Source organism: Lepidochelys kempii, chromosome 13, assembly GCF_965140285.1.
Source record: "Lepidochelys kempii isolate rLepKem1 chromosome 13, rLepKem1.hap1, whole genome shotgun sequence".
Lineage (NCBI taxonomy): Eukaryota > Metazoa > Chordata > Testudines > Cheloniidae > Lepidochelys > Lepidochelys kempii.
Genome location: NC_136392.1, coordinates 27,641,195 through 27,785,373, shown reverse-complemented (window position 1 = coordinate 27,785,373; position 144,179 = coordinate 27,641,195).

Here is a 144,179-nt window from a genome sequence, read left to right as displayed (position 1 = left end):
GCCTCGGATTGGCTCGATGCAGGAAACTCACATCACAGCCGTTACAGTAGTTCACATGATGGAAAAACAACAGGGAGAAGCCTCGCAAACACATCCAAGTCCAGAGCTGCTGAGCACTTACAGCTCCCGCTGATTTCCAGTGAGCTTATGGTGACTCAGCGCTTCTGAAAATGACTCCCATGGGGTCTCAAGTTGGGCAACCAAAACCTAAGGCACCAGAGTTAGTGATCTCTTCCGAAAATTTGGGGGTCAAAGTCCATTGGTTCCCTGAGAGCTTAAATGGGATTTTAGTGTCACATATGTCTTGAGCTAGTTCTATGCATAGGGGTAAATTTCTCTGTTTGGTAGTGAGAAGGAAGTGAGATGAGGTGGCTTGGCACTTATAATGAGGTGGGTAACTGAGGGTGTTTATATCTTATCCCTGTCAATAAAACACATATTTGCTGGTTCATCCTAAAACTGCTTCTCTCGCCTCAATTAAGTGGAATCGAAATGCTGCTCCTCACTACTTCTGTTACTCAGATTTTTGCACTTGATAATATATTAATGTAACTTCTGCCAAGTCTGCAGAGTGTCTTTTCTGCATGAGAAGCAGGTGAGCATTTCTCCACTGACAGCGGCAGGGTTTGTTCTGTTTTCCTTTTTTTTTCCCTTAATTCTTTTTTTCATTAGAGATAAAGTTTCTGAGCAGATAAACTCCAGAATATAACTTCGGTGATTGAAAGTCACCAATATCCTTAATAAATATGCATTGCAAAACCATTTCAACTTCCCCTGATTCCCATCGGGGAGTTTAACTTTGCCATTATTCGGAACCTGACTTGTCAAATTCCCATCTGTAATTATAAACCTGTGTGGGGAAGCGACGGGGCAAGTGGGAAGAAAAACCCTTTAGTAACGCACTGCTCAAACCTGTGGCAGGAAAATGTGTCCTGTTTTCAAATGAATTTAAAAGGATGAAGAGCATGTTACGTTACCATTTTGTAGGTGCCGATAAATTCATACAGTGATATTCACTGACCGTGCTACTGGAGTCTATTTTGAGCCTTTTTCTCAGCATTATTATTTGGGCAACAGCCCTGAACGTTTTGGAATCTGACTCTTGCCTCTCTCAGCCAAAAGCCCTTGGAAACATTGCAAGGGGAAGAATGGCAGAAGAGATGAATCTGACAGAAGTTTGCCTATTAGGGGAAATGGCTGTTTGTGCCTTGGGCTGTCAGGTTGTTATGTGTGCAGTAGGGAGTTGTGCTAGTTTCAGAGTTCCTGTGCTGTAGTGTCTCTTTAAAGCGCCTTTCTGTGGGATCAGAAACTTGATACAACTTGGTTTGTCAAAGAATTATTTCCTGGATGCTTTGCATTCTTCAGCACTGCTCTGTGCACAGCAAGATTTCCCAGGGAGTCGCACAGCCATACAGATTTGCTCGCCTGAAAAAATTAAAGTAAAACGGGGCAAAGGGCAAAAAATCTCAGGCACTTTGGCTATTCCAAGAGATATAGCTTTATATAGTACAGCATTCTAACAGCTGCCAGTCTGCAGGGCAGCATAAGGATATTGTGTATTGGACTTGATGTACTTTGTTAGTTCCTAGGCAGCTTGCTGCTGGGATGCTGTCTTTCAGGGGGAGATAAAACCAAAGTCCTGATCCCTGGTAACTTTTAACGCTCCACTAAACTGCTTTATAGTGTTGCTGTACACTGCTCAGGAGTTTTATTGCATTCACTTTCAGAGGTGGCTGCCCTTCTGTGTTGGCTCCTGTACATAGATAGGCAAAACCTGCTATCCTTCCTCAAGACTTATGCTGGCAAAGCTCCCAGTGACTGTTGAGTGAGGACGGATTTTGCCCAGAATGGGTAAGAAAGCTTTGCGGGTCTTTCAGTCTGACTGAGCAAAATACTACACTTCTTGTTGCAGGATAAACATTCCTAACTTCTAGCAAAGTTTACTTACAATATCTGCTGGCTGTAAGTACAGTATGTATGTCGTCCCCTTCTTACTGACTTGAGAAATGGTCACACGCATTTGTAGGCACTGTAGAAAGGCAGCGAGTCTCTTGAGTTTAAAGAGATTCTATGGGTCAAATTCCTCTTGCAGTCACACAGTTAACCTTAATTTCAATGGGACCAGGTAAATGAGAGCAAAATCTGGCTGAGGATGTTGATGTCGGAGCTTGGTGGATGAGCCTTGTGACTTAAAGGCACATTTCTATGCCAACAGACTTGGACCAACATTTTCAACAGTGGCTACTAATTCTGGTGCCTTAAATTTTAGGCATCCAATTTGAGACGCTTTGGAGTGCATTTTCAGAGGTGCTAAGTTATCACAACTCCACTGGAAATCAATGGGAGATGCAGGTGCTCAGCACCCCTGCAGATTGGGCTCTACATGTATTCACAATCCCTGCCGTTTTTCATCCACTGAACAGCAATCATGCCTGTGTATTAAGTTTGCTGTATAAAATCGATAGGAAGCATTATAATGCTGAATGGAATGTTGAGAGATGATTTGAGCCTGTGGATTCATCAGTGAAAGGGGTGTCCATTTTCTCAAAATGCTCGGAACAGATCAATTGAAATGGCATTGCCCATAAAACACAAAACCCATCTACCTCCCCTGTGTTTATTTCTTCATTATTAGTGTCTAATAGCAATAATGATCTGGGTGCAGGAGAGAGATGTCTCCTAGAGAGAAACAGACATTGGGAGTTCCTTGGGCCGCCAGCCCCTCCTAGCCAATGCTTCTTGCAAGGAAAGGTCCAGTATTGCATCTGTTGGTGTGTCTCTGAGGCCCACTGCTTCCTGGAGCGATTCCTGTGGCTATGCCGCTGACACCCCACCCTTGCTCATGGCCGCTCCTACAAGCACAACATTGCCATTGGTTATAGTTATGATGAGAAAGTGGTTTTGATTTCTAGGGCGAAACTATGAAGGCTCCCCAGTCAATCGCTGCTCTTCTCCCCAGGCTGTGGGGATAATGGGGTTTGCACAGGGTGAAGGGGAGAACATTTTGTGAGAGCCCTGTGTTAACATGTTTGCAGCATGTCACTGGCAGGCATCCCCCTGTGCTGTCAATGCTCCGGCTGCCTAGACAGCATGGAGCGGGCAGCCTGACTGTAGTGCAGAGGGGTGGAGGCAGGGTGACTATATGTCCCGTATTGACTGGGACAGTCCCTTTTTAAGCCCTGTCCCGGCTGTCCTGACTTTTGTCCTGTTGGCTCTTGCCAACTGATGATCAGTTAGCAAGAGCAAACAGGACAAAGGCCCAGTTTTGCCAAAAACATGGGGTGTGACCCCTAGTAGGGCACAGAGGAATGTGTGTTGGGGAGTGGGGGTGATGGCTTGGGCGAGCAGCGGGAGCAGGGTCAGCAGCGCAGGCCGAGGCGGGGGAGTTGCGCAGGTTTGCCCCACATGGGCAGGAGGGAGGGGGCCCTCGGGTCAGCAGCTGGTGCCAGCCCTGTGCATAGGGAAGGGGGAGCGGTGCAGGGCTTGGGTCATCCCCATGTGTGTGGGGGAGGGGGACCTTGGGCTAGCCCCACGAGGTATCCTGTTTTCTCTTTTGGGAAATATGGTCACCCTAGGTGGAAGGAAGCACAGAAGGGAGGAATTTGGTCTGGGGTGTATAGGAGCAGAGGAGGAGAAGGTGGTTTAGGATAGTGGTTCTCAAAGCCGGTCCGCCGCTTGTTCAGGGAAAGCCCCTGGCAGGCCAGACCAGTTTGTTTACCTGCCGCATCCACAGGTGTGGCTGATTGCGGCTCCCACTGGCTGCAGTTTGCCGCTCCAGGTCAATGGGGGCTGCAGGAAGGGTGGCCAGCATGTCCCTTGGCCCGCGCTGCTTCCCGCAGTCCCCATTGTCCTGGAGCAGCGAACCGCGGCGAGTGGGAGCCGCGATCGGCCGAACCTGTGGACACGGCAGGTAAACAAACCGGTCCAGCCTGCCAGGGGCTTTCCCTGAACAAGTGGCAGACCGGCTTTGAGAACCACTGGTTTAGGAGGGATGGACAAGGACTATAACTGTAACATGGTCCATCACTATTACAGCACACTTCCCTCTGCTTGCTTCAGCCAATAGCTGGGAAACCCACTGGCAAAATATGTGTCTCATACCTCTTTAGTGCCTGATCATAAAGGACATAAAGGATAACAGCCTTCTACTGCCACTAGTCATTTCATTAGCTCAAGTGCTAGAGCTCTGTGTTGTGGATCTGATGGTCCAAACCCTGCTGATGACCCCAGTTGAGGGACAATATGGTTCTATGTGATATAATTGCAGGGTTTTTTTCAGTTAAGCTAGTCAGAGTTTCCATCTCTCTCTCTCCTTCTTTTTTTTGGACAAAAAATAGTTTCAGAAAAATGAAAGTTTTCTACATGGACCGCCGTAATCCTGGCATTTCCTAAGGTTTGAGTGCTTGACTTTGCAACCATAGCCTTTGTTAAAGGTAGCTTTTCTGGCTGTAATAAAACATTCAGGGTGAGCTCTTCAAATGCGCTGAGCATTGCCCTAACTCTACTTCCTCTAGAATGGTAGGTCAATGGGAACTGTAAGACCTACCATTCAGTGCAGAGTGCTCATTACCCACAGTGCTCAGTAGCAAATAATGACATAACATAGGAGGCAGGAGAGAATTAGGCCCATTGACATCAGTGGAATTACCCCTCAAAAATAATAAATATAATATAATAAATATTTTACATGTGCCGTAAAGCCTCTGGACACAGCCAGAATGGTGCAAAGGGACGTTAGTGTTAGAGAGAATCGGGGCCCCTGGTGAGTATCTGACATGAGCCTTACGGACGTGGAACTCCAAAGCGGTTCAGCTGGACTCCTAGGGCACTGCGGTATCTGAGGGCATGGCTACGCTGGAGCTGGAAGGTGCAGGCTCCAGTTCGAATAGACATACCCCGGCTAGTTTTGATCCAGCTAATGCACTAAAATGGGCAAGTGGCTGTGGCGATGCGAGCAGCCGGTGGGGCTAGCCCACCTGAGTATGTGCCTAGGGTCTCAGGCAGGATCATACTCGGGGTGTCTAGCCCTTCCCGCTGCTGCAACTCCACTTCTGTTTTTAGTATCGTAGCTGGGTTGGAGCTAGAGTGGGTATGTCTCCTTGGGCTGGAAACTACACCTTCCAGCTCCAGAGCAGACGTACCCTGGTACTACTCCTGGGTGGTCTCTGGCCACAGTGGATAGCTGGTAGCCAGGTAATTAGCCTGCTTGGGGTGGCTGGTCTCTTTCACAGGCTTTGCTGCATTAGAGCAGTGGAGTGCCAGGGAGAGGGATCCTGAAGTTTGTTACCTGGCTATCTCCCTGCGGGCAAGCGGCCAGGGTCGTAATGCAGCCTAGCCCTGTTTATCTGAAGGGCCTGCTTCGAATGCACACAGCCTGGCTGAACCTGCAATGAGCCTTTCTGCCGGCTGCACAATTAAATGGGATTAATGAGTGGAAAACACCAACGGGCAATGGAGTTCAACAAGCAAGGTGATCAGCTCCATCTGACAGTGCAGCTTCAGTGGGGGCTGCCTAAGTACCCAGAGGTGATTCAGGAGTGAGGGCGGGGAGGGAGCAATCTCCCACCTCAATAGCACAGGGAAAGGGACTCCTGCTGGTAATAGCTCACCTTACCTGATCACTCTTGTTACAGTGTGTATGGTAACACCCATTGTTTCATGTTCTCTATGTATATAAATCTCCCCACTGTATTTTCCACTGAATGCATCCGATGAAGTGAGCTGTAGCTCACGAAAGCTTATGTTCAAATAAATTTGTTAGTCTCTAAGGTGCCACAAGTCCTCCTTTTCTTTTTGCGGATACAGACTAACACAGCTGCTACTCTGAAACCTGTCTTTTAGCACTGACATCTCACCTGGCCTTCAAGTCTGGAGCTGTGTGAAATCTTCCCATTACTCTGTTTGCTCATTTTATTTTTCAACTGATACAATCCTAGTAAGTCTCTGTCCTGTCATGTAGGAAAACCATCTACTCCTTCTGTGGTGACTTTATTCATTGTATATTATGGACACTTTGAGTGCAAGTCCAGAGTTAAATTGCATTGCAATTGCAACTAAAGTGTGGAGCTGATTAGAAATTTTCCTATGGCACCTATTTCCATGGGAAAATACTAATTCATCAAAAGTGAAACACTTCACAGAAATGTGTCGATTTCAATGAAATTTCATTTTTAAACAATCAGAATAGAGCATTTTTCAGAATGGAATATTTCAATTTTAATGTTTCAAAATGACTTTTTGTTTCAATTTCTTAACATTTTATATTCTAATCAAAACATTTTGATCAATCCAAAACTATTCTGTATCAGAATTTAATTTTGTGGGAAATTTTAAAAACAAAACAAAACTTTGTTTACATTCCATTATGGAATGGATTTTTTTTTAAAATTACAGATTTTCCCTTGAAATGGAAAATCTTTTTCCCCACCCATCTCTATTAAAGTGGAATTTAAATCTTGTAATTTCCAATCCCAAATCTCAGTGTTAGTGGCCACATGTAACTCACAGACAAGTGCCTAACCAAATCTAGGTGAGTTTCATATTGTTTCACATAATATTCTGCCCATTCAAATGCTTAAAAAAACACTATTTTTGAAAGATAATTTTTGTCTGATGTTTCTTTGCCTCTCCTTGCAAAACAATATGTCGGTGAGCAAACTCCTTCAGAATGGGTACAATGCTCTATGTCCATGCTGACTAAGGCTTGCAATATGGTATGTACAAAATAACATTGAAATACCAATCTAGTTATTCATGCTGTTGAACAATGCACATATCTGATTTCCATTTTCCAGTGCTGCCTCTCTGGCCCTGGTGCCCAGCCTGCCTCTGCAGGTCCGCTCCTCACACAGCTTTTCCCAGCCAGCAGCTCACCTGAAATTCTTTATGCCTCACACTCAGGCATACACTCCAGCATCCCACAGTCCCACTAAGATGCACCTGGCTTGATGCATTTCTTAATGTTCATTACTTCAGGGCTCCTCTCAGGTGAACAACAGGAAGCTCACGAGGTGGAGAAACAGCCTCACTAGCAGAGCTACCAGCTCTACTCCTCAGGCAGGTTGGGTTACAAGCTTCCCAGTCTCTTGGCCTCATGTCCAAGCCATTTAACAGGGGCAGAGAGAACAGAGGCTTGCAGGCAAAATTGTTGGAGAGCCAGGATGAAGTGAGCTGTAGCTCACGAAAGCTTATGCTCAAATAAATTGGTTAGTCTCTAAGGTGCCACAAGTACTCCTTTTCTTTTTGCGATACAGACTAACATGGCTGCTACTCTGAAACCTTTGATGAAGCTAGTACTGGTCACTGTCAGAGACAGGGAACTGGATTAGATGGACCAGTGGTCGGATCTGGACCACCAGTTCCTATCGTTCTGACAACGTGGCCGTTACATATTTTATAAAGTGCTTTAGCTCCTTTCAGGAAGAAAGAGGCTGAATAAGTGCAAGGTATTATTTCTGTTCCCTCACATGTAAAGTTCAGCATGCTTCTGGTTATAAATGATTGAATATCTTCAGATATAAGAAGCCCATCCCATGGGATTTGCTCTTTATAAAGGGGAAGTGCCTCTTGACAAAAATATGCTTCAGCTTGGTTTTGTGTCTGTAGTTGGAGCTGGCCTTCATATTTGCCTCATACTATCCCAGAGGGCTGCTTTCTGATTCGTCATCTCAGGGGGTCTCTCATCTCCTTCAGAAAGCAGATGACCAGGGTCCTCATCCACTGGAGAGTGCCAGGCACAGACAGAAATATACAATGTATGATGTGAAAAGAAATAAAGTCCCTGATTACAAAGGCTACAGGGCAAGGGTATGTGTGTGTAATAGATATGCACACTGCAGAGCCAAGACTGACCTCCTTAGGCCCCCAAAGCTTCTTGGATGTTTCCTTGGTAAGTGACACTGGATAGCCATTGAGTACAATTGCCTTTTTAAGCTCACACAGATGCGGATCATGCATATGTATGCCACCTGCTTTTCTGTTGTAACCACAGTGGAAAACTTTAATCCCAAAGAGGCAGTGACTTGTGATGGCCTCGGGGGTCCCAGCCACTCCCACAGACATAATCTTTATGCATAATCGCTCTCATGTTTAGTAACATGATTCCTCTTCCAGTGGGAGATCAGGTGTTGAAGTGGTTTGGGGTATGTCACAATCTGGTCCAGTCCTCTCTGGGCAGGCACCAGCTCATTGTTCCACCCACTGAATCCCTTGTGCTTCTAAGCCCCCTGGATCTAGGGAGTCACTGTTCCCAGCTCTGGGTCTCTCAAGTGCACTCCAAGGTGCAGGCCCTGTGTCTGACACCCTTTCTGGACAGTGGGTCCTGCAGTCCAGCTGCCTAGGCCCTGTAACTAGTGCCCCAGCCCTTCTGAGCTAGCCAGGGACCATGGGGCAGTAAAGCAAAAGCACACAGGTGTAGCAAAGTAACTTCTTACACCCTCTCCCCCTAGGGTGACCAGATGTCCTGATAAAATCGGGACTGTCCCCATTTTTAGGTCTTTGTCCCGCATCCCGACTGATGCATGGTCGGGACGCCATTTGTCCCGATACTGCAGCTTTGGCTGCTCCAGCCGAATTTTTTTTTTTTTTTTTGCTTCCCCCATGTGTCCCGATATTTTCTCCGTTTCATCTGGTCACCCTATCTCCCCCACCAAGGGACTTTCCCATCTATGTGCAACCCCCACTTGGAATCTGCAGCATTTGGAACTCTGGACTGAGCCTGTCGGGGGTCTGACCCTCCGGACTCCCTCAGCAATAGCTAGCAGAGCCTGCTGATGCCATTTCCCCAAATGCTGGGAGTCCGGAGTGAGGACAGTATGGACTAGAAACTCCTGCTGAGGCCAAGGAGAAGGCTATGAGCAGTGATCTGGACAAGCAGTTTGCTGGGCCAAAACTGAGCCAGGGCTGCTCAGCCCCTTGGGGGAAAGGACAGCCTGACTCAGAGACTCATTTTAGGATCAGTTTGGAGCTCTGAGTTCAGGAGCTGTGAGAGACGCAGAACAGCTCAGGGAGTCTCATTAACTCCCTCTGCTCACAATGGGAGTCTTTGAACTGCTGGGGGACAGTGCACGCATCACGCAGTGCCAGCTCCAGAGACACCTTCATCCAGAGTGGCCGAGAACTGACTGGGCACCAGCTACCGAGAGCCAGCCAAGACAGCCACGGGACTGCAGACCAGGGAGCTAGGAGAGGACCCTGCCCCACCCAGGGGTGAAGACACAGTAAGGGAACCCGTTTGGCTTAAGCTGGCCATGTTCACAGCATTTGTCTCCAGACTCTGCCTCCATGTACCATCTGTCTGGAAAGGTGCCAGGGAGCAAGAAGGGGGGTCAGAATAAATTGGGACTCTTGGGTGGGAGGTGGGAAATTTGTTGATTTATTGTTTGGTATTTATTGATTAACCTTAACACTCTCCTTCCTCATCTTCTGTGGCCTGAGTCTTCCCCTGCAGGCAATGAATTGCTCCCATTCGTGACCGTCTCCTGGAGTAAGGAATTGGGGCCTGTGCTGGGGTGCGTAGACCACACACTGATGAAGAAAGTGCCAGAGAGGCATCGTGGGTAGGGTTAGCCCCACCCTCCAAACCAATCGGCCACGTATGGTAGAGAGGAGGCCTTTAAAAGGGAGGAAACTGTGATTGGCAGGAGCAGGAGGGACTCCTGGATCCACAGAGGGAATGCCCAGCCAGGAGGTCACCTTGGTCCTATGGAAAGTGTACCAAACTCCCAGGGTAAGCCAGAGAGACTTTTCAAGAAGGTCCACAAAGGGTAAGGGCTTGTTGTAAGGAGTTGGGACCCGTGCTGAAGACACCCACTGTAAATAACTGCATGCGGCCAGGTTCTCTCACCTGCTGAGGAAAACCCTCAGGGACAGGACCCCTCCCCAATCCCATTCCCCAGTGGATGCCTGGTGAGGCTGGGAGCTAGAAATGCAGCTGGAGAACATCCCCAGCAGTGTTCCAGTTCCATCCCCTCCTCTTCTTTCTCTGCCCTCCTCAAGTGCACTAAATCAGGGAGCCACCCCTGAGTTCCAAACCATGGTCCAGGGCAGCCTAAACTCCACAGCCATGTAAAAATCAACACAAACCCAGTGCTTGCAAACAGCTCGTTATCAGCCCATTTCCACACTAGGGCATGTCCATTACTGACTGAACTTTGCACTGCCCTATGCATTAGGGAGTGAGGCTTTCTGCTCAGGCAGAAGGAAAGTACCTTGATGAGCTGAACTCTGAAGCCCCTGAGGGATTTGGCAGCTCTGGAGGATTGTGGGGAACCTAATGTGTTCTGAGTTCTGGAGAGTGGGGAAAGCAAAGGAGTGTCTCAGTCTCTCCTGGTTCTAATTTTGACTCTGGCTCTAGTTTGGATTCTCTCTCTTTCTCCCCTTTACTCCTGTCCAAGCTTTTGTCTTTGGTCCCATATAAATATTGAAACTGAGTGATGCCATCTGCTGTTTAATGGCTCTAAGAGAAAACAAAGATAATACTCCCCACGGCCACTGAAACGGTGGGTCAACAGTGCGAGCTGGCAGCTGCGGCATTGCCTGCTAGCCCCATAGTACACTGTCCTCAGAAGCAAAACTGCTTTGGGTTAGAGGCAGCATACACTGGAGAGCGAAGAGAGGCCGGTCAGATGGCTGGCTGGTGCAGCTGGAAAGAAGGGAAGTGCTCTGTCCTTGTCAGACAGCCCGGTCTGTGCTGCTGATGCAAACAGTCAGCAGAGCATTGTGTTCATGAACATGACTGTAAGAGCCTGCTCTCAAAGACAACACCGGCAGCTGTGGTGGGGAAGCAAGGGGGATAAGTAAAGACAATATGAGCATTGTTGATCGAGCTGTGCTTGTTAAGCAGCCTGGGCCAGAACAGTGCTTAATGGAGTCACATTTCCCCTTTCAGCTTGCTGCTTCCGTTAATGTCTCTGCCTCCTGCTCTGATTCCTGTGGGGAAATCGGCTCAGACTGACAGTTAATGGGACCTTGATGTGATTTATCAGATCCTGAAAGGCCAGGGAAGAAGTTGAAAGATTATAGCAACTTGACGAGTGGAGTATGAGAGAGGTTAGCCACTGGGATTCCATGCCAAAACCACAACTGGCTAAAAGTGCTGGCTCAAGGTGATTAAAGCCATTAATTACAGGGCCGAGGCTGAACATACCTGAAGTTACAGCAGGCTTTCTGAAGCACAAAGCCACACCGATTTTCAGCTCTGCCCCTGTAGTGTAAATTAAACATGAATCAGAAAAGTGGGATGGATAATAAGCAACTGGGAAAGCGAATGGGCTGAGGGCAGAGATTTCAGAATGAAGCGCAGGGAGAATCCAAGGAGTTCTACCATTGTTGAAGCCCTGATTCCGCTTACAGCAGCAGCATTCTACTGACTTCCCCTGGAGTTACTCCTGAAATACACTAGAGCCGGTATTGTACAATTAAAATCAGGACCTGTATCTATCCATCTGTCTGCTTGCCTACCTAGGGAGAGCACCCATCAGCATGACTGCTAAGTGCTATTCAGAAATGTGTGCATCCAAAAACACATTCACACTTTTATGCACACTCCACTGTGCTGCACAAATCTCCTAATGCATGTGCAAGAGCTAGGGTTTTGTGTGTGCTTCAGGGTATTTGAGCACCCAAAGCAAGGATGAGCCGAAAGACTACAAACTCTCATCTGCCTATGTTCAAACCTTTGGTCCTTAATCGATTATCGTGGCATATCAATTTATTTTGATGCAGTGCTACAGATGCCATCTTGCTTAACATACCCGGGACCTCCACAGCTGAAAAAGGTAAGCTGCTACAGCTTGAACTAAAGAAGCAGAGGCCTTAGTGGTAGCTGCTGTAACAGACTCATATCCCCTGTGGATTGGGCACAAAGTGGGACCCATAACACCCACTCATCAGTGGGTTACAGTAGCCTTAAGGCTCTCAAAGCACTTTGCAAGCCATCTGTAATATTAAATACATTACATTACATTACAGGATGGATTTTCAGAAGTGCTCATCACTGGCCTAATTCTGCTCCCATTGAAGTCATTGGTAAAACTCCCACTGACTATAATGGGTTAGGCCAATTCTGAGAAGTCTTGGACCGTAAAATATTAAAATAGCTACATTAGAAAAAGTCTACCACGCACCTGTATATACCATACAGGAGCTATTCTCCTAGATAACCTTCTGCTAAGAAACAGGAAGAAGAAGGCATTTATTCCCCAAACCCTAATTACAGCTGGTATAAGACTTTTCCATGCATGAAGTTTATCAGCTGTTTGATTTCAGATATGTGAGCACTGTAACTTCCCTTGCCAATAGCTAACCAATATTGGGCAGGACTTCTGGAGGTCCCAAACCCCCACAGATCCAAGAAAGAGGCAGGTGCTCTGAATCTCTGAAAAATCAGAACCATTAATGAATGTTTTGCCCTTTCTCCCAATCAAAGACTTGAAACCAATATGATTCTTTAATGGAAAATGCAGATTACAGCTAAAAGAGAAAACAGAAAGGAGGGGAGTGAAATGGTATTTAAATCAGTGTCAAGTGTCATTTTTCTCTTGCTATTAAATTTGATGGGAAACAAAGTCCACTATAATCAGAAGGGATTGTTTATGGTGGAAATGGTTATGAACTACAGTGAATATAAATGGCCTACTTTTTCTCTGGAGAAGTGCAAAGGAACTGCATTATTATAGTCTCTTGAAGACCATAATAAGCCTATGGGACACATGAAACCCCAGGGACAAACAGGGCTCCTGGGATATGAGGAGGTCTTCTGATTTTCACAATAGACCTGAATTTCAGGTGGTTCTGTGGGTTCTGCTACCATCTAAATACCTCCACCAGGGCCTTGATAGCTGTGTCTAAATCTTAGGAAGAACCAACAAAGTTAAGATCAATGGGCCATTTGCTCTCCCACTTTAGATAAAACCAGGTCATAAAGTTTAAATCTGAAATTGGATCCAAATCTAAACTTCCGCAAATTCTTGGGCTGTTCATATTTAATATTCTGGTCCAGAAGCTCAACTGGTTATGCAGCAGGATGTGAAATTCTGCTCTGGGTCTGGATCCTCATTCCCCCAAAATTTAGGTGGGTTTTGATCTAATGATCAAGCTCATGTTGAAGTAAGAACTTCAGCTCCAAAAACACAGGCCTCTTCCCTTCAACCAAAAAAGAATGACCAAGATCTAGGCTTAAGTCCTCTCCTCTTGAACAAAAGTGATTCCATCCAGTTAAGTACAGTGACGCACACCAACAAATGCATTTCAAACATGCCCTGCCCCAGAAAAGAGAGAGTTTATCAAAGTACACTATGTCAATGAAGAGTGATGTGTCTGGATGAAGGAAATATACTTCCTCAATGGTTCGTTGTTCCACATTATCATCAGACATTAATTTTGACTGTTTACAGTGTGAGATGCTTGACTGTTTATAGTGCAAAAACAAAAGCTGGGTATACAGGATGTTCAGTATCATGGCAATCTTTAATTGATGGAGGCCATCTGCTACAGTTGGGCATGGCTCTCTTCTCCTTTACTTTGGCATTCTTCTGGTATCTAAATATCCTTGTTATTTTCACTCACTTCAGAGACTATGGCGCTGCTTTTAGGAAATACCACCGCAAATTTAGTTTTCGATAAGTGGGGCAGAGAAAATAAAGGCACATTAAATCAAGGGCAGTTCTTTCTAATATTTCCCAAATCACTGGCTTTTACTATACTGACTTAATTAATTGTTAACATCCATGGAATTAAGCAAAGTACCACAAATGATTCCCTCTTGATGCTGATCAAGATAATGAACAACAATTATGATGGCTTTGTTTTGCTACACTAATCTGTTTTGGAATATACATTGATTTTATTTTGATTAGGCACAAACCTAGTTTCCACACCACAAATAAACCTCTCTGATTTGAGCAAACTGCTGTTGGCATTTACATTATGATGATCAGTTTAGAATCAGATAGTTTTTACTATGTCATTTTATTTACTTCCTAGTCCACTGTAATGATTATGTTGTAGGTTTGAATATTTAATGATGGCCTCCTTTCTGCTTGGCTTTGTGTTTCATGTTTTCCTTGTCACCATTCTAATTCATGGAACGTTTGCCAAGCATTTGATCTCGATGCAGCAAACACATTGGATCGCTCTGATTCATTTGCAAACCCATATTTCAGATTAGTGTACCTAATGAAGTTTCAGACTGTGTGCTGGTTTGGACTTCCCCAATGAGCCAACTCAACATCATGGCAGTACCATGGAAGACAGGACATTTTCTAAAGGAGACTAAAAGAATTAGGTGCCTAACTCCCATTGAGCATGACTCCCTTGAGCTCTTTCCAAAATACCACTTGGACTAACTCTGCCACTTACAGATGTAATCTCAATGGGAATTGGATTCCTAACTGCTCTCTGGGCCTTAAATTTCCCTCAATCTCCTTTGGCTCATGAGATAGAGCTCCTGCCTTTGGATCCACGCTCCTTTGGTTTACATTCCTGATGACAGAAGAATGTGTTCTTCCCAACATGTAACAGTGAAAGTTCATTTATACTTAGTGGCTGCAATTACAGCATAAAAGGATTTTGTACAAGGACAATGTACAAAAGTGTAACTTCAGAGTAATCAGAGGATAAAAATGATGAAATTGCGGGGGCGATAATGAACAATTGAATCCTCCAATTATATGAATTAGTGGTAATTACGGGTATCAAAAAGCATAACCACCGTATACTAGCATTGTGGCTCCAGTGGTAATCAGTCATTCTATTATAATGTTTAACCTATAGTTCTATGCTGCGTGTGTGGCAGGGAGTTTAGAACATTTCTTATCAGTTGATGTTGCCATAAGTCTAACCACATAGGTAAGGTTTTTTTCTTCTTCTGGTGACTAGGAATATTGTAACTTCAAAGCCCTGGCTGGGATGATTAAGCCCTGGTCTACGCTACGGGGTTAGTTCGAATTTAGCCACGTTAGGTCGATTTTAAAATGAATGCATCTACACATCCAATCCCGTTCCGTCAACCTAAAGGGCTCTTAAAATTGACTTCTGTACTCCTCCCCGGAGAGGAGAGTAATGCTAGAATTGACCTTGCTGGGTCGAATTTGGGGTAGTGCGGATGCAAATTGATGCTATTGGCCTCCGGGAGCTATCCCAGAGTGCTCCAACGCAACTGCTCTGGACAGCACTTTAAACTCCAATGCACTAGCCAGGTACACAGGAAAAGCTCCAGGAAATTCTGAATTTCATTTCCTGTTTGGTCAGCGTGGCGAGCTCAGCAGCACAGATGACCATGCAGTCCTCCCAGAATCGCAAATAAACTCCAGCATGGACCGAAAGGAAGACACTGGATCTGATTGCTCTATGGGGAGAAGAATCTGTGCAGGCAGAACTCCGATCAAAAAGAAGAAATGCTAATATATATTAGCCAAAATTGCACAGGGCATGGTGGAGAGAGAATACAACAGGGACACACAGCAGTGCCGCATGAAAGTCAAGGAGCTCAGGCAAGCCTACCGAAAGACAAAGGAGGCAAACGGTTACTCCGGGTAGGGGCAAATACATGCCGCTTCTATGATCAGCTGCATGCCATTCTCGCGGGGGACCCTACCACTACCCCACCACTCTCAGTGGACACCTGCAAGGGGGGAGTCTCACGCAACAGGGAGGAGGATTTTGTGGACGAGGAAGAGGAGGCGGAGAATGTGCAGCAGGCAAGTGGTGAATCCATTCTCCCTGGCAGCCAGGGCGCTTTTATCACCCTGGAGCCAATACCCTCCCAAGGTGGGATCCCCGACCCTGAAGCCAGAGAAGGCAGCTCTGTTGAGTGCACATTTGTAACTAAAGTACAGGGTTTAAAAGCAATAGTGCTTAATGTTTGATTTGCCCTGAAGAATTGGCATGCATTCGCGGCCAGTACAGCTACTGGAAAAGTCTGTTAATGTGTCTGGGGATGAAGCAGGAATCCTCCAGGGACCTCTCCATGAAGCTCTCCGGGAGGTACTCTGAGAGCCTTTGCAGAAGGTTTCTGAGGAGGGCTGCCTTATTTCATCCTCCACGGTAGGACACTTTACCATGCTGTCAAGGTTCCTTCCCCACTCTGAACTCTAGGGTATAAATGTGGGGACCTGCATGAAAACCTCCTAAACTTACTTTTACCAGCTTAGGTTAAAACTTCCCCAAGGTACAAATTAATTTTACCCTTTGCCCTTGGAATTTCCACTGCCACCACCAAACTTTAACTGGGTTTACTGGGAAACGAAGTTTGGACACGTCCTTCCCCCCAAAATCCTCCCAACACTTGCACCCCACTTCCTGGGGAAGGTTTGGTAAAAATCCTCACCAATTTGCATAGGTGACCACAGACCCAAACCCTTGGATCTTAGAACAATGAAAAAACATTCAGTTTTCTTACAAGAAGACTTTTAATAGAAGTAAAGGAATCACCTCTGTAAAATCAGGATGGTAGATACCTTACAGGGTAATTAGATTCAAACCATAGAGAATCCCTCTAGGCAAAACCTTAAGTTACAAAAAAGACACACAGACAGGAATAGTCATTCTATTCAGCACAGTTCTTTTCTCAGCCATTTAAAGAAATCATAATCTAACACATACCTAGCTAGATTACTTACTAAAAGTTCTAAGACTCCATTCCAATTCTATCCCCGGCAAAAGCAGCATACAGACAGCCACAGACCCTTTGTTTTTTTTTCCCTCCTCCCAGCTTTTGAAAGTATCTTGTCTCCTCATTGTTCATTTTGGTCAGGTGCCAGCAAGGTTACCTTTAGCTTCTTAACCCTTTACAGGTGAGAGGATTTTTCCTCTGGTCAGGAGGGATTTTAAAGGGGTTTACCCTTCCCTTTATATTTATGACACATGCCAAGCCAGTAGCAAGTAGTCTGGAATCATTGCAGCACAAAGCATGGCAGCGAATGGTTCTGGGTTTTGGTTGCATTCAAGCAACATTCGGTCTTTAGCTTTCTGTGTTAGCCTCAGGAGAGTGATATCATTCATGGTCACCAGGTTGAAATAGGGGAATTTTTGTAAGGGAACAGTAAAAGGACCCTGTTCATGCTGGGTTGTTTGCACTTGGCTAAAAGGGATCATCCCAGAGAATAGCCACACAGTGGGGAGCAGGAAGTGTGTGCTGCACATCCACCTGAAAACCACAGCCTCTCCTTTTAAATGTGAAACCCAACTGGCATTGCTTGCCATGGGAAAGGATGGTGCTGAAGCTTGAAACCATGGCGTAAGAAGCCAACCCCGTGGACCAAAAGGCTTACCATGGCTGCCTGGAAACTGAATTCTGTTGCCCGGCCGTTTGGGATGTGTCACCAAACCGGCAGGCGCTCAATATAAAAGGCAAAATCATAGAATATCAGGGTTGGAAGGGACCTCAGGAGATCATCTAGTCCAACCACCTGCTCAAAGCAGGACTAATCCCCAATTTTTGCCCCAGATCTCTAAATGGTCCCCTCAAGGATTGAGCTCACAACCCTGGGTTTGGTAGGCCAATGCTCAAAGCACAAAGCTATCCCTCCCCAAACCACTGAGCTATGCGACCTTGTACCTAAAGCACATGTGCTGTCCTCTGTGAATTGCTTGATTCACTGTGAACGAGTCTCCCTTTTGTTCACAGAAATGTATCATCTTAAATTTTACTCTCCCTTTTTATCTTCCCCCAGGTGCAAATGTTTCTATGCTCCCCCATTATCTCCGTCCCTGAGGTTATTGCAGATTAGAAGGCGAAAAAACGACACTCGCGATTACATGTTTTCCGAGCTCATGCAGTCCTCCTGCACTGACAGTGCACAGCTTAATGTGTGGAGGCATTCAGTGGCAGAGGCCAGGAAAGCATTAAGTGAGTGCAAAGAGCAGAGGCAGGAGGCGATGCTGAGGCTAATGAGGGAGCAAACAGACGTGATGACGTGTCTTTTGGAGCTGCAGGAAAGCCAACAAGAGCACAGACCCCCGCTGCATCCATTGTATAACCGCCTGCCCTCCTCCTCAAGTTCCATATCCTCCTCACCCTGAAGCCCAAGAACGCGGGGCGGGAGGCTCTGGGCACCCAGCCACTCCACTACAGAGGATGGCCCAAGCAACAGAAGGCTGTCATTCAAACAGTTTTGATTTGTAGTGTGGCTACAATAAGCAATGTGGCCTTGTCCTTTTTCTTTTTAATTAATAAAGAAAGAATGCATGATTTCAAAACAATAGTTACTTTATTTCCTTTGCCAGCTGTGATTGAAGTGGGGAGGGTAGTTGGTTTATAGGGAATTAAAATCAATGAAGGAGGCGGGTTTGCAGCAAGGAGAAACACACAAAACTGTCTCACCATAGCCTGGCCAGTCATGAAACTGGTTTTCAAAGCCTCTCTGATGCGCAGTGTGCCTAGCTGTGCTCTTCTAATCGCCCTGGTGTCTGGCTGCTCAAAATCAGCCTCCAAGCAATTTGCCTAAACCTCCCACCCCTCCATAAATGTCTCCCCCTTACTCTCACAGATATTATGGAGCACATAGCAAGCAGCAATAACAATGGTATGTTGGTTGTGCTGAGGTCTAACCTAGTCAGCAAACAGCGTCAGCAAGGTTTTAAATGTCCAAAGGCACATTCTATCATCATTCTGCACTTGCTCCGCCTATAGTTGAACTGCTCTTTACTACTGTCCAGGCTGCCTGTGTACGGCTTCATGGGCCATGGGAGCAAGGGGTAGGCTGGGTCCCCAAGGATAGCTATTGGCATTTCAACATCCCCAACAGTAATATTCTTGTCTGGGAAGTAAGTCCCTTCTTGCAACTGCTCGAACAGCCCTGAGTTCCTAAAGATGCAAGCGTCATGCACCTTTCCCGGCCATCCCACATTGATGTTGGTGAAACATCCCTTGTGATCCACCAGTGCTTGCAGCACCATTGAGAAATATCCCTTGCAGTTTACGTACTGGTTGGCAACGTGGTCTGGTGCCAGGATAGGAATATGTGTTCCGTTTCACCCCACCACAGTTAGGGAACCACATTGCAGCAAAGCCATCCAGTATGACCTGCACATTTCCCAGAGTCACTACCCTTGATAGCAGAAAGTCATTGATTGCAACAGCAGTCCCCACAGTAGACTTGCGCACTCCAAATTGATTCCTGACTGACCGGTAGCAGTCAGGCATTGCAAGCTTCCACAGGGCTATCGCCACTCGCGTCTCAACTGTCAGGGCAGCTCTCATCTTGGTATTCTTGAGCTTCAGGGCGGAGGAAAGCAACCCACAAAGTTCAAGGAAAGTGGCCTTATGCATGCAAAAGTTTTGCAGCCACTGTGAATCATCCCATACTTGCAACACTAAGCGGTCCCACCAGTCTGTGCTTGTTTGCCGGGTCCAGAATCAACATTCCACTGTATCAACCAGCCCCACTTCCTCCGTGATGTCCCGATTGCCACAGCCCATGCTTTCAGGAATGTCTGTGTCCATGACCTCATCACAATTGTCCTTGTGCTGGCGTCTCTTAGCCCAGTTCTGCACATACTCCAGGATAATGCGTGAGGTGTTTACAATGTTCTCAACAGCAGCAGTGAGCTGAGTGGGCTCCATGCTTGCCATGGTATGGCATCTGCATGGGTAACCCAGGAAAAAAGGCATGAAACGACTGTCTGCCATTGCTTTCATGGAGGGAGGGAGGAAGGGAGGGCCGACTGATGACATGTACCCAAAAGCACCCTCGACAATGTTTTTGCTGCATCAGGCATTGAGAGCTTAATCCAGAATTCCAATGGGCAGCAGAGACAGTGAGAACTGTGGGATAGATACCCTTCAGTGCACCACTCCATAAGTCGATGTTAGCCACGGTATTGAGGACACACTCCACCAACTTAATATGCTCAGTGGGGACATACACAATCGACTGTATAAAATCGATTTCTAAAAATCGACTTCTATAAAATCGACCTAATTTCATAGTGTAGACATTTATGTTGGTGATGGTCCTGCTTTGAGCAGGGGGTTGGACTAGATGACCTCCTGAGGGCTCTTCCAACCCTAATCTTCAATGATTCTAATACCCCTAACCAAGGATGAAGTGCTGGACTCTGGTTTTGAAGAATGCACCACAAAGGAGGTAAGCCTCAGAGTGACCTTATTTTGAAAAGTGCCTAAATAAAAATTGACAGGTTTCAGAGTAACAGCCGTGTTAGTCTGTATTCGCAAAAAGAAAAGGAGGACTTGTGGCACCTTAGAGACTAACCAATTTATTAGAGCATAAGCTTTCGTGAGCTACAGCTCACTTCTTCAGATGCATATCGTGGAAACTGCAGCAGGCTTTATATATACACAGAGAATATGAAACAATACCTATTCCCACCCCACTGTCCTGCTGGTAATAGCTTATCTAAAGTGATTTCCAGCACAAATCCAGGTTTTCTCACCCTCCACCCCCCCACACAAATTCACTCTCCTGCTGGTGATAGCCCATCCAAAGTGATAACTCTTTACACAATGTGCATGACAATTAAGCTGGGCTATTTCCTGCATAAATCCAGGTTCTCACATCCCCCCCACCCCCATACACACACAAACTCACTCTCCTGCTGGTAATAGCTCATCCAAACTGACCACTCTTCAAGTTAAAATCCAAGTTAAACCAGAACATCTGGGGGGGGGGGTAGGAAAAAACAAGAGGAAACAGGCTACCTTGCATAATGACTTAGCCACTCCAAGTCTCTATTTAAGCCTAAATTAATAGTATCCAATTTGCAAATGAATTCCAATTCAGCAGTTTCTCGCTGGAGTCTGGATTTGAAGTTTTTTTGTTTTAAGATAGCGACCTTCATGTCTGTGATCGCGTGACCAGAGAGATTGAAGTGTTCTCCGACTGGTTTATGAATGTTATAATTCTTGACATCTGATTTGTGTCCATTTATTCTTTTACGTAGAGACTGTCCAGTTTGACCAATGTACATGGCAGAGGGGCATTGCTGGCACATGATGGCATATATCACATTGGTGGATGTGCAGGTGAACGAGCCTCTGATAGTGTGGCTGATGTTATTAGGCCCTGTGATGGTGTCCCCTGAATAGATATGTGGGCACAGTTGGCAACGGGCTTTGTTGCAAGGAGGAACTTATCCTTGCAACAAAGCCCGTTGCCAACTGTGCCCACATATCTATTCAGGGGACACCATCACAGGGCCTAATAACATCAGCCACACTATCAGAGGCTCGTTCACCTGCACATCCACCAATGTGATATATGCCATCATGTGCCAGCAATGCCCCTCTGCCATGTACATTGGTCAAACTGGACAGTCTCTACGTAAAAGAATAAATGGACACAAATCAGATGTCAAGAATTATAACATTCATAAACCAGTCGGAGAACACTTCAATCTCTCTGGTCACGCGATCACAGACATGAAGGTCGCTATCTTAAAACAAAAAAACTTCAAATCCAGACTCCAGCGAGAAACTGCTGAATTGGAATTCATTTGCAAATTGGATACTATTAATTTAGGCTTAAATAGAGACTTGGAGTGGCTAAGTCATTATGCAAGGTAGCCTGTTTCCTCTTGTTTTTTCCTACCCCCCCCCCCCGATGTTCTGGTTTAACTTGGATTTTAACTTGAAGAGTGGTCAGTTTGGATGAGCTATTACCAGCAGGAGAGTGAGTTTGTGTGTGTATGGGGGTGGGGGGGATGTGAGAACCTGGATTTATGCAGGAAATAGCCCAGCTTAATTGTCATGCACATTGTGTAAAGAGTTATCACTTTGGATGGGCTATCACCAGCAGGAGAGTGAATTTGTGTGGGGGGGTGGAGGGTGAGAAAACCTGGATTTGTGCTGGAAATCACTTTAGATAAGCTATTACCAGCAGGACAGTGGGGTGGGAATAGGTATTGTTTCATATTCTCTGTGTATATATAAAGCCTGCTGCAGTTTCCACGATATGCATCTGAAGAAGTGAGCTGTAGCTCACGAAAGCTTATGCTCTAATAAATTGGTTAGTCTCTAAGGTGCCACAAGTCCTCCTTTTTTTTTAAATAAAAATTGGCTCATGGAAACTCTTTAGAGGTAAAAATGCAGAGAATGTGGGTAGGTGCTAGGGGCTGGGAGGTATTCAAACAGATTTGAGGTGTACAGGAGATGTACCATACTGGAATCAGAAAATTTAACCTAGATCTTATTTTTTAACAGGGAGATTGATTAGATGGTTTCTAAAGGTTGCTGAGGCATTGCATAATGGCCGACAAGAGCAGACCAAATAACAGACAGAAAATGGGGGTGACCTATTGGGTCTAAAGTGGGTGGGGTTTTGGCCTCCATATCTCCTCATTCCCTCCCTTTGTTTGTCCTCTCTTCTCCCAGGCTGTCCGTGCCACCCTTCCTTATGCTGGTCAGTGCCGTGAGAAGGCAGAGGAATTGAGGTGGAGGGTCGTTGGGAGACTAGAGTGTCTTACCATTACGTGCAAAGTCTTTCTCTTTTAGTCTATTGAATTTACTCCTGAAGGGCACAAATGGAGCATTGGGACTATCTGTAGCGAGATAAATAAACACAAATAATATGGGCAGAACATTGCCACTCAAACCAGTGGTTGTTGTCAAGGCTAAGTGGATACCTTGATTGCTACAGCATTAAGCGTCTTTCATTAAGGACTGATGCTGCCATTGTTCATCAATAATGTGATTGGTTTGTCACCTGCACACTGGGTTCATATGCAGTAACAGAAGGCAAATTGCTTTATGGATGTGGAAAGATGCTCCAGAAGTTCTGTACAAAGAGTTGGTTCAGAGTCATGAGACTCAGAAAGCCAGCCCTAAGGGAACAGGTATGTCTTCAACCAGCCAATGTGATATTCACAAAGACCACAAGTAATTTGTCATGTACATGAATCATTCAAAACTAGTCTGGTCATAGCACTAGAAAATTAACTGTAGGGGAGAAATTTTAATTAGTAAGAGAATGGGTGAGATGACTGAATAGGAAATAGCTATTCCTAATTTCTAGAGTCCAGCTCCTAGAACATAGAAATGTCGGGCTGGAAGGGACCTCGAAGTCTTCAAGTCCAGTCCCTTGCATGGAGGCAGGAGCAAGTAAACTTAGGCCATCCCCAGCAGTGTTTGTCCAATCTGTTCTTAAAAACCTCAATGTGCCTTGGAAGCCTATTTGAGAGTTTACCTACCCTTATAGTTGGAAAGTTAGACTAGATATTAGGAAAAAATCTCCCTCACTGCAGATTACACCCATTACTACTTGTCCTACCTCCAGTGGACATGGAGAACAACTGATAACCATCCTCTTTAAAACAGCCCTAAATATGTGATCAGGTCCCCCCATAGCCTTCTTTTCTCAACACTAAACAAGCCCAGCTTTTTAAATCTTTCATCGTAGGTCAGATTTTCTAAATCTTTTTTTCATTTTTGTGACTCTCCTTTGGACCCTCGCCATTTTATCCACATCTTTCCTAAAGTGTATGGCCCATAATTGGGCTCAGTACTTCAGCTGAGGCCTCAACAGTGCTGAGTAGAATAGGATATTTACTTCCTGTGTCTTACATATGACACTCCTGTTAATTCATCCCAGAATTATATTTGCCTTTTTCGCAACTGCATCACATTGTTGACTCCTATTCAATTTGTGAACCACTGTCACCATCAGTTGTTTTTCAGCACCTAGCCAATTATTCCCCATTTTGTAGTTGTGCATTTGATTTGTTTCCTTCCTAAATGTAGTACTTTGCATTTCTTTTTATTGAATTTAATCTTATTGACTTCAGGTCAATTCTCCAATTTGTCAAGGTCATTTTGAATTCTATTTCTGTCCTCCAGAGTGCTTCTAACCCTTCCCAGCTTTGTGTCATCTGCAAATTTTATAATCATATTCTCCCCTCCATTATCCAAGTCCTTAATGAAAATGTTGAATAGTACTGGACCCAGGACTGATCCCTATGGTATCCCACTAAATGTGTCCTTCCAGTTTGACAGTGAACCATTGATAACTACCCTTTGAGTATGGTTTTTCAACCAGTGGTGCACCCACCTTGCAGTAATTTCATCCAGACCACGTTTCCCTAGTTTGCTTATAAGAATATCATGTGGAACTGAGTCAAAAGCCTTGCTAAAATCAAGACATATCACGTCTACTGCTTCCATCCTACCCACTAGACCAGTAACCCTGTCAAAGAAGGAAATTAAGTTGTTTTTTCATGATTTGTTCTTGACAAATCCATAATGGCTATTCCTTATAACTCTACTATTCTCTAGGTTCTTACAAATTGATTGTTTAATAATTTGATCCAGTATCTTTCCAAGTATTGAAATTAGTTTGATGGGACTATAATTCCCTGGGTCCTTTTTGTTTCCCCTTTTTAAGGATTGGTGCTATGTTTGCCCTTCTCCAGTTCTCTGGGATCTCACCTGTCCTCCAGGAGTTCTTGAAGATAATTGCTAATGGTTCTGAGATTTCTTTAGCTAGATCCTTATGTACACTAGGATTAATTTCATCAAGCTGACTTGAATACGTCTAACATATCTAAATATTCTTTAATCTGTTTTTTCCCGATTTTAACATACATCCCTTCCCCCTTATTGCTCATATACTGTGTTGATTATGTGGTCACCTTTTTAGTGAAGAATGAAGCAAAATAGGCATTAAACAGCTTAGCTTTCTTGATGTCATCAGTTATTAGCTCTCTTTTCCCACTAAGTAGAGGACCTACACTTTTCTTTGTCCTTCTCTTGCTCCTAATGTATTTAAAGAACCTCTTGTTTTCTTCGATGTCCCTTGCTAGTTGCAACTCATTTTACGCTTTAATCTTTTTGAATTTTTGTTCCTACATTTGTGCTGTTCTTTTGTACTCCTCCTTAAGCAGTTTGTCTATGTTGCCACTTTTTGTAGGATTCCTTTTTGATTTTTCAGGTCATTAAAGAAATCCTAATGGAGCCATATTGGCCTCTTACTGTTCTTCCTATCTTCCCTACCCACTGGGGTAGGATTGAGTTGTGTCTTTAATACTGTCTCCTTGAGAAACTGCGAGTTCTCCTGAACACCTTTTATATTTTAGAGGATTTTCTGCCTATCAGACTTTACCTACCTGTTCTCTGAGTTTGTTCAAGCCTGCTTTTTTGAAGTCAATTGTCCTTCTTCTGCTGCTTTCACTCCTTCCTTTCCTTAGAATTATGCAATCTATCATTTCATCATCGCTTCCACCTAAATTGCCTTCCACATTCAGATTTGCTACCAATTCCTCCCTGTTGGTCAGAATCAAGTCTAAAATTGCTGCCCCCCTGGTTACTTCCTCCACTTTCTGAAGCAAAAAGGTGTCCTCAATACATTCCAATAATGTATTGGAAATGTTGTTTTGCTGTATTAGTTTTCCACCAGATGTCTGGGTAGTTAAAGTCCCCCATTACTACCAGGTCTTGTGTCTGGATATTTCTGTCATTTGTTCTAGAAATGCCTCATCCACCTCCTCTTCCTGATTTAGTGGTCTATAGTAGACCCCTTCCGTTAGGTCACCCCTATTTTGTCCCCTTTTATATATGCTGAGAGACTCTCAATGGGTCTTCCTCTCACCTCCTTCTGGAAGGCAGAACTAGTGGATTCTTGATATAATGTACAACACCTCCTCTCTTTTTTCCTGCCTGTCCTTCCTGAACAAGCGGTACGCCTCTGTATTAATATTCCAGTAATAAGATTTATCCAACTAAGTTTTCTCTGATGCCAATTAAATCACAAGTTAGTTTATGTACTAATACTTCCAGTTCATCCTGTTTATTCCCCACACACATTGCAGTTTTGTAAAGTCTCTAACGGTATGTCTACACTACAGTAAAAGACCCATGGTGTGGAGTCCCAGAGCCTGGGTTAAAGTGACTCAGGCTCACGTGGCTTGGGCTGTGGGTTGACAAATAGCAGTGTAGATATGGCTGCTTGGGCTGGAGTCCGGACTCTGAGACCCTCCCGTTTCACTGGGTTTCTGACCCAGGGCTCCAGCCCAAGTGGGAACCTCTACGCTGCTATTTTTAGCCCCATAATGTGAACGTCGTAAGCCCAAGTCATTTGACCCAGGCTCTGGGACTTAGTGACATGGGTTTTTCTTTGCAATACAGAGATTTCCCCCACTGATTTCCCTCTTGTTCCTCCTATGACTCTATTGTACTTTTCCATTCCCCTGCACCCATCCAAACATCTAGCCCTCTATTCAGGTCATCTTCTTTTATGTTTACCTGTGGGCTTTTGCCACCTTCCCACTTTGAACCTAGTTTAACGCTCTCCTCACTAGGTTGGTGAGTCTGTTGGTGAAGATGATGTTCTCCTTTCTTGATCAGGGGGACCCCATCTATTCTCAATAGTCTTCCTACCTGGAGCAGTATCCTATGTCACTAAGTCCCAGAGCCTGGGTCAATTGATGGGCTCACAGGGTTCACAATATGGGGCTAAAAATAGCAAACTTGCCCTGGCTCAGAAACCCACTGAGAGGGGAGGGTCTCAGAGTCCAGAGTAGCTGGTTTTCCTTCTTCCTCTGGTGCTACAAAATAATCCTAGAAACTAGGTATGGAAAATACCTACTCAGTTTGCTAGTCCATCTTCCTACCAATGCAAGATTATTCACTGATGTGTCTGGGAAACAGGGCCAGAGTCTCCACTCCCTTCAGTGGAGTGACACGAAGTTTCATCGGTTTAGGAACAGGCACATAATCTGATCTGTGATTGGTGGAAAGAAATCAGGCTACTTTTCGTTGACGTGAGGATGGAAAAGAGAGTTTACATGTCCACTTATTTTTATTACTACTACTAAGACCTACCTCTCATATAGCACTTTTCATCAGCGGAACTCAAAATGTTTTACAAAGGAGGTAAGTAGCATTATTACAAATGGGGAAACTGAGGCACAGAGAGGCGACACAAACTTGCCCAAGGTTACCCAGTGGGCCAGTGACAGTGGTGGGAAGTGGCAGTCCTAGTAAAAGCAGAATGCAGGTCAGTGTGTAGCGTGCAACATGTGCAATGCACCGAATCACCAAGAGAGAGATTTCTCCCCTCTTGAATCTTCCTACCATATCACCAGCAAAAGAGTGAATTAGACACTGTGTGATAAAAGTAAACAGCAGTGAGATGGGTTGGTCGCCCAAGCAGAAATCAATTATCATCATCATTTGAATCATTTATGGCCTGGAGACATACAGAAGCAGGCTGAATGTATAGTAATGGTCCTCACCACGAAAAAGGGGCTTTGAAAAATGCAAAGCCAAACTGCAAACATTCAGGGAAATCTAAACCCCCGACTTTAAAGCATTTAAAGCTGGCATGAAGGGCTATTTATGGAAAGGTTTCCATTCCATACCATCCCTGCTGTGCACAATTTTTGTTTAACTCAAATTCCCTTTCAGATACAGTTTTTGATTTCATGCTTGAGCTCCACTGCTGGTTCTTGGAGAAGACATGTGTTGTTGTGTCTGTGAAGAGGATGAAACCAGAGGGACTGAAGGATTTGTACGGGAGATACAAACCCTGCCAATGAAGCCTGAGTCCTACTCTCTTGGCACATATCATGCAGTCTTTTAAAAATCTACCCCTTGCTGCCTTCTGAGTGGACACTTAAGACACTCAAGCCCACCTCCCTGCCCCAGACTCGAGAGCCTGAGCTCCAGCCCAAGCCTTAACATCCACACAGCTATTTTTAGCATGCTAGCAAGAGTCCCACTAGCACCAGTCTATTGATCTGGGCTTGCTTCCAGATGCAGTGTAGAGATACCCCAAGGGGCCAAACCAAGCCCTTTGTCCAGACACTCCCAACCGTTGAAGTGTTTGAAATCTGGGTCTGAATTTTGGTCTTCCGCTCCAGATATTATGGGCCACTTGAGTTATAGATCCTACGTAGGATCCCTATGTAGACCCTAAAAGTGGCTGGGGCCGCATACCTTCTTCTGACCATTTGATTCATGAACACAAATGCACAAGCCACTCTGAGCCTTTGATGAAGTGGGCTGTGTAACTGCAAAGTCTTATTACTATTCATTCTGAAGGGAGCCAGCTTGAAAAATGCCCTTTATGCTTTTCCTCACGTGTCAGCTCTCTCCCCATCCTGCGGGTCCTTTGCCCTGGAGGCAAATCCAAAGCACTGTGGTTTGCTGCTGAAACCCCCTTATGATGTCCCATCAGATGTCCTAGCCACAGAGGGTATGTCCACACAGCAAAGAAAAACCATGGCTTCACAGGCGCCGGCTTCCTCTGTGCCCCGGGGGTGCTCAACCCCAACTCCTTCCTGCAAGTCCCCATCCCTGCCCCTGCCCGCCCCCTTTCCCCAAGCCCCCACCCAGCCTCTTCACGCCCAGTTCTGCCCCCTCCACTGAGCGGGCCTGATCCCCTCTCCTCCCCCTCCCACCCCTGCGCCTCCTGCACACCGCAAACCAGCTGATTGCGACGAGCAGGAGGTGCTGGGAGGGAGCTGGCTGCCGGTGGGTGCTCAGCACACACTAATATTTTTTCCGAGGGTGGTCCAGCCCTGGAGCACCCACACAGTTGGTTCCTATGCGTGGCTGGCCCGTGCCAGCCAACTCAGGCTCATGGGGCTCAGGCTGTGGGGCTGTTTCATGGCTGTGTAAACTTCTGGGCTCAGGATGGAATCTGAGCTCTGAGACCCTCCCACCCCACAGAGCCCTACAGCCCAGAAGTTTACATAGCCATGAAACAGCCCCACAGCCCGGGCCCTGTGAACGCCATGCACACGATCCCATTCTGCTGTGAGCCCTAAGCACTGGCTAGCTTTAAGTCCTTCACTTGTCAGCATTAATCAAGCATAAAAGCAAGTGACAAGCAGATTTTGCTGATTTAATGAATAATTCCGGCTTGTTTGGCCCATCTAATTCAAATGATTAGAACTGAATCTGAACTGACTGCTGACTGTCCCTGCTTGTCTTTGTCAATATATTTAGATACAGGTCAATGCAGGTAAGCAGGATTTAATCCAAAACTCAGCAGAGGATTTCTTTTTACATATCTCCGGTTTCACCTTGTCCCCATTGTAGCTGTAAGGAAACCTCGTTTCCTGCAAAGTAATTCTCTGTGGAAGTATTTTCTCGATGGTCTAACAATACTGTTAATAGCATATGCATAGGCCATGCCTTGTTAAGGATACCTTCCTACTGAAATAGTCAATAGGGGAAGAGAATGAGTGTCACCCCATTGATCTGGCTTAAAACAGCCTTGACTGATTCTAATCAATGCAGTTACTGCTTGATGGGGAGAAAATGTCTCGCAAATACCTGGGAATTGAACCTGGGTCTCCCACAGCCCAGGTAAGTACTCTAACCACTGGGCTAAACGTCATAAGGTGGACATCTCCTCCAGCTGCATTTTGAATAGGACCTGATCCAGTAGGCCACCTCTGGGCATGCCTACCTGATCAGGCCCTGCACAGGAATTAGGAGGCCAAACACCTATTTTCCCCTGGCTTGTGAATCATTCTGGGACTTAGGCCCCTAACTCCTTCTGTGCATCCAGCACCTTGTGCCCTATGTATATGGCAGTCTACCCAGCTGTCTTAAACTTTAGTTCATCAGTGCAAAGTCTGAAAGAAGCCTTTTAATCCTAGCGCATCAGCATTTGTGATGAGTGAACTGAAATCTGGGTTGTCTGGTGGAACTGTTCAAAAGAACAGTGCTTAATGTAACCAAACCCTGAAGCCACAACACTCTTATTGCAAGCTTACCTCTTTCTAGCAACTTCAGTTCTGACATGATTTTGGTAGCCAATGTTACCTGAACTGCTGGAGTTAGGTATGAATGCTTTGGGCTGCTTCACAACTTCCTTGCCTGGTTGAGGCCTTGAGGCATTATCACCATTTATATGTTAAATAATAACTTAGATTAGGGCTGTCAATTAATCACAGTTAATTCACGCGATTAACTCAAAAAAATTAATCGTGATTAATTACAGTTTTAATTGGACTGTTACGCAAAAGAATACCAAGTGAAATTTATTAAATGTTTTTGGATGTTTTTCTACATTTTCAAATATATTGATTTCAGTTACAACACAGAATACAAAGTGTACACTACTCACTTTATCTTATTTTTGATTACTAATATTAGCACTCTAAAATGATAAAAGAAATAGTATTTTTCAATTCACCTCATATAAGTACTGTAGTGCAATCTCTTTATCATGAAAGTGCAAGTTACAAATGTAGATTTTTTTGTCTGTTTGTTACATAATCAAAAACAAAACAATGTAAAACTGTAGCGCCTACAAGTCCATTAAGTCCTACTTCTTGTTCAGTTAATCATGAAGACAAACAAGCTTATTTACATTTGTGGGATATAATGTTGCCAGCTTATTATTTTCAAAGTCACCTGAAAGTGAGAACAGGCATTCGCATGGCACTTTTGTAGCTGGCATTGCAAGGTATTTACATGCCAGATGTGCTAAACATTCGTGTGCCCCTTCATGCTTCAGCCACCATTCCAGAGGCCATGCTTCCATGCTGATGACGCTTGTTAAAAAAAATAATGTGTTAACTAAATTTGTGACTGAACTCTTTGGGGGAGAATTGTATGTGTCCTGTTCTGTTTTACCTGCATCCTGCCATATATTTCATGTTATAGCCGTCTCAGATGATGACCCAGCACATGTTGTTTGTTTTTAGAACACTTTCACTTCAGATTTGACAAAATACAAAGACGGTACTAATATGAGATTTATAAAGATAGCTATGGCACTCAGTCATTTAAGAATCTGAAGTGCCTTCCAAAATCTGAGGGACAAGGTGTGGAGCTTGCTTTCAGAAGTCTTAAAAGAGCAACACTTCTATGCGGAAACTACAGAACCTGAACCACCAAAAAAGAAAATCAACCTTCTGCTGGTGACCTCTGACTCAGATGATGAAAAGGAACATGCATCTGTCCGCACTGGTTTGGATCATTATCGAGCAGAACCCGTCATCAGCATGGACGCATGTCCCCTGGAATGGTGGTTGAAGCATCAAGGGACATATGAATCTTTAGAGCATTTGGCACATAAATATCTTGTGACGCTGGCTACAACAGTGCCTGTTCTCACTTTCAGGTGACATTGTAAACAAGAAGCGGGCAGCATTATCTCCTGCAAATGTAAACAAGCTTGTTTGTCTGAGCTACTACCTAAACAAGAAGTAGGACTGAATGGACTTGTAGGCTCGAAAGTTTTACATTGTTTTGTTTTTGAGTGCAGGTTGTTGTTTTTTTACATAATTCTACATTTGTAAATTCAACTTTCATGATAAAGAGGTTACACTACAGTACTTGCAATGGGGGAACTGAAAAATACTATTTCTTTTGTTTTTCACGGTGCAAATATTTGTAATAAAAATAAATATAAACTGAGCACTGTATACTTTTTCTTCTATTGTAATGGAAATCAGTATATTTGAAAATACAGAAAACATCCAAAAATATTTAAATGAATGGTATTCTATTATTTAATAGCGTGAATAATCGCAATTCATTTTTTTAATCACTTGACAGCTCTAATTTGGATACTACTTCTTGTTCCAGCAACAGCAAACACCTGAATGCTTTTTGGATGTTGAAAGAAGAAAAGTTTTCGTGGTTCACTCTGAGTCTGGATCAAATGTTCAGGTCAGTTCCAAATTGGTTTGTTTGACCCTATTAGCATTCCCCCTTGTACTGCAAAATTTTTGTTCCTGACTATATTACACTCAAGAATGAGAGCACAGGATAAGCCAATGGGAGCCTGAACAGATGCCAGTTAAAATAACATCAAATAAAAGCTTTCTTAAAAAAAAAAACTTAAACAAACAAAACAAGTTATTTAAGGCCAAGTTGATTGGCAAGTAACAGGTCTACAATAGCTGCCTTTACCGCAACAACACACTTCATGTTTCCAGTGAGGCATTGCTTTCAAGAGACAATAATGATGATAGAAGCTGCACAGAACCTCAACAGGGAAACTGTCAAGATGAAGCTTCCGTGTTTTCCTCTGTATCTCCATGCAAGTGCTCAGGAAGGACATGACTGCCTGAGCACTCAGCCCCCGGTGCATATGTCTTGCCAAGTAAATCTGATTAAGGCTGTATTGGAGAGAAGCAGATGGCAATTTTGACGTTAAGTGGAGATGGCTTAATCTCCATCTGCGCTGATATTTTCTGATGTTTGCCTGCAAACGCCGGTTCCCCTGATAATCACCAACGTGAAGCTGCTTTTTGCAGATGCCGTTTCAAGGCCTGGCCTTTTCTGGGAGGTTTTGTAGGTTGATTTCTGTTTTCAATATGGCTGATGCAATGGAAGCTGGGAACACAGTGGGAAGTGCCCGTGACCTGTGGTTCTTGCCTAGGAAACTGCTCGTTATTCAGCATCCCTGTGATTGACCATCATCCTAATTAGCACCCCAGCACACCGAGGCCAGTGCTGAGCTCAGGCTTTCTGGGAAAAGGCTGCATCAGCTCTCCTGCACTGGCACCAGCTGTGATGCAGAAAGCTCTAAAAAGGCAATTAAGGAAATTTCAGAACAACAGTGGAGAAGAACGGATCCTCAAAGGCAGCTTTTAATGCCAAGCAATGTTAATTACAGAGGGGTATTTATAGCCATCATAACTCTGGCTGTTGCTTTGTATGTTTCTAGAGGTCAGATTATTCTGGTCCAGATAATTCCATAATTGGGCCGAGACAGTATCTGTTCACTAGATCAGATGTGGCTCTTACAGGAGGATTCGGTGTGGAAGGCTTGATTCACTCCCGCCCGGGCTATACTGGTGGGCCACTGCACCCTGGGGGACCTTGCCTGTCGGGGAATGAGGTGCTGGCCTGCCTCAGGGATTCTGGCATGAAGAGCAGATTTAAACTACCACTGGGGAGCTACATGAAGGCCATTGTTCAGGGCAAAGCAGCAGAGCTAAAGGCCATCATGAGCATGGTCCTCTCCAGACAGCCTGCTGCTTCATTTGCCGAGGGACGCTGAATGCAAGTTAAGCGGAACGAGTGGCAATTTACTGAACCCTGTGCACTGCTCTGTCCACGTGACTGACCCACTTCCAGCCCAACTCCCCGTGTTCCCTATTCCCCTGGTGTTCCCTCAATAACCCAAGGGCCCAAGGAAGATGGGCCCTCTGACTCCAGCTCTACTGATCATGATACACCTCTGCTCACTGGTAGGGCTGCACTCACCCAGCAAAAGGTGGGAGCTAGAACCTTGGACCAGCTCTTGGGCACATTTTCTGCTGCAGCCTGGTTTACACTAGGGGGATCTCGATCTTAATCTGATACGTTTTGTGGTTCATTTATAACAGAAAGACTGATCTAAATAGTGGCTTTAAATATGTAAATTCCTTTATACCTACATACAGGAATAGTACTGAAGAAAGTACAGTGACCAAGGAGGAAGAAAGCACCTATCAACCTGTGTCAGTCAGAAGTTGAGATCTTTTGAAAATCTGGCCTTTCCTATGCATTTCCTCCACTTGGAGACTCCACCCTAGTCAGTCTATGTACAGCTCTGGGTGTCACTACGAGTCAGAGTGAACTTGAGCTGGGAAGCACTGTGGCAAAATGCCTAAGGTGGGTTCTGGAAAAGGAGATGAAAAAATCACAGGACAGGATATAAATGGAATGGTATCGAATTGCCTTGGGGGGCAGCTACAGTGAGAGGACTGGTACTGTGGGATTTATTTCATGCAGGTTTCTGGGAATAAAGACTTTCTATGGTATCTGTGAGAAACTATCTTCTAAGTACTGTAACTGCTGCAAGGCTGGCATAATGTCTCATGCATAAAGACGAACAGTCCTGAAATTCAGCGAACACTTAAAACAAGCTGGTGGAACAAGCCTGCTTTGTTTTTAGGTTCTCTGCAGTTTTTCTCACCTCCCCATTTTGAGCCAAGACCAGGATGGGAAAGAACAAAATCCCACCAGAGCGGCTGTTCTAACAGCATGCGGTGGAGGAGGGAACTTTCAGTTTACTGGAGGTAAAGACCTAATCCTGTGAACTGCCCAGTGCCCTCAGCTGCTCCTGACTTCAGTGGCCATTCAGGATGCTCTGTACCTCACAGAAACTATTCAGCATTTTGCAGAATGCTATTTACCTTGGTCTCTGCCACTTTGAGTCCTTTGTGCCTCCTTGTGTCCCCCTCAACACTCCTTCCCCCCATCCCAACCTGTAGAAATTTCAAAAAGGAATCACGATGTACAGTAGGTAGATTAGATTCTCTAGTATGTTTGTTGTTGGGTATCTGATGTCAATGCATTAAGGGGCCATCTACTGATGGTATGGTGTGAGCACACTCACCAGGGAGCTACACAGCAGCTCCGATTCAGGGCATTGACCCCAAGAATGACTCCTGCAACTTTGAATCTCCTGGATGTCTGGAAAATATTTTGAGCTGTGAAGACAGGCTGAGGATACTTTCTACAGCTGACTGGCAACCAGATGAGTTACTGGGCTGGGACCCTTCTCAGGCAGGCACAGACATTTATATTTTAATTTAATGTCAGCTGTCCCAAACTCTTCTGCCTCTTCTCTTCCTGCCCATCCCTCTTCAGAATGGGGCTTGCCCTCATTATTAGTCACCGCAACTGTGGGTATGTCTCTCCAGAATCAGCATGTCTGGCTGACTGTGGGCAGGGAGGATTTTTAACCAGGAGCGGATTTACCATGAAACACACTGTGTGGTAGCATGGGGCCCCCAATGACAGGGGCCCCCCCAAAATGCAGTACAAATATCTGACAACCTGTCCCTGAGTCCTGGCCAGTGGCGCAGCAGGGCTCAGGCAGGCTGCCTGCATACCGTGGCCAGTGGTCCCACGCTGCTTCCGGAAGCCGGCTGCTGGCATGTGACTGTTACCCCTGGCAGGAGGGGAAGGTGGCTCCGTGTGCTGTCCCTGCCCTGGGCAGTGCACGGAGAACCGCTGCCCCCCTCCCCACAAGGGGTACTCAGAGACATACCAGCAGCAAGGCTAAGGCTGCTTCGCTCCCGGAAGTGGTTGACATGTCCCTACAGCCCCTGGGGTGTGTGTGTGTCTCTGTGCACTGCCTGAGTGCCGACGCCGCAGCTCCCATTGGCTGGCAACTGTGGCCAATGGGAGCTGCGTGGGCTGCGCCTGCGGGCAGCAGTGTGTGGAGACTCCCCTGCCCCCCCCCCCCCGCCTAGGAGCCGCTGCTGGAGGGGTGTGCCAGTTGCTTTGGGAGCCTCACTGCCCGAGGTAAGCACCGCCCCCGTTCCCCCCTCCTGCACCCCAACCCCCTGCCCCATCCCAGAGCCTGCCACCCACACCTCCTCCTGCACCCCAACCCCCAATCAAGGTACCTTACTTTATTTTCATTTACTTCCCATTACTTATAATACAGGAGGAGGAGGAAGAAAAAACGAATAAAAAATGGGGGGAGATAAGAGAGAATGTTCTTTTTCTTGACTAGGTCCCAAGGGGGGGCCCTGAAAATGAAGCTGCACCCAGGGCCCCACTAACTCTAAATCCACCACTGTTCTTAATCCTTTTCTGCCTGTATTTTACGTGTGGTTTGTCAACCCCATCACATGGAATCAATGGAAGTTTTGCTTAGGTAAAGACTGTGGATTAGTTCTTTTTAGCATTCAAATCTGACTTAACGGGGACAGGAATATCACTAGAACATGCTTTCCGTCGCAAGCTTTCTGGTCCTAGCTGCTGCATCCATCCTGCTTGGATATAAGGGATGAAATCCTGGCCAGGACTTCAGGGGGGCCAGGATTTCAGCCAAGGTATGCAAGAGACCAGAGAAAGTAGAAAATAATGCAGGTGCTGGGGTGGGAGGGGGGGGCAGTGAATGTAACTTGTTAGACTGAGTTTTGCTTCATGGCTTAATCTTGATTTTTCTCTAAACTGGATCTTTTGCCCCTCTCTCTGCTGAACAAAAAATAACGTTTCAAAAGGGGTGGCCCCTTCTCATTTCATTTCACTATCTTCATGTAAAAAATCTTCCTGTAATTCTGCCAAATAAAATGCTGTGGTCCTTAATTTCTGAAGCCTGGGAAGAGGTCCATGCCTTATTGTGCTCATACCTATTTGCTGCCATTAGGAAATTACAACCAAAGGCTTTTTTTTCCTTTACAAAAATAATTTTGATGTTGAAAAACAGGGTGGATTACAGGCCAAATTCTGATCTCCATTTCAACTGTTTGATTTCCCTTCCTTATTGCATTGGCTGCACATGTGCAATTAACACTAGTCATTAATGTGTGCTGTATGTACGGGGGATGTATGGAAAATCACAAATATGTGTGCTGAAAATTATGTTCTTAAAATGTGTAGCTGGCAGGGCATAAGGCACCCAGTCCTAAACAAAGGAATGAGGGTCTGCCTGCTTGTGTGTATATCCTATGTAAATTAAGCCAGGTGTGGTCAAAAGACAATGGATATCAGATACTGCAGGGATATCATTTGCATTGTAGGAATCACCATCGGGGAGAAGCCAGCATGGCATCTACACACAGCAGTGGGAAGGAACTTTATCTGGGGATGGGCTTCAGACTCATACATTTAAAAGGTTTACTGGCCTATAAAGAGACGGGAGAGAACCCCTAAGTTATCCTTCACCTGAGGAGACAAAGAAACTGAGCACTTTGAGCTCTGTGAAGGGTCCTGGCTAAAAAACTGGTTTGCCCTGCCGGAAGAACGACTGGTGAGAAAAACTTCTTTCAACAAAAGATTCTAGTCTAAGTTAGATTGAAGTCTTAGACGCCTTTTCTTTCTTTTGTTTGTTTGTAGCCATTGATATCTTTATTCCTAATATTTGATATCACGTGAACCTCTGTCCTTTATTAATAGACGTACTTTACTTTGACTATAAACCATCTCAGTGTTTTGATTCCAAACGAGTGTCTGTTAACCCCAGTTAAGGTACAAAGCTCTTGTGTACTGACTCTTTAAAGGAGCCGTGAACTAGGTAAGGTTTTGTGAGTGCTCCGGTAAGAAAAATCTACACACTGCAGAGAGATGTCTCAGAGGAACTTGAGAGTTGGGGCTCACAGATTGTTACCTACTCGCCAAGGTTTGGACTAGCAGGGGCCTGTAGAATTCACTGGCAGGGCAGACAAGCAGGTGTGTCAAGGAGCTGACACAGTCTAGTAGCAGCAAAGCTCTCCCTTATTGAGGCTGAGAAGAGTAACACAATAACTTACAATTCTGGGAATCCCAGCAGCGTGTCACAGATACTATCCAAGGCCTTCCTCTGCATACAAGAGTCCTGGGACTGAGATGCTGGAGGGAACTGGTTGGGGTGTGTGGTGTTCTAGGGGTGAGAGGGCTGTATCCAGGGCAATCCCTCTGCCAAGCTATTTCTCAGCTGCTGCAAAACCCTTTGGGGCTATAAGCAGCCAGATGCAACTTAGGGACTTCAGGGTTTCTTCAACCAGCCCCAAACAGGGGATGTCTAGCCTCCCGTGGGCTCCACACTGGTGCAGAGAGGGCGTATAGGATGGCAGAAGGGCAAGGCAGGCCAGAACCTGGCCCCAGGGCTTTCTTTTCGCATGTAAGTTCAGAGAAGAATTTATTTTAAGTTATCACATGTATTTAAGTGGAAGTCCTCCATTTCTTAACTTTGTTGATTGATTTTTTTCACAGAATTCAGATGCATCTACCCAGGTGTCTTAATAGCATAGACCCCCTCAGGGCCATACCAGTTTGTCTGTCACCCAGGATCAGTGCCTGACGTGCCTTATCGCAGCAGCTCTGCATTTACCCAGCCAGGACACCCGGCTCCAAGGTGCCGAATTCTGCCTCCTCCCTGGCAGAGGAGAGCTGATGCAAACGAACGCTCAGCTGACTTGACAAGAGTGGTGTTCAACACGTATACCAACCGCTCCCGCTCCTGGCCTGTCAGAAGCTATCTACCAGCATGCATTGCACAGCCATGGGATGTTGACATAGGGTAGCCCAGACTGCACCCTTGGATGGGCGCGGTGCAGAGTGGCAGCATCCTTTAGGATGACACCTGTGCCACTCCTCAGGCTATTGCAAAGGGGGAGTGGGAGCACAGCATTGCCTACCCCCTTACGGCTACATGAGCCTTGACACAGGTGTGAAAGTGAAGAGGGAAGGTTCCTTCCCTTCTCTGACCATGTACACCTGTGCAAAGGCCAGGGGCAGTCTGGGTCCTATGCTGCATATGAGAGGGTTCCCGGTGAACACCATTGAAGGGGGACTGGTTGACTCTGGGCTTTGATTGTGTTCTATATGACAACTCCATGTGCTTTTCAGATTGACTGGACCGTTTCTTCCTTGCCTCCATTGTTAAGTTATCTTTTCCCCCAAGCGGTTGCCATTCTCTTTGCTGATTCTCTCGCCCCACAACCTTCTGCAGATTGTGAAGCTTGTAAAGAAGTTTTCTCAGGAAAAGGAATGGAGAGTTGATTTTACCCCCTGACTCTTTTCTTGGCAAGGGGCAGTGGGTGAGCAGGCATGGGGGGTGAGGGGGGAGGGAGTCAGACCAGCACTGGTGATTATGTTAAATCCGTTTCATGCTGCTTCAACCTTACAAGATGTATTGCTCCTTCAGATTCCAGAATGGAAGCAGGACCAGTTATTCCAGGCTGTGGGGAGCAGACCATCTGTGCATGTGTGACAGGGTGGACCAGGTCTGGAGGCCCCCTGCTGGAGGCCTCATGGCCCTGCATCACCCTGCTCCAGAATAGAGCAGCGAGAAGTCATCCAGGCAGCCTAGACTGGCTGCAAAAGGGCAGCCAATCAGAGGGGCTGCTGGAGCAACCAATAAGGGGCCAGAAGGGCCAAATAAAAGGCAAGCAGCAGAGCAAAGTCTTCTGTTGCTGTGTGGAACTTGATGAGAGAGGACCAAGTACCTGGCTGCGTAGACGAGCAGCAGGCCACGGGCAGCTCACTGCAGAGAGATCACCAGGCAGAACTGAGCCCAGGGAAGGCTGCCAAAGACCAGGTGCCTGGCTGGCTGGATAGAGTAGCAGCAGGACCATGACAAGGTCACTGCGGGCAGGCTGAGCACAGGGGACTGAGCCCAGGACCTGGCCAGATGAGGCGAGGATACTGAGATGGGCCCTGCTGGTCTGGTTGCAGACTGAGCCCAGGGAGGGCTGCTGAAAAGGGCACAAGCTGAGAGTACTGAGATGGGCCGTGGTTGAAGAAGGCAGTACCTTGGGAAGAAGCCTTAGAGTTACCAGGGCCAAGATAAGAACTCGGGACTTTATACCCCGGAAGTGGGGGCAGCGTGTATGGCTTGGTCAGAGGGCTGAGCTGCCGAAGACTGTCTGACAGAACTAGTGGCTGGGGGGTGGTTGCGAAAGGTAGGTACCACTACAATGTAAGACCAAAAAAGAAAAACAGGCTTACACCTAACCGAGATAAAGGGGGCCATCCATGAGAGGAGGGTGCCCCCTCCATGAAAAGAACAGTGTTTTCAGGCACTATTGGCCAGAGAAAAGGGGACACGCATGAGAGGTGGGTGCTGACCCTGTTACAGTATGTGAGGGAAAGCTTTTGACAGGTGAACTGATAAGTGACTGGACAGGGATTGCAAAGTTCCAATGGCAGAGGGAGGCTTGCCTTACCAAGAAATCTCATAGACTTTCTGGAATATCTACTGAGCAAAAAAATTCTATTTCATTCCTCTACACAAAAGAACCAAAATCAGATTGGCAATAGACTGGCTTCTGCCCTCGTGGGCAGGTGCCGTAGCATGCAGGGCTGTTTGGACAGTGATGCCTGTAAGGATTGTCTTATGGTAAGTTACATTTTGCCCAGACTGTGACCCAAAAAAGCTCTTTTTTTTAAATTTTGCATTAATGGTTTTCCATTAAAACCATGTTACTGCCTTAAGCTGCTGGTCTGCTGGGGTTCTCTCCACTTGTCCACCATTTTAAGCAGTATGATCAGAAGCAAGAGAGGGGAGAAGTGGGGATTGGGGATGTTTGGATGAGGGTAACTGTGCAGCATCTACCCACTACTGAAGTGGCAGCTAAGCTTATAGGATAAAACCCAGCCAAATAGTTCATAACAATAACGACAAAGATGGCTATGCCCATCTTACTCAGCTGAGATGCTCAGGCCTCCTCTGTTTCTTCTGTCTGTGGCCCGTTCACTCCACTGTGCTGTTCCTGGGGCTGATCAGGGAAGACCTGTGATCCAAGGCTTCCTGCTCTCCCTGGGTTGGCTGCCCGATGAAGGGGCTGGGTTCTGAACATACCCCTGGCTCTACAGATGAACCCATGCTGATCTGGGACTGCGTGTGTGGGGCGGTGTTGGGGCAGCACCAGATTTCTTAACATTAACCTTGGCCTTCCAGTGCCTCACCTTGAGCTGAACCTGATTTAAGTCTGCAGTGAAGACAAGGCCTTATGTGATCAGCTGCACCGCCTGAATCATGAATTCCTATTAACAAATAGTTCAAGGAGGAGTTTGGAGAGCCCATAGGGCCAAATAAGTTTGTGGAAACTGTCAGAACATTTATCAATAATAGAAATATGTGTGGTGAATAGATTGCTCATAACAAATAACATGACTAGCTGTAACTTTCCTGGGTTGCAAAGAAGCTAGGTGAGACTGGTACTCTCCTGGTCTGGACAGATGATGCACAGGTGGTGTTGTCAGATATTTGGCTGCATGTGTGTGCTTTCCCTATGTGCTGTCCCAGCTCTGCACAGACAACTGGCACAGCATCCTCAAGTGAACCGCCCAATGACTACAAGATCCATTAAGGTACGAAGGCACTCAGCGAGGTTTAATGTCAACAAAACATGGTCCTAGCTCCTTGGATCAATGTCTACAGTTATACTAGCACATGTATGCCTGTGACAATGGATGCAGCTCAGTGAATGGCGGGACTTTCCATTCCCCCCTCGGCTGGCCAGACACTCCCTCTACTATACAGCATTATACACCAATACAAACAAGTTATGTATTGCCTCTGACATGTACATGGTCAGAAGGCAAGGAACCTTCCCTCTTCACTTTCACGCCTGTGTATTAGGGTGCCACCCATTGCCTTGTACATGTTGGTTTGATCAAAACATCTCTATCCATCATGCTGTCATCGTGACCTTATCTTTAGGATGGGTCAGTGTGTTCCTGTTATCTTTGGGGAATGTGCTGGTATCAAGGTGTTCTGGTACCACCTTTCTGGAATGTGTTTGCATGTATATTCTTGTGCCTAGCACTACTTAGAAATGTGTATTTCTGCAGTACTAACCCTGTTCTTGCCAGATTCTGTGAGCAGAATGACCTGCCTCTTACTCACAACTTAACTTTGCTTTATATCAGAAAATTTTTGACTACTTTAGCCAAGACCTCATACCAGGCCTCTGATACATGGGCTTATGTTTCAGGCCTCTTCCTACTACAGGTGGGTGTTAGGAAAGACAGAATTCCTGTATTTTCATCGACACACTCCTCACAGTTAACTCTTGACCTAGTGACTTTTCTACAAAGTGTTGTCTCGTCAGTTTGCCACATGGAGTTGCAGATGGATTAATTAAACCGCACCATTTAGCATTTAGTTCCCCCTCCTTCACAATGGGAGGGAGCTGGCCTGTTCTGTATACTCAGATGTAAAAAATACATTTTCCTCTCTTCTTCCACGTTGCCTTTTAGCACCACAAAGAGGGATGAGCCACTGAATTCTGATGTTTAATAAATCAGCCTGGGGACAGCTCTTCATCAGCAGGGCTGTCAGCTTGTTTTACAAAAAACATTTCCTTCGCTGTCTTTTGTCTGGAACAGCTGCTGCTGCCTCGCGTTAGCCACCATCATCGAGTCTCACCAACATTTTGAATGCTGTTACAACCAGTTTAGGAATGGGTGTACTGCCTACAGGAGCAATACAGGGTTCTGTATGAGTGTATCACAACCCATTTTAGGGGACCCTTGCATGTGGTACTGAACCGCCCTTGCTTAGAATCATAGAATCATAGAATATCAGGGTTGGAAGGGACCCCTGAAGGTCATCTAGTCCAACCCCCTGCTCGAAGCAGGACCAATTCCCAGTTAAATCATCCCAGCCAGGGCTTTGTCAAGCCTGACCTTAAAAACCTCTAAGGATGGAGATTCTACCACCTCCCTAGGTAACGCATTCCAGTGTTTCACCACCCTCTTAGTGAAAAAGTTTTTCCTAATATCCAATCTAAACCTCCCCCACTGCAACTTGAGACCATTACTCCTCGTTCTGTCATCTGCTACCATTGAGAACAGTCTAGAGCCATCCTCTTTGGAACCCCCTTTCAGGTAGTTGAAAGCAGCTATCAAATCCCCCCTCATTCTTCTCTTCTGCAGGCTAAACAATCCCAGCTCCCTCAGCCTCTCCTCATAAGTCATGTGTTCCAGACCCCTAATCATTTTTGTTGCCCTTCGCTGGACTCTCTCCAATTTATCCACATCCTTCTTGTAGTGTGGGGCCCAAAACTGGACACAGTACTCCAGATGAGGCCTCATCAATGTCGAATAGAGGGGAACGATCACGTCCCTCGATCTGCTGGCTATGCCCCTACTTATACATCCCAAAATGCCATTGGCCTTCTTGGCAACAAGGGCACACTGCTGACTCATATCCAGCTTCTCGTCCACTGTCACCCCTAGGTCCTTTTCCGCAGAACTGCTGCCGAGCCATTCGGTCCCTAGTCTGTAGCGGTGCATTGGATTCTTCCATCCTAAGTGCAGGACCCTGCACTTATCCTTATTGAACCTCATCAGATTTCTTTTGGCCCAATCCTCCAATTTGTCTAGGTCCCTCTGTATCCTATCCCTCCCCTCCAGCGTATCTACCACTCCTCCCAGTTTAGTATCATCCGCAAATTTGCTGAGAGTGCAATCCACACCATCCTCCAGATCATTTATGAAGATATTGAACAAAACCGGCCCCAGGACCGACCCTTGGGGCACTCCACTTGATACCGGCTGCCAACTAGACATGGAGCCATTGATCACTACCCGTTGAGCCCGACAATTTAGCCAGCTTTCTACCCACCTTATAGTGCATTCATCCAGCCCATACTTCCTTAACTTGCTGACAAGAATACTGTGGGAGACCATGTCAAAAGCTTTGCTAAAGTCAAGAAACAATACATCCACTGCTTTCCCTTCATCCACAGAACCAGTAATCTCATCATAAAAGGCAATTAGATTAGTCAGGCATGACCTTCCCTTGGTGAATCCATGCTGGCTGTTCCTGATCACTTTCCTCTCATGCAAGTGCTTCAGGATTGATTCTTTGAGGACCTGCTCCATGATTTTTCCAGGGACTGAGGTGAGGCTGACTGGCCTGTAGTTCCCTGGATCCTCCTTCTTCCCTTTTTTAAAGATTGGCACTACATTAGCCTTTTTCCAGTCATCCGGGACTTCCCCCGTTCGCCACGAGTTTTCAAAGATAATGGCCAATGGCTCTGCAATCACAGCCGCCAATTCCTTCAGCACTCTCGGATGCAACTCGTCCGGCCCCATGGACTTGTGCACGTCCAGCTTTTCTAAATAGTCCCTAACCACCTCTATCTCCACAGAGGGCTGGCCATCTCTTCCCCATTTTGTGATGCCCAGCGCAGCAGTCCCAGCGCAGCTTTGTTGTGTCTGGGAGTAATTGGAGCCATTTTCATTTAAGCCTGTTTTCCTGACTCACACAGGCAACCTAAGTATAGTCCCCTGCTTGAAACAACAGTAGGAACGACCTGCATGCCTAGGGTGACCATACGTCCAGTTTTGGCCAGGACAGTCCCGTTTTTAAGCTCTGTTCTGGCCATCCCCACTTTTTTTTGACAAAAATGGGCATTTGTCTCATTTGCTCTTCCCAACTGATCAGCTGACAAGAGCAAACAAACAAATACCCAGTTTACCAAAAAAATTGGGCATGACCCCTACTGGGGGCGTGGAGGAACGTTGGGGGGTGGGGGGAGCAGCGGAGCCCTAGGTGACGGGAAGCGGGGCTCAGGAGTCAGCCCCAGCTGAGAGTGGCACAGGTCTCGGGGTGGCACAGAGCTCGCGTGCTCAGCCTTAGCTCCAGGTGGCCCAGAGCACAGAGCTCGGGGTGTGGGGTCAACCGCAGGCAGCACAGAGCTTTTGCGGGGGGTCAGTCACAGTCATAGGTGGCACAGAGCTGGGGGGGGGTGTCAGCCAGAGCCGTGGGCAGGGAGCTCGGGAGGGCGGGGGTGTCACGGAGTGTGCGGGAGTCCAGGCCCTGCACCCCTCTTCCTGGGATTCACTGAGACTCTCAGCCAGCCAGTAAAACAGAAGGTTTATTGGACAACAGGAACACAGTCCAAAACAGAGCTTGTGGGTACACCCAGGACCCCTCAGTCACGTCCTTCTGGGGGAGCAGGGAGCTTAGACCCCAGCCCTGGGGTTCCCTGTGTTCCTCCACCCAGCCCCAAACTGAAACTAAACCCCCCCAGCCGACTCTCTCCTGCAGCCTGTCCTCACATTCCTGGGCAGAGGTGTTACCTCCCCCTCCCCCTCCTGGCTCAGGTTACAGGCTCTCAGGTCTCCCATCCCCAGGGCACATTCCCAGGTCAACACTCCCCCCTCCCCGCTGCATCACATCCTCACAGGGGGTCAGCCCCAGCTGCTGGCAGTGCAGAGTTCTGGGGGTGGGGTCAGCCCCAGCAACTGGTGGCACAGAGCTATGGGAGAGGGTGGTCAGCTCCAGTCACATGTGGCAGGAGGCTGGGGAGGTGAGCCCCAGCTGCGGAGAGCAGGGGGCTTTGGTGGATCAGCCCCAGCCATGGGTGGCATGGGACATGGAGCTCAGGGAGGTGGGGTAGTAGTCAGCCCCAGCCCTGGGCGGTGGCTCCGGCGAGCTCTGTGGCAGGGGAGGGGTGGCTTGGGCTCAGGCGAGCCCCACCCATCCCATTTTTACTTTAGAAAATACGGTCAACCTATATATGCCCCTCATTCATGATCCTCTGTCGTTTCAATTAGATATAGATATTTTATCTCTGTAATTCTTCATTTCTTGTCCTCAGCCAGGTAGTGCGTTTAGTGTTGCTGTGAGCTGTTAAGCAACTGCTGGTACCACCTCAGAGGTGGCTGCATTTTAGCTGGGGTTGTATACCTGGAGTTTATGAAGTGCTTTGTTATACTTTGTCATTGGTAGCACATGTCAATGTAGCATGTTATTCTCAACCTCACTGCACTCACTGAGATACCATGGTTGCTGTTTAAAAGTCTTTGTTTAATATGCTGGCCAAATGTGTATTTTATCCTCTCTAGTGGCTGAAGCAAGAAATGAGGTTTGTGTCTGCTGCTGCCTCTAAACTGTTAGCTCTGGTTACTTAGCTCACGCAGTAGCGGCTCATGCATTTAAATTCAGAGATCATGGATTTAATCCGTGCACATGACCCATTGGTGGAGTCTGTTACATTTGCAAACAGAGTACATAGCTGTGCCCAAATGGTTACCCATGCCTTTGCCACCTCGAAACACAGGGCTAAATGATGAGACCATTCAAAAGCTGTAGCTAGTGCGATATGCAGCTGTGTGCTTATTAAGCACTGCCTTATGCACACAGCACATTACACCTGTGCTCCAGCATCTGTCCAGGCTGCCAGTAGCTGTCCAGCTGCATTCAGCTGTTTGTGGGGTTTGAGAGAGAATGCTCTAAATGGTTTGGGACCTGACTGTTCCTCTCTCTGTTTGTGTAATATCGATGAAGTTGCAATTAGCAGAGGCACTAGAGATGAGAGGGGATCCTTTACTTTACAATTTACTCCCCCTCCTCTCTCCCTGGGACAGATTTCTTACCCCTGCATGTGAGCTGCAAAGCTCACTTCTTTCTGGAAACATCTGGGGAGAGGCGATGGCTGGGGGTTGAGCTATAGGGGGGTCAAGTCTATTCAGTCATGTGCCTGGCTTGCATTGTGTCCTGGAGATTAACTAGCATTTTTGAACCCAAGATCCCAAGACATGTTCTAAAATCAATGGCGCAATAAACATGCAACTTGGTATAGATGTGGAAACCCATCAATGCATGGACAAGCATGTAGGTCTCTGATCACACAAACCCTGAGTTACCAAGGCCTATCAGGGAACCGCACGCCTATTCTGGGCTCGCTTGGGTATGGGACAGCTTGAAAATATTGGCTGAATAACAGGGGAGCCAGCCTGCTGGAGATGGAGAAGGTCTTCTCTGGGGAGCCAAAGACAAATAAAATTGACATTGCTGTAAGTTCAGCAGAGCCATGGGGTGATGTTATCAAGAGGCTGGATCCCAGGCTGACAGCCAAGACCCCCAGAGTTCCAATCTTGCCTCTGCTACGGACTGGCCTTGGGCAAACCTCTTGCGTCCCTCAGTTTCTGGGGTAAATAATATCCACTAATAGCATGGAGGTGTTGGGAGGATTCGTTAGTTAATTTTTGTACTGTGCTTGAAAAATACAAAGCACTACAGGAGACGAGTGCTTAGTTTTCTCATCCCTCCTTAGTACTGTACGACTCGGTTGCTTTGCGGTAGATGCGTGCAGGGTGCAGATGCACTGATATTTCATTTTATTCTTACTCTTAACCACGTTGAGCACGGTGCTCTGCTTCTCGATTCAAGGAGCAGTACAGCTCTCTTTGAATAATTCCTGCCTGGTGCTACAGCACTCATTTCCTACTTGTCTGCTAATACGCCTAGCTACACGTTTTAAGGATTTTAAATGTGATATAAATGATTAATCCCCATAGCGAATTATAAATATGCACTGACAGATTAAAGTTCCCTGGTCTCTGTGACTGTCTGGTCTATATAGAGAGTAGTTATAGAACCCCTGACTTCCTGCTTTGCAATAGCCTCCAAGCACACAGACCACCGCTATAGCCACCACCAATAGATGAACCTCAAGCTGGTTTGGACTGAGGGTCAGGTCAGATAAGCACCTGATTGGTCAAGTGTTTATTTGTATCTGTGGCATCTAAACCTCCTCAGATGAGAAATTCTCATTAGACCTGGCTCTCTCAATAGATTTCTGTTTCAGACTTCACCTAGGCCAGGAGTCTGTCCCCTCTCCTAGTATGCCTGTATCTCCATTCCTTAGGGAAACCAGAAGTGCATCGGCTAAATGGAAAAATAAATACATTAATCAAGTGCTCTCAGACGCTGGAAAGGTTCGTGTTTGTGCTGAGTCTTGGGTGAAGGTTCAGCTTGGGGTTTGTTTGTGCAGGACAAAGGCTCCCTGTCTCTTGTTGTGTGGGAGGTGTCACCAGCCCGCCCTGATTGGAAGGCTGTCCAAGACCGAAGTAGTAGACGTGCTGTCTGATCAGCCAGCCAGCTCTGGTGGTTAACATAGCACACCAGCTCTTTACACTTCAGCATGTCAGTAGGTCCCTAGTATCAGAACCCAGGGAGGAATGAGACCAGGGACAAATACAATACACAGCTTTGTGTGAATGCGCTCAGGCTCTTATGGTTATTGCCGAGCTGGGTTCTTACTCTGCCCCCTTGATGATTTCCTCTATTTCCATTTCTGTCAATAGCGAGGCTTGTCTGGGCTTGGTGTATTAAGACATGCATTTTTCTCCGTACCCCTTGTTAGTAAGCTGTGCTGTAGTTTGGGGTCTCACTGGGAGAATCCAGGCTCAGTGTTACATTAGAGCAGTGTGTGTGCATGGGAGGGGGAGTTATTTCTGCATTTGATCCCCGGGGGAGACTGAGTTTTGTTGACTGACTGCCTGAGTCCGAGGCGAGGGCCATATGTGAATAGAACTGAGTTACGTTGTTTATCTCTTATTGTCTCACTGTACCTATTCCATAGGCTGCTGCTGTGCTGTGTTAAACCTTCATAATCCAGCTGGGTGAAACAACAAACACAACCTGGGGAAGCCGGGATTTACTGCACCAGCAAAGACAAGGATCGAGAGTCACAGTACGGGGTCAAAGCTTCAATATCCGTGACAATGCTTTGTGTTAAATAGCACCTTTCTTTTGAGGATCTCAGAGCACTTTACAGACACTGCATAAGGGATATTGGACTGGCCAGACTGGAGGAGACCCAGGTCCATCTAGTCCAGGGGTTCTCAAACTGGGGGTCTGTAACAATGCTGGTTCTAGTGGGACCCAACTGAGAGTGCCAATTCAGGACGAATTGCTTAAAGCAGGGCAGTTACAGCCCAAGGCTGGGGTTTTTCCACCCCTAAGGCAAACCAAACCAGCCAGATAGAGAGGACTTTGCTTTTACCCCACTGGCTAACCACAAGTCTCACAAGCAATTCCCTTAGACACTCCAGTTTCCCAGTATCACCACCAGTGCCACTCGTTATGGGGACAAATGGTTATGACAACCAATACCCTAGTAAAAGAAAAAAGGTTCTCTTGGTCCCAAAGGACCAAGCCCCAGACCCAGGTCAATATACAAATCAGATCTTACCACAAATCATGCTGTTGCAATCCTTTAGAATCTAAAATCTGAAGGTTTATTCATAAAAGGAAAAAGATATAGATGAGAGCTAGGACTGGTTAAATGGAATCTATAACATATAGTAATGGCAAAGTTCTTGGTTCAGGCTCGTAGCAGTAATGGAATAAACTGCAGGTTCAAATCAAGTCTCTGGAGTACATCCACAGCTGGGATGGGTCATCAGTCCTTTGTTCAAAGCTTCAGTGTAGCAAAGTTCCTCCAGAGGTAAGAAGCAGGATCGAAGACAAGATGGAGATGAGGCATCAGCCTTTTATAGTCTCTTCCAAGTGTAAGAACACCTCTTTTTTCTTACTGTGGAAAATTACAGCAAAATGGAGTTTGGAGTCACATGGGCAAGTCCCTGCATACTTTGCTGAGTCACAAGGCATGTCTGCCTTCTCTCAATGGGTCAGTTGTATAGCTGATGGCCCTTAATGGGCCATCAAGCAGGCTAGGCAGAGCTGACACCAACTTGCCTGGGGTGTCACCCAGAAGCATAGCATAAGTTTGAAAGACAGATAGTACAGAGCCAATATTCATAACTTTAACTACAAAAATTATTCACACACATAGACAGCATAATCCTAACCAGCAAACCATAACCTTGTCTTAGACACCTTATTTGACTCCCTTTATACAAGATTTGGTGCCACTACAGGACCTTGGTTGCAACAATGATCTATACAGTCCCAGGATATGTCAATAATGGCACAGGGTTGTGACCCCTCAAGGGATCACTAGGTTATTAAATGGGGGTTCGTAAGCTGTCAGCCTCCACCCCAAATCCTGCTTCACCTCCAGCATTTATAATAGTGCTTAATATAAAAAAAGGGGGGTTAATTTATATGGGGGGGGGTTGCACTCAGAGGCTTGCTGTGTGAAAGGGGTCACCAATACAAAAGTTTGAGAACCACTGATCTAGTCCAATATCCTGTCTCTGACAGTGACCAGCACCAGCTGCTCTAGAGGGAGATGTAAAAAGGCAGCAGTGAACTGGACAGAAACTCAAGAGCCCTGGGTTCTATTCCTGGCTCTAGATCTGGTCTCTTGTGTGACCATGGACAAGTCACTCCAACTCTCTGTAATATGGGGATAATGATACTTGCAAAGCATTTTGAGAGCTATAGGCAAAAAGTGCTATGTGAGATGTAGCCGGTGTTAGATTCTGGAATAACTTACCCACAGGAAAAGTTGTTTTCTAACAATTAGTTAGATGTTGGCTTATGCCCTGAAGCATCAGAATTGTATAACCCTCCCAAAACTCTTCTGTAGTCTTATCAAGAAAAACCTAAGCAGATATACAGGTCTGGAAGTCCTCACATAATGTTCACTAAGAGCCAACAGCCATTCCTTCTGTGTTCTGCAAGTTAACAGGTCGGTTATTCCAGTCTAATTTCAACCAAATGCACTAGCCCTTGCTTGTAAAGGACATCAAGGTCTTACCAAGACTAAATATCCTCTTGGGGAAACGATCTGACTACCAGGGCGTAAGCACGGCTGAAATCCAGATTGTCACCTTCCCAAGGAAAGATGAAAATCTACCGACAAAACCCAACCACTTCAAACATCAGACCTGCCCAAAGGACCCTGGCAGATGTCAGCACTGGTGTAGATCAGACTCTCTCCTGCTTATTCATGATGAATGCTCTAGCTACACAGGGGCATGTTTTCCTCACCCACAGCTGCACACAGTGCCATTCAATGGATATACAATACAAAGTATTGCACAGAGACTTAGATACCCCAGCTACACTGTATGAACTGAAGAACTGGTAGGAAGAATTGTGGAGAGCATGAAATTATAAACAAAAATTCTGACTAATCAGCACAAGGGTGGAAAGCGCTGCCTCCACAGTTAGCGTTGACCATGCTCTGGCCCTCCCCCATGCTTCTACGTTGAGCCCCATCCACGCAGTTGATTGATGGAACAGAGTAACTATTCCAGGGAGGTGGCCCTCCACACTTCATCCCCCCAGAGTGATGATGTGCTGGGATCTCATGGTTTCCTCTGGCACGAGCAGAGGGCATGATATGTTCCATTGTCTGCAACACACTGAGTCAAACATTTACATTGTCAGCTGTCTCTTTGAATGTTCTGATTGGATCCTTTACAGACGTCCCTCTTGTTCTGATAAAACAGTAAATCTATGGCCTTTGAAGACATTTTGCTGAAATTCTTTTACAACATTTATAGCTCTAACAGCAACACCTTTTACATTGATATATCTATGAAGTGAGTGAAAAAGGTCTTTATAGCTCATGACCTGATGGTGAAATACACCCCAAGCTATAAAAGCCCGTCATTTCTGAGGGCTACTACTGTGGATCAGATGGCTGTTTTAATATCTATCTATTTACATTTCATGAGTAGAGTGGAGAAACCCCACTACTGGTGAGTTTAAAAAATAATCATCTTTCAAAAATGTGATGTCATCAGAGAGTGATAGCTCAGAGAGTGTCATCAGACTCCTGATACGACTTTTTGGAATGACGTCAGCCTTTTAACTAATAGAAAGGCGACATGCAAATAACATGCTGCATGAGAGACTGGGTTATATCTGATGCCACATTCATAGCCCCCACCAATAAGTGATTTGGAATTAAAACATAAATTTTAGAACCACTTAGAGGATTTTTTTTTTCTTCCTCTCCTAAGCAAATTTTTAAAGGCAGGGTTATGTCTCAAGGAATCGGTAAAAGGAGGTGCATAGCTGAGCTCGATGGGGAGAATCCCAGGGATAGAATTGCAGCTTAGAATATTTTTTTAAACACCCAGACAATGACACAGTAAAAGGTAAATAAAAACTTTGTCACTTACTACATTGCAAATAAAGCACATGATATGCACCATGGGATGATTACACACACACAATTGCATGTAAAGGAATGGGGACAATTTTTTTCTAAAACAACATGTTCTATTAAGAGTCTAATTTATTACCATTAGTTTCCTAGGATTTCTTCAGTTTGTTTTTTAAAGCAGAGAACTTTTCAATGTATCATTTCCCCTCCCCCAAATAAATGTGTTCATTTATTTTAAAAAAAACCCAAATATACCAGATTTTCACCTGTCAGGATATTTTTATGTAAGTATTAGAAGATAAAATATGAAAATAACTATTTCAACCATATCTTAATCTCTCTGTCAAGCTTTTTTTCTTTATAATTTGTAAATCCATGCTTTCAAAAACTTAGGAAATACCCACACACAAATCTTCGTGGAAATACATTTGCTCAAGTGGGTATCTGAACAACGCAAAAAGCAAAGTCAAGATAATCGCAGGTTAAGCACATCATTCTCCACAACATACAACAGCAATTATTTAATGAATTTATCTCCCTAATTAACTATCCACCAAACTCCAAACAGCCACCAAACTCCAGTTTACCTCAGTGCCACAAACAGTAATTTTTTCAGGGTGGGAATAATGTGGGGATATTGAAGGCCAACATATCTCAGAAACAGGAGAACAGCTTTTCCTTAAAGTTCTGAAAGCTGTTCTCCTTCTAGCTGAGATGATGCATGGCAAAATTCAGTTGGACAAGAGATTTATTTTAGGAGACTGAGTGAAAATGCACTCCACCCCTTGCATTTAGAACATAGACACTGAACTACAGTACGTGATGCAGTGTGAATTCTCACCATTTATCGTTGGGGTACAGTGAGGTTTTCCCTGAATTTGCACTCCTGAAAGCTTAACCGTATTGTTTGTAACCTCAGAAATGCCTTGGTCAAAGGATTCCCTTTCCACAACCAATTTTTCCCTTATTGCGATTTCATTTCCACATTACCTCTATACTTTCAGGATCCTGCCAAGTTCAGAATCAGAATTGCTGACACACTCTTTGCAAATTTCTCATCGCTTCCCCCTGGCCCACTATGGGCCTGTTCAATATTCATTGAAGTCCATGGGATACTCCCGTAGACGTCATTGTCCACCAGAACAGGAAGTTGCATGAAATTTCTCGCAACAGGCCAGTTCTCAAGAGTAGATCCAGGCAAATAACAGATTTTTAAGATCACTGGCAATTCAAAAAAATTATGAGGAAAAATTTTTGGAGTTGAACTGAAATGAAATTTTTTGAAAATGTTCACAAATTGAAAAGTTTGAAAAAAGTTTGCAACTGAAATGAAACATTCCATTTTGACAAAATTTTTTTCAACCAGTTTAAAATGTTTCGATTGTTCTTTTAAAAATAAAATTCAAGGAAATTTGAAATAAAAAGCCATTTTGAACTGAATAATTGAAATGAACCATTTTGAAAAATGTTAAAATGAAATGGATTTTTTCTGAATTTTTTAGGGTTTTTTTTTAACTGAAACAATTCAGCAAAACTGACATGAATTCACAAAAAAATATTAGCATTGCCAAATCTACCTTTTTTTGTTTTGTTTTGTTTTGTTTTTAACCAAAAAGGGTTTTGGCCAAAAGGTTTTGCCTAGTTCTATTCATGATCATTCCAACCCAGTTATGCAGACTTGAAAGGTTTGGCTAGTTCAGAAAGTTTGGATCCAAATTATTATGAGTATATTAACGGAACCAAATCTTTATCGGTCTCTCCCATCACTACTTGGCATGAACTACCTCTCTCTGATTAATGAGTGGCTAGTTAACATCATGAACGGGTCTGTAGTCCCGTCTGCTGGATAAACTCAGAACCATTCAGCCGTGTGTCAGAGCCTGATACACAGCTGACACCTAACGAAGATTCTTCCTTGGTTCAGGTGGTAGGGGCTGTGCATTTGAAGCAGGGGGTTTTGCATTCTAATCCTGCTGTCGGGAGGTTCTGAGTGATGTAGTGACAGCCATAAAGTTCCTCAATAGCTGTGGAGTTGTTACAAGATTAATAACAACAGAAGCAGGTTAACAGATAAAGCCATTTCCTTTACTTATGATCTATGCTGGGACTTGCTGCTATAGAGAGTGAATGAACTGAGCTGCGATGTTATTGTTAATTAGCATGCGTGACCACGGCCTGATACTGCAGACTGTTACTAAACTGACTCTCTCTCACCGATTGTGTGTTCCTTGCTTCTTATTGGAATCTGCACACTTGTCAAAATCCTGTCCTCAGAGAGCCTGGTAGAGTGTACAGTCTCCCTGCAGTCGTATGTTTCCTTGATCACCTTTACAAGAAGGCAGTGATGAAGCTCGTCCCATCACTTACTCTTCCTGACAGTAAAAGGTCTGGATTTATGAGCATGTGTCAGACACTGTGGTTTAATTTGTCCACCTGAAAAAAGATAAACTGTTCTCCTTTCGTATCCATGATGCACATAAATAACACACCTGTCGCTTGAAATATCTGCTAGCCTATATTTTAATCTCAAATCTCTCCTCCCCTCCAGGAAAGCTCAACCAAAATGTGGCTGTGATTTTAATGAAATGTTCAGATTGTAGTTTTCCAATAAATCCTGACCTGGCACTAAGTAGTGTCCATGTTTAGCTGCAGATTGCAATCCGCTGGCAGAAGTTATTCTGTTTGCGTAAAGAACTGTGATTAAAAATACTCACTTTAATAACCTCCAAAGGGCACCCGATGAAGACACTCATGCAATTAGTGACCTGCAACACTTGGCATTTTTTAGCTACATACCTCAAACCACTTGACAAAGGTAAGCTGCCTTGTCCGCAATTTGTGATCCTCTTGTAGACTCCCCATATGATATGGGAAAACAAAGGGTGCTCAGAGGTGGTGAGCACCACCATGAAAGGGAGTTGAAGTATCCTGCATGCAGGAAAGAAGTAGTGGAAATGAGACTAGAACCCAGGCTTCTGAGTCATAGAGCAGTGCCTTATCCATATTTATTTTCTCTCCCTTTCTCCTGTCACTGGTTCCCTTGCTCTATTATTGTTTTATTTATAGTAACTGCACAGTGTTGTTGGAAGCCGTTTGTAAGAAATATGCAGCGCTAAATAAAATAGCTTCATTTTGTGAGCTGTGGCATTTAAAGCCAGAGGAATGTAATTACTAAATCCCAGTGGAACTGGAGAACACCTGACATCCCGAGGCTGTATACTGCGACTTCTAAGCTGCTGCCTACATCCTGTAGCAGGGAGGGAGGACTGCAAAGCAGCGGGTAGCTCACACACAATACCTTTGGGAGTGCATGCCACAAAAGGATAGCTCTAAACACCCTTTTTATAAGGTGAAGCATGCACTTCCTTTCCCCAATCCTAGCTCAGCAACACTGGCCAGTGTAAAAAAAGTTAGGGCTATACCCTGCCATTGTCCCGCCTCTTTTGGGGCTTTTAGCTTCAGCCCTTGAGTCACACAGTTGCTGTGCTCTTTACTGGGGCTGGAGCTGGCTTTTGAATGGGGGCACAAGGGGAAGCATGAAATCTGGTGCGCCACTTGTGCACCAACACGGTGACAGACACATGGCTGGTTTTGCAGCTCCAAAACTGCCATTCCCCTTTTCCATTCATGACCACGAAGGGTAAGCAAAAGGAAACTGGGTTTCTCTGTAGTTTCTCTGGCCTGTTTTCCTCTAGCAGAATGATTTCAACCCTGAGTGTGTCCAAGATGCTCATCTGAAATGGAGCAGCCACCTACAATCCCAAGTTAATATTCATGCCCTGTGTGGAATTTCAAATACACCCTCCTCTTAAACCCAACATCAAGTCATCTTTACAGCTAATGAGCTAGGCACAGACGCTGCGCCGGCAAGTTGTAATGGAATAAATATGATAAACAACCTGTTTCCAGATGGCTTTTTATGTAAAACTGTTTATACAGCATTGATAGATGGCAAATTTTATGCCAATAAATCCTCGTATTTTAAAACATTTGCCATCTTAATTGGCCAGTTTACATGTAAAATATGTTTATGTGCATTGCTAAATCGAAATGTGACATGGTAGTGTCTTTGGATTAAGCAGACATCACTCACACGCTGGCCCATCTGTCTGTGTTCAAGGAAACTGGGGACAGCATGCGAGAGGAATGTCACCTATGGAATGGCTTTTACATAATAAGAGTTAGGCTCAGATTAAGGCTGGAATTGGGGATGTATGTTACCATTAAACTCCTGTCACTTGCTAGATGGTACATTCAAAGGGTCTGAGTCCCTCGTTCCACAGCTAGCCGAGGTTTGGAGCACTGTGAAGAAAGCATAACAGGGAGGTAAAATGGTCTTGTGGTTAAGGAACTGGCCTGAAGCTCAGAAGCTCTGGGTTCAATTTGTGATCCTCTTGTAGACTCCCCATATGATCTCTCACCAGTCATCTAGTCTCTCTGTCCTCAGCTTCCCACCTGTAAACTGGGTCTGTGCTCTTCAGGATGGTTGTGAAGGGAAACCAATTAATATTTAGATGCTCTGTTACTACAATGATGGAAGCCTGTGGCAGGAGGAAGATCCATGCCCACCCGCATATGAACCTCCCACAATTTCCTCAGGCCCACTGTAGCAACAGGAGCAGAAGGAGATTTGTCCAGTCCAATGTGAAGCATGCTCTGATTATGGAACTTAAGATATGAGGGAGTAAAAGAGGGGAAACCAGCAGCCCTCCAAACAATGGTCTGAGAATAGGCCCCTACAGTCATGAAACCTGATTCACCCTTCTGTTACTGCAGTTATGCTGGTTGCTGCAGTTTGAAATAAGGAGATTTCCCGAGACAGAGAGCTCGAGAGAGGCTATGCTGAAGGGTCAGAACTGCAGAAAAGAAGGCTCTTACACACCAGTGCCACATGTGGGGATCCACAACAAAAGGGGCAGGGAGAGGGCAGAATAATGCTTCTGCCCCTACAGCCAGCAGAGTTGGCTGGCAAGAAGAAGGCTTGTTGCAACTTCCTAAAGGATAGCTTCTGTGCAAGAGTGCCCCTGGGGAAAGTATTTCTCTTACAAATGCTTTTCACTGAGGTTTCATCTAGAGATGGGGCCAAACCCCAAAGTTCAGATAGTGATGCAGTGTTCACAGGCCGTTATGTCTGGGGCTGTTCAGCTCTGAGCCTGATTCAGACCCAAGATCAGACCAAATTTAGACATTGACTTTTCTGGAATTACTCCTGACATCTTGGAACAGACCATTGTAAAGACGGAGCCAGTTTGTGTTTCAAACATGCCCCAAGCTTTGCAGGGGGCCTGAGTGTTAGTTTAAGCCCATCTCTGGTTTGTGCTATAACCACTGTGGCCAGATGCATCTCTTGGGTAACTCCACTGAGGTTAACCCCAAGAATGTATTTGACCCTGTGGGGCTGATTCCAGCTTCACATCTTAATTATAGTAGGACAAATCAGGAGTAACTCCAGAGATGTCAATGAAGAGGGCAATGTAAACCTGGCATAAGTGAGAGCAGAATCAGGTGCAGCAGATCTTAACATTGTGTTCACTTCTGAAACTTGTTTCCAGGGTCTCTGCAAACAAGAGAAATTTGTAGTTTAATGGCTCCCTGCTGCCTTCCTCAGCTGGGTTTGGTGTTCTCTCCAGCACGTTCATTGCACGTATATTTCCAGTTCTGCTCCTCGCCATCTCTGCTGCTTTCATTTGCATGTCCAGACCCAGAACCTCTGGCAGGTTTGGCTCCTCTCTGGTGGATTTCAGGCCTGGCTCACAGTCAGTCCGCACTCTGCAACCTAAAATGGAGACTCTCCTGTAGAGGCTGTGGGATCCTGCCAAATGGTGAGTGCCTCTGACCAGGTGCTGGTGGAACCCCGTTCAGTGTGCATCACATGGCCATCTCTACTGACTGCACTCACCCCACTTGGGCTGACTCTGGAGAATGAACCTAAGACCTTTAACACTGAAATCACAATTGTCTGTCACTTGAACTAAAGGACTAAGCCCATTAGCCTGAAGCAGTAGCAGACTCAGAAACATCTGAGGAAGAGTTCCCATAGGGGGACACGTAACTAGAGTGGGGTGCAAAGTGGTTTGCTTATCCTATGACATTTTAAGTTTTTTTTTTTTTAAATCCCATCGCAAATTGGAACAGAAGATCAAGAACTCAAATTTTCCATTCAAGTCAATTGAAATGTTTTGTTAATTTCTAAAAATGTTTAGTTTCAAACTATTTTTAATGTTTGTTTGAACTAGAATTAGCTTACATTTCAAAAAATTAAAGTCATTTCAAACTGGAAAAACCAGAGATTTTTGTTCTGAAAGTGTCAAAACAGGGCATTTCAACAATTTCAAAACTTTTTTCCATCTTTTTTTTTTCAAGTCAAGCCATTCATTGAAACCAACCCTTTGTGTAAAAAGGTTTGGTTTCGACAAAGAGCTGATGATCATGATGGTCCCTTCTGGCCTTGAAGTGTATGAGAAAAGTTTTTGTTTTGACAAACTGGCATTTTTTTGACAAAAAATATTTTGTTGACAAATTCCTGACCAGTTCTACATGGGACACCCACATAACAGTGCCTAGCACCTTGTAAGAGGCACCAAACACCTCCCAGGATCAGATCTCTAGTGCCTGATGCCCTCCCACTGGAGTCAGCAGCAAACTTCCCAATGATTTCCTTGGGATGGTTGTTGAATGCTGAGAAGCACCTAGATTGTGAATGCAGGAGAGACCGAGCCATATGAAATGCATAGCCTTGTAGTACAATCAGTTCATAGTTTTATCTGCTTTCTCCATTTACTGGCTATTTGTTCTAATAGATTCACTCATGTATAACATTAACATAAATTGATACCATGCCAATTTATTCATTTGAACATGTTTATTCCTTTAGGAGAGCTGATCATCACTGAGTTTGCTGTACAGCACATGGTGTGTTTTATTTAGCCCTCAACTCATTTATCAAGTATTTATCGAACAGGGCTTCCCTGAATAATAAAACCAGATGGCTTAGTGTACAGTGAATGTGTCCTTCTGACAGGTTTATTCCATTATTTTTCTTTAAGTGAGGTCTTTGTTTCACTTGGCTTTAAAAAGGGCATTGTCAAGGTTGTTAAACTGGGAAATTGGCAGCAGCCCTTTATTACAGCTACTGCTTTAAGGTGGAATTCCCATGAAAGGTCTGGCTGATTGGGCCCCACAGTCTGGGCTTTCCAAAAAGCCCAGGGCCAGATTTCCAAGTGCTCAGTGCCCACCATTGCGTCCAGATTTTCACAGGTGCTCAGCTCCAAGTGTGATACTTGGAGGCAGATTTTCAGGAGAACTCAGCACCCAACATGCACCCAGCAGCTGAGCTCATTGGGAAATCTGGCTATAGAAGGGGGAATGCGCAAGGATGGGGAGGCAAGATCCATCCTTCCCTATCTAGGAAAAGTGTTTGAGCTAACCTCCCCCGCCCCACAACTCCTACTCCTGTCACTTGAGTGGAATGTTGGGACTGCTGAATCCAGTGGGTCAGGGTAATTTCCCCTCCCTGCTATGAGGCCACTCTACAAGGGGCTTACACCCTGGGGCTTAAGTGGGGAGTTGGGACATTTTGCAGACCCTTGTGCGATTCACATCCCTAAAGACTTCTGGGCCAGTTCTAAGGTTCTTCTAGAAGAACTAGATATCCCTACAGCAAGCTCCTACTTAACCTGGCTGCCCTCTCAGTGTGAGGAGAGCTGGCATTTGAAAGATCTTGTGGAAAGTGTAGGGAAACTGCTGTGGTGACAGCCTAACCCCCTGCCTCTTGAAAAATAACCTGCTCATCTGTTGGAACACGCTCCAGTTTTTACAGACAATGGTGTTTTCCATTTTGTCTGTTTGCAGTGAGGGGCATTTGTTGTACCCCAAGGTTATGATAAGCAGTTGTACAAAGACATGAGAGACAGAGCTGCCCCCCCCTGCACAGCTATCGTCTTACAAGCTATGTTGGATACTGCATATCGATCTGCTAACCACCAAGGCAGCTGTGCTCCTCTGGGGCAACATGGATCACAAATCACAGGATGGAGCCTGTGAGAGCAGGGAAGAAAGGAGGTGGGGAGGAGGTGAGTAGCCGTCAGTGGTGAAAGAACAGGTTAAGGGCTATTCAGAAAAACTGGACATGAAGAAGTCCATGACGCCAGATCTAATGCATCCGAGGGTGCTGAGGGAGTTGGCTGATGTGATTGCAGAGCCATTGGCCATTATCTTTGAAAACTCGTGGCGATTGGGGGAGGTCCTGGATGATTGGAAAAAGGCAAATATAGTGCCCATCTTTAAAAAAAGGGAAGAAGGAGAATCCGGGGAACTACAGTGTGAGGGGTTCAGTCACAGAGACCCCCTTGAGATTGCTACCTGATGTGCTGAGACTACTTCTGAGCCCGTTTTCCCTGCCAGCTTGGGACTTCAGTACCCTATCTTGTTGAGTCAGACACGCTAGCCTGCTGCAAACACAGTCTGAACCCCATCCCCCAAAAGTTGCAGACTTAACAGAAAATGGCTCAGAAAGTGCTCCTGTCTCTAGCACCCAGATATCCAGTTCCCAATGGGGTCCAAACCCCAAATAAATCCATTTTACTCTGTATAAAGCTTATACAGAGTAAACTCATAAATTTTCCACCCTCTGTAACACTGATAGAGAGATATGCACAGCTGTTTGCTCCCCCAGCTATTAGTCACTAACCCTGGGTTCAGTAATAAGCAAAAAGTGATTTTATTAAGCATAAAAAGTAGGATTTAAGTGGTTCCAAGTAATAACAGACAGAACAAAGTAAGTTACAAAGCAAAATAAAATAAAACACCCAAGTCTAAGCCTAAGACAGTAGGAAACTGAATACAGATGAAATCTCACCCTCAGAGATGTTACAATAAGCTTCTTTCACAAGGCAGGAATCTTTTGTCTCTCTGGGTCCCCACCCCTCCTTCTAAATGGAAAAGCACCAGGTTTAAGATGGTTCCAGTACCAGGTCACATGATCACATGTCCTGTGAGACCCCAAGCCTTCATTCTTCCTGGCCTGACTCACAGGAAGGCTTGCAAGTAAACAGAGCCATCTACAGTCAATTGTCCTGGTTAATGGGAGCCATCAAGATTCGAAACCACGATTAATGGCCCACGCTTTGCATAATTACAATAGGACCTCAGAGTTATATTTCATATTTCTAGTTTCAGATACAAGAATGATACATTCATACAAATAGGATGAATGCGCTCAGTAGATTATAAGCTTTGTAATGATACTTTACAAGAGACCTTTTCCACGAAGCATATCCCAGTTACATTATATTCATACTTTTTTGCATATTTTCATAAAATTATATGGAGTGCAACATCACATACAGACTGGTCAGTCTCACCTCAGTCCCTGGAAAAATCATGGAGCAGGTCCTCAAGGAATCTATTTTGAAGCACTTGGAGGAGAGGAAGGTGATCAGGAACAGTCAACATGGATTCACCCAGGACAAGTCATGCCTGACCAACCTGATTGCCTTCTATGATGACATAACTAGCTCTGTGGATATGGGGAAAGTGGTGAATATGATATATCTTGACTTTAACAAAGTTTTTGATACGGTCTCTTACAGTATTCTTGCCAGCAAGTTAAAGAAGTATGGGTTGGATGAATGGACTATAAGGTGGATAGAAAGCTGACTAGATCATTGGGCTCAACAGGTAGTGATCAACGGCTCGATGTGCAGTTGGCAGTTGGTATCAAGCGGAGTGCCCTACGGGCCAGTCTGGGGCTGGTGTTGTTCAACATCTTCATTAATGATCTGGATGATGGGATTAACTGCACTCTCAGCAAGTTCGCCGATGACACTAAGCTGGGAGGAGAGGTAGATACACTGGAGGGTAGAGATAGGATTCAGAGTGACCTAGACAAATTGGAGGATTGGGCCAAAAGAAATCTGATGAGGTTCAACAAGGACAAGTGCAGAGTCCTGCATTTAGGATGGAAGAATCCCATGCACTGCTACAAGCTGGGGACCGACCGGCTAAGCAGCAGTTCTGCAGAAAAGGACTTGGGGATTACAGTGGACGAGAAGCTGGATATGAGTCAACAGTGTGCCCTTTTTGCCAAGAAGGCTAATGGCATATTGGGCTGCATTAGTAGGATCACTGCCAGTGGATGGAGGGAAGTGATTTTTCCCCTCTATTTGGCACTGGTGAAGCCACATCTGGAGTATTGCGTCCAATTTTGGGACCCCCGCTATAGAAAGGATGTGGACAAATTGGAGAGAGTCCAGTGGAAGCAACAAAAATGATTAGGGGCTGGGGCACATGACTTATGAGAAGAGGCTGAGGGAACTGGGCTTTGTTAGGATATAGATATTCAGGCCTGTCTGTAAAGGCCTATACTCTAATTTAGGTGTATTCTTATCACTTAGCTAATTATAGAGGTATAAAAGAAAGAATCAAAATCACTGTCTGCCGGTGTAAGGGCCTTTTCTCACTGTGACAGTCTGAGGCCCTGTTCTTAGGCTAAGATATTTGGCTAAATAGCAGAAGCAGCCATAAGCTGGGAAGCGACTGGTCACATCTTTACATTCCAAACTAGTCACATTGAAATCAGGTGCTATTGGGCTGTTAGAAATACAATCCTGTCCTGGTAATGCCTGTCACCTCCAGAGAAAGGGAAGTGCCTAGAAGATGTAAAAGGAAGCTTTCTTTGATAGCATCCTGTCTGGCAAGAACTCACTTACCAATAGCTGGGATGTGAAATCCTCATTTCTGTGTTGTTCTATCTCTGTAGCCCCCATTTCCCCATTGTTTGTCTGTATGATCTCTGTCTGGTTCTGTGATTGTTTCTGTCTGCTGTATAATTAATTTTGCTGGGTGTAAACTAATTAAGATGGTGGGATACAATTGGTTAAATAATCATGTTACAATATGTTAGGATTGATGAGTTAAATTTCAGTAAAATGATTGGTTAAGGTATAGCTAAGCAGAACTCAAGTTTTACTATATAGTCTGCAGTCAATCAGGAAGTAAGGGGGGGAATGGGAACAGGGAATGGGGGTGGGAAAATTGGAATAATGTTTTGCTAAGGGGGGGAATGGGAACAGGGACACAGGTAAGGCTCTGTGGTGTCATAGCTGGGAAGGGGGACACTGAAGAAGGAAACTGGAATCATGTTTCCTGGAAGTTTACCCCAATAAACATCGAATTGTTTGCACCTTTGGACTTTGGGTATTGTTGCTCTCTGTTCATGCAAGAAGGACCAGGGAAGTAAACAGGTGAAGGAATAAGATCCCTAACAGGCTTATTTAGTCTGCAGAAGAGAAGAGTGAGGGGGGATTTGGTAGCAGCCTTCAACTACCTGAAGAGGGGTTCCATAAACAGAATAACATTCACCGTGTCAAGCAACCTCCTCTCCTCTCCCCATCTGCCCCCAGGCAGAGCTTTCTACAACCCTGAAAAAGGAGAAGGGGAGTCACTCTTGGCAATTTGTTTTCTGTGGGAGGTGCTCAGATACTCAGGTTGTGGATGGCAATACAGAACCCAAAGGTAAGTGCACATAGAGTGTATACAGCAGAAGAGACTCAGGACCAAAGAAATAGAAATGCAGAGTTAAAAAAGGTGCCATTTTTAGTCAGAGCTTTGACTATAATACACCCTGAATTACCTCCTGTGTGTATTTGCATCTGCCTCTGTCTTGCAGTGGCCACAGCATTTAGAATAAATGTTTGCAGAAGTTATTGAAAACCACACATTAACTTAAATTAATGTAATAAACCTCCAGAAAAACATGGTGTATTGTTTATTCATTTACATAGACCAATTGGGGTGTTTTGTAATGGGTTCCACTGTCCAGTTTTCCAGTTATTGCTGTACAGAAGCACTCCTCCATTTGCAGAGTTTATAAATCTGGTCTCATAAAGCCTGGCCAAAATAGACTGGGAGATAGAAGGCTAATCCTGCAGCAGTCACCACAGGGCTGATGTCGTAAAGCAGAAGCCCAACTATGGGTTCTTCCTCTCCCTTTTAAATTTGTTTTTTTTTCATTTCACATTTCAATGACATTTTACAGTCTTCTTAAATTTTAAAACACATAGATTGTGACATTTTACTGCCCACCTGTCTCTGTTTTATGACTATCGTGGCAGGTGAAAAATTAAGGCTGAAATGAAATCCTCAATTTATTCAAAGGGCAGGTGAAGAATGGTGGCACCCCCTCTAGGCAACATAATGAGATTTAGGGTTATTCCCAGCTCCAAATTACTTTGGGTAATGAGCACAGTCCAGTTAGTGTCTGGAGCTCCTGCCGAGTTACTATTGTACATCCAGTGAACTTGTTCACATTCCTCAATGGCTCTGGAGTTTAGATGAGCCACTGTAGTGAGGAGGCATGGCCTCCCACCCTGTCAGAAGGGGAGAGAACCGAAATCACTCCCTCGTGGGCAGAACCAGGCCACCTGTGGCTGCCCTGCTGGAAGCAGAGGGGCGGGACAGGAAGTTGGACTATAAAAGGCCAGCCTCCTAGCTCAACAGGGAGAGAGCTGCTAGAGGAGCAGGATGTCTCTTCCTTGCTGCTGGAGCCCGGAGCTGAAGGAGATGGCTGCCCGACCAGAGGAATTACCTGAATTGCCAGAGACCAGTAACGCCGATGAACTGCTGGGGCTGCCATTGGCTGTTTACCTAGGGGAGACCGAGGACAACCCTGGAACTCAGGGACCCCAAGCTGGGGAGGGTAGGAAGGAGCCCAGGGACACCTATTAGGGTTCGGCTGTGGAATTATTGTGAACAGGCCAGCGTGTTGCGGGCAGATCCCTGCTGACCTAGTAGCAAACTAATAGGGCCCTGGGCTGGGATGCACTGTAGTGGGAGGGCCTCCATTCCCCTACCCTGGGCACCCCACCTGTGAAGGGTGGCCCCCCCCCTTCCCACTAATAGGCCTGAATTGGTCTGGTGCTTGCCGGAGCTAAGGCACAAGGTGCATTTGCTGTTGCTCCCACTTGGGAACTAATTCCCTACCCTGAACTGCTGGGCTGTATCCCACGGACTCAGCCTGAGCTATAAACTGCTAATTACTCTGACTGAGGGATTGGGGCGGAAAGACTAATTAAGGCTTGGGATGATTATCTGCCAGGCCTGCTAACTGCTCACTGCCCTGGTTGAGGGATTGGGCAGAAAGATTAACTACTACTTGGATTAATCACCAGGAGGGCTCACTAGCTGTGAGCTGCGCTTTGCTTGAGAAACAGCGAGGCAGTGTGGCCTCCCACCCTGTCAGAAGGGAAGAGACACACGCCCCTCCATACAGCCACATATAAGAGAAGTGGTGACATAAGAGGACCTCCAAGTTCCTTTACAATTTGACACAAAGCACTCTGTACCTCCGTTGTGTTCGGTGGTCATGATTTCAAGGGAGCTTGGAAACAGACTCATGTCTACATACACGGCAATGCCTGTATGTGGATAGGAAAAATGGTCTTGTAGCTAACAGCTAGACTGAAACGCAGGAGATCTGGCGTATAGAGCTGGCTCTTCCACCAACTTCTACCAGTGGTGATGGGGGCCATAGAAAAGCTTATAAATTTAAAAGATAATGATTAATTTTTGTAACAAATTTCTTGTTGGCCAAAGATGGACTAAAGTTCTCTGTACATAGATCAGTGTCAGCTTCTAGCATCAAGCTGTTGTAATGCAGCAGTAACTGTGCAGATTTCCCTAGTCGTGCCTCAGTGCTGCCTTAGAAGGAATCACTGAGAAGTTGAGAAGGGACTTACCACACCGGCTTACTCGGAGCTTGAACTCTGAGACTGCCTGTTCTGAGTAAGTACTATGAATTTGTTTCAGTAGCCTTTGAGGGGACTACATGTTCTTAGGAGCAGCACATGCATGTTTATCAGCTTCTGGTGAGCCAGTATGGGTGGGAATTGTAACTGGTTGGAATTGTTCTACAATTTTGCATCTATTTCATTCTTTGCTGAATGTACAGTCCCCCTAGCAGGGACCTGTGGCTGTCACATTTAGAAGGATGGTGGTAGCTGCTTTTGCTTTAAAACTGTGTAGTTTTCTATGGGTACATCTAAGTATAGGAGCTTTCATACAGATAGACAGATGTCTTCTAATGAATGACCCACTAAGAATAAGGAACCTACCATGGGAGGAAGTTCTCTCTTAGTTCAAGTGGTAGAGGCCCATTCTCCTGAAGCTGACAGGGGAGGATTGCAAACCCTCACCCCCCTTGTATATGTGATTTAGTGCATGTCTGTTGTGTGCAGCACACAGATTTATTACTTTGGGACATTATACATAAAACGTTCCACTAGGGATAGTTGAAAATGTTCCATCAAAACAGTTTTGTGATGGAAAACTAATTTTTTGTTTAATTTTTTCAAAAAATTAATCTGCTTTCTGGGGATAGTTTTGGCTTTTTGTTGAAAACCAGATATCTGAAAATTGAAAAATGTGGACCTTGATATGTTGCTGTGAACTTCATGAGAATTGTAGTTCAGATGTCTCATGCTCCAATTCTCTCCTATGGGCAGGGATCCTGGGCCAGACTACATCTCCCATCATGCACTGTAACTGCTCAGCAAGAGGAAAAAAACATGGTGCCCCCTGGGAGATATAGACTAGCTAGGGCCATTGCTGGCATAAGGAGCCCAAGCTAAAACTTCCACAAGAATCTGCAGCTGCATTTCCAAATGTTTTTGTTTTCTTTAAAAGTTTCACAGGACCTTCCCCCCCGCCCCCTCCCATTTTCTGACCATCTCTAAGTACAACGTACATAGAGCCGAAAGACTAGGTCACTGCCTGGTGCTGAATGACAAAGATGGCTGTATAATCCTTGTATTTATAACCCAATTCACTGCACTCCCTTGGTGTGTCAGCATCTTCTGATTTCCCACGCTCCATTTAAGGAATGAATCTTTGGCTGACTGGAGGATTCCTCGTATAACGGCTAGAATTCCTGGCTCAAAAGAGGGTTCCCTGTGTGTCTGCTGGATTATTAGGCTAAAGACTGAATTGCTGGCATAGCTAATGGATTACCAGGTTAAATGCAGAATTCCCCGGTTTGACGTCTGGAATTCCTGGCTCCAGAAAGGATTCTCTGTGTAGCTATTTGTGGGCCTGTATTTTAGATGAGAAAATAAAGTCATGAGCACATGGAAACACAAAGGGGTGTAGACTGGGCCTATTTCAGAGTGCTCTTCTCCTGTTGGACCAAGCTGGCAGGTCAGTTCACTCCCTGGGGTAAACCTTGTCAGTTTCCCCTGGATTCCTTGGGAAACACAGTCTTCAGCTGGGAAAGTTTCTTTAACTGATCCAAACCCAGTTTCACTCCTTGCAGATTTTTATGTTGTAGTCTGTGTTTGCACGGCAGTCCCTTCCCCAAATTAGTCTTTCACACCAGTAATTCCTGTAGCAAGTTTTCCCGGCTTTCACCTCAGAGCATCATCCCTCCAGAGCTGCCCAGCCAGTCTCCCATCTTGTCCGTTCGGTCTTCTGAAACAGTTCCTTTCAGCAGTAACTCCAGTGGCAGTCCTTTGGGAGAATCACCCAGGCACACCTGCTTCCTGGAGGCTGGTCCCCTCCCCATCATTCCTGCTGCCCTCTTTTGTAAGGGTCAGCGAATTAAGTTCCACCTCTTTCCTCAGGTGCAGGAGGTGCTGGCAGCCAGGCCAGCTCCAGGTCTCTGTCTCCAGGGGAATGTTCCCCCTTTACTCCTTCACAGTTAGACTGCGCCTTCAGGCTTAGCCCGGAGTAAGGGGCTGTGCATAACAGCTTATCCCACCAACTCAGCAGGAGCTCCAGGAAGGAATTGTGAAAGGCTGCAGCAGAGTCCCCCAGCTCAGTGGTTCTCAATCAGGGGTCCAGGGCCTCCTGGGGCACCATGAGCATGTTTCAGGGGGTCTGCCAAAATAAACCAGAGAGCAGGACCAGCATGAGATTCACTGTGGCCCAGGGCAGAAAGCCAAATCCTGAGTCCTGCTGCCTGGGGCTGAAGGCAAAGCCCGAGCAACCTAGCTTCACAGGGCTGTGTGTGGCGTGGGGCCTTGGGCAGTTGTTCTGCTTGTTATCCGCTCATGCCGGCCCTGGCTTTTAATCGATTGAAAAACAGTTGTCGTGGCACAGGTGGGCCATGGAATTTTTATAGCCTGTTGGGAGGCCTCGGAAAGAAAAACGTTGAGACCCCCTGTCCCAGCTCATGCTTGGCCAGCGAAAGGAGATGGTGGAGAGTCATTCCCTGCACAAGTGCTGTGCTGCACCCCAGACACAAGGGCAGAATAGGCAAAGCAAGGGGATGAGGGGAGGGACTTACTCCCTCGCTGGCCTGAGTAAGGCCTGGTAGTACTGTTTTGCCAGCTCGAGCATTCCGATATCATGACTCAGGCCCCTAGTATCATGAGATTGGCTGAGAAATCTTGCAGGGTGTTTTTTAGCAATAAATGTTGGTTCTGTTTCTATACCTTCTGGTGGCTGAGCCATGAGGGTGCCCTCACTGCACATTTTAAAGATTTTTCTCTGCAGCCATGAGGGCTAGAAACTTGCCTTTCTTTTTAACATAAAGCTGAGATTTTCATGGAGTCTCTTGCGTCAAGGAGCTGTGACTCTGAGGAATTCACCAAAATGCATGAGACTTGCAATAAAGTGACCAAATGTGGGAACACGCCCTGGGGATAATCCAGTGGTAAGAGACAAGATTTGGTGGCAACAATTAGTTTCTGGAAGCCTAACTGCAGAAAATCTTTACACTCTCAAATACTCCTGAAATCTGCACCATGGACAGTGTGAGATCTGCATAGCATGAGGGAGGAGTGAATTTCCATGGGAATTGTATGAGCAGTTTTGCTGTCCCCCAGTCAAAACACAGACTGGCTGGCTCCTAGGGCCAGGACCCCCAGTTTTACTTTGTGTAATGACCCATCCACTCCCAGTCTCTATTCAAGCCTAAGTTAATTGTATCCAGTTTGCAAATTAATTCCAATTCAGCAGTCTCTCGTTAGAGTCTGTTTTTGAAGTTTTTTTGTTGAAGAATTGCAACTTTTAGGTCTGTAATCGAGTGACCAAAGAGACTGAAGTGTTCTCCAACTGGTTTTTGGATGTTGTAATTCTTGACGTTTGATTTGTATCCATTTATTCTTTTATGTAGAGACTGTCCAGTTTGACCAATGTACACGGCAGAGGGGCATTGCTGGCACATGATGGTATATATCATATTGGTAGATGTGCAGGTGAACAAGCCTCTGATAGTGTGGCTGATGTGATTAGGCCCTATGATGGTGTCCCCTGAATAGATATGTGGACACAGTTGGCAACGGGCTTTGTTGCAAGGATAGGTTCTTGGGTTAGTGGTTCTGTTGTGTGGTTGCTGGTGAGGGTGTCACTCTCACGTCCGATCCCCAAACCCACCTGGTTCTATTAGAGGAGCAAACGTGGCCTCACACAACTTGGAAAGAGGATCTGAGCCAGGCCAGGATCTTCTCAGCCCCACTACCCTCCCACACAGCCCTATTCTCTCTGGAAGGTCACAGCTTCCCAGGGACCACTGGCTACTCAGTGGATTTTATTCTCTCCCTCCTTTGGATGAGGGCTGTTTAGCTACCTTCCCCATCCTGAATGCATCCCCTGGTTGGACTCCATCCCCCATCATATTGCAGTACATGCTGAGGGTGCATTTCTGTACATCACCGCTGATTGGAGTCTGACTGGACCCCACAACATCTTAGCTATTCCAGCCTTGGGCACCTACACAGCTCTGCCTCCAGTATCAAGCTCCCTCATGCCCTGCAGCACCCCTGGCTGCTCCAAACCTGACACCCCCCAGCTTATCTGGTGCTTCCCAGTGTTAACCTCCACCACACCCTAGTGTTCAGGCTTCGGCCACTTCTGGATACAAATGGCCAGGGGTGCCAAATTGTGTGACGCTTTTGTGAACAAATGCCGAGCAGGGACCATGCAAAGAGCACTTTATTTCACATGTAGCCTTGCAGAAAGCAGTGGCACTGTTAGGCATGACTCTGCACGAGCAAGCATGGCAGAATCTGGCCCACAGTTATCGGTGCTTGAGATCAGTGGTGTGCCCAAAGGCTGGGAAGCAGGGGTACAGCCCCCCACCCCCCGGTAATCATTGGGAGCACAGAACTTCTCTGGTCCCAAGGCCAGAGTGGTGGGGGGGTAGGAGGAAGAGCGAGCTCTTGCTGGGCCATGGCAGGAGGGAAGGAAGAGTGAGCTCCTGCTGGGGGGAGCGAGGGGGACGGAAGAGTCCTCCTGGGGCTGGGCCGGGGATGGGGGAGCAGATTGTACCCCTCCGAAGGGAGTCAAAGTTACATGTCTGCACACGCCTCTGCTTGAGGATGAAGCCCAGAAATTCAACCCAGCAAGGAGTGGAAGCAGGACATGGCTGTTGGGTATAGGGCTCAGGAACCGCAGCTTGAGTCAGCAGGCAGCTTCTCGAGGGCTGAACTGTTAGTGACGTTTGTCTCTGCTGCGACCTGCTCTTCGAGTGTTTTATGTTCTGGAGACTCTCCCTTGACCTCTCACTGCTCCCCATCTTTGTCAGCTCTCTGAGTCAGCTTTCCTACCGTGTGTGTTTACGTCTTGCCTGGATTTTAACTCCCAGCTCCCCGTAACTAGGAGCTCCTTAGAGAAAATGTCAGCGTTCCAAGCAGTTTCAGCTCAGTCTACTCTTCCCCCTTCACCCGCCCTCCTCTTCAGAACATGATACCATTATTTAGCAGGGCCGCACAGTCACTTGAGCTTGTTTAAAGGGCAAGTAACACAACTGCTTCTGTTCCTCTGGATCCTTTGCCAATTTCACATATCAAGGGTATGATTCTGCTCCCTGTCGATCCAGCTGGAATCTTATTAGCTCCAATGTTTTTACAATTCATAAGCCACATCAGGGGTTTGTTTAACACTCACTTGCTAGTCTTTCTGGCTTACTAGCACTGTGTCCAAATAGTCTAAACAATGCTTAGCTTTCAGAGCTTTGATTGTCTCGCATTGTATAGCGATGGATTTCCCAAGAGGATTTTAAATTATTTTTACTATGCTGTTGATACTCATTTCCTCTTCCCCTTTTTGAAGCCTGCTATCACCTATTGTACCTGTTTTCTTCAGCTCCGATCTGCTGAAGCATTGCTGCCTCTGGGTCACAATCCGTTCCATGTAGTCACTCATCAACAGTTAACTAGCAATTCTCACGGCCAGTCTGGGGGGGCTTTTAAAATTGTTTTCCCCATTGGGACAAATGTTCTCATATTTGTCTTAGTCAAAGAACCACTTCCAGAGTTCAGCAAATTAAAAAGAGTCAAACTTTCCAACTTCCAAAGCTGTGGGCACAATCATTTCCCCAAGCGGGCATGCAAAATCAAAGGCTGGTTGAAATTTGGCCCACAATGTTTTACAAAAAGCCTGGGACAAGATGGCTGAATGGCCTGGTGGCAAATTATTCAGCCTTTGTCTATTGGTCCGTGGTGAAAATCAAAACCCAAGGATCAATAATCATTTGTTTAGAATCTATCCACTCGGCAATGGTTGACCAATAATTTGGGTGAAATGTGCTGCTGGTTTTGACTCTGAAAGCTGAATTTGTAATTTAGTTCAGCTCTAGTGGTCAGCTAGGATTTAATGGACTGCATGGCACACCTGTGGCTAATCATAACTTCAGCATACTGGCAGAGAGAGAACTCGGAACCTCCAGCTTCAAAAGCACATGACATCTCAGTGGAATAAAAATCTCTGTGTTTTAGTAAGATAGGGTCTATGACACACCTATGAACCATTTGGACTCCACCCAGTGCGTATACACACTAGCCAGGTCACTACAATACAAGAGGAGGTTGTCTATTTTGATGATGTAAGTTATGCAAATACATGAAAGAAATGGCCCTGACACGTTTTTTTTGGGGGGGGGAGGGGTAATTTGATGAAGTATTACTGGGGACAGTTTTTTTTGTTTTTTAAGTGCAAACTGTCACATGTGGTTCATTTTCACTCTCATCCTTACCCTGGGGGCAGGGGAAGTTGTGTGTGCAGTGCAGAGTTTTATTTTGGGAGATATTTTTTTTTAATGTCCATGCTGCTCTTTGTTTATGTTAGAGAAGGTAACTTGGAGGAGTGGGCGTTGCACGCAGAGTGGAAGGTGGGGAGGTTTGTGATGGTTCTTGATCCCTATGAGAGACAAGATGGGGGAGGTAATATCTTTTATTGGACCAACTTCTGCTGGCAAAAGAGACAAGCTCTCGAGCTACACAGAGTTCTACTTCAGGTCAGTTCTGTGTGAAATGGAAAGCTTATTTCTTTCACCAACAGAAGTTGGTTCAATTAAAGCTATTACCTCACCCACCTCATTTGTCTAATATCCTGGGACCAACATGACTACACCAAAACTGCAAACAACTTTATTCCTGTGGGCATTCATTCCACAGTCTCGGACCAAACCTGGAGAAAGCTCTGTCTCCTGCTCAGATAAGGTTTTCCCTTATGGTAGATAACTTCATTGTGCCTGAAGAACAGAGTTTTCCACAGCAGTTCTTCATCCCAGAATTTTTGGCTCCTTTAGATGTGTTGGGTGCAAGCCATTGAAGATAGGGACGGAGACCTTGACTAAGTTGGCTTAATATTCTATAGGCAGCCAGGGTCAGGGGTGGAAGGCAGGTGTGAGGTGCTCATGGTAGCTTGTGTTGCTGAGGAGATGTGCTGTCCCATTCTATACTAGTTGGAGTTTCCTAAGGGCTGGTGGCTTCATATCCAGGATCTCACAGTGGCTCTTCAGACAAAGGACTGGCAAATCATTATGGACCAAAATCAAAACACCTGTAAGCAACCACAGCTGCCTGCAGCAGGGCCGTCATTTGCTATGGGGTGGGGGGGAGGGTGGGGCGGAGTCGTTTCCCCTATCAGATCTTGCTTTGCCCCTCCCCCATTTTTTATAGCTCTTTACCAGCTGTGATCTCTTGTGGGGGTCACTGTGTGGCTGGACCAGGACTCCTAATTGATGTGTTGTCAGAGCTTCTATACTTCTGCACCAGATACAGACTGGCTACAGAGCTTGCTTACACACACCAGCTGTGTTCATCATAAGATCCTTTAATGCTCTTCCAGGTATGGCTGAGGTTAGCTCAAATAAGGTATTTTACACACAGTGCTGCCTAGTGGCTGAGCAGTTTAACATTCCATTCCGTTTTCCCCTTAAGTTCTACATTCCTACCATTCACATTTGAAGTTCAGTATGTATCAGTCTTTTAAAAGTCTCTGAATTGTACTGGTTTTCTAATTACATGACCTGAATGCGGAACGACTTGGTCATCTGGCCGTCCATTAGTTGCATTGACTGTCTCTGATCAGTTTGGAATCTCTGAGTCTTCTTCATGTTCTGCATCTGCCATCTGCAGGGTTTGCTCTATTGATTGTTCTTTCTGAGGAACAAAGTGTATATGTTGACGGTTTCTGTTGAACTCCCCACTGTCAGTTTCGATCACATATGATCTGGGCATTGAATTCTTTTTCTTCATGACATCCTTCTTCTCCATCCAATTTGACAGAAACACAGTCACCAGGTTCTAGGTGCGGCAGTTCTCTAACTCGTTGTCTGTTTTAAAAGTGCTCATGAGCCGGTTTAGCATTTTTATCCGATTTGTGTACTGTCCTCATGTCTGGCCACTTTGGAAATAGATTTTTCCCCCAAGTTCCAGTTTTGAATTGTCTTTCTATCAGGAGTTGTGCTGTACTATATCAAGTAACTGCTACTGGAGTTGATCTGTAACTCAGAAGAGCAATGAACAGATCTTCCTTTTGTAGGATTTTCTTGGCTGTTTGTACAGCTCTTTGTCTCTCCTTACACTTGTGGGTAATGTGGGCTGCTAGCAATGTGATCAAAATCATATTTTGTTCAGAAGGATTTAAATTCTGTTTCAATGAATTGTGGTCCATTGTCCTTCAATAGTTATTCTGGAATATCGAAGTTAGCAAAAGTGATCATCAGTTTCTTGATAACATTGTGACATGTTATGTCTTTCAAGTATATTCTTTCTATATACCTGGAACAATAGTCAGCACTGACCAGGAATTGATGTCATCTAAATTTGCATAAATCTGCAACTAGTTTCTTCCAAGATCTCTATGGTAGAGGAGTTGTTATTAAAGGTTTTTTGTGTTGTGTTAATCTGTTAATTTTGCAATGTTCACGTGAAGATATTTTCTTCTTTATGCCCTTGCTAATGCCTGGCCACCACCCTGACCGGTTGGCCTGCTCATGGCATTTAGTTAATCCGTGATGTCCTTCCTGGATGAGGTTTAGGATTCCTCCTCTCATTTTGTTTGGTATTACAATGGAATTACCTTTAATCATGAGTCCATTTGACTTGCTTTACTTTGTGGTGCATGGGCAATTATCTGTAGCTACTTACTTACCGTCCTTTAGATGCCTGGGCCAGCCATACTTAATGTAACTTAGAACTTCCTGAAGTTGAGTGTCTGTCGAGGTTGCTTTTTGTAGCTGGAGTAGTCTCTTTGCTGACACTGGTCTGTATGTGTCTATAGCATCCATGTACACCTTTATGTCATCTTCGAGTTCATGGGTAGTTGAGTGCGATGCTGGGCTCTGTGACAGAGTGTCTGCTACTACAGATTTTTCCCAGGAACATAATTAGCAATTGGGTTAAATCGCATTCACCATAGCAACAGATGTTGGCCTCTCAGTGGTGCTTTATCCAGGTCTTTTACCTTGATGAGGGTTACAAACAGTTTATGGTCTGTTACAACATAAACAAATCCAGTCCACACAGATATCTGTAAAAGTTCTCACATGCCCATATCCTTGCTTGGCACTCCTTTTGATTCTGTACATATCATTCTTCTGCTTCTGTGAGTGTGCAGGAGCAAAATGCAACTGGCTTCCACTCAGATCCATGTTGTTGCAACAATACCCAACCTAGACCATAGCTGCTTGCATCTGCGCTAACCAGTGTGGGTTTGTTCGCTTCATAGTGCTTGAGCACTGGAGCTGTTGAGATCATTTATTTTACCTTTTTGGAAAGCAATTTCTTGATTTGGCCCCCATAGCCAAGATGTCTTGACTTTCACAGCTCATTCAGTGAGTTTGGTACTGTAGAAAGGTATTGACTTAGGTAATTTACCATCCCAAGTCTACGTCTCAGTTCTGGTACATTAGTTGGTGCATTTAATTCTTGAATTGCTTTTTACTTTCTCAGGGCTAGGACTGATTCCATCTTTGTTTATTGTCTATCCCAAGAACTCGATTTAGGATAGGCGGAAAACACATTTTCCCTTGTTTTAGCTTCAGTCCAGACTGGCTGATTAGGCTTAGGACTTGGTTGAGGGTTTTGGTGTGTTCTTCCATCAAAGATCCATACATCAGGATATCGTCCATGAAAACTACAACTACATTTGTGTTTGTTAACAATTCTGCCATCTGTCTTTTTGGAAAATTTCAGGTGCACTGGTAATCTCAAAAGGTAATATTTGAAAGCAAAATCTCCAAAAGGGTGTGATAAGCATAGTCAGTTTAGCACTTTCTTTGGCTAAGGGAATTTGCCAGAACCCTCTCAAGGCATCCAGCTTGGAGAACACTGTAGCTCCTTTCGCTTTGGGGAGGAAGTCATCCAGTGTTGGGAGGATATGTTTTTCTCTCAAAACTGCTTTAAGACTTTTAAGAGCCACACAGATTTGTGTTTTTCTTTATAACTGGTACCACTGGGGCACACTATGCTGTTGGCTCAGAGATTTTCTTGATTTTGCCAATCCACTCCATTCTCTTAACTCAGTTTCTACTTCCTGAAGTAATGGGACAAGAATCCTGTGAGATGTATGTAAATGCTATGGTTCAGCATTGTCTCTTAAGGGTATTTGTACTGAATCTCCTTTGAAAAACCCAATATCACCAAATATTCCATTGAGTTATTCCACCATACTCACTAGGCCCATCTTGGCTGCCACGCTGTGGCTGAGAAAGCTGTGGGTCTGTGGTCCTTTGATCACATTCATTCAGAATGCAAAGATTTTGTCTTGTAAGTTGTTTCTGTGTTGAACAGGCCCAGGCAGGTCAGAATTCCTCCAGGACTAGTCAGAGCTGTGTCAGGTGACTTCAGCTCTGGGAGGGGTTGAAGGTGATTGCAAGCCCCTTCTGAGATGACTGTGACATCAGCTCCTGAGTCAATTTTAAAGTCAATAGTCTTGTGATGAATATTCAATTTCAGTCTCCAGACAGGCTCTATGTTATCACAAATGTTAGATCAATGTCCAGAAACAATGTTTGTTCATTGTCTGTAATACAAGTCCCAACTCCCTGATTGCTTTGGTGCAGAAAACATCTGCAAAATGTCCATGTTTTATGCAATTATTACACGGTGCATTTCTTGCTGGACATGCACCATCTCTTGGGTTATGACTTTTCCCCACACTTTTTGTGCATGTAGTGTGGAATTTGTCACTCTTCGCATGGGACTTCTCTCTCCTTGCATCAGGGGTTTTATGGTCATGACTTTTAACACTCAAGTATATGTTTACAGTCTTTATATTTAGTTTCAGGTATTTCCAAGTTTGTCACGTTTTTCTAGGTTTTGCTGTCTTACCATTTCAGACTTTTGATATTTGAGTAGCTGTGGCTGGGGTTAAATCTCTCTTCAATTTTAGCTGCTGTGAAAGGTTTTTTATTTGTTAACCCGATAACCAGCCTGTTTTCAATATTTTCATGTTTTGTATTCCCCAAATCAAAGTTTTCAGCCGATGTATGCAGAGCTCTTATAAAACATTCAACATTTCCCCTGGTTCTTGAATTCTCTGGTGAAAACATGCTGTTTCATAAACCACATATCTCGGGGGTATAAAGTATGCATCAAACATAGTCAAAACCCTTTTATAGTCATCTTTGAGACTGTCTTCAGTGAAGTCAACAGATTTAAAGATACCTGTATATTTCCAGTTTCTTTGTGGAGTTGGTTTGCAATTTGAAACTTGCAAAATATTGTTTCCAGTCTGTTCATTTTGAACGTTTGTCAAAGCTTAAGTTCTCTGGGGCATTGAAGAGTGGCTTGTGGATGAGATCCTGCAACCTTTGTTTCTTATTTTCCTTCTATTTCTGTTCTTAGTTCACTCCTGACTCCATGTCATGTTCCTGTACCGGATATGGACTGGCTAGAGAGCTTGCTTATACACACCAAGTATATTTGTCATTAGATCCTTTAATGCTCTGCCAGGTATGGCTGTAGTTAACTCAAATATGGCATTTTACACATGGCACCACTTAGTGGCTGAACAGTGTAATACAGTTTAGCATCCCATTACAAGAACCGTTCCCTATCCTCGCTGACCAAACAGGAAGCAGCAGCAATGGCCTGGTCTGGAGCTGAATGTGGGGTGAGCCGGGGGCCAATCCCTGTTACGGGCTGACCATTGGTAAGCCACTGGCCCCTACATGGCCTGCCACACCCTCTTACTGCCCAGGACAGGATTGGCCTGTCCCCTGCAGCTCCCTTTTGGGATGGGACTAGCCACCTCCTTTGCAGCTGCAGGATGGGATCTGCTCACTAACCGACCATGAGCAGCTGTGATGAGGGGGAAGCGGGGATGCAGAATTTTTTCTGCAATGATGCCCCTGGCATTGATATATTCCATCTCCACCTTCTTTTCTTAACATGCTCTAGACAAAACAGGGGATCTTTTTAGCCTGTAATGATGCCCCTCAGCAGATTGCCTGCGGGGAGCAAATCTAGGACTTCTGGCTCTAAAAGTAGGAGTCTCCACTGCTTGAGCAAAAGGACCAGCTTTTGTTAGCAACAGAGACAATAGTAGACTCATACATCTCTGAACATGCTCCATCCACTCGATGGGGGCAAAGACACACACCGAGTTAATACGTTGTAACAAGCCCCTTGCTCTCTTTAATACCTAAATGCCTGTTTAACTCTGGCTCCAGCTTAAATATTCATCTTTATCTTCACAGCCTTTTTCATACAAACTGAATTCCAAACCAGTGCACAGAGTTAAATACTACACTGACAGAATGAAAGAGTAACAAACCATTTCATTGATGAGATGGGGAGTTGATAAGTGTTGAGGGAGGTAATAGACATGTTCCCGATGAAAGGAACTACAGAGGAGAAAGCCCTTGTACTAGCTGTGCTGACATTGTGGGAGAGGAGAGGCTAGCGCTGCATAAGCAGAAGTGTGGCGGGGCGTAAACGGAGAAATACGTGTTTAAAATTGACTTTTTCAAGTTTTTTGACAAATTTGCCCCAAATTTGCACACACTCATGCACATGAGTGGAACCTGTTGAGTTCCATGGAAATAACTTGAATGTGTAAAGTTACTCGTGTGTAAATGTTTAAAGACTCAAGGCCCTAACCTTTTTTTAGAGTCCAGCAATATTCCTAAAATCTCCTAAGTATTCCCTCCGCTCTCTGACTTTCATTTCTCCTCCGACATATTGTAATAAACAATAGAGATTTCTCTGCTTTTGTGCCATGCCACAGTAAAATATATTTGCTTTATTTTCTGATTTGGACCTCTTTGTCTTTTTTATTTCTTTTTCTTCTCTCTTTTTTCTTTTTTTTTCTTTTGAGTGCTTTGGTTTTATCTTAGACTTTTAAAAATGGAACCTGGCTGTAAAATTCACTATATAGATTATCCATTTTTCAAAAGAGCACTCTTGACTTTATGTGGGGAGAGAATTCGGGAGGAATATATATAACTTTAATCGAGCAAGCAGCAAAAATGCTTCCTCCAGAGTTCCTTGCAGTTCACCAAGGAAAAAAACAATGCCAAATCATTGAATCATAAACCTCCAGCTTAATTATAGACTCACGGCAGCATGATATCCTGGAGATGATGCTACCATTGCATAGACTCCATGTTGTGTGTGTCTGCTCAGACAATAGGGTATGAGCTGATAGAGAGCTGGTCTAAATAATTCTTCAAAAATAATCCATTTTTACAAAAGAAGCAGCAGAAACTAATCACAATTTTGATGTGGCAAGTAACCAACCTTTTCATTCTGGGAAGGGAAGGTCACGGGCGGGGAGGGGGGAGTATTTTCATCAGTAAGAAAAAACAATGGCACTAAGAAAAGAAAAATAGTAGGTCGCTGTAGGAAAATGACAGCAAGGAGAAAAGTATCAAACTGAGATCTCCTTTCTAGTGAGCTGGGGCAGATGATGGATGGCAGCAATTTGGTGGAAATTGTATGATCTGACTCATTTTTAAGTGCGGTTTTAGAATAATCAAGTGAATTTCATAATCAGTGGAATAATTGAAAAGAAGGAAATGCTTCGAGCAGCCTTGACAAGTGATCATTTATCATTTGTGAAAATCCCAGTGTGCCTGTCTCCTTTCTTCCCCTACTGCCACTCATGCTCTCCACCCTTGGAGTTTATAAGGTACCCTATTACCATGGTTCCTAAGCACGGAGATGCTTCGGGGACCCTAAGATCCTACCTCAGCAGATTATATACCACATGCCCAGACAAAGAAGCAAATATATGTCATCAATTCTTAGAGCCTTCCCAGGCCAGGGAAGTTAATTTCCATCATTTGCCTTTTTTGGTTCAGAACTGAGTGAAAATACAGTGCTTTTCAAAGCACCTCTCCAGCATTAGGTAATGGATCTCCATTATGCCCCTGAGGGGTATTATCATTATGATGTATTTTTTCATTTAATATTTGCATTGTCATATAGCCTATGATCCCTGATCAAGGATCAGGGCCTTACGCTGCTACGTGTTCTACAGAGGAGTAACAAAGAAGTCCTGGACCTAAAGAAATTACAGCTACATGTCAGACATTATGTGACAGGTAGACAAAACAAGCAAAGAGGGACAGGGGGAGGTTGGGAAGATGAAGATGCAGTTTAGCGGACAAGTAGAAGTCTTAGCTAGTTGCTTGCCTACACAGTGCAGAGCTGTGGGATTTAAAGGATCACAGCTTTATTATTTCCATTTTACAGATGGGGAAACTGAGCCATATAAAAGTTAAGGCTAAACTTTTCAAAAGTCTCCACTGATTTGGTGGGTGACTTCAAGTGGAGCTGGGAGTCCTCAGCACCACTGAAAATCAGGCTGCCTCTGTCTGATGTTGGGCACCCAGAAATGGAGGCACTCAAAATTAGCGGCCAGTTTTGAAAATCCCGGCCAGCACCATCAGTGCTCGAGCTAGGATTTGGATGCCTGGAGTCTAGCACCTCCTCTTGTTCTCAAACCTCTACTTAGACCTTTTTTAGACCCTGAAAGGAGCAGATTGTCTTGGAGAGCAACGGAATAGAAAGGGAGCTGGGGAAGGCATGAAGAAGAAAAGGGAATGAAAGGAAATTTCATGAAATTCATATAGGAGGGACAAAAATAAAATTTTTGGATCCTGTTTATCCAAGTAGAAGCTTTGAACCTCCCGCTGCTAACTTGTTTGTTTGGACTAAATCTCTTATAATTTATTCACATGCCAGCAATTGCTTTTTGGTGCATCAGGATTGCTTTCATTCCACATACCTGCTCTTTCTCTTGGTCTTTCTTTCCAGGATCTTGATACAAATAGCAGTTTGCTTTAAATCCTAAACCTGTGATCTACCTCTCTCATTATCCCTTGGATCAGTCTTGCCCCCTGTTTCCTTTCCTGATAGAAAAGCAAATTCCACTGGGGGCAAGAAGAGCTAATGGGAGGGTTTCTTTAGTCATCCTCTGAGCCATTAATCTTCACATCTGCTCCCTCCATACGGTACATTCATACATTTAATTTAAGAAGGTTATCTGTCAGAAATGATATCTCGAGGTAGTGGTAAGCTGGATAAATATGTCAGAAACAATAGCTCCTGCTGTGAGGAACAAATGTTCAGAAAATACATATTTTTGGTGGAATCTGGAGACTGCAAATCAGGCCAGACTGACATCTCTGTTTCATAGCATTTAGCCAGGCTCTCTTAGCCGCTCTTGACGGTTGCGGAATCCCATTGCCGAAGCTGAGCAGACATCCTGTTTGGGGGTTAATGGAGCAAAACCTGCAAGACGTCTCCAGATAAATCACTCAGTGTTTCCAGTGGTGCGCTAGAGACTAACTGGTCTGCTGCTAAATAATGAAGAGGACTGATTATGGACACGGAGCCCCCTGATTCAGTAAGCGGTAAAGTAGCAGCAGCAGTGCAAGTGAGTCATGCTTGTGTGCCGATAATGAAGCTGCTGAGAGGAAGAGTGTCACACTGGCATAGCAGGACTAGTTGGCCTGTATAATTTCAGTCACATAATTATCACAGCTTTTACATTTTGGATTGCATCTCATGGGTCTTCTGGATTCTCCCTGTTCCATTCATCCAGATGTGTCGCTAAAGATATGCCTACACTGAAGTTGGGGTATGTATGGCAGCTCGTGAAAATTTTTAGCTAGCTAGAGTACAGTTAGCATGGTTACCTTTATGTGAGCTACCATTCACACCCCCAGCTGCAATGCAGATGTAGTCCAAGGGCATGTCTACATTGCCCCGAAGTGTGGACTAATGGAGGTGCAAAGAGCAGTGTGCACCAAAGCACTGCACTCTAACTCCCCCGGGTCAACCTGTATTTCCCCTGAGTGGTCCAGCAAAGGCACCCATTCTTGGCTTCCACCTCCCCAGCTGTTACCTTTCTGGGTGGAGACCCATCTCACCGGGGTATTTCCAGGCTGCACAGTTCCCTGCCTTCACTGCGTTGTTCTCAGCAGAGACGGGCAGCGCAAGCTCACCTGATTGCTTTCTGTTTCAGAGACTGATAACAGAGTGATTGTCAACAGTTATAAGTACCACACAGCCCTTTCTGTGCAAGCCTATTTTATTCTTCCAGTAAAAGTACTACAGAGAAATCTCACCAAAAAAAGTAAAAGAACCTACCTGCATGCTAATAAGCTTACCAGAGATCACTCCAGCCCTACCCTGGGCTCTGGCAGGAGCTGTCCTTCAAATTCCCACCCAAGAGGTTTCCTTGTGGTTACAAGTCCATCACAGCTTCAGCTCAGAACTAGCACACGGTCTTATGGGGCCTCAGTAGGCCCAGTCCTTCCAACCTTTCCCTAAGGATGGGGGCTCTCCATGGCCAGCGGTCCTGTCTCTTTCCTGGATCAGGAAGAAGGCCTTGAGCCTGTTTAAAACCAGGCTATTTATCCAAAAATCCTTTCTTTGTCCGTTGGTCCCTGGAGAATCCAGGCAGGATATGCGACTGCCTCCAGGAGGTTGCTTCAAAGGGTTGATAATGGAGGAAGTACATTAGCATCCCACCCCCCTCGAGTAGTTAACTACAATAACACACATCCAATTGCATTTGTAACACAATGGACCCCAAAGGTGTTAGCCCTAATTCAATAAGGTTTAACTTAATTCAATAACATTTATTTTAATTCCATATAATTTGTTCAGGATGTTACAGGACATTGTAAGTCTGTCGCAATGATCAATATCAATCTGCTTACAGAGAAGAAATGGCCTAACTGCTCCTTCATCTCAAGCTTGGAACATTGACCTAGGCCATATGGAGATTGAGGCCTACCAGTGATCCTACTCTGAATGTTAACAAAGCATGAGGCCTGAATGGGAAATGATAAAATAACAAATTAGTCTTAAATTCAGAGCATAGTCAATGGTGGCACCACAGCCCAGGTCTCAAAGTCTTTGCACCTGACTAGTATGTATTCCATCAAAGGGGCTCGGGGCCCTTTAACACAGTCACATATAACTTACTGTACCTCTTAAGGTTTTCAAAGGCTGAGAAGCTCCAGATTCATCCCTTTTAGTGACTCTCCTTTATTCGACATGCTCACTTTTGAAGCAGACTAGGTTCAATAAATTGAACTATACTCTCTATCCGTCATTCATGCGCCAAAAAATCTAAGAAGTGAAGCCTTGTGCAAACTTCCCTCTCTTGCTGCTTGTAAATGAATGCCATTGTGGTTGCTCACCATTAGGCACCTGCTTCTTGTTCCCAAGTCTGAACCTTCTCTGTCTTGGTTTCTCTAAGTTCCTGAAGAAGAATGAGATTTGCTAAACATCTTCAAGGATGGTACTGTCCAGGCCTGTAAAGCTCTGGGCAGGTTGTGAATGAAGGGATGCGAGGCAACGGGCAGAGAAATCTATGTCTGCTTAGTGATGTACTTGTCTGCAAATACATACTGGGCAGCTTCCTTTGCTCTCTTATTGGTTTGACTGATGCTGTGTGCTCTACACTTCCAATAGATGCTAAGAACATGAATAAAAATTGTTTCCCACAACACACATTTCAGAAAAGTTAGGTATTGTCCCTCCTGTTATGTTCACAGCATACGAGCAAAGAAGTTGGATAAAAACATAAAATACTGTTTCTGGCAGGTTGCCACGAAATGCTACTTTATTTCTTAGAACTCAGGACCCTATCACAAAAGAATGAAAAAACAGAGGGAGACAAAGCAGATTGCTCCATAAGGAAGAGTGTGACAGAGCGCACTTGCTCCGCACTAGTACTGCGGGGGTTAACTCTGCTTTCTGGGCTGGAGACTAGATATAAAAGGGAGCAGCTTGGCTCATTCAGGGCTGATCGCCAAGGAGGGAGGATGCATACTGCAAGCTTCAGCTCAGGAACCACAGAAGCCCAGACGGCAGAAGCCAGGGATGCTGAGACTTTGGAGGATGCCCAAGGAGTGTCGGAGCTGCTGGGAGCCGCACTGAACGAGGAGTCCAGCGACCCTGGAGATGCCAGGGCCACTCCATCAGGAACAGGGTAGGAAGTAGCTCAGGGGGACTAGGTATTGTGCCAGATGGGGTCAGCGTATTTCAGGCGGATTCCCCGCTGACCCAGTGGTGAGCACACTTGCCACTGACGGGGCCCTGGGCTGGAACCTGGTGGAGCAGAGAGGACCCAGGTCCCCCTACCTGGCCACCGCCACCCCCAGGCGACCAACTCATCTGAGCGGCCACCAGGCCAAACAACCCTACTGAAGGGGGCCATTACACTGACTCTGGCCATTGTGCCACGCAGCCCTTCTGAACAGGGCAGCTTTACTGACTCTGGCCACTAGGTCGCACAGCCCTGCTGAACAGGGCAGCCCTATTGGCTCTGACCTCTAGGCCACACATCCCTGAGAGAGGGCAACTATATTGACTTTTACCCCTAGTCCAAGCTATCCCAAGATAAGGGATGGTTGTATAGACTCAGCCGTGGGGCCGTCATTACCCCCACCCCATCCCAAGAAAGGACAGGGCATACTTGCTTTGTGACAAACAGTGACACAGCTCAACCCACCTTGCTCTAGGCTGGCTCTTTGCAGACTAACTGCTGAAGCCCCAGATTGCACACTTCCTTACAGAGCCCCCAGATCTGCAAGCAGGACCAGGAAAACCCTTACGAGTTAAAACGATAGCCTGTAATGATCACCTCTTAAAAATAGGACTGTGTCAGTTTCACTAGATGCTATTGGTTTTGATTCCAAGTTTTTTTTCTCCTCCTGAACTCAATGAGTATCGAAGGAGATACTGGACAGCTTTGGGTTTATCCCATTCTATATATGCAAATGACTCAGACAAGAATAGAGAGGGACAGCAAGTGACAGTGTGGTGCAAACTTTGAACAGATAGGTAGCCAGAGTATCCATTTCTAGGACAAACAGAGAGACTGAATACACTCCTGATACTGAATACACTCCTGAATACACTCCTGATACAGCTGCCCAGAAATAGGTTGCAAATGATATGATCATATTTAACTGGAATAAAGTTGTCAGAAAACAAGAAAAGAAGATACAAGTGTGCAATTCGTTCATAAACTGCCATTCTTCCAGAACACATACAGATGCTGGGAAGTGGAACTTGTTTTGGACTTGTACAGACTAACGTCAAGCCACATAAGATCCTCCCCCACCTCCTGACTAAGGGCTTTAATTAAAGGTGCAACTTCAGAACAATTGATAGCTTTGCAATAATGAATTTCAAGATGCCCAACCATGTCTCTCCCTTGATACAAAAATACAGCTTGGGCTAGATCTTTCACTGGTACAAATTGTGGTGAGAATCACGCACTGCTGGTTTGGCTCTGTAATTCCAATGAAATTGTATGAGTTCCTTAGACCCTGATACACTTCCAGTAACATGAAACTGAAATGAGTAGGCTATCTGCCTGATAGTAGCTGGTGGTCTGTAACCAGTGCTTCTGTTTCAAGTAGTGTAGGGACACACATCTTGAAGAACACAAGTTACTGCACAAGGTGAGTAACCTCTACCTTACTATGCTGACTAGTTACATTGCTTTCTCCTTGTTACTTTGTGTATCCAGCTTTTCGCATTTGTCTTAGATTGTAATGTCTTTGGGGCAAAGGATTATCTATGTTCTCTACAGTGCCTAGCACAATGGAATATAAATAAATACAAATATGTAAACAATACAAATAAATAATAATAATTGTCTTATATACAGTAAAATCTCAGTGCCAGGTCAGGTTCCTCTGAAAAACAAGATAACACAGAAAGTTGAATGCAAAATATGCATTAAATCATATTGAGGATCTGTCTTTAACACCCAGGGGCTGATTCTTCTCTTGCTGACATCTTGGTAAATTGGGAGTAAAGCAATAAAATCAATGGAGTTAAAATGGTCTGGAAGTGATCAAAGTGACTCAGACTCACTGACCCTTTCTTGGTGAGCTTGAATCTCCAGGCTCTTTCAGCCCTACTGAGAGAGGTAGTAGCATGACCCCTATTGACTAGTACCGAGAAATGAATGAAAAGTTATGAGTGGCAGACATAGAATCTCATGATTACAACAGGAGTGTAAACACTAGACTAGTCTGGCATTTAAAGATTAATACCACAGTCCTTTAGGTCAGCGGGCTATTGACAAGAAATATCAAAGTAAAAGGAGGCAATCACTTCAATCATGCAAATGATTAGCATCAGTCTTCAAAGCCCTGCCAGGTCCCTGCTTCTGCTGTCACAAATGCAGAGCACAAAGCAAGGGGTTTATGAAGCACAGCTCCTCTTCAAAGCATTTCCAGCTGCTTAAGAACTGGGTGCCTCCACCCCACAGCCGAGTACAATGCTAGGGACACTGATTCATCACCATGCTGCAAATGACTGTCCTAGACTAGGCATTGCCATAACTCTGCAACTGCAACAACACGTTGCTTGTCTAAGGGATATTCTGTGATGGGGAGGGTTTGTGGGGACAAAGGCTGTATGTTTTCCCCAGTGTTAGGGGATGGTGGTTCAACATTCAGTTATCACAAGATGGTTAGTAACATGCTTTGTGTTACATTTGCCTTACACAAAGAGCAGAGCATGCTCCTTGTCTGGTTGCCTTCATTTAAGAAAGAAAGAATACAGGGACTGATTCGCCCCTGCCTGGCACCAATACAAAGTGGGTAGAAAGCCCTTGCCACTCAGAATGGTGGCACTACCCACTCCCTTTGCACAGGGGTCCATGATGACACTAGGTGCATGGCAATGGAGAAGCAGATCCCAAATCTCCCCAAAAGAGAGAGAGGCCTGGTTTACACACAAACTAGCAATGGTTTATCTAAAGTTGTGCTTTTAATCCAGTTCAGTAAAACTGGTGCAAACCCTGTGTGAACACCTAATTCAGTAAGTCTGGTTTATATTGATTTAATTTAGTTTGGTAGGGTATATCTACACTACCCGCTGGATCATGGGCAGCGATCGATCTAGCAGGGGTCAATTTATCGCGTCTAGTCTAGACACGATAAATTGACCCCCGAGCGCTCTCCCGTCGACTCCTATACTCCACCACCGAGAGAGGCACAGGCAGAGTCTATGGGGAAGCAGCAGCAGTTGACTCACCACACCACGGTGAGTCGATCTAAGTACGTCGACTTCAGCTACGTTATTCACGTAGCTGAAGTTGTGTAACTTAGATTGATTTCCCCCCACCCCCAGTGTAGACCAGGGCTTAAACTAAATAGACATAACCCAGGTACAGATCAGTTTTTTACTGTCTACACAGTAACAGTTTAATGAAATTGGTTTATGATCCAATTTAAAGTTCAACCAGTGCAACTCTGAAGGTAGACCAGGCCAGAGCAAGAGAGCACAGTGCGTTTTCACTGTGTGACAGCTATCCTGAATGGGGAAGTTCTATGGTCAATGTTATACAAGAGGTCAGTCTAGATAATCACAACAGTCTTGTCTGGCCTTGGCATCTATGAATCAATGACTTTGCAGATCTCCAGTGTTGTTAGCTGTTTTATGCAACTGCTGTCTACCCAGTCATGCGTGTTAGAATGGCAGCTATAAGTCCACATGGAGACAGACCCTCTCATAAAGCTGATCATGCTGGCAGCTTAATTGCCCTACAAATTGTATAGAAAGCAAAGTAGTACTGATTTTACAGAAGTGTTCTGGAAACAACACCTGGATGAACAAATTTTGTGTCTTTATTTTTAAAAAGATGAAATAATGCCATATGCTGAAGTGGAAACACTTTGCTAGTCAATCCCGCCACACCCTTATTCTCTGAGCAGCCATTGCTCACACTTAGTTGGGGCTTGATGCTGACATGTTTTGCTGGTGCCAGTGCGAGGCGTTTGTGAAAAGGGTAGTTCATTGGCTGCTGCTGCTGGCAAAACTATAGATGCCTGACACCAAACAGAAAATTTACACAATTATACTTTTGGAACTGTTCCTTGTAAATGTCTGTGCTTTGTTATAAAATCCCATCTCCTCAGAATACCCTTCAGATCAACCCAGTGACAATGTGCAAACAGAATTAAAGTTATAGAATAATCAGGATCTCGAACAAATTGTCTGAGAAACACAGAAGGAGGTGAGGAGGGACTGGTGTCCACCAATGCTTGCTCTTTGTGTCAGAGGCAACTGATCATATTCAGCGCCTAGTACAATGGAGCTGAGCTACCTAGGCATTAGTGCAATACCTATAGTGACAATCAGTGGGATATGACAAAGGTCTGTCCCCATTTAGTGCTTCAAAAGATAGCAAACAAACCCTCCTTCGAAGCCTCAGCATCAATTCTTTGCCGGCATGCCCTGAAGGCAAATTCCTTCCCAAGCCCAAACTTGGTGATCAGCGGAACCCTGTGCATAGGAGCAAGAATCACTGTCTTTGTGCTTCTGAGGCATGCTAAACCTAGAGGCGCCAAGTAGCTGAAGCTCCTGCTGAAGTCAACTGGCCCAGTCCCATACACTCCAATACTGCTGCTGCCTGAATGACACATCTTCAAACTGCTGGTACTGTCGCCTTAAATGTCCTGCTTGCCCTGGAAATGCATGTGTACGCGTGCTAGTTATGTATGCAGGAAGAGTTCTGTGTGTGCATGTATCTAGAGGAGGTCTGGGTGGAGGTGGCTAGTTATGTATGCAGGTCAGGCTTTGTGTGTACATGTATATGTAGGGCATATGTGGGTGTACCCATATTGTTCTAACTTAAACTTGTGTTCCCTGTGTGGAATGGAAGCAAGGCCCAACTCTGTTAGGCATTGGCTGGATTGTACACGGTCTCTCATCTGAATCGGTTATCTCCGTTTTCTGTTATCTCAATTAGAAGTAAAGGTATGGGCCCTGCAGCGCCTCCCGTAGGACACAGCAAGGAGTACAAGGTTGTGGCACTCTAGGGCAAGGGTGAGCAGGAGCGCCATATGGGTGCTAATGAAGCTAATTGCTAGGCCTAGCTTTCTGCAGGGAGTGGAAGTGCTCTCACTCAGGGTGTGCTGGCTTAGTCTCGAGAATGCAGCATCAAAGGAGGTGGGCTGTGGGTAGAGAATGGAGAGGGGAAAAATAGGCTTAAGTGTGGCCCACAGAATGCCAAGGTGTCACACAGTTGTTTTGTCTCACCTTTGGGGATACCTTGGCGGCAGCAGCACCAGCATATGAGGGCCCATTACACTCCCAGACCTGCTCATCACTTTTACCATAGTAGCAATGTTTATACTGTCTTCTTAGCATATGCGCAACATGCCTCAGCCGGCACGTGACCAGGATTCCTCATCATTGGTCCGCTGGTTGGATCATTAGCTTCCCCAGCTTGGACCGGGCACTGACGGGGAGGGCGATGTAAACGCTGATCCATGCTCCCCATTTATACTGTGGAAATACACAGAGGTCCCAGTCAGGATCAGGGACGCATTGTGCAGGGTGCTGTACAAACACAGGAGAGAGCCAATCCCTGTCCTGAAGGACTTATAATTGAAAGACACAGACAAAGGGTAGGGGAAGGAGGGTACAAGATACAGGCAAATGAATTTGGTGAAGAATTGGCCCAGCTCTGGGAATCACAAGGGTTGTAGGGTGGTTGTGTTTTTTCGGTGGGCGGTGTGGGTAGAGGAAGGGAAGAAAGCGGGGACTAGGAAAAGGAAAGAAGGGAAAGAGGAACTCCCTTGCTTTTATACTGTACATGTAAAACTCTGTACATGGATCACACCTAGAAAGCAAAGTTTCTCAGGCTCCTTTCAGGGCTGGTTCCATTCTCCTTCTCCCTGGCCATCAGTCTTGACTGTGATCTTTGGTGAGGAACAAATGAGGAGCCCGGAGATATCATCTCTTTGCAGTGTCCGATTTAGTTAGAAATTAATCAAAACAAGTAAGAACTTCTTCCCAGGCTCCTTCACCAAGTGCTGCTGTTCTATACCTACCCTGGGGTCCCTGGCTCTGGTAGCAGCCAGTAACACCCTAGGGATCCTGATACTCTCTGATATTTAACTCAACCTCTTGGCAAGGTTCAATACCGTGTAGTCAATATCAAAGCGTGGCAAAGGTTTATGGTGCAGGTAATGAGCGTATCATTTCTGTTTGAACCCACCCAGTCCAAATGTAATGCCTTACACCTTGTATAAACGATAAAGGAGCAAGAAGGAAAAGGGTCGTTTATTTAAAATGTGTTTTAATAAAACTCTGTAAATTACACAAAGTGATATTTTAACAAGATCCCACTGGAGGAGCTGAGCTGCAGCAACGTTTCCATCATTGCTCTATTTTATTTATTTATTTATTTATTTTTATTTTAACAGCCGAAATACAGAACTCAATTTACAAGGTTTTAGCCACGGTAGATGAATTTTTGTGGGATAAATCCACACGCTGCTTTTGATATCAGGATGCACTACTGAGGCACTCAGCCTTTTTACTGTTATGAGCCCTGGCTGTCAAAGCCAGTTATATTGCTCTCCTAAAAACTAGATGCAAGATCACTTGACTCTCTGAGGCATCAATAAAAATGATTTGTTTATTTCAAGTTTTTATTATTATTCACATGGAGACAGCGGGATCATATTCAGCAGGCCCTGTTCTCTCCCAAAAGCTGAGCCATGTCAGCAGATACCACTCCAGCCGATCATGGACACTGCGAAATACGTATGTGTATACGTCAGTCACAAATCCCTGAATGAAAGGCACATCAGGGAAAAAAAAAAGAACATCTAATGATCCCCCTTTGATGTCCATTAAAATGATCTCTCTTTTTCTAGATACTAACTTGCAACTAGATTTTTTTCTATGACATGTTTTTTTTTGGGGGGTCAGAAAATGCTGATTTGTTGAAGCCAAAACTTTTCTCAGATCCAGGATGGAATTTCTGGTCAAAGCCAGAGAGCATGTGGCCCTCCTCAGAACAGCCAATAGCCCCTTGGCTTGGGCACGTGCCTGGGATGTGAGATCCAGGTTTCAGAGCTGTTTCCAATCAGCCAGAGCAGGAACTTGGACCTGAGTCTTGCACTTTACAGGCAACTGCCCTAACCAACAGGCTATTCGCTAGTCTGGGGTCTCGAGTTCTCTTTCTTGTGTTTTGTGAACATTTTTGAAAGGTCTCGATGTGGAATGGGAAATATCACCAGAGATGGGAAAAACATTTCCTGCAAGCTCTGTTTGCAACTAACATGAACTGACCTGGCCTGTCTCTGGCTCCTTTGCCCCATTCCAGTGGCACAGAGTGGCTGTAACACATGCCAAAGCAGCCGACCGAGGATTCCCTTGGTGTAGGGGAAATCTTTAGCTGGAATAGAGCTGGTGTAGTCAGCTGTTCACAGCTTCTCCTTGTTCCTGGCTTGGGGATCATGTCAGAGCTCTGGCTGGGGAACAAAGCATGTCCCAAGAGCTATTGCTCTCCGTCAATGCAGTGGGAGCTGCTGCAGCCTGAGGGTGTACTAATTTGCACAGGGGTTGAACTGGAAGCCAGACATCTCCTAGATTGTGAGGGCATACAGACTATTTTGCTACAGCTTGGCTCTGTATAAGGACTGCTGGCACTGTTTTCGTTGTGGTGGTTTTCTTTTTTTCAAACTGTTCCTCTAAATGCAGCCCCCACTTGCAGTTTGCCAGCTCTGGCCTATGGGTTTGTCTACACTGCAGCTGGGAACAAATCTTCCAGTCTGGGTAGATAGTCACACTAGCAGGGCTCGAGTGAGCACACTAGCAGTGTGGAACATTGTGGCTAGGGCTGGAGCTTGGGCTACATGCAAATAGGGCTCACTTGGGAGGGGCTACATGCAAATAGGCTCAGGTGAAGCCCTGCAGAACGGTCAGGTTTTAGCTTGTGACTTTGTGTAAGAATTCTTGCTCAGAGTGGGGTGGACACCTCCTGTAAACAATCTCTAAAGAGAGGCTGGGCTTGCCCTTTTTGAGTCCCCCTGTCAAGCTGTTAGTGAAAGAGGTCGGTCCCCACCAAATAATAGCTCTTTTTACTTCTGGTTTATATAGCCGGTTCTCATCAGATACAGCATATGATAAGATGTCTGGAAGAAGAACAGAAAGGGCGATGTTCAGATTCAGATGGATTTTGGACATCACCTTGAGCAAGAACATGGGGTGAGGGAATAAAACCACCTTCTCTTTGTGGATAGTTGCATATGGATGAGTCGAAGAACGTGGGTATTGCTCACATTTATGGCTACTAGAAGGACTAGGAAATCTCCAATGGACAACCAGTGGTCCTGGTCTCTTTCCATTCCTGGTATTGCTGCCATCCTGGTACTAAACAAGTCTCAAAAGGCATGATTAGTACCTTTGCCTTGAATTTCTGGGAAAGACCAGGTGCCCATAGCAATTAATGTCTCCAATGTGTTGCTGCATTGCAATGGACGAGGCAGCCATGCCCAATACATCATAAATTGCCTTAATGCAGGTTTAACCAGATCTTGTACTTCCTGAATTATGACACAATCTATGAGATTGTGCGCCCAGAAATAAAATCCATCATTGGAAAGACCTTACTCCAAAGGTGAAAATTGAACTGGCTCTAACAACCAAGCAATCAGGTGTACTCACAAACACACAGCAGGAGAGTAGGCCTTTCTTCCATTTCACCTAGACTCCCCAACCTCTTGCCCTTACGGACATATTTAAATGCCTTTTTTCCCTTTATCTATCTGAAGATACCGGAGATTAGCAAAGATCCAGGAATGGGATGGGTGAAAATGGAAAACTTATGCAAGGTATGCTGGTAAAGATGGTCTGACTTCTGTATGTACTTGGCTGGATCTAAGAAAGTTTAGTAGAGAAAGAGAAAACCAGGTTTCACTTCTTATATTTTTGATAACCTTGTTCATTGAAAACTCATTCATGGACTACTTAAGTTTCAATGAGAACCTTTCCATACAGTTAACTTCCTAATACTATTTGTTATTTGAAATTATTCAAGTCATTTGTTGCAATTCTTTAAAACTTTATGGATTGACCGTGAGCAGAAGAGGTGGCTGGAAAAAAAATTGCCTGAAAATTCCACCTTCAGGGCAAAAAGTCAAAAGCAGAAAAATTTTGGTCAAAAACTTAAAAATTTCAGCCCCAAACTGAACATTTTGATTGGGAAATGCTACTATCGTGCATCATGGGATCTTTAGTTTGGGTGCCCCAAACCCCCAAACCAGTAGGCTGGGCTCTCTAGCTGGACTATATCACCCATTACAGATTCCCTTCTTGTTGACCACTGTGATGCACCACAGGAGAGTTGTGGCTGCAGTGCATCATGGGAAATGTAGTCCACCCAGGAGCCCAGCCCATTTCTGATTTCAAATGTTTAGTTTTCAAGAGCTCAATTTTTGATGGAATTCAAAATTTTCTGAAGAAAGCAGATACTTTTCACACACACAAAAAAACCTGTTGTCAAAAATCCAATATTCCATTGAAAACTGGTTTGGATGGAAAATTTTCAACTGATGCTGGTGATCAGTTTTCTGTGAGTATCTGATACTTGTTAATCAAGCTGTGTTTGCTAGTCATACGCAGTCTGCTAAGTGACATGGTATTATTACTATGCCCTGTTCCCAAGTTGGTGGAATGCTTTGCTAGGGCCCTACCAATTTCGTGGCCATGAAAAATGTGTCATGGACTGTGAAATAAGCCCTTCCCTGTGAAATCTGATCTCTCCGTGCTGCTAGGACTGCCCCAGCCACGGGGCTCCTAGCTGCAACTCACAGCCAGCTGGGGAGGGACAAGACTTGTCCGTCCCCTGTACGGTTGCTTGGGGGATGGGATGCGAGGGGGAAGAATCCACCTCCAGGTACCTTTTGTGTTGGGACCCCCACGGTTACAACACCATGAAATTTCAGATGTAACAGATGAAATGTGACATTGACCAATTTTAAAACTCTCTGGCTGTGAATTTGGTAGGGCCATATGCATTGCACAAATACTTGCATGTGCACATTTAAAATCCTGTTTCTGCACACGTTTGTGGCAGGAAAACTCAAAACCATAGATCTGTTCAGATAGTTAACAACAGCGGGGGCAGGAGCATTGGCAAAACTCGTTCATTAAAAATCTGGGCACCTAGCCCTACCAGTAGGCATGAGCCCAAACCCTTGTATAGTATGTGGACCTCTGTCCTTCTGCCTTCCACTGAGCCTCTATTTACACTCATCTTCCTTGACAAAAAATCATGTTGATTTCCTTCCCACAACGCCCAAGTAACCATAAACTGGTTTTTGAAAGGGGTGCCTAGCATTCCCCCAAGGGTCTCGCATTCATTTATTTTAATATTAGCAGTCCAGAATAGCTGAAATGCCTTTGTTCACTCATCTTTAGGAGGGAAAAGTGCCACAGGAGGTGCAAAAAACACTTCATAACCTCTTAGCTTCCAGAGAGAATGACACTTTCCTTCTGCTGTCGTCCCAGGAGGAAGGAAAATCTTCATTAAATGCCAGTTTCCAACGTCTGCTTCCCTCGGCTCTGGAGAGAGCATCACCAGAGAACCCTTCTCCTAAGATGACAGTCGCTAAGACCCTGCAAAAGTTGTTATTGTTAATCAAATAAAATGTGTGAATCTAAATTTAAAAAGTGCATCTCAATGTATGCAAATGGCAGTGTACGCACTTAAACTGCTGGGCTGATTAAAAAAAAATCCTTGAGCTTTCTTTGCTGTAATTAAATATACACTGATCTGCCTGGAGGTGGATAAATGCCTTTGCTGGTCTCTTTCTGTGATCATGTTCTCAGAGAGATGACAAATGAATAACTTGAGTAACAACAGTTCAACAGAAACAGCCTGATTACAAAGCTTGATAGGAAAAGGTATTGTTACAGGAGAAGTTTCCATTTAGAATGCGGTAAATCAGATGTCTCTCAAGGAAGAAAAGCTGTTAAAAAACATACATAAATGAAGAAACAGTAAGCAGGAGAGACAGTGCCCATTTCTCTTATTATATGGGTATGGTTCAGTTACAGAAAACCCTCAGCAGAGGAGCCAGTTCAATTTGCTATTATCAGAGGGGATTAGAACCGCCAATCCCTGAGAGCCTCCTACATTATTAACTAGGCTTGGCAGTATATTTTCTCTTGTAGAACACAAACTCAACACCTCTTCATTTAGCATGCACACTGGATAGTTCCTGGTTTAATGCAGCACATCTTGAGCCTTGCAGCAGTGCTGCGACTTTATGATTTGTTTTTGCTGTTCTGGAGTATAAAGCAGTAGGTTAAATCCTACAGCATTTAGGATATGACCAGTGTCTTCACTGCACTGACCTGATAGGCAGGAAATTGACCAGGTAGCCAAAATCTAATGATCTCATTCATTCCTGGCGATTAACATTTGGTGTCAGATAGGAAATTGAGCCCTTCTTCCTTTTACCTGGCTGGGAGTGACTGTTTTTACCATGGGGTTGGTCTTTGGTGGTCAATGGGAAATGTGTCAATGAATCTCACTCCAGTTCCTAGCAGCAGGTAACCTCCACTTCATAAGTCTTCAGAGTCCACCAGCTCAGCTGGTGCTCAGCCCCACCACCCGCCTTGCTGGACTATGGAGGAGGAACTTATCTCACTCCTGGAGCTTGTCTCACTGGGTGGCTGTCTCTGCTTTAATGACTTTCCAGAGAAAGAACTTCAGGCTCCAGCACTGTAAATCCAGCCCCTTTTTTCAACCTAATGTTCTCTTGAGGAAAGAGATGAGGTTACTGGGCTGATGTCAGCATCTGTACTTAGAGACAACAGCTGGAAAATGTAGAGCTGTGTCCCTTGCTGATAGTCTCCATTCCCTGAAGAGCTGGAGAGAAGCCCCTGCTGAAGGGACCCCACTGCTTCACCTCTCTATCTTCCTCTCCAATTATTGCTTTTATTTTTCCCTATTCAAGGAAATTTGGAAGCTGAATGAAAGAGAGACTTACTCACTGGCTTCCTAACTTGTGGACATTGTCAGGCTCACAGCGGATGGACAAAGTGCTCCTTTCTCATCCATTCTGTAGCTCTTGTGTAGTCTGTGCTCACGCTGGGTGCAATCCGCTCCCATGCAGAAGGCAGCACCAGGGCTATGCAGTACTCATGAGTCGTTCATAGGCTTGGTACTGCCCATCTGCAGAGGGGCGGATTTCACCTTGTCGACATGGAATTGCCATTAACTCCAGTGGAAGGACTATGGAGAGAGGGACTGCTTCAAAGGCAGCAAAAGAAACCACAGAGCAGAGAATTTTCGCTCTAGGTTTTACATTGATTATTTACATGTACAGGAATCAAAAATGAAATAAAGAGCTATAACGTGCCAGTAAATGTCTGGGGTGAAATCCTAACCCCAGTGAAGTCAGTGGCAAAACTCCCATTGACTTCAATGGAGCCAGGATTTCACACCGACCTCTGCACTTTTGATTCCTTATTGGGCATTATCCAATCAGCATGGTCCTTAACATACCAGGACAGCTGGTCAGAAAACTGGGCTTTATTTGTATTAGCAAATAGACAATGTGCAATAGTTATTTATATTTAAGAAGCAAGGAGCTCCATTCCTCTATACGAGGCTTAGCCACATGGGAGCGAGGTGTTGACTAAGAGATGTCCCAGCAGGGTGGAAGAAATGTTGCCACACCTAAAATGGATGTCTCCTGTTCTCAAAGGTTGGACACAGTTGCACCTGTTGGAGGCCTGCCCTGCCTAGAGCTGGTGAGGAGTGTAGAATATATCAGTGCAAGTGAAGAACAGGCAGAACCAATCTTGCATTATTGGGAGTGCTGCTGTCTGGCTGCCAAGGCCAAAGAGAGACACACACAGATGTGCCCCTGTTTAGCAAGATGAGGATTACAGGGAGGCCCCCCCTCTCCTCCCAAGGCTCACCTCTTTATTTACTCTGCATACTGGCAAATAAGGCAACAGAGGCATAACGGGCTTGAAACTTACTTCCACTCATTGCAGAAGTAGTCCACCTTGTACATGAACTTGCAATGCAAGACCATACCCTCTCTCACGTTGTTTTCTAATCTCTCAGCTTTGCTGCCTGCACCTGAAATCACACAATCAGAGAAAATGTTTTCCTGTAGATTTCCCTTACAGTCATATTAGCCCAGATTTTCAGCACCAGCCTCTGTTTTCACAGAGCCCATCCCTGCTGCATCATCTCCAGCTGAGGAACCCATTGTTGAGTTGCTTTGTAGCTTCAGGGCTCTGTTGCTGCCCTCACAGCTTTGCCAAGCTCCTGCTGGCCAAGGAAACAAAAGACTAAGGCTGAAAATTGATCTCCGAGCTTCTGCAATGCAGAGAGGGACACTGACTACTTGGCAGGTGAACCTGTGTTATTTCTGGGCAGCAAAATAGCTCACAGATTGTGGCTTTTCTTTACAAATGTACAGGCTTGGACTTGAAGCATGGGCTGAATCTAAACAGAGGATCCAGTGGGAACTTATGATGTCATACGGTTACAAAATGTTGGAAGTTCTCAATGGTATGTGGTTGTCACTAGGGCGCTTAATCTCTTTCCAGCTGGCTTTGGCTTCCATCCCTTAAAAGTGAATTGCAGATGTTCCATCTCTTGGAACTTGGAGCCAAAACATTTTGGCCTTTTCCCATTTTCATTTCACACTATTCACAATAAAAAGAAGTCTCATCAGTTATAACCTTCCCCCTCCCTCCCTGCCATCATGAATAATAGTCCAACAAGCTTCTGCTTTTGACTGTTGAAGATGTAAGGAAGCAGCAATGAAACCAACCCTAATATGGCTGGGACCCCATGAATGGATGCACATATGTCTCTCGTCCAACTCCTTTCATGAAAAGAAGATTCTTTAGAAGAAGAGGACCCAGAAATTGCTACTACTTCCATTCACCCATGTTTTAATTTGAAAATGAAACCTAACTAGATGGCCAATGTTCAGAGGAGCTATGGGACTTCTCGTATGCCTGGCAATATATTTGCCTATGATGCTGCCCTTTGCTTTCAGCTCTTGGAGACCCATACTCAAGAGTTCACTAGTATTTCTGGTGCAGACGGAGGCCACCCTATCATACTTGAAGATCAAAAAATGTAACGCTGGAACAAAGCCTCATAGTTTGCTTGTTTCCTAAAGAGCTGCACCCTCATCTCTACTGAACAACTTTCAGGGTGACCATGTCAGGTGTAGCTGGGGATAATACCACACAATCATTTTATAAGGATGGACATGGGGGTGCGGGGTGTTCCCCTGAGGTACAGAGCATCACAGTGAGAAAAACCTTTTTGCTTTAAATTCATTTAGCTTGTTAAGATAGGTATTAGTTTGTGTTTTACCTTTTATTTCTTTGTAACCAGTTCTGACTTTTATGCCCCATTACTTGTAATCACTTAAAATCTATCTTTCTGTAGTTAATAAACTTGCTTTATTGTTTTATCTAAACCAGTGTGAGTTTGGATTGGAGTGTTTGGGAACCTCCATTTGAGATAACAGGCTCTGTGCACATCATTTTCTATTAATGAAATGATGGATTTTTAATGAGTTTATATTTACAGGAGGGTGCTGGGCAGTAGAAGATGCAAATTTCTGGGGACAAGTCTGAAACTAGGAATTTTCTGGTGTAACCCTGCAATATAATTTCAGGAGTGGCTGGTTCAAAGCACCCCTATAACTCAACTGGAAGTAATTTTACATGCCTCAAGAAACTAGCTCGAAAGGTTCATAGTTCAGTTGGTCTTTGATAAGATCAGATTTTTAGAGACTCTGAAGGGATTCCCCTTAATGGGAATTGAGCATCACATTTACTTGGACACCTTTGAAAATCTCCGCAATCAGGGTTTCGCTCTGATGATTCCTTAAAACAAACAACATTGTTTTAATTAAATGCTAATCAATAGTGCCAGCACATGCAGGGAACAAAGCATATGACTGCATGCTAGAGAAGTGACGGAGATGCAACTGCCTGAGTTAGTTAGTGAGTGTTGCTGTAGGACTGTTTTGTTGCGGTGTCAACTTAATTTAGAAGTGAATAACAAAATGCTAACATAAATGCAAACCCCCATTGGACATAAACAATTAACATTCCTTTATTACAGTAAAATGGGATTCATGGATTTTTATTTTTGTTTGTTTCCATCTCCATTTCCTGAGCAGGTCTATTAAAAGGCAGTGATTTACTGTGTAACCTGGAGTAAAAACAATTGGAAATTACTGTAAGCTTTCTAATTGAGCCCCATCTGATTAATGGCTCAAATTTATAGAGACTACTATATACACGTGGCATGGCTACATGCTGTGCACTTTAATGAGCCCTACTTTGAGGGCTCAGTTTCTCTGAACTTCTGTGCTGAAACATCAGCCTGGATTTATGAAAGTGTTGCTGTGGCACAGAGGGCATAACTTGGGTCCAAGTGGGCCCTGGCACCTCAACTTGCTTTGTTCCCCGGAGAAGTGGGGATGGTATTTACTCCCATGCTGGTGAAACACTCGTGTAATACATTTTAAAAACCATGTGGTCTTAGTGATCATCCCCTACACTCACTGCATCACTCTCTGGGGGCAGATTGTTTTTTCTTAAAGCCTCAGCTCCCGGAGTCATGTGACTTTAGGAGGATCTCAGCATTTTTGTAAGACTGTAGCCTTCATAGAGAGAAAAGTTTGAAAATGTGCTCTCTATCAATCTAAGGAACTTATAAGGGTTCCGTCTCTGTAGTTTCTGATCACCTCACTATCTTTAATGTATTTATCCTCACAACACTCCTGTGAGGTAAAGGAAACAACTGGGATACTGAGTGACTAAGTGATTTGTTTAAGGCCACACAGCAGGTCTATGAGAGAGCAGGGATTCAAACCCACAACTCCTGGGTCCCTCGCTAACACCTCAACCACTGGACCATCCTCCTGTAACGGCCTCAAACCCAAAGGCAAATAAATAATAAGGGTACTTAGCTCTTCTGTAGCACTTTTTCCTCAGTAGATCTCAAGGTGTCTTACAATGTTTGATGTATCTATCCTCCCCCAACAGCTGCAAGGGAGGGAAGAGCTATTATCCATTTTACAGGTGGGGAACTGACACTAAGTAACTTGTCCAAGGTCACACAGGAAGCTGGTGGCAGAGCACAGAACTGACCCCAAGCTCTAGGCTAGTGCTCTAACCATTTGAACACTTCTTTAACAAATCTAACTGTTTTCTAAGCTAACCTCTAATTTTGGGGGGTGGGGCTGATGGCTGAGTTTTGAACGTTTGGTGTTGGCAACACTTGTGTCGTTTACTTTGACGTGATTGTATTACCTATGCAAGGCGCTGTGCTGACTGACCACCCCAGAGGGCAGAGCCCTCTATCCCCACTGAAAGCAGCAGGGTCCGATTCCTCAAACGTGACCTGGGAGGACCCAGCTGTGCAGGGGAAAGAGGAGCTCAGTCTTCTTAGCCCTTGGCTTTAGCACACAATGGCGTCAGTGTGATGGAAGTGGGGCTGGCTCTTGTGCTGCCCCGGAGGAATGTCACCCTGCTTGTGCATCTGTCTACAGATGTGCAAAGTCTATGATTGTTAATCTTTCTGGGGTATATGACAGTAAGAAATAAACTGCACCGCACATCCTGTCTGAAATTAATCTCTGGAGGTCAAGGCTATTAAATCCAGGGTTATAATCAAGGGTAAGTATGAGGTGCTGTCCCTGCCTCTGCCCTACTGGGATCTTCTCCAGACCCCAACCAGACCCATCTCCACAGGCTTCCACCTTTGACTCTCTTCTCCAAATGCCTTCCATGTAAGTGATGAACAGTGTTACATGCCTAGTGTTCTGAGCATGTTCCCTGACCCCTTCCTTCCTCGTACTCCAGGAGTTCTCTGGTTATTTCATTGTGTGAACCTTGAGGATGATTTTCCAGAGCTCCTATAGGGATTTAAAAGCACCAATCCCATTGACAGTTAATGGTAGCTGGGTGCCTAATTACTTAGGAGCTTTTGAAAATCTTCCCTTCCACCTTATTTTTAGAGAGGGACTATCTCCCTACTTGTGATCACAAAGAGTTCTTCCCACCCTTGCCCAGCCCCCACCTCCCCTCCCATTAATAGGGTGGGGAGCGAACTGGATATGCTGTTTTGTGGGAAAATCCATAATTTCAACAAGTTTTACTTTCCATTTCTGGATGAAAACCAAATTTTCCATGTTTCCTGCTAAATGAAATCACCCCCACCCCCCAAAAAAGTGTTTTGGGTCAATCACAAAATGTTCGCTTTCAACAAAATGGCATTTTCTGATGGAAAAATGTTCCATTGGAAAATTCTCAGCCAGCTTCCTACACTAAGGCTTGCATATTGCCCAGTGACACTGACAGCAGTTGTTACACAGGAAAGTAACTTTAGCAAAATATTCAATGTATTTTAGCTGTTTTTGCATGTGGGCTACCAGGGCAGCTGGTACCAGACAAAAGAGCAAGCCCAAACAACCAGCCAGCTCTCCACAAGCCACTGTAATAACCTGCTGGGCTAGAACCAGCAAGCGTGGGGAGTTTAGGCTGCTGATGCTTCTGCATCACCATGGGAAGCTTGGGCCTGGAATCTGCTGGGGGACCATGTGAAGATAGACACTGCAGGAAGTCCCGCCCAGCAAGGCCTGAGTGGCAGTCTCAGCCCACGGATTGGCCCATGCTGGTATATAAACCAGGAAGCCTAGAAGGACAACTGTCTGAGCAACAATGCAGACTGCCTGCTTGCTTCTGCTCCAGACCTCACCTTGCTGTGGCCCCTAGACTTGTAGTAGTAGGATTTTATGTTTGTATTTTGTATAATTTAGAATGAAGAATAAAAAATAATAATGTAACATGTATTAAACATGTTAGTGTAGAATTTAATCATATCCTGCCAGCCACCCTTTCTGAAAGCAGACAGGAATGGCCTAATGGGCCATTGGTAAAGATGCATCAGCCATAATCTCTGTCTGGAGCTAATTTCAAGGCAGTAACAGACCTTTTAGGGTCACCATATTGTTGTAGGTTTAGCATTTTAAAATAAGTAAAAGAATGCAATGATGGTTTTCTCTTGCAGTGCAATTTGATGTTCCTTTTCAAATGCTCTGTGAAAATCCATTCTGTTTTGTGTGTGAATGAGGAATGTGTGTGTTAGAAAATAAGTGTGTAGGCCATCACTGGACCAGATATTCTAGGGAGAAACCAAGGACAGACATAAGGGTGCCAGGAGATTGCAACACGCCCCTACTAAAATGTCAGAGGAGGGCAGATTGATGACTCTAAAGATGAAACAGGCACCTATCAATGGGGACATGATAGCTGTGCTCAAAACCAGCATGGGGTAACTCCCTGAAAGACTTGACAAAAAAACAATAAAGGATGAAAAGAACAATTTAAGAAAACAAGCACTTGTCAAACAATTAATTACAGCATGACGGTGCAAAACTCATTAGTCCCAATGAAGGAAAATCACTATACAAACAGAGTGCCTTGCCATAAAACTTTGGTTTCATCCTGCCAAGATTTCCCTGGAGAATCATGTCGCGACCAACAGAACCTGGCTCCTACCTACCTGTGATCAACCTAGCTGGCCACTAGATTGATCCAAACTCTGGACTGGTAACTATAACATCGACTGGCGAGACAGTGCATGTGTGTATGTGTGTGTGTGTGTGTGTGTAATTGCATGCATATGCTAATTGTTGTATCTTCAATAAACACAGCGTGTTGCGTTTTCCCCTGAAAAAGATCCGATGTGCTTCTTATAAGCAAAACAGACTCTGGTTTCTGACTCTGCTCAATCCAGTCTCTGCTACTGGTCTCCTGACTGCAAGTTGGTAACTGGCTGGTGCACACTGACAGCCCATGGCCCGGCCCCAGTAGCCACCAGCAAGTGCAGCAGAGACACCAGTGAGCCACAGAACTCCACTTGAGAACGTCTTCCTGATCCTCTGCCCAGCCATTCTGTGTAACCTCATTGTCTCACGGTATCTGTGTAACCTCACTGTCTCACGGTATCAGCCTCTTCTAAAGCCCACTCCCATACTGCTGCCTTATTACTATCCACAGACCCATGTCCACCCAGCCCTACCATTCACATCTAGATGATAAATAATTTACAAGCATAGCACAAAAGAATTATCATAAAGCAGAAGACAAATCACTAAGCTCCTGTCTCCTCCTTCTGTATTGCCTTCCCTTCCCTGGTCCTATCCCGCCTGAATTTAGAAGCTTCTCTGGACAGGGCCCTTGTCTTTTTTACTTGCCCCGATGGCACCCAGAATGTTGATGGGTCATGAGAATACAGTGTTATCTCCTGACAGCTGAAAATCCCTCTCCCACCCCCTCCTGGGTCAGGTAAGTAGAATTTCAACCAACTTAGAGATTCTGAATTTCTACTACCTGACTGGCTTGCTGATGTCAATTAAATGGTAAAAATTGTTTATGTTCCAAAGGCCAAAGTCCACTCTCAGTCACTTAAATGAACAGCCAGAATAACTCCATATACATCGCTGAAGTTATGCCAGCCTTCAACCATTAAAACAGAGAGTAGAAGACATTAAATGCTCCCAAGGCTTTAAAGATTACATTCAGGGCCTGATCCAAAACTGGCTGAAGTCAATGGAAAGATTCCTACTGGCTTTAATAGGCTTTGGATTAAGCTCTTATCCTAACACCCCACCATTATTATAGCCTTCTTCCTGAATTTAATATAATAATAATACATTTTCATAGCCTACAAATGCTATATAACTAGCAATTTTCTTCTTCTTTTTTTAAGCCCAACTAAAATCTATAACACAGGGGGAAAAAATAATATCTGAGACCCGCAATCCTGTAAATTGAGCATGGACAGGAAGTATTTCATCCTAAACCTTCTGAGCACAATCTGTTTCATTTATCGCAGACTTATAGTCTATAGGATAGAACGAAGTCATAAAAGGTAAATCAAATCACATATTATAGCAAGCCTTGGAAAAACGGACATCAAGCTATTGCGTTGATGTTTTGTTTGTCTTTGCAAGCACGCTGCAGTCCTGTCAAATTTGTATTCCCGAGGACCCTGCTAGCTCACTCAGATTGTTCTCCTGGCTGGTCCCAAGTGAACTGTCAGATTCTAAAGAGGCACAAGGATTATTGGTTGGACACGGTAAAACTGACCTTCTCCCAGCTACTCATCGTTTCAATGTCCCTTAACCTTTTTTTAAAATTTTACTTGTATGACAATGGAAGTTACTTGCTAAAGAGCTATGGCCATGCTTGTCATAACAAAAAGTAATTAGTTTGCACTGGAGGAGCGACTAGAGGCACATTCCTTATTGAAATATGACTGTCTGCAAATTCCAATTTAGTTATTTACCAGAGAAGGGGCTAAACCAAAAACCCCTGCTCTGCCCCAAACTTTGAAAGGGGTTTGGAATCCAAATCCTCCATCCAAATTGCACATTTTCACACCATAGGTGGCTGTGTTTCAGTGGTAGTTGTTTGTAGGGAAACTTTTACCAGTCTGTAAAAAAAAATTAGGCTGAAAATGATGCAGACATGGCAAGTGGAATTTGTTATTCCTATAACTATAGCTGGGCAAATAGCTCAAAAAATACTTCTGTGAATATCTGCTCACTTAGGAAAAATTAATTACTTTTGCTTGTGCCTGTCCGCTCTTATGTTTGCTTTCCCAGAATAGTCTAGCAAATTCTGGGATTAGTGGTGAACACAGGATTTTTACGTGATTATTAAAGAATATTCATGGAAAGTGAATTTTGAATTAGTAAACCCAGTTTGAAGAGTTACCCTAGTCCAGTCATGGAACAGAAATAATACCTTGGGAGCTATGCATCCAATCAATGCTAGTCAGCACAGCTCCCATTTTTGAATATTCAGAACAAACTGCTCACAAGCAATCAACAGACCATGAATTAACAGCTGGAATTATTCAGGGAATACTTTTGAACAACAATGAAATGTGAGACAATCATGAACCACTTACAAAGAATTCACGAACAGGAAAAGAGGCCAAAATTCATTTACTAAATTATTCACTATGCATTATCCCCCTCAGTTCTATTAAAGGTTATAGGACGATATATCTGCAGCCACAGACAGAGAATAAAGCTAAATTGCAGATGGCTGTAGAAAATAAGTGAAAAAGTGTAAAGCGTTCCAAACGCAGTCAACGAATGGAAAACACCTTGAAATACATTTTATTGTGTAGTTACAATTATAAACCAAATATGACATTCCAAGGTCAAACACTCACAACAGTTTGCTCACAAACTACAGAGTAAGAATCAGTCACTGAACAATATTGATGAATATTTTTAATTATTATTTTATTTATTGTCCAATTGATTTAAAACATTTCATTAATTTATTTAATTAATGAATACATTTGAGATAGTCACAGTTTGTTCAGAAATCATTCACAAAAGGAAATCAGAGAAAAGAAATTCATTCCAAATGATCTGACCAGCACCAAACATCACTTCTTTTGCTCCAGGATATTAAGAGCTATATTCTGCTCTTATGTTCCACTCATAGTAATGCCACTATTTTTTCACACAATGCACAGTCAACCTGTGGAACTCCTTGCCAGAGGATGTTGTGAAGGCCAAGACTATAACAGGGTTAAAAAAAGAACTAGATAAGTTCATGGAGGATAGGTCCACCAATGGCTGTTAGCCAGGATGTGCAGGGATGGTGTCCCTAGCCTCTGTTTGCCAGAAGCTGGGAATGGACAACAGGGGATGGATCACTAGATAATTACCTGTTCTGTTCATTCCCTCTGGGGCACCTGGCATTGGCCACTGTTGGAAGACAGGATATTGGGCTAGATGGATCTTTGGTCTGACCCAGTATGGCCATTCTTATGTTCACTGAAGTTATACCAACGTTACTAAGAGAAGAATTTGAGCTGTTGTTGGAGAAGACTACCAACATCCCAATTTGGGAATGTAGGTTGTCCTCATGTCATAAGGCTTATCTACACTGGGAAAAGGCAACAGGGCAGAACATGGCCCCGAGGAGTTGTGGTCACTTACATGACGTTAAGCACAATTTACAATTTAGCGCACAGTGTGGACAGGGATTGTCATGGTTGGGATTATCAGATGACAAAAGGTTAAACACAAGTCTATGTCTATACTTGGAGTCTAATATTGTGTTAGGGCTTATCTTCACTTCAATATTATCTCAAGGTATAACTCAAGCATTGCCTCTAATCTGATTCCTGTCCATGAACAAAAATCTCTAGTTTGAATTAAGTGGTGCTTTAAACTCAAGCTAGCTGGCTCACCAGGGCATGAGAGTTGAAACTTGAGTGCTGCTGACGCTGGAGCTTGTAATTCAGTGTGGACTCAGGATAGGGTGACCAAGTGCCTGGTTTTCGTCCGGAAAGTCGAGTCAAAAAGGAGACCCGACAGTGTCCAGTCAGATCTACTGACCAGATACCCAATGTCCAGTTGCTGCAGGCGGCGGAGGTGGGGAGGCTTTGGGGGGAGGGATAGCTCAGTGGTTTGAGCATTGGCCTGCTAAACCCAGGGTTGTGAGTTCAATCCTTGAGGGGGCCATTTAGGGATCTGAGGCAAAAATTGGGGATTGGTCCTGCTTTGAGCAGGGGGTTGGACTAGATGACCTCCTGAGGTCCCTTCCAACCCTGATATTCTATGATTCTATGATTCAACATCTGTACCAGCCCCTACTCAGCCAGGGCTGCCTCCTACCTGCATTGGGCATCTGCAGCTCCCAGCCCTGGCTCTGCAGGTGAGTCCCTCCTGACCCAGGCAAGGGAGTGGGAGGAGAAAAAGCAGTGAACAATGAAGGGAGGGGGGAAGAGGAGTGGATGGGGGGAGGAGCCTTGGGGGGAAGAGGTAGGGCAGGTCCTCAGGGGGAAGAGGTGTGGTAGGGGCAGGGCCTCAGGGGGAAGAGGCAGGGCAGGGGACATTCCGGCACTCCTGCTGGAGTGTCCATTTTGAAAATATTACCAAGTTGGCAACCCTACCAGCTACTCTGTGCTGCTGGTCTAATCACTCTGGGCTATTTGAGTGCTGTTTTGCAGTGTGACCACTCTCACTCAAGCTAGAACAGTTAACCTGAGCTGAGCTCATTCTAGCTAAGGCCACGGTTAAGCCCTGACTTACCTCTGCTCCTCAAGATGATATGATAACGCAGTGTAATTTCCCTGCATAGACAACAGAGCCGATAAAGAAAGTGGTGAGACAAGTGGCAATATCTAGTTACGTTTTGTGTCAATTTGCATATGTGTATAGAGTGTGTGTTATGTTTATAATTGCTAACCTACTTTGCACACAGGCATCCTACCACTGTGCATTCAAACTGGTGCAAACAAATGATCACAGTTAACTGTTTGTGCCTGCCACTACCCATTGTGAAAAGAACAGGAGTACTTGTGGCACCTTAGAGACTAACAAATTTATTAGAGCATAAGCTTTCATGAGCTACAGCTCCTTTTCTTTTTGTGGATACAGACTAACACGGCTGCTACTCTGATACCCATTGTGAGTAACTGTGCTGGCAAATAGAGAGCAATTGCAACCCTATATTCAGGACCTTAATGTTCCACAGCTATCAGGGCCGTCTTTAGGCATACGTAGCATATGCGGCCGCATAGGGCACCCAAAAATTTGGGGCACCTCTGGGTCTTAGTGTCCACCCGTCCATCCCGCCTCTTCCTATCCCTGTTCTGACCCTTCCTGCAGGCTCCCACCACAGCTGGCTGCTGCAGCCTGGTGAGTCTTCCTCTCAAGGGGATCTAGTACTTATAAGTGAAAAAGCCTTTCAGCCTGCCAGACCTAGTAGCACAACACTGAAACTGTTAAAGAGCCATTCAAATGGTGATGAAGCCATTTAACAGGCATTTGCCAACCCTCAGATATATACAGTCAGTTTCTGAATTTACTGACAAAAACAGTTGTGCATGACTATAATATTTACTCAGAACATGTTAGTCTACAGGACCTTAGTTTAAAATTTGCTTTAAAAATATTTCATTAGTGTGTTGCAGAAGGTTATAAAATCACATCGCTAAAAAATCCTTGCATCGATTTTTAGATGCACAATCTGAGTATCCATCTTTAGCCTTAAATGCTTCGATCTTCAGAGATACAGTTTTCTAAATAAATCTTTCAAAAGACCACCCTTATCTAAAATACACATGCGAGCCCTGGCAGCCGTCGGGCATAGGGGCACCAGTTTAATAATACCGCATAGGGCCCTATAAATCCTAAGGATGGCCCTGGCAGCCGTTAAAGTAATTTTACTCCTAAAGATTAGCTACAGGAGACAAAAATACATACCATGTTCATTCCATTGATAAAATACATGATGACTAATCTTTTATGACATTTATATCCATTTCTGAGTTCTGCCTGTACTCCTCACTCACGGAGGTAAGCGTCATAACAGAATGCAGCCATCATGGATTTTTACACACACACACACAAATTAAAGTTGCTTTTGAAAGGTGCACATGGCAAGGTGCCTTTTCCTGGTGAAGGCTGTATTGGGCGGTCTAGATCAGGGGTTCTCGCAACAAATTTTTTGGTGGCCTCAGAGTGCGGCCACCAATTCTCACTGGTGGCCACACGGACACTTTTTTATTAAAATACTGAATTAACTTTAGGAGAAACAATTAAATATGCACAGATACATACACATCCAAATAATTGGAATGTGTATTTGTGGGGGGGGGGAGGAGTTTGGGGCAGACTCAATAACAAAAATTATGCTGCCTCCCCCTTTGTCTGCCTCCCCACCCATCCAGGGCTTAGTGGATCCTGGGGCTTGCTGTGAAAAGTGATAGCTGTATATTTGTTAATATACACACACTGAGTACACTGAGTAGTTACCTGGGAGGCTAGGAAAAGTGATAAGTAATATTAACAAACCTGCAAGTATCACTTTTCACAGCTAGCTAGGAAGTCTCCTGTGAAAAGTGATACTTGCATGTTTGTTAATGTCACTTTTCTCAGCAAGCCCCAGGACCCATTAAACCCCCAGGACCAGGGTGGGGGCACAGGAGGAGGCAGCAGGGGCCAGAGGCAATGGTGGGATGGATGCAGGGCTGGGGGAGGCAGTAGGGGCCTGGAGCAATAGGTGCGGGGGGGATGGATGAGAGGCTGAGGGACGCAGTGGGGGCCCAGGGCAATGGGGGGGGTGGATGCAAGGCCAGGAAGGCAGCTCCGTGGCTGGAGCTGGGGGTCAGCACCTGCTGCCCTGTGGCCAGAGCCGGGGCTGGCCCCAAAGCCCGGTGTTTGGAGCCTGCTGCCGTGCTTCTTGGGCTGGGGTTCAGCGTCTGTGGCCAGCACCTGCCACAGCATGGCTGGAGCCCGGGACTGGAGCCGGGAGCCAGCGTCTGCTGCCACACAGCTTCAACCAGAGGCTGAAGCCCTGCAGCTGAAGGCCAGGGAAACATGGCCAGAGCTGGGGGGTTGGGAGGAGGTCAGTACCCACTGCCCCGTAGTTGGAGCCCGGGGCCGCACGGCCAGGTTCCTGAAGTCCCACCACTGGAGCCTGCCGTCCAAACCCCCTGCCCCCCATGGGAGTCAAGAACTCACCTTGCTCCTGCAGCGTTGTGCCCTACCTCGCTCCAGAGGCCGCACAGAGCGGCGCATCCAGGAGCAACAGGGAGGGGCTGATGCTTTGCCCCCCTCCCATCACCGCCCAGGAGGCTGTCATGGCTGCACAAAAAGCCCCTGGTGGCCAGATGTGGCCACAGTGGCCGCCTTTCAAAAATGTTGTGCGAGACCCCTCCTTGAGGCACTTTTCTAGTGGATTTCTTACCAGCTATGTTGGAAGCTAGGTGGTTTACTATTGAGTACACATTTCCCCATTCATAAATACCATCTCTGCACAGCACACTGACAGGTAGCACGATGCTCTAGAAATGAAGCTTATCTGGAACCCAACTGGGATTTGTAATTCTATTTCCCAAAGCCCCCCCCGCTCCCCTTTTTTTCCTACAACGTGGGGATTCCCGTGCACAGCAGCCTCCACAAATATACTGAAAAGGTTGGAAACATTTTAAAAAAAAGGCATTGTTTTTAAAACCTGCATACTAAGGCCAAATAGGAAAGACACATCCCTGATATCTCTGATAACAGTTGGGAAACTGACAGTTTTGGAAGCTGCCGTCAACTAAATGGTTAAGGGGTTCAGTCTAGACAATCACCCTAAAGTTCATAGGGTTATCCAAATTGATCTCAGCCTGTTTGGGCTAAAGATCAGAGGCAGTAGGCAGTCACCCTTTACCCTCCCCCCTCCTTTACTTCAAAGATCTCTGCTTCTTTTACCCTCCCCCCTACTTTATTTCAAAGATCTCTGTGGGACACAGACCCACAAGTACGTCATATTTGTTTCACAGGAGTCATTGCTGTTGCTTCTCATTCTATTAATCTGCAAAGGTTTATCAGCCAGTTTAGATCTGACATGGACTAAGTAGCCTAAAAGGAGAACAGCAGTAGTGGGTGGTGATGGGAGGGGGGCAAAGCATCAGCCCCTCCCTGTTGCTCCTGGATGCGCCGCCCTGTGCGGCCTCTGGAGCGAGGTAGGGCACAACGCTGCAGGAGCAAGGTGAGTTCTTGACCCCCATTGGGGGCAGGGGGTTTGGACGGCAGGTTCCAGTGGTGGGACTTCAGGAACCTGGCCGTGCGGCCCCAGGCTCCGACTACGGGGCAGTGGGTACTGACCTCCCCGCAACCCCCCAGCTCTGGCCATGTTTCCCTGGCCTTCAGCTGCAGGGCTTCAGCCTCTGGTTGAAGCTGTGTGGCAGGTGCGGGCCACAGACACCGAACCCCAGCCCCAGACGCACGGCAGCAGGCTCCAATGTACACCATATACAGGGTAGATTGCAGGGCTGCTACTAGCAGATCAGGCTTCTGTACCAGATATGGACTGGCTACAGAGCTTCCTTCCTAGAGAGACAAACCAGAGATGTGTTCACTATAAGATCATTTAAATGCACTGTCAGGAATGGCCATTGTGAGCTTAAGTAAGGTACGTTACACACAGCGCCAACTAGTGGGTGAACAATATAATATAATTTTGCATTCTATTACATCTCCCCATTTACGTTTTACATTTTTACCATTTACAAAATTTTACAAAATGTACACTATCATGCTATCTTTAAAGGTCGGTACATTCACTCTGTTAAGCGTCTCTGAATCATACTGGTTTTCTAATTACTTGACCCAAACGTGCAACAACTTGGTCATCTGGCTGTCCATTAGTTGCAACAACTGGCTGTGGTCGGTTTGGAATCCTTGAGTTTTCTTTTTGTTCTGCAACCACCATCTGTAGCATTCGATAGTTTCTATTGAACTCTCCTCTGTCAGTCTGTTACATATGATGTGGGTGATGATTTTTTCCTTTACAACTCCTGTAGTTTTCCATTCTTTTTCTCCATTCAGTTTGACACAAACATTGTCACCAGGCTGTAGACCAGTCAGTCCTCCAGCTCAGTGGTTCTCAAACTGTGGGTCGGGACTCCAAAGTGGGTCACAACCCCATTTTAGTGGGGTCACTTGCCGAAGCCTGAGCCCCCTCCCCACCCCCCACCAGCCATGGTGGCGAGGCTCAGGCAGGCTCAGACTTCAGTTTCCCCTTCCTGGGGTAGTGTAATCATTTTTCTTGTCAGAAGGGGGTTGCCGTGCAATGAAGTTTGAGAACCCCTGCTCTAGCTGAGTGACATCTTTTTTAGAAGAGTGTCTGTAACGGCTTTTTGTCTCTTTATCCAGTTGACTACTCTCTTCATGTCTAGCCACTTTGGAAATAGGTTTTTTTCCAAAGCTGGAACAGTAGTTCTGAGTTATCTTCTTATCAGAAGTTGTGCTGGACTCTATCCAATAGCTGTTTTCAACGTTGATCTGTAAATCAGAAGAGCAAGGAATGGATCTTCCTGATGTAGGAATTTCTTGGCTGTCAGAACAACTCTCTCTGCTTCTCTATTCACTTGTGGGTAATGTGGGCTGCTAGCAATGTGATCAAAATCATATTTTTTCGAATGACTCAAATTTTGCTGCAGTGAATTGTGGTCCATTGTTTGTCACTAGTTGTTCTGGAATACTGAAATAAGCAAAAGTGCCCTTCAGTTTCTCTATAACACTGCAACACATTATGTCTTTTAAGTACATTATTTCTATATACCTGGAAAAATAGTCCACTATGATCAGGTAATGAACTCTGAAATCATATAAATCTGCATCTAGTCTCGTCTAAGGTCTGTCTGGTAGAGCTGTTTGTACAGTGGTTCAGCATTGTCTATTAAGTTTATTTGTAGTGAATCCCCTTTCAAAAGTCCAATATCATCAAATACTCTGAGTTCTTCCACCTTTTTCACTAGGTCCATAATGGCTGCCACACTACAGCTGAAGAAGGCTGTTGGGCTTGGATCCTTTGATCATATGCCCTCTGAATGCATAGTTTTTGTCTTTGTAAGTTGTTTCTGTCGTGACCTGCTCAGAATACCTCCAGGGTTAGACAGGGCTATGTCTGGTGGTTTCTCTCTGGGATGTGTTGAAGATGATTGTAAGTCCCTTCTGAGATGACTGTCACGTCTGCTCCTGAGTCAATTTTAAAGTCAATATTCTTGCCATGAATATAGGCAGTCCTCGATTTTACGATGTTCAAGTTAAAACGAACAGTACTTACGACATTTATAAATTGACACCCTGTTTTGACTTTCCAATAATGGTTTCAACTTTATGATGCTTGATCCGATAACATTGTTCCTATCAGTTCCGAGTTATGATGTTTCGACTTAAGATGTGATTTTCAGGAACCAATTGTGTCACAAGTCTGAGGACTGCCTGTATTCTATTTCACTCTCTAGTCGGGGTCTGTGTCATTGTGTGTGATTGAGTCCAGAAACAATGTTTTTGATTGTTTTATTATTCAGCTCCCTGACTGCCTTAGTATACCGGAAAGCTACAAAATGTCAATGTTTTATGCATTTATTATGCCTTGCATCTCCGGCTAACCATACGTCTGCTGGGCTATGAATTTTTCTATATCTTGTATATTTAGCTTGAAAGGCTTTGTAGTTTGCCTTGAATTTGTCCCTCTTAGCCTCAGGGGCCTTATGATGATTACTTTTGCCACTCATTATGTGTCTGTTTACAGCTTCAAAGCTAATTTCAGGGTTTTCAAGTTGCTCCTTCTGAGGGGGTGCCCACCGCAAGCAGGATTGGAAGGGGTTAAGATGGTCAGGCAGGCCAATTAATGCCACAGGCCACACCTGGAGTAGGGTCCAAGGAGTAGGGAACTAACTGGAAGCAGGTTCAGTTGTGTGGAACAGGCAGAGGTAGCTGGCTGCTGGGAAAGGCTGCAGAAAGACAGGCAGCAGTCACTCCCTGGGAAGAGGAAGGAGAGTTTTGGAGTTGGTACACCCAGAAAGAGAAGGGGAACCAGGTGTGGTAGGAAGCAGTCCAGACAAGAAAAGGAGTACTTGTGGCACCTTAGATGCATCCGATGAAGGGAGCTGTAGCTCACGAAAGCTTATGCTCAAATAAATTGGTTAGTCTCTAAGTTGCCACAAGTACTCCTTTTCTTTTTGCAAATACAGACTAACACGACTGCTACTCTGAAACCAGTCCAGACAAGGAGCAGTGAGGGCTGAGAGAGGACAGCTCAAAACTGCTGAGCTGAGGGTCCCTGTATTGGAACCCGGAGTAAAGTGTGGGACCAGGTTCCCCAACCAGCCACTGAGGGAGTAGCATTGAGGCAGTAGAAGGGAAGGCTACCTAAAACAGCTAGGAAGAAGGGACTTGCTACCCCAGAAGAGGGGAACACTGAGTGACCTAGCCCTGAGAGCTGGGTCACAAAGAGGATGCTGCAGTTCCTTGGGCCGAGAGAGGGGCTGCAGGCCGGAGGGAAAGACAGGGCAACCTCAAGAGCTAATCAGCAGAGAGACTAGGAGGAGGCACCAAACGAACAGTGAGTGGTGCATCGGGTGATACTGCTGCCTTTTGTTCTGCTATTTGACTAGTTCAGACAGCTTTGCTATCTGTATAACTGTGGGTAGATTTAAGTCTCTTTAACTGTAGTTGCTGTGATAGGTTCTTTTTGTTTCACCCAATAACCAGCCTGTCTCTGATATTTTCATGTTTTGCAACCCCCAAATCACACCTTTCAGCAAATGCATGCAACGCTCTTATAAAAGATTCAACATTTTCTAATGGTTCTTGAATTTTCTGTTGGAAACATGCTCTTTCAAAAACCACATTTCTCTGAGGTTTAAAGTATGCATCAAACATAGCCAAAACTCTTTCATAGCATCTTTGTGAGCATCTTCAGTAAAGGTAAAAGATTTAAAACATTCTCTGCCTGCTTCCCAATGCATAAATTAAAGATGATACCTGAATATTTCCTGTTTCCTTACAGAGTTTTGTAGCAATGTGAAATTTTGCAAAATGCTGCTTCCAGTCTCTCCAGTCTGAAATGCTGTCAAAGCTGACATTCTCTGGGGCACTGATGAGTGGCATGTTGATGAGATCCTGCAACCTTTTCTTCCCCCTCCCTTCTGTCTGCAGCCTTTGTTGATGTTTTCCTTCTGTGTCTGTTCTTCTCTGGCACTAGTTTACTTCTGACACCATGTTATGTACTTGTTGTGGATTGCAGGGCTGCTACTAGCAGGTCAGGGTTCTGTACCAGATATGGACTGGCTACAGAGCTTCCCTCCCAGAGAGCTACACCAAATGTGTTCACTGTAAGATCTTGTAATACACTGCCAGGAATGGCTGTTATGAGCTTAAGGCATATTACACATGGTGCCACATAGTGGTTGAATAGTATAATACAATTTAGCATTCCATTACATCCCCCATTACCACTATCAATCACACAAAAACCAATGGCTTTGTTGAGGAGATGGATATTTTCCGGCTATGAACAGTATTCCAGAGTTTCCTATGCAATGTGCTTCTAGACCAAATTATTGGTCCAGATTCTTATCCCAGTAACATCAGCGTCAGTCCAGAGTAATTCCAGAGTTGTAGATGGAGTCACCACAGTGTAACTGAGATCAGAATCTGGCCAATGGTATCTCTGCCGTCCCGGCATACTGTCTACACCAATGACCACTACATTCTGCATCTACTGTATTGCCCTGTGAAGGAAGGAGTCATCTGTTTTGCATAGCAAAAAGTTCCCAATGCTCACATGTTGACAGCCCTTTCACACAGGATTTGAGCTGCCAGTTGCAGTTGATATAAGTTTCTGATCATCAGTGTAGTTCCCAGTCTCCCTGTTCTATTGCTATGATATGGTGATTATTAATATTATTTTTATTTTATTACTGTAGCACCTTGGAGACCCAGTCCGGGACCAGGACCCCTTTGTGCTAGGGGCTGCACAAACATAGAACAAAAAGATGGTTACACCATTTACCATTCTGCTGTGAAACAGACTTAAAGATAAGACAAATAAATCTCCACAGTGACTAAATTGAAGAAATTGAAACCAGCAATTTTGGAATACTCAGATTAAGCACTAGCCCAAGAATTGCTATAGGGAAGGATTTGTGTCAGGTGGGAGGCAGCTCTGGAGCGATGCCTGCCCGGCTTCTGAAAACCCTACCTAGCCGCCAACATGCTCCCCATGTGGCTTCCATATTCTCTGGCATCTGCTCCCCATACACATCATCGCTCCATGTCTAGAAATCCCCCCATTCCTTGGCCTGTGGTCTCTGATGCACCTGCCTCCTTGCAGCTGGAGATCAAATCATCTGCATACCCCATGCAACCAACTCCCCTCTGCAGTGTTTTGATCTGTGTGTCCCTCAGAGCACCCCAATACCAGAGGGCCAGAGGCTCCAAGGTATCTAGCAGAGAGTCTCAGCTGGCAGTGTGTCCCAGATCTCTGTTGTCATAATCTGTATCTAACAGGTGTCATGGAAGGCTTCATATGCAGACTGGTAGCATGCTGGTGATGAATTTTATTGTGTGGTGTATGTAAGGGTGAAATATGAAAACATATAAATATGTGCTGGGAAAGTGTTCTTAAAATGTGACCCACAGGCAGGGCTGAAGTCATCCCGCCCTTGACAAAGAAATAAGGTCCTGCCTGCTCGAATGTGTCTCCAGGTTACACTGAGCAAGGAGAGACAATGGAAGTACCCTTACATAAAAGTGAAACATCATCAAACTAGCAAATTGAGGCGATGGCAACTTAGCTATCCCTACCGGGGAAGGCGTCTGAAAAAAATCACATGGCATCAGCAAGCTGAGCCCCCAGGAGGGCTTCCTGACTTTGAAAACAAAGATACATTTTGAAGACATAAGCAGAGAGTAAAAGCCATGTTGGCATCCTTCACCTGAAGAATCAGAGAACCCAAGTGCTTTGAGCTCTGTGTTGGTTCCTGGCTAGAAACTGGCCAGCCATGCTGGGGGAACAACAGCAGAGAGAAAACTACTTAGAACAAAGGGTTCTAATTTGGTAAGTTAGATTTTAGTTTTAGAAAGCATATTTCTATGTTTGTTTGTTTCCAACCATTTCTATCCCAATTCCTTCTGCATGGTATCACTTAAATATCTGCTCTTTGTTAATAATCCTGCTCTTGTTTTATTACACAACCATCTCAGTGTAGTGTTTCAAACTGCAGAGCGAAATTCTCAGCCAAACTACCAGGTGGTGCTTCTAGTATCTCTTGAAAGGGGCAGCAAATGTGATTAGGTTTTGTGAGGGCTGCTTTAAGAGGGGCTGAGCACTGCAGAGGAGGCAGTTTTGGGGAGACATAGGGCTAGAAGGGCTGTTGGGGTCACCATGGAAGGCATATCTAGACTGGTGGAAGCCAGGGTGAGGTCATTGTGCTGTAAGCAGGCTGCTGGCGTCAGGGCTCTGAGCCAAAGCTGGGCAGTATAGAAGCACCCAGGGTTATAGGGCAGGTGGTGACAGAACCCCTTACTGGTCTGGGTGAAACCCCAAAATGTCAAAATCTGGCTGCTAGGTCATGACCCAGTGGGAAGGTGACATGGCTGGGAGCACATCACCACATGGCTTAGGGATGACGTTCTGAAACACAGCAGACTGGAGTGGCAAACAGGGACAGTGATGAAAACTGGCCAGGAAGGTGTTGTAGCATTCTCTTGGGGTCTTAGGAGGGGAAGGGGCAGGAAGGGAGCTGGAGATTTGGGACAGGAAGAAGATTTTATTCATCCTCCCCGGTTTAAGTTGTAAATATTTTGCAACCACATTTTCTGAACAGCTAATTGTATCTTCGGAGAGGATGACCCCACCATGGGAAGCCACCTTCCAGCAGTCCCAAATCTGGCCATTCATTTTTATTTGGTTGGTTTGTTTTTTCAGGGATGAGAAGAGAGTTCTACTCCACACCCTCTTGTGGGTCACTCCACAACCTTACACTGCAGTCATCTGATCTAGGAGCATTTTGTGGCACCTTGAGGATATTAAGCCTCATGTTTCAGGGCTTAAGCCAATCTCTAGCTATTAGGCGATGTCTGCACAACAGGTAGAGGTGTAATTCCCAGCTTGGGTAGAAGTGCACATGCTAATTCTGCTTCAGCTAGTGTGCTAAAAATAGTGGCCACAGTGCACAGGAGGTGGCTTGGGCTAGCTGTCTGACTACTTTCGTGCCCAGCCCCCTCAGTACATACTCTGGCGACTAGGCCGATCCGCCACACTCCTATTTTTAGCATGCTAGTTTGAGCAAAGCTAGCCAGTGTATCTCTACCAGAGCTGGGAACCACAGCTCCCAAACTGCTGTTTAGACAGCTCCTTAGAGACTGGGGTGAGGGTCTAATGAGAGGGTGGGGGAACAGATTATCTCACATCTACTACTGTACGGTTCTGACACCTTCTCTGGAACAGCTGGTGCTGGCCACTGTTAGAGGCCAGACACTGACCTCAGATCTGATCCAGTAGGGCAATCCCCATCTTCCACTTCCAAACTCCAAGTCCTGCTGCACAGCATCCCAGGCAGTGGCGAGTAGCATAGGCCTCTGGGGCCTCAGCCGGGCTGGCTCCTGCGGGTACCCTATCCGGCTGTCACATTACCAAGATGTCTTGGGAGACATTCAAGCAGTGGAGAGAGAGAACAGAGCAATGAACATTTTTCATTTTGGATGTAATTAAAGTGCTGTAGTTAGAAAAAATAAACCCAACTTTAAAAAGGATCATGTGATGGATTCATTCCAGGATTATTCAAATATCTTGCTTTGGGGGAATATATATCACTTCACTTTTAACTTTAATATCACATTAGAGACTGTTTTCTGGGATGGCGGATACAGTATTCTGAATACTTTATTGCCAAATTGTGAGATCCAGTGAAATATGTTTTTGATAATAGAAATGAATAATGTATCATGCATTCATTGCCTACCAGCCTGATTTGCTTACTAATAATTTTGTTTAAAGGACATTATTGTTTTACTGCTTGCACACTGATTTCCTCACAAACACTGAGTGATCAGCTATCATTAAACTAAAATAATTTTTAACTCCTTTGCAAGGTGTTAGGTCAGGGCTGCCTCTGTTTGTCTTTTAGATTACAGTGCCTGCTGGAATCTTCAAGCTGATTATTCTGCAGCGCATTTCAAAAGACCTCCCTAATAGAGCTGGTTGGGAAAGTTTCAACTCAACAATTTTAAAATCATAACTGAAACTTTTTGTGGGAACGTGCCAGTTTTGGCTAAGCTTTCGTTGGGAAGGTTTCACAGGCACAGGGTGGAATTTCTGGTGAGCAAGAGGGACTTTCTTACCCCAGAATAGCCAATAACCTGGTGGTTAGGAAACTCACCTTGGACTTCTGAAGCCCAGGTGCAGGTCCCTACTCTGCCTGATTCAGACAGATGCTCCCACATCCTATGTGAATGCCCCAACCCCTTGGCTAGGGTGTGGTCAGGCTTGTGCTCTCTCTCCATGGTTGGAGCAGGTCCACTTTTTATAAAATAATTAAATATTTATTGGAGCAGGGACTTGAACATGAGCTTAGCACAGGGCAGCTGAGTGTCCTAATCACCAGCCTATAGAATCACTTTCTAGCTTACTTGCTCTGTCTTTGCTGTTGGCACTGTTCCACTTTGTATAAATAATTACATATTCACTGAGCCAGAAAGGGAAAGAAATGGACTACTCATTATGTACCCACTTTGCATTCCAACACTCCCTATCCTTCCAGTAGTTAGATCTCCAAATATTTCTTTCTGCAGAACATCAGCAAGAGCTAAAAAGCTCATGGAGACGTTGGCTGAAGTTCCACAGCAAAGGTAGAGTTCAGTTTTTCCATTTAAAGCATAGCTTCACCCTCTTTATTTTTATTTATGAAGAATACAGTGTCTCCTCCTCGAAATTACAGCACTTACTCTCCAAGTGCAAAATTAATTTAAAAATGGGTCCTTTAACATATTTTACTGTGTCACTTCTTTTGTCTTCAATCATTTCTAAGCAGAACAACACAAACTCTGAAGACTTTCCACACAGTTATAATGCATTGAAATCTCATGCATATGCTACAGTTGAAGAAAGTTGGTTCCAATTAAGCTAAGAGCAGGTCTACACTTAAAATGCTGCATCTGCTGTGCCTCTGTAGCACTTAAATTAAGATGTGCTATGCCAATATGAGAGAGCTCTCCCACTGGTGTAGTTGATCCACTTCCATGAGAGGGGTAGCTATGTGAGCGGGCAAAGCTCTCCCTCCAACATTGTGCTGTCTACACTGACGCTTAGGTCGGTATAACTACATCGCTCAAGGGGGTGGATTGTTTACACCCCTGAGCAATGTAGTTAGACCAAAGTGATTCTGGAGTATAGCCAGGGCTTAGTTATTAATGACTATTGAATCTAATTGTCATGATTTTTATGGAAGTTCTGACAGTCCTGTTGAAAGGCCATGAAGGAAAAAAATATGAAAATATCCTAATAGATAATTAAAATCAGTTTAATCTTGTCTTGGACCACAAACACTAAATACATTCATACTAACCATATGTTTATTGCTCTACAGGGCACAGTTAAGGTTATACAGGAGCATTAACTGTGCATTTTAATACCAAGGGAATCAGTGGGTGCAAAAAACCTAACTGGCTTCAAGACTGAGCTTGATAGTCTTATGGAGGGGATCGTATGATGGGACTGCCTACAATGGCAGGTCGCCCTTCAGCAATTGCCAGTAGCAAAAATCCTCAACGGCCAGAGACAGGACACCAGATGGGGAGGCTCTAAGTTAGTACAGAGAATTCTTTCTCAGGTATCTGCCTGGTGGTTCCTTGCCCATATGCTCAGGGTCTAACTGATCACCATATATGGGGTTGGGAAGGAATTTTCCCCAGGTCAGAGAGGCAAAGACACTGCATTTTTTTGGCCTTCCTCTGCAGCCTGGGGCAAGGATCACTTACAGGTTTAAACGAGTGTAAATGGTGGATTCTCTGTAATGTGAAGCCTTTGAATCATTATTTGAAGACTTCAGTAAATCAACCAGAAGTTATGGATCTATTACAGGATTGGGTGGATGAGGTTCTGTGGCCTGCAAGGTGCAGGAGAGCAGACTAGATGATCACAATGATCCCTTCTGACTTTAAAGTCTATGAGTGTAGAAGGGCGGACTCATTGCTGGGGAGCCTCCTCATGGGTGGGTGTTGCATAGCAGCTCTCTTTTCTCTAGTGCCCAGGGACCCCTTGGCGCCAACTGGCGGAGGGAATGGAAGGTGCATAGCAGTTACAGGGATCCCTTGGGTCAGGTATATGCATAATAATTCACCAAAGCGTATCATGTCAGGTCTCTACTGAAAGCCAGTAGTCATCACGATCATTGTGAGTTATATGTACAGATAATATTCGAGGAGTTATATATCTATAAACTATATTCTTAATGCATGTGAGTTAAGACAGAAGGTGATAAACCGGTATCAGAAGGTGATAAACCGGTTCTGTTCATGTAGCATGTAATAAACACTTCTGTCTGTCTGGTTGTACGTACTGAGCATTGTAGGTATCACAATGGAGGCCTATTTACACATTCAAATGGGTCCTAATCAAAGTTTGCAAAACCTACAAGAATGAAGGGAAAAGAAACCAACCAGCAGCGTGGGGAGCTATTCTGTTTACAAGTAGAGACAGTGCAATGTTGGACTACATCTAGGGGCACGCATGGAAACTCAGCAGCCTTTAGTGAGCGCACGAGCTGCCAGCGACATCTGCCTTATGGAAGGAATGTCACAGCCAAAAAGGCTGGAAAATGCTGCTGAGACTTTGGATGAATGAAACTTCATTAGACAAGAAGTATCTCGTTGAATAAGTCTAGGCTCTAGAAGGTGTGTGATGATTTTATTTTACATGTAAACATTTGCTTCCAACACTTTTGCTTGCTACTTCTCAAACCTCTGTTACTTTGATAAATAAACTTTTGCTTGTCTTCACTATAAACATATCTAAGTACCGTGTGTTAAGTGGAGCTGTGATCTATGGTGTAACTGGTAGGCTGAGGGGACTGTTTCCTTGGGAGCAGCAAATCTGTGAATACTCTAGGTGTCTTGCGGACCAGGGGGGTGGGCACTGCAGGGGGACACATAGAGGGCTCGAGGGTTGGGCTGTACCTATCACTAACCTGCAGAGGGACAGTGTTGCCTGTGGCTGGTGGTAGTGGGGAGCTGACCCATGGTGAGCACAGACAAGGCTGCCTCATGCTAATGGTAAGTGATAGCGAAGTGCCTCACAGTGCTGGATACCCTCAGGAGTCCAGCCAGCAGTCTTTCTGGCCCTGCAGCTGTCAGCCTTTTCTCATAACTTGGCCCTCTGGCCAGCTCACAAATTCCTCCCACCCCTTTCTCCAATAACAAAAAGTCAGATGAACAAAAGTCCAACAAATAATTCCAAGATCTTGTGTCAGATCTCGAGACCCTGACTCTCAGCCCTCTGCTCCTTACACTCTTGTCTTGGGATTTTATATCATCCTCAGTTCAGGGGCTTCACACCACCTTCCCAGTGGCTGGGAGGGGAACCCAGGTCCACGCACTGCACTGGGTTCTAGTCCAGGGACCCTAGGTCAAGCAGTCATTAGCTTTTCTTCAGGCCTTTTCTCCAGCCCTCTCCTGGACTGTTTGGCCAGTGCCTGCCCTTGTGTCAGGATCAGCCAGAGGAGCTCACTCCAATCCTGCTTTGTCCCTCCCTGGGCTTCCTCATCACTCTGCGGCAGCCTTCCATTTTCCCCATAGGTTTCTCCACTCCTTAGTGCCAAGAGAGTGATTTCAGGGTTCTTCTCTCTCTCCTCTGCTCCAGACTGCCTCTGTTTATAACACCACCAATCTCCTTATGCCTGGCCTACTGTGTGACCAGGCTGCTGTGTTAACCTTTCACCACCAGTGGGGGTAGACACCCCCTCACAGAAGGTCAAATCCCTCTCTCCCCCCATGCACACACACAGTTGGTCCCCAAGAAAGTTTAGTACTTACTGTTGGTGTTATTTTCCTTCCCATTGAAACTCAGAAAAGGCAAAGAAAAGGATGAAGCCACCCTGACACAGCTGTTAGGGAACAGAACCGGGGGGCTATTGTGCAGTATACACAGAAGGAAAGAAATTAAAATCCAGTGTATAAAAACCCAATAACCCAGCTGCAGGCTCATCCAGTAGGTGAAACCAATTTGATTTGTTGGCTTCTTTATTCCCAAAGCCTCCTGAGACCCTGGAGTGAGAGAGCAAAGCTACCGAGGGAGAGAAAAAAGATCCCAACATAGAAGGGAGAAGGAGTGTGATGTTTGTACAAAAAGAGAGAAAACAGTTCAATAAAAGCAAAAGGAGAAGCTTGCGTGCCTTTGACCACAGCTGAACAAATCCTGAAAGGCGAGACCTATTGCTGACAATGGATGAATGTTTCTGAGACATCTCTACTTATATTAATTTAAACAGATATCATCCTTCTTGGCAGCTGTTCCAGAACCTTGGAGCTATTTTTATGAGAATGTGAAGCAGGAGCTAGATGCTCCACAGAGGGAAAAGAAAGTTTCTAACAGAGCAGGGGGAAGGTTCTCCATACTGTGGGGAAGTGTACCTGTAAGAGGCTTTGGCTAGAGCTAGTTGGAATGAGTCATTCTGTTGTCCTGAGGCTCATGAATGAAGCTAAATGAAGCAGACCTGTGTCAGACTCCTCGTGCTGAGGAATTACTGAACACAACACTTACCATAGACAGCAAGAGGAGTTTGTTGCTGATGTGTGGCTGATGTGTTCGTTTATTTTCTTAAGTTCTAAACGTGGGGCCAGTTTGTAACCACTTACACAGGTGAGCAGTTACACAAATAGTCTCATGCCGACTTGTGCGCATAACTGCTCACCAGTGTAAGAAGTTCACAATCTGGCCCCGCAACATGTATATAACACCTGCATGACTTTGTACAATAAGAGTCCACTGCATCAGTTACTTAGCTGAGGCCTCAACTTGGTTATTAAACAATTCATATTTAGCTACCTGTAATCACTATTCTTTGCCTTGAAATTGAATCCCCTAGTGCTTTGATAATTAGGAATGAAGACATTCCAGGGCTTGTGTCAATGGGCTGTGCTGTTGTAATCCCTGGAGGTGTGGTTTTATCTCATAATAACTACATACACCTTGGGATGCATCCATGCAATTAAAAACTTAAAATTAATAAGATCATTTGTAATTGAAATATACTGAATCTATCTACTCTAAAATATTTCCGCATACTATAACATTTCTAATACTCCAACTATTCCATTTGATCAAAATCTCTTTTCCTTGTTCCTATTAGAGCTGGAAGAATTAATGAATTATTCAGTGATTTAGTCCTTTTTCTGTTTGTGATCCAGTCCTATTTTCTGCAAATGCACTAGCTGCTTGCAAGCATTTGTTTATGTGAAGGACATTCACCCTATCAGGTGTTTGTGCACTGTTCACTTTGTTTGCTGTAAATTCCCCACAGTGTGTGATGGTCACGTGAGATCATATGTCATCATTCCTGCTCTCTGATTAAATCATTTAAACAGGAGATTAATGAACTAGAAATGCAGAGTAACAGTGACTAAGAAACAGCAAATAAATAGTGAGCGCTCCTGCTCACATACAAATGCCCTCGTTTATGTGCTGATAGGAATATGGATATGTGAATTCATAGATTCATCAATTTCACGGCAAGAAGGGACTATTATGATCATCTAGTCTCACCTCCTCCTCCACAATAATAATTCCTGGAGCAGATCTTTTAGAAAACCAACCAAATTTGATTTAAAAATTGCCAACAATGGAGAATCCACCACAACTCTTGGTAAATTGTTCCAATGGTTAATTACTATCATGTTAAAAATGTATGCCTTATTTCCAGTCTGAATTTGTCTAGCTTCAACTTCCAGCCATTGGATTGTGTTAGACCTTTCTCTGCCTGATTGAAGACCCCATTATTAAATATTTGTTCCCCATGTAGATACCTATAGACTATAATCAAGTCACCCCTTAACCTTCTCTTTGTTAAGCTAATTGATGGAGCTCCTTGAGTATCATTATGAGGAATGGTTTCTAACCATTCTCATGGCTCTTCTTTGAACGCTCTCCAATTAATCAACATGCTTCTTGAATTGTGGGCACCAGAACTGTACACAGTATTCCAGAACCAGTGCCAAATATAGAGGTAAAATAACTTCTTTACTACATGAGTTTCCCCTATTTATGCATCCCAGGATTGCATTAACTCTTTTGGCCACAGCATCACACTAGTATCTCATGTTCAGCTGATTATCCACAATGACCCCCCGCAAATCACTGCTTTCAAGTGTAGAGTCCACCACCCAACACGTATGGCCTACATCAGTGATTTTCAACCTTTTTTTCATTTGCAGAACCCTAAAAAAATTCAAATGGAGGTGTGGACACCTCTGGAAATCTTAGACATAGTCTGTCATAAATATAAAGGGAAGGGTAAACACCTTTAAATCCCTCCTGGCCAGAGGAAAAACCCTTTCACTTGTAAAGGGTTAAGAAGCTAGGATAACCTCGCTGGCACCTGACCAAAATGACCAATGAGGAGACAAGATATTTTCAAAGCTGGAGAGGGGGGAGAAACAAAGGCTCTCTCTGTCTGTGTGATGCTTTTGCCGGGGACAGAAAGGAATGGAGTCTTAGAACTTAGTAAGTAATCTAGCTAGATATGCGTTAGATACTGTTTTGTTTAAATGGCTGATAAAATAGCCGTGCTGAATGGAATGTATATTCCTGTTTTTGTGCCTTTTTGTAACTTAAGGTTTTGCCTAGAGGGATTCTCTGTGTTTTGAATCTGATTACCCTGTAAGGTATTTACCATCCTGATTTTACAGAGGTGATTCTTTTACTTTTTTCTTCAATTAAAATTCTTCTTTTAAGAACCTGATTGTTTTTTCATTGTTCTTAAGATCCAAGGTTTTGGGTCTGCGTTCACCTATGCAAATTGGTGAGGATTTTTATCAAGCCTTCCCCAGGAAAGGGGGTGTAGGGTTTGGGGAGGATTTTGGGGGGAAAGACATTTCCAAGCGGGCTCTTTCCCTGTTATATATCTGTTAGACGCTTGGTGGTGGCAGCAATAAAGTCCAAGGACAAAAGGTAAAATAGTTTGTACTTTGGGGAAGTTTTAACCTAAGCTGGTAAAAATAAGCTTACGAGAGTTTCATGCAGATCCCCACATCTGTACCCTAGAGTTCAGAGTGGGGAAGGAACCTTGACATAGTCCTTGGACCACAGATTGAAAACCATTGTTTTACAGTAACGACAACCTTTTACAGACCCCTTTGACACAGTCTGTGGACCCTCAGGGGATCTGCAGACCACAGGTATATACATTTGCATTTATTTGTATTAAAATACCTATTGCTCACTTGCACAATTTACCAAGAAATGGAGATCAGTCTGAATCAGTGATCTGTCCTCTTCATTATTTTCCATTCCCCCAATTTCTGTGTCATCTGCAAACTTTATTAGTCTGAGTTTATTTTCTTTCAGGTCACTCTAGAAAGGTTAAATAGCATAGGGGCAAGAATTGATCCCTGTAGCACCCTGCTGGAAACACACTGCTTAATGACAATTCTCCATTTACAATTACATTTTGAGATCTATTAGCCAGTTTTGAATCTATTTAATGTGTCCCATGATAATTTTATATCATTCTAGCTTTTTTTAATCCAAATGTCATGCGGTACCAAGTCAAACACCTTGCAGAAATCTGGTACAACACTAATATCTTTACCAACCAAACTTGTAACCTCGTAAAAAAAAAAAAAGAAGATATCAAGTTAGTTTGACAGAATCTGTTTTCCATAAATCCATGTTGATTGGCATTAATTACATTACACTCCTTTAATTCTTTATTAAATCAAGTCTCAAAACAGTTGGTCTATTATCTTGCTGGGATAATTATCAGGCTGGCAGGCCTATAATTACCTGGGTCACCTGTTTACCTTTTAAAAAAATTGGCGCAACATTACCTTTCCTTCAGTCTTCTGGAACTTCCCCTGTGTTCCAAGATTTATTGAAAATCAACATTAATGGTCCAACAAGCTTCTCAGCCAACTCTTTTAAAATGTTTGGATTCAAATTATCTGGACCTGCTGATTTAAAAATGTCTGACTTTGGTATCCTCCAGAAATATTAGTGGAATGGAAAGAGTGTGATCATCATATGACGATACAATATCATCTGTCTTTAACCCAAATACAGAACAGAAATATTTATTGAACACTTCTTCCTTTTCTGCATTATTATTGACAATTCTACCATTTCCACCTACTAGTAGACCAATACCATTGTCAGGATTCTTTTTGTAACTAACATATTTTTTTAAAAACCCTCCTTTTTCTTGTCCTTAATTCTGCTGGCAATAGAATTCTCGTTAAAAAGAAAAGGAGTACTTGTGGGACCTTAGAGACTAACAAATTTATTTGAGCATAAGCTTTTGTGAGCTACAGCTCACTTCATCAGATGCATTCAGTGGAAAACACAGTGGGGAGATTTATATACATAGAGAACATGAAACAATGGGTGTTACCATACACACTGTAAGGAGAGTGATCACAATTCTCCTTGTGTCTGTTTGTTTCCCGTATCAATTTTCTACAATTTCTAATGTCTGACTGATATCATTACCATCATCTTTCCCTTTCTTGTATTTGTTATGTATTATTATTTTTATTTTTTTATAGCTGCCTTCATTTCCCATCTAAGATAATTTTTAACCAGCACAGCCTTCTTTCTCAGTTATGGGATTGTGAAGAGGAACATTTATTCCTCAAACACTGATGAAAACAAAAACTCATTCATGTGCCTGCTTGAGAATAGGATTAAAAAAATATATTTTTTTCAATTTAAATTGGATTTTTAAAATTTAAATTAAATACATTTTTCTTTAAAGTATGACAAGCTATATTAAGACCAAAACTTACTATACTCTATTAATCATTTATGTTACATTTTTTAAAAGTACGTTTGCAACTAAAGTTTTAAAGACAGTCAAGCCACTAACTGGTGGAAATCACTGCCTGAATACCCAGATCCAGAGTTTGTTCAAGTGCTAAATCAGCTTTTAACAGCTGTAGCATCTTCTGCGAATGCAAATAGAATATTTTCTTCAGTACAGTTTATTCAACTAGTTCAGTTCAATAACCAGTGTGACAGAGATAGCAATTTCCTGCAATACTATTGAAAATCTTTACTGAATTAAGTTTAAGTATCTTTGGAGTCCAGTGCATTAAATGCAAAGGTTCTGTATTATTGTGGGTCTGGATGAGCAAAGGACTATATGAACAATGTGGTAGATAAGAATGCTGAATGATCTTTTGGGACAATACGTGGAATTCCTGGGAGATATCTAACAGGAGGGGAATGTAAATGCCTTCTGCTAGTTATTTAGAAACCCAGCCTTTTGAAGCAATGCCCTGAGCTCAACAGCCCAACCTATATAAAGAAACAGGCTGATCTGTATGTCTGGGTGAATTTGTAACCACAGAAAAAACACTTGGTGGAGTTTGGTGAACTGACTCCTACTAGAACTCCTTCTGGAGTAGTGGGGTTGGGAGAGGGTGATCTTTGGTAAGCTTATTAGCATGTGTGTAGATTCTTTTATTATTTTTCACATTTTCTCTGTAACACTTTCATGTTAAGAATAAATGTACTTGCTTAGAAAGAGCTGTGTGGTACCTTATAACTGTGGACAATTAGACTGCTTAGAGCCTCAACAGAAAGCAAAGCATAGATGCTGACCTGGTAAGGCAGTGTGGCATGCTGGGGCTATCACAGTGTACCAGAGAACTTTCTACAGCCTAGAAAAAACCCTGGTCAGAAGTTGGTCTCTGCCCATGAGAGGTGACTACAGAGCATCTGGGAGCCTAGAGTGGGTACCCTCCTGGAAGCACTGAGGGCAAGTTCTGAGCACTGAGACAATTAGTTCATTCAAACTTAAGAAACCAGTTTAGGGTTGAAAAGGCAGTAAAGCTTGTTTTCACCTGCCAAGCTATGAATAAAAATGAGGTGTGAGAGGATGAGATCTACTAGTTCTAAAATCTTGAAGGACACGGTTTTCAGAATAATCAGTTCAATTCACTAACTACTTCCTTTGTTTAATCAGTTAGTTTTAAATGCAAAACATGACTTGATAAGCTTTTTTCTCATGTATGCAGCATTTTAATATAATTTTATTTAATTTAAAAAAATGCTGCTTTTGTGCATTTTTAATTGAATTCCTATTTCCTACCAAATGGAGCTTGACACAAATAGTCAGTAAAAATTAATTATCATCTAGTTAATAATAAATACTTCATTCTCCATTTTCTAACATAATCAAATATTTAAAATTAACACTTCTGAATTAATATATGTTAAGCTATATACTTGCTTAAATAAGTGTGTATGGATATAGTATATCTTTCTGGTTAGCAAAATTTAGCGTAAAGGCTGCATTTACTTGCAACTCAACATGTTTAAATAGTTACCAACAAATTAGAATCAACTTTTTTTAGGAAAATAACTAAAAAATACAAAGGCAAAACAAGATAAATATCAACGATTTAAATCAAAGTTTCCTGCTCGCTGATTTAAAACATAATTAAAATCCAGGATTTTAAATCACTTTGATTTAAATCAATCCACACTCACAGGATCTAATAAGGGGTATGAATGTGATGAAACTGAATATCCCTTCCTAACTGGACAAATATTCATGGATATTCACAGCATGTGACCAGCTATATATTGTGTCTATTTGGGAAAGCTATTGATTTACCTGTTCTAATATGGTGCATTCCTGTTTGTATTCACCATTGAAGGACCCTCTTTATCAATACACTGAGTGGCCTGCAGAAGGACTATATAAAATTGCAGTTTCTTTTCTCAAGGCAGTTCTGAGCCTGCTCCATCCCTAATCACGCAGGGGCACACAGACCTATCCCCTCTGATCTAACCTAAGGAACAGGACTTGTGTACGGGGGGAGCTGCCTGTATCCCACAAAGCGGTTTTGTTGTGGCACATTGTACCTTAAAGTAGTACTCTATAACCCCTATATTTTCATTCATATATGATTGTGATATTTCACGCAAAGTATGCCATGTAAGATATCATACGAAAGGTCATGATCTGCTGAAACCCACTGTTCAGGCAAAATATGTATATTGTTAGTGTGCATGAAATTATGAGATTTTATTGTATGTCTATTATTGATATATGTTGTAAATTTGGAAGTCACCCACTGCTAGTTCTCCAGTGACAACAACACCCGGGTGGGCATAGAACAATCAATACCAGCCATTGACCAGCAGGGGAATAGTAAACAAAAGATTTATAATTCAATGACAGTTGTGCAAGCACCACACAATGGGAATTGCTCAATTCTATGACTCAGGAAAACCCACCAGGACATGTCTGGGCTTGTGTTTTCCAGGCACATGGACTGAGGGTATAAAATAGGCAACAGTGGCATCATACTTTTACGTTTTCTCCTCCCCCACCTACACTGAAGGCAACAAAAATGCTGGGAAGACAAAAACTTGAACTGAGGGGACCAGGCTTAAAGGGAAAGCCTGTGTATTAAAGACTGTAACCTAGCTGAAAAATCCACTGGGGTAAGAAAAATTGCTTGATCCAAATAGTGCTTAGTCTAATACGTTTTAAGATTTAGACTGGGTTGCTTACTTTTCATTTGCTTTGGTAACTATCTCTGATCTTTTATGTCTTCCACTTACAATCACTTAAAATCTATCTTTCTGTCATTAATAAGCTTATTTTATTGAATTAATTAATAAACTTGCATTGGTCAAGAGAAGGTCTTGAGCAGTGCACGCCAGTATATTCCTGGGGTGCAAGGCTGGGGGCTTGGGAGATTTCCTGGCATTTCCCTGTGTATGGTTCATGAGGGGCTTGGGGAGCCTTCATGCAACTTAGCTGGGTGTGCCTCTGCATGCTGGTGGCTGAGTAATAACAGCACCTGGAGGAGTATGCTGCTTGTCACTGGCAAAACACTGTGAGAGACAGTCCAGGCTGGAGAGTTAAGGAGGCACAGTGGTCCCACAGTTCCAGGTTGAACCCCAGGGATCCCGTGACAGAAGCACTGTGCATTCCTGACACCTCCTGCCCCCCCTCCCCCATGAAGTGATATGGCTCCATATCTCCCCTCAACAAATGAGGAAGCAGGATTCTGACATCTTGTAATCCGCAGCCCCTGTCAGTTTTTTTAAAGAAACAGCAATCAGTATCCCCGGTCAGAGAGTGAAATGGAAATAATTTGACCCTTGCTGGTTGCTTGAGTCCTGGTCCACTTCCAGCTTTTGGCTGAGTAGACTCTTTTGATGAAAGAGTAGACTGCTTTATGGAGACATGGGGGTTATGCTTCATGAGAAGGAACCATTGACAGGGTGGGTTATTGTACCTTCAGCCCCACTCCTGAAATTCCTGCTGATTCATCATGCTCTCTTCTTGTTGGTGTAATAAAATATGGATGTTTATGTTGATATATAAAGATACCAGCACTGAGTTTCTTTTCTGCAATAGATTTGATTACTATCAAGCATCCAAAGCCTTCCTGAGGTCTTTTTTCATTTTACCATGGCGCCGTCTCAAACTCACAGCTTTGCCTAACTGTATTTTCTGCTGAGAGAAGCATGCAGAAGAATTTGGAATTAATAAAAGTGAGCTCCCAAAGGGGCTACTGAAAAAATCCCAATATTTGTGATGTTAGAAAGACTGTACCTCACAAATAACTGATTTGCAATACAATAAAATTATAAATAAAAAAGTGCAAACAGAGTTCTTTCACATTTATGATTACTTTCTCTAGGTTTTTGTCTCATGTTCCAACACTGTTTTCTTAGTAGTTTACTGGCAATTCTTGGCACTATTCAGACAGCCCAGGGGATTGAATATTTTAATGCACAGTGTATTCAATTTGATATTAGGGATGAATGAACAGGCTCAATTAAAACAAGAAGACCCTCAACATTTGCCCAAAAATCAAATAAAACTTTTTAAAGGTTTAATTAACTTTTTTTCTCACTTTTTAAAAAAAATTTTGGCTAGAAATACATCTGAAGAAGAAATCCCCAGATCCAAACACTCCACGCTCGGGGTAGCTCAGACTAGTATCCAAATAGCAGAGCACAGATTCTTTTCTAACATTTGAATCCTTTTTCATTTTCAAGTTATGGTAGGAAGCAGAAATGTGGGGAGAGAAGCTGTTGTTGCAGCATTTCAGACCTAGAGAGAAGTACCTAGCACAGCAAACTTTAATAGAAACCTTATCCAATGGGATTCCTAGCCCAGGTTGGCAGATCGAAGCAGTTCATAGAATCAATATATGTCAAGAGAGCAGCTGAATCTCCAGGTGCTAATCCAAACCCAAATACTGAACCCTTCTGAGGTTCATCCATGCTACTTGATCTCAGAGGTCCTGGTACATTGTAAATAGAGTCAACTAACTGCAAAGAACTCCGAAGACTTTCCAGAGGGGTTTTAACTTCCAAGCTATTGCATTTTGTGAAAGCGCTACAAGGAGACGGCAGGAAATTATATGGTAAAGTGGGAGGCACAGATAAGATTTCTTCCCTCTGTCGTCCCATGTTTTAAAAGCTGCTGCTCACCAGGGATACACTACCCCTCTTCATCACCTTTTAAAGGAAATCAAAGATAAGTCCATTTTAAAGTGGCCCATAGTTATTAGACTCATTGGCAGTGGAAGAGAATGTGCAGTCTGTCTGACCATCTCCCAAGATGTACACTGCCTATTTAATACAGAGCTAGTATCTCTGCAGCCAGTGCTATTGGGCAGTGCTTTTTCAACTGAGTTGACAGCACCCGTTTGTCTCTCACCCACATCTATGAACTATGGGGTAACTGCAGCTCCAGTGCTTAATTTGTAATGAAAGAGATGCCGGGACTCAAGCAATTAGGAGCTGGGGCTAAAGCAATATTTTTACTTTCATAACAGACTCAGAAAGCCCAGAGGTGCTGGGGCTATGAACTGCCAATCCTAGGGATGCTGTGGCTATGAACTGCCAAGCCTAGAGGTGCCGGGGATCAGCCCTGACACAAATTGAGCACTGTGTAGTTCTAGGCCTGCTGTGACTCCCATACAGCTCCTGTAGAAGGCAAAGTCAGGGACTGAGACCACAACAAAAGTCTTTATGTTTTGCTGGGGGGGGGGGGGGGGGGCGCCTCTTTCCCTCACATCTCCATTTTCAGAGCTGTACGTCAGGAATACTCTATGGGCTATACTCGCCAGTCCATCTCCGCTCTCATGCATCATCCCACTGATATCATCCCCCAGCACCCTAATGTTAGGTATAGTTACATGCTCCTGGAAGGGATGGGTTCAGGTCACAAGCTCCTGGAAGGGGGGATGGAGTGGGTTTGGGTGACTCCATATATGATGCATAGTCATCACTTAGGGGGACTGTTATGGAGTTTGGGGTGCAATCCAAACCTGTGAGGGGTTGTGTCACCATTTGCCTGCAACCTGGGGTGCCTTACAATGACTTGCTGCTGTAGCTCCCAGCCTGGGGTGCTCACAGCCAGCCCACAAACCTGCAGGTCACACACTGAAATGTGTGCTAGACAGCCCTAGTTCAGCAGCTCTGATCCCAGCAGCCTGCGTACAGCCTCACAACCCTACTTTAGCATCCATCAGCCTTGGTTACAACCAGCAAAGTGACCCCAACACACTCCTGGTCCCAAATTTTCCCAAACTGTGTTTTCTGCAATGTCCAGTCCCATCCTGGATAGTTCAGGGAAATAATAAGATTTGTTTGTCCCTCTAAAGACGCAAACCCACATCACAGCTTATTAACTCAACTGGGGTCAATAGAACCTTCCCTGGAAACACAGCACTGAGTTAGCTTATAGTAAAATAAAACAAAATGTATAACAATAGGACATAGGTTAAGTGATGCCAAGTGAAAGGAAGAAGGAGTTACATGCACATAAAAGTGAAAACGCATCTAAAAATCAAAAACTTAATTTAGCAAGGCCGAGGGCTTTGTCCAAGATGATTTCTCAACTATCTTCAGTTTCCAGAGGCTTCAACCCCCCCTCAGTTGGAGGACCCACCTTTCTCAGCTTGCAAGAGCTCTGCTCCCTTGTGTCTGTCTAGTGCTGGATGCCAGGATGGCTTCTGTCCTTGCTTATGTCTTCCAAAGTTAAATGACTTTGTTTCAAGAGGCAGGATGCCCTCATGCTGTTTGTCCCTTCCTCTGGGCTTCCCATCCCCCTGCATGTAAATGGGGCTTCTTTTGTTTTGATTTCACCATACTTAATTTTAATTGAAGACAGGTAGATAGCTGCCTGCTCTCCTGTCTGGGAGGGAACCTGTTTCCCCCTGTTTGGCCACAGACTTTAAAGAATAATATTGTTAGGCATTCATACTTCCTGATACAGTGTTAATACAGACAATTCACAATGATATTAATTACCAGTGTGTCATTACCTTTCAGAAAAGACCTCATGCTAAACACTTTTGTAATACAGTAATATTGTAAACAATCAGTTGATTCACTTGCTTATCTCTTGAGGTTCAGCCCCCTTTCTTTATAGGCAAGTAAAACTTTACAATGTATTCTTTGAAAAGTAAAACCCAGGCCAAGTTTCTTTCTCCTCCTGGGTGTAGATGCCGTGCTGTCTCTTCCCTCGTCTCTCCCCCACAGCATTTGCTTGATAGCCTTGTTTACCTGATATGAAAAAATGGACCTTCATTGTCTCTACCTGATGATCGGACTGGCCAGAGAAGCAAAATTCCTTTGTCTAGGGAAAACCTGTTTACCCGCACACACACACATGCCTGGTTTAAACACACTTTAGCAATAATTCCAGCATAAATCCATAGCTCTCAATACACACAGCGCACACATAGCGTACAAGAATATTAATGATCAGTGAGTTATTAGTTTTCATAGGATACCTCACAAGGCATACCTTGGACAAAGATAATTACCATAGTGTGTAGGGTGCGATCACAGAGGTGCTCTAAGCATTCATGGAGGCATCTGCCGATTTTGGTAGAGCTGCTGAGGCTCTGAGCTTTGGATGAAAGCAGGAACAAGATAAATAATTCTTTAAGGGCCCAAAATTAAAAGAGTAGAAAATGAACCTGATGTAAGCTTGCAGTTGTATGTGCAGAACTCATATGCTATTGCATGCATGATTTCTGCATATATAATCACTACCATGCAGTGGTGTAGTGGTTAAAAAAAGAAGAAGTGTGTAATCTAAATCTTTGACTACATTGGATGCCAGACTCAGGGCTTGTAGCATCTGACTGAGGAGCTGAGGAGTTTTCCTGTTTACTTTCTAATCATAGTAACTTATTTTTACTCTTTTGGGCTAATCAAGAGGAAAATCCCTTGCTGACTGTAACTGTTTTCATTCTCTGCTCAGTCATTTTACCAGTTTATAGTCAGCTGGTTCCACAGTATGGTCAATATTTTGCTGCCATCTTAAATTCAAAACACCCCTCTGCCTTCCCCCATACTATTAATCTTGGGTACAAAGGGTCTAAGACCTGATGAAGCCAATAGAAAGGGTCCCACTGGGAGCCAGTTCAGGCCCAAAGTAAATATGTCTGTGTGTTTCCTTTGCATTTCTCCTCATTCTTATCCTGAATACATTTGATTCTTTGATGAAAACCCTTTCAACATGAACCACTTTGTTAGCTGGATTAGCCTGAAGGGATGATCATAATTACAGCATTGTCAGAACTGCCTCTTATTTAAAAGCATTATGTTAAAGATGCTTTTGCATACAGTCCTGTAATTTTCCATGGTGTAAACGCTATACTAAGCTGATAAACTTGTTTGTCTATAAAGCCAATGCTGTAGAAAATCCATTAATGCAGAGGATATAATGCAATTATTTGGAATTGATTTCTTACACGCTTATGAACAGACTTATGAAACTTCAGCTATGCTGAGAGAGTTTATTACAAGAACAGTTACCTTTTACAGTACCTTTCAGTCCAGAGGCCACCCAAGCACTTTACAAGCTACATAGCTGAAGAAAGATGGTCAATAAATTAAGGCACAAGTCTTGGTCTCAGCAGAAATGGGTTCAATTACAGTTACAGTTCCTGTGTAACCATGCGCAAATCACTTAGCCTTTCTTTTCCTCAGTTCCCGATCTGTAAAATGGGGATAATTTTATAAGGTGTTATAAAGATAAATACATTAAATATTGTGAGGTGTTCAGTTTCTACAATGATGGGGCAGAGGGGTACCATAGATACCTTACTCATTATTCAGCGGCCTTGATACACAACAGCAGGCATACAACAAGCTGCACAATGGTGAGGGGAAAGGATATACTGACCAAAGATTTAGTCTCCATTGAATGAAGCTAAAGTCTGCTCTTGGGGCCATGGGATCTTTAATGTTTACACAGAGTAAAGGGACTTTAGCTTTAATTGAAGTGATTGTAATCATGTCACTATTTTGAAGAGGACCTGAACAAAATATGCATTATAAAGACATATTGACAGATTAAATAGATTTTATGGAATTGTGGAACTGCTCCGTTAAAATGTGTCTATATTACTGCATTAGGTAATTATTAAGTTAACATGGCAGAAACTTCCCAGTGCTGTGGAGATAGTGTTTCACAGTATAAACATAATGGAGGAGAAGAACAAGTCATATGACTTATGTGATCTGTAGATGCAGGGGTGAACCAAACCCTGAAACTTCAGTGCGTTAGAAGTCTAGATCTGAATTTTGTGCCTTGTGCTGATTTGTAGTTCCACAGTAGTCACATGACAGTTAAAACTGTGATTATCCCCTTTTTAGCTTGCTATAGTAGAATTGGAGCCATGAGGTTAAAACAAATCCAAACCAACAATTTTATTCTTACAGTGTCTCTACTGTTTTGCAATATTTTTGGCACAATAATACAACATGTGAAATTCCCCATTTCTGCGCCAATGGTTGTCCTATATTAGGGTGCATTACTGCAAACTCTTTGCACAGAGAGCTCCCATGGTGGACAGTGGGATTCTGCACCGTTGAAATCCCACTCATGCCCTATTCTGAGGGCTTTAATGGGACTTCAGTGCCATACATGCCTTGTACTGATCTTGTATTGTATTCACCTTTGCAGGTGAATTTTACCCTAGATTTTACCCTAGACATGGTCTAAAACACAAACTGAGAAAGTGTCTGAAATTTCATCAAACATTCCATAATGCCTTGAGGAAAAAATACCTTTCAAAGGTATTTCACACAGATAAAGCCAAATGCATCCATGTAACTGAAGATCAGTATGGCAGGGACAAAGAGCTTTTTGTAGGTACAGGGGAAGCTGCTTCTATTTGGCAAGTATAGCTAAATATTAAAGGCAGAAATGGATACTGGAGCACAATGACAACTCTTAGCACAAATCTTATGTAATACTATAGCTAAGGAAAGAGTACAGACATCTAATCCCACATTTGGCTCATATATTCAGGCTATCAAATAACAAGACAAGGACAAATAACTATTACATCTTGGTTTAAAAACTAGGATAACTTAATAACTTGCCAGACAGCAAATGCAGATGTTCCATCTATCATAGTCATGGCAAATTCCAAAAGAATGGCCATGATGGGTCAGACCAATGGTCTATCTAGCACAGTATCCTGTCTTCTGACAGCGGCCAGCACCAGATGCTTCAGAGGCAATGAACAGAACAGGGCAATTTCAAGTGATCCATCTCCTTTCATCCAGTCCCAGCTTCTGACAGTTGGAAGTTTAGGGATACCCAGAGCATGGGGTTTGTTCCTGACCATCTTGGCTAATGGCCATTGATGGACCTATTCTCCAGGAATTTATCTAATTCTTTTTTGAACACTGTTATACTTTTGGCCAGAGGGATGTGGCCTCCATCCAAACTTGGTGCCATCCAGATTGATCTCTGGCAAGGTGCTTAAGGTGGTCTGGTTGTATATTCAGTTTATGCCCATACTGGCAATTTTTGTCATGCCGCCGATGCTTCTGACACCCGTGTGATCAGTGGCCATATAGAGGCATTCCTTGGTACATATACTTTGGTATTAATTGGCTTTCCCTTTTAATCATATGCCCATACCAAGAAAGCCACCAAAACTGAACCAGTGCTGATGGAAGCAGTTGCTGGACTTGACTTCAAATAGCCTCTTTTTTGATCTTGTCCTGCCACATGATAAGGAGAAGCTGATGAAGATTAGAATTGTAAACATCAATCCAGTGTTCTTCAGCCTTCCTCAGGCTTGAACACAGCTTTCTGTTCTGTAAAAGAGCTCTTCAAATGTACCTTTAATAGCCGGAGTAAAATTTCCAGACAGCAAATACAGATATAGCCTCTATACTGGGGTACAATTTTCAAAAGCACATAACTGATTTAGGAGCCTAAGTCACATTTTCAAAAGTGGTTTATGCAGTAAGGTCTGGATTCTGAAAGGTATTTAGGCACCTAATCTCTATTGAAATCAGTGGGAGTTAGACACAATCCTTTCAAAGAGCTGGACCATAGTGAGCCTAAGTCTTGATGAAAGTCAAAGGGACTCAGGCTCTTGAGGGCCAGACTTTCAAAGACGTTTAGGCACTTGAGGTACAGCTCGGTGCCCCACAGAATTTTCAAAGTGACTAAGCAGGCTAGGCACCTAACACCCATGGATTTCAATGGGATTTGGGTGCCTAACTCACAGGTGCTTTTGCAAATCCCAGTAGGTGCCTATCTGCATCTTTAGGTATGTAAATATCTGGGAAAATCTGGCCCTTAGGCGCCAAGTCCCTTTGACTTTCATTGAGATTGAGTGCCTAAGCCACTTTTGAAAATTTTACTGTAGGACTAAAAACCTGCCTACTCCTACCCCTCCCCAACTGAAATTTAGTCTATAAACACAATATGTGCTGAACATACTTCTTTGTAGCGTACCGAAAGAACACATGAGGCTAAGGTGTAGAATTCACAGATGTCTCCAAAAGCCTGCGGTCTCTGGAAGAACACCACCACATTCAGACAGACAAATCAGTAACTGCAGTGAGCCAACTATCAAGACCAAGTCTTTTATCCGAACAGATAAAATAAAAATGAAATGAGCAATAGGGAAAATCCCAGGTGTTACTGAAAATACAACCTAGATAATTAATTTAAACTAAATATATGGTTTTAATTGAAAACCAAAATAAGGTATGCAGGTGTATTGATCCATATGATTTAAATAAAGCCATGCAATAAGAACATTATCCACTGAAAACTGTTGAAGTCATGGCATCCAAGCAGCAATACGAAATTGCAGAGAGACCATTGCATAGGCTAGGAGAGGGACTTAATTGATTTTGACAAAGAACCCTATTTACTGTTAATTGATTACAACTCTAACTTCATGGAGATTTCAAAGCTAACAGACAAGCAGCAGACTAGTGATCACACATATCAAATTATAATTTGCAAGGTCGGGAATACCAAAGAGCCTGATTACTCATATTTCCTGAATTTCAATGGATGTGCTAAAACCTTCTAGTCTGAGCACATAATCTCGTCGCCACACAGTAACAGGATGGCTGAGTGAGCGAGTCAGACAATGTAACACCTCTTCTGAAAAAGGACGAATAAACATGCTAAAAACCAGTTACATACCTGTTTGGTAACCCTTGTCCTTCGAGATGTGTTTCTCTTGTCTGTACTACTTTACGTGTGTATATGCTAGCGCACCAAAGCCGGAGAATGTTTTCCCACAGTGGTACCCATCAGGGCAACGCACGCACCCTGTGCACACTCCTGCTGCCAGCTGAGAGTGTCAAGGGGTGGAGCTGCCCTGACACCCCCTCCCCCCCTGCAGTTCCCTCACACCGGAAGCCGGTATTTGTTGTGACTCTGCTATGGACTATGTCTACACACATGACTGTCCACAGTCACATGTGCGTTGCTGTGCCGTATCCCCCCCTATTGTCCACATTTGAAGCCCTGAAGCATGTTCCTGAAGCAGAGTGCACGCTGCAAAAACTAGCACGCTGAGGGGTGTATGTACGCATCTCTGCTGTGGCATGGCCCCGTCCCTGTTCTACAGTGCAGCATGGACAGGGAAAAGGGCGGGTATCAGGTCATGGGTATTGATAGTTCTCCAAGGCCATTCCCACAATGCACTGCCCCTTACCCAAAGGTCCCTGACCCCCTACCCCATGGCCAGCTGTAGTGGTGACCTACACTGAGCACTTCAGAACAGTTTTCTGCTCCCAGTGCAGGGAGCGCGTAAAACACCTGGAAGTCAGGTACTGGAGGGTGAACGACTCTACCAGTTGCTCCGGGAGGGGACCTTGCACATGCCCATGCTTCAGTGAGCTGGACCAGGTGCTCTCCAAGGCTGCAAGTACAGAGGTTGAATTGACTCATGACCCCTTCTGAATCTCACCGGCCTTATTATATGATGGGACACCAATGAGGGGCAGGGCGAGGAGGAAGTAAGGGCTTTGGAGGAAGCCCCGGCAGACCCCTTAGGAAGAGGAGTATGTGATTCTGAACCAGGTTGAGCACCCACCCCAAGGAATCTGAGGAGGACCCATAGTCACTGCAGCAACCAGAACGTGAGACTGGTAAGTTACAATGCACAGCCCTTGCTCTGGTGTTAAAGGCCTGGAACTGCCCTCCTCTTCACATCACGCCGACATGGTCCCCAAATGAGACACAGCTGTAAATCAGGAATTTTATTGCAATCCCAACAGCCCCTGTACAGCATTTAGCAGAAGCCACACCAGATTGTGAATGAGCAGCCACGGTGCCCTTGTGCCTGTGCGTATATTGGCCAGCACCCTGGGTTGCGTAGCCTGGGGAGAAAGGAAGGGCGGGAGGGTGGTTCCAAAAGCACCTGGTTTGGAGAAAGATCCATTTTCTGGCACTTATGTTTGTGCAAAGACCCAATGCCATTCCTCTCCCTGTCTCCCCTTTCATCCCCTGACGAACAGGAGTCATGGGGACAGGAAGGGGTCAGGGGATGCTTGGTTGCCCACGTGCAGGCAAGGTAGGTGGAGAATGCCTAGTCTGTGCACGCCCACCAGCAGAAAAGGAGACACTTAGAGGACTTTACCAGTGGAAACTTAGTTACCTGGGACTTTGGGCACCTACAGGGCTGGACGACAGCTGAGTGGGGAATTTGAGGAACTACAGTTTGGACTTGGCCACCTGAAGTGGCGGTTAGGTGCCTAGATCCCTTTGTGGCTCAAACCCTTTGGGTCATTGACATCTCTCCAGGGTCCCACTCAAGCGTTTGCTCAACAGCACTTAGCATCATTTCAAGGCACACAGCATGACGGAGAGAGCGCCAGTGAGCAAGAGAGAAGCCAAAGGGACGAAAAAGTTAAACAGTGGACAAGCACCCCCTGGATCCCCCTGTCCGTTCAATGAGAGCCGTGTCTGCAGAAAGCAGTCAGTGAAGACAGCGACATGCACTGTCACCTCCTTTCTCAGCCAAAACCCACCTCACCTTGCCCAGCCTATCCCACGCTTTGGAAGATGCATTGTGTTCTGCTGCGAGCCATGCAGCAGTATCGCTAGCTGGCTGCGGTCTGTTTTGAACATCCTCCTCTCTCAGGCTTTCTATGCAATGACTCAGCGATGCCCCAGCACAGCTCCTGCTGAGAAGAGCAAATGCAGTGTCCAGGGACATAGTCAAGGTACTTCAGCATTATTGCCAAGCACCTCCTTGCCACACAATGAAGATCAGGTTGAGCAGTCACCTGACTGATCAGGCTGAAGATCAGGTTGAGCAGTCATCAGACACCTCCTGAGGGAGGAGTGCGTGTTGAATGCTGGCCCACTACAGAAGGGCTGTTACTCCAGGAAGCAGCAGTGAGGTTCACTGGGCACAGAGGCTATTCGAGGGCCTGAGGTATTGGTAGCAGGTATATTTGTCCACAGCATCTCACTCCGGAACACAGGCGCTGAATCCACTAAGGGTTAAGAAGAGCAGCAGACCTGTATTTCCCCAGGAAGAAGTATTGGGCTATTCAAGGACCAGACATTGGCGGTGACCTTTATTTTAGAAACACTAATATTCTGTCTCCCCCATCCCTTTGTTCTGCTGTTGTAACCAGGCATGTGTATGCGCATTGTGCCTGTCCGCAGAGATTACTCTTGACAGAGAAACATTGATAAGCAAACCAAGGGCAGGAGCATAATGCTGTTTACAGTCGCTGATAATGGCAATAATAAATATTTTATTTCCTCTCAGTTCTGATGGACCAGTGGAGTTTGATAAAACTGAGATTAAACAACTAAAGAGATTGTGGAGGACACAGGACTGAAGTGTTTCAAAGAGAGCAGGGGCAGATTTACTGTCACGGGCAAGGAGAGCACAAGAGACACACAAAGAGCTGGGAGCTGCGCTACTGCAAACTCACGGCTGGATCAGATCGGGAGGCGCCTGTATTGCACCAACCCGACCTCAGTGCATGGACCCATGTGGAGCTGCTATTGCTAGGTGTAAAAAGTCCATGCACAATAATGAGCACAGGACAGAGGTGGTTATGCTCACATATGCCCAGGGACGAGCAGTTCCAGCTCTCTCTCTGCTCAGCACAAGTCTCTTAGAGTGTTATGGGGACCACGTTTCCAAAAAATTCAGCAGCACCCACTTAGCCACTGAACTGAACGGGCAGATTTTCAAATGAGCACATGTGGTGCTGAGCCCTTTTGAAAATCTGGTACTTATTTTTGTGCCGAAACAGGAGCTGAGCTCTTTTGAAAATCTGGCCCCAGTTTTCGGTGCTGAGTAGCTGAAAATCTGTCCTTGTAAATTCTGGCTTTTAATATGTTTCTGAACAAGATGCTCTGGCTCAACCAGAAGTTATGGGCTTGATGCAGGAATTACAAGGTTAATTTGTCTGGCTTGTGTCATGAAGGAGGTCAGAGTAGATGAATTCAGAGTTGCCCTTCTTGCCTTAAATCCTCTAAATATAGCACTTTTCGCCCACAAAGGATTCCAGAGCAAACTCTCTGTATAGACAGGTACAGGAATCATTTAATCAGCCACCTCTGGGCATGAAAGCTGTCTAAGAACACCCACAATATTACACAGAGGGTTAGAACAGGGTCTGTTTAAAGCCAAAGAGGGAGTTTAAGGTGGCAGAATATCCCCAATATTGTCCAAACAGCAACTGGGCCAGGATATTTGCAAATGTATTAGTGACTTGTACCTATTTTTGGAATAGTCTGGAGGAACTATTTCCATCCTAAGGGGTTCTTTAGAACTGCTCGCCTTGGGCGAAATTCACCCCAGGCTGGAGCATGTGTCCAAGCCATAGGCACCACTTACATCCTAGGTAAGCCTCAGGTAGGACAGAAATGGTTTGGCCCAGCCCTTGTGCAGCCCCCTCTGACAGAGGCAAATGGCACCTAAAATGCTGAGCAAATTTTTAGCATCCTTCTGCTCAGAATAGTTTCCCCAGACTGTCCTGTGAATATTTCTGGCTGACTAATATGTTCCAGAAATCAGGGCTGGACCATGAACATTTTGCAGACAGGAAGAAGTGATTATATACACCCAACAACCCTCATCACATATCATCAGGTTTGAATGTAGGATCTTCAGCACCACCTTGCAGACCACTCCCACCTGAGCCCAATGCTGGTAGCAGTAGTAAGCTGTTATTCACTAGCAGTCTAGCCTGGAAAGGGGAATGCAAACCACACCAAGCTACATTCATGTAAAATATATGTGCAATGAATAATTGTGAATAATAATATAATAATTGTGAATAATAATGAATAATAATGCTCAGCTCTAGCATGAAGCCTCCAGATGAATCAAGGAGTCTCTGACTGCAAATATTAAAAATCCTGTAAAGCTAGAACAACCGAAGGAGCAGACTAGAGGGTCTCAATTTTAAAGGGAATATGCACACTTCTCTGTTACATTGTATTTTATCAATTAAGCTTCAGCAAGTGCACAGGGTTTTCTAGATCTCATTCTCATGCTAGTATCTGGAGAAAAAGATACAAATTGTACTGACTTTTTTTTAGGAACAAAGTTTTAATAACCAAAATGTTTCTGCACTTTGAATAATGAGAGTGACTCTTCTCTTTCAAATGCTAAATTATTTCAAGCTGAGCTGTTGGAAACTATTAATAATTCAAGTAACTCTGCTTTGGGTAAGAACAGCATCTGTTGGAAGCTGTTAAAGCACAGGAATCACTTGCCTTTCAAAGTTATCTTACCATTTTCTCATTCTTGTTATGAGAAAAAAGGATGCATCGTTAAGTGATAGGAAGAATGTGTCACTTCCTGAGCAAGTGGGGGGTGAATGACTGAAAAGACAGATTCCCATTGGGCCTAATCCTGATGTACTTTGCCCTCGCTCAAACAGAACTCCCGCTTGTCGTTAGCTTAATCAGAAGATTAAAATCTTATGGATCAGGCCCCTTAGAGATCGGGGTGAATTAATCATTGCAATTAAAACAAGATGGGTAGAACAGGATCCACAGCTGTATACTCCCAGGTCTGCAGGCATTTAGATCCAGGGATTTGGTTCATCTTATTACAATGCTGCTTTTTGCAATATTCAGACAAGATCTGTGTTTAGGATTCCAGCACCTCCTAAAATTGAGACTTGTTCATATCTAGAATTTGGGCTGGAGCCTGTGTCAAACAAGAACCATCTATAACCTTTGCCTAAAATTCAGACTGACGCTCAAACCAGTTACAAAGTTCAGTTAACGTCTTCCTCTTTTTGGAATCGTTTGCATGTTGCACTTCCTGTCTACAGGCAGACATCGAGGTGCTGCATCCCCAAGATAAAGGGGTGAAAATGGGGGTGTGACATACCAAAACCCCAGCAGAGAAGGGATGAAAACAGAGTGCTAAATCTCCAACACAGGCAATCAGGGCTGAATCCACTGATTATGATTCTCCCATCCAGAGAGCAAGAGAGAGAGACAGCACTGCTAACTCTCACGATTCAATTGCATGTCTCATGCTATTTGGTGGTTTTCTTAAAGTCCCAGCCCCTTGAGTCAGATGACTATGGAAGAATCTGCTTTTGTTTTTTAAAAAAGGTAATTTCACAGCTTTCGTGATTACAGAGAAAAGGTTGAAAAGGTGACTCCCTGACGCCTCCAAAACCAGACAACAAACAAAAGGACCCACCATTTATTATTTCTAAATATCATGATGCGTAAGCCAATCTCATGAGTTAGGGGCCTGACTCTTGATTTTTGATCACTTGAGGTGAGCTGTGCTGCAGAAGCTAGATTTTACTAATACTGCAAGCTCTTGGGGGAAGGGACTGTCTTTTTGTTCTGTGTTTGTACAGCACTCAGCACGGTGGGTCCATGAGTGAGGATTCTAGGTGTGGTGATGATGATGATTGATGATGATGATGAAGATATGGGCATCTCCTAGCAATCTGTACAGGAAAAGTCTTCCTTTCAAACACACGTACCTGCATCTAATTTATTGGTGTAGTTACCACTGTTAGACATGTCAATCACCTAAGTTCATGCACAAGAGAGTAATTATGGTCATTTGAAAGTGCAGTTACCTAGTCTGCATGTGGTTGCAGTTAATGAGCACACAAATTAAGTGTGCAGTTGGACACCTCCCATTTTTAAATTTCAGGCCTTAAAATTTTCCACAGCTATATGAATAAATATAATTACAAACCCTCCAAACTCACCTGATTTAGGTTTGGGTACAAATTCACATCTCATCTCAGATTTGTCTAACCGTTCACTCTAGTGTGAGAATGCTGTTAATCAGAGTCCAGTTTTGAATGAACCTGGCCCAATTCCAGTATTGTCAAGCCCAAGTGTTCTAAAATTATGAGTCAGACACCAAAAATAATCATGAGATTGGCACACAAATTATGAGATTTAAAAAATAATAATGTTTCGTTCTTTTTACTTGACTTCTGGTGTTTTTCTCTGCAGCTGTGAGGGCTAGAAAATTACTTTTTTTAAATGAAAGCTGAGATGCTTGAGAAATCACCTGACTCCAGGAGTTAGGGCTTGAAGGAAACCCCAAAATCACAAGAGTTGGCAATACTTTGATTCATCTTTTTGATGTGAAAGAAGACAAAACATGACAGTTTCATTATTTGGATTTTTGGTTTATTCATCACCAAAACTGAAAGTGA